Below are 143,478 nucleotides of genomic sequence, written 5' to 3'. Positions count from 1 at the left end.
GTGTTGCAGCTCATTCAGCTTTGTAAACCTTTGCAAACTACTCGCTAAACACTGCAAATGAAGAACGAGGTTTGGAATTATATGATTTAGGGAGGGGTATTTGCACATTAACATTTGGGTTGCTGTGGCTCAGGAGCAGGTGTTCCACTAAGTGTGATCGAAAAAGTGCTCAATTAGAAGCTATATATGTATGTGTGTGAAACTTTAACTTTAAAGCACTTTGAGTGGTCTACAAGACTTGAAAAGTGCTATATAAATACAGTGGAAATTATATGGTTTATTATATAAATATTTAATGTTTTGATTGATGTATACTTGAGTTTTATTGCTATTGATGATGATATCAGTTTCAATCATGTTGGAACGGTTAGTATAATTTCCTGGCCTCCTGCATCTTTCCTATCTTTACAACAAGTATCATTATCCTATAAGTCTTGGACTGGGGCTGTTGATGTTCTCCATGTGTAACTGAAATAATGAAAACGTGGTGATGATGTAGGTGGCAACTCATCAATCCGAGATTCATGAAACAAGGTCTAATCTGATTTCCCGAGCTTTTTCTGGCTCACGGTTTGCTTTTGTGGTTGATTACAGACCCTGTGTTATGATTTCATTATCATAAATCGTGAGTATGGCACCATATGCACATTTTTCCATATTAAAAAATGGAGGGCTGTGTATTTTGGGCCCCTGCTGAGGCGAGTGCACAGATTAGAGCTAATACTTTTCATCTGGCAGAAGAGCAGATGATCTTTTTATTGGCTAGTCACACTGTCTGGACAGGGATGGGAGAACCAGAGATCAGACTGGACAGGGATTCGTTCGTGAATCCCTGATATTAGTGCATCACATTATTAGATATTTCAGCTAGTAGCTCCCGTTATACTGAAGAAGGCAGTGTCTTCGCCTGTGTTGACATCCGCAGTCAGTTTTTTATTGTGCCTTGATTTCTCAGACTGCCAAAAAACCCAGTGCGTTTAGAATTTCAGTCCCTTCAGTCCTTTTCCTGTACCTGTGATAATAAGTTTCTCTCCAGGTGTCTGACACGAGGAGAGTCGGGGGTGGCATGAAATGACTGTGGGATGGATTTGTCCATTAAAGCAAGCTGAGCTAAAACCTGTGGCTGTCTTTCTGTCTACTCTCTTTGTTTACCTCCCTCCTGACTCATTTTTTCTTTTTAATTCATAACCGTCTGCATACAAAGCATACACTCACTCTTTCCCTGCAGTAAGGGAGCCTCTGTAACACTTACTTTTCTTTCGCTAGAATATTGCAGCTTTTAGGTGAAACTGAAGTGATCTTATTATTAAAACAGTGAGTCATTTAAGTTTTGTAAGGCTCACTTAGTAACAGAGCACTCACACCTACAACACTTACTCAGACCCCCAACCAATACCAAAAGACCATGCCTGTTTCTAAAAATATCAAATGACGTTAGCTGGATTTTCATATATATATAGTTTAATTTATTTTCTTTGTAATAAAGCTTAACTGCTACATATCCTTATGCAACCTATAGAGGAATAATCCCATTGTGAACATCTGGGAGAGGAGTAAGCTGAATCAACAACGAACCGCAGGCTTTACTCAAGGGTCTTGCCCGAAAGTGCAGGCCTGTTTTAGAGCTGAGGCACCCGTACTGAAGTCATTTGTTTTCAGAGGGCGACACTGACAACACCCGAGCCTCACCAAAGCCCTTTCCACAGCCTCAATATGCCACTCACTAGGCTGTCGCAGACACTTTCTTGGATCCTCACTGACAAAAAATGGTGGAAGGATGTTATATTAGCTGCAGTGCCATGCACGAAGGGTGCTAGTTTCTTCCCCAGTGGGCTGCCAAGTAAGACATGCCTGCTTGACTCTGACTCGAGAAAGAAAAATTAGATCATGACCAGGTATTTCACTGTAATTCAATATTTATGGAACATTTACTGCATGAGCAAAACCTGAGAAAGGGCAGGAATGGGCACTCGTGGCATCGAAGCAGGATTTTAATGGGAGACAGTTGTGTCGGTGCATGAAGGTATATAGGCCCTAAGATTGGTGTATATACACCTGAAGATAGTGCATATAGGTAGTATGTATAGAGTCACTAAGATAGTGTATATATAGGCCCTGAGGTAGTATGTATATAGGTCCAAATATAGTTTGCATTTAGCCCCCAATTTGGGTGTATATAGACCCTAATATAGTGTGTATATATGTCCTAAAATCGCATAGATAGATAGGCCCTAAGATATTGGACCTAGGATAACATAGACCCTTAAGTATTATGTATATAGGCCATAACATAGTGTATACAAAGGCCCTAAGATAGTGTATATGAACTAGGTCCTCAGTTAATGTGTAAAAAGGCCCCAAGATAATGTGTGTATAGCCCCAAAATAGTGTGTAAGTAGGGCCCAAAATCATATGTATATTGTCCCTAAGACAATGTGTATATAGGCCCTAATCTGTTGTGCATATAGGCCCTAAGATAATGGGAAATATACGCTAAAATATAAATCTATAGACTATAGATGATATAGGGCCAAAGATAGTGTGTTTGAGATGTATCTTTCATTATCATGTTCTACATGTACAATATTACTTTTATTTTTTCATGGCCAATATCTTTACCTCCATTATTGTACCATATCATTTATACCAAGAGAAATATTACGTTCATTATCATGTGCAAGTCTTAAAATGTCTACTACTTGTTTTTCTCCTATTGATTTAGTCTATTGTGTAGCTTCCCATGTCTTTGGAACTTATCTTACTTGTATTGTTATATATTTAAACAATGGTCCTAACTTGATATTTTCAAACTTAACTTATTGCAACTTTGGGGAATGATCTGGCACAAGAACTTCTTCAACGTTAATAAAGTTTTATCTCATCTTATCCAAGCTAGATTAGAACACTCCCTGATTCTGGGCTTTTAGATGAGCAGCGGACATTAAATCACTTGCAGGTGAATGTAGTTTATCCTCCTCTGTGCATCAGCGCCATCTTGCGAACCGATATTTTCATTCTTAGGAAGTGACGTCGTCCGAAGTTTCAACCAATCAGCACTCGCGGCTCAGAATTCGAACGTTAGCTCGCTGAGAGTCTGCTGGCGATCGGAGAGGAAACATAGCATCTGCTGCCATTTTAAAATAAACAGCACATTTAGTTGTATTCACACATCGACACACACATGCTGGTAAGTCGCTTTCATACAGAACGTCCTGCTGCAGCTGTCGGAGATAGACTGTCCGTGCGGTGTACGTCCACTCGCGTGCTAACTTAGCTAGCGGGTTAGCCCAGTCGCTTGTTTTGCTTCTGATCACAATGCTGCGCTGCTGATCAGCCGGACAACCCCAAACCACTTTAAACCCGAGCGGAGGCCTTGAGCCATGGTGAGGGAACGGGCCCAGAAGAAGTCCTTCCAGCAGAGTCTGGAGGACATCAAGGAGAAGATGAAGGAGAAGAGGAACAAACGGCTGGCCAGTGCCTCGGCTCCCAGCAGAGGAAGACCCAGGATCAGCCACAAAAGCAGCGGTGAGGATCAGCACGTCCCCCACTCTTAATGTGACTGAAATCAATGTATAAACCTTCATTATAATGTACTTGTAAGATGTAGGTAACATAAAGATGCTTCAAACAGCAATGAAAATACCACCAGTGGTGATGATCAGCACGTTTTCCTCAAATAACTTAACCTAAATCAAAATATGTGTTCATTGTACTGTACTTGGTGTTGTGACGATTATGGTATCGCGCCTCAATCAAACACATGACCTTGTTATTGTGTTGACTCCCAGGGGCTATGTCCACAAACACCATCCTGATCGGTGTCCAGGAGAACAACAAGTCGCTGGCCGTGGCCCTGCAGTCTGAAAAGGACAAAGTGAGACAAGCCAACGCACTGATCCTGCAGCTGAAGCGAGAGCAGCAGGCGCTGTTCCTTCACCTGCTGCTACTCAAGAGGAAGCTCAAGGAGCGGGAAGCCCTGATGGCGTGCGCTTCGGAGGTACCTGTCGCCTCCACTTGCCCATGATTCACATTGGAGACCGATACTGGGTTTCACTTAAACATTTTATGAATGGATAATTTTCTGTCTTTTCAGACAAAAGCTGCAAACATCTCAGTTGAACGTCAGCACCACAGGAATTCAGCAAGGTAACTTTAAAATGCAAAGTTCATGTCAGGAAAGTTTTTTAATCAAAAACTTTATCCTGAGTCCTCTGACTGAAAATATGTTACTTTTTGATTTTCAGGAGAAAGAGGACAAGCGAGAACCTTGATGAGCCCGTTGAGTGCAAAGCTTCACCAATAAGTGCAGGTATACAAACACATACGCTATTATTCCTGGTCAAACTCGGACAGTAGTCACAATAGTCAACTCATTATCAGCTGTGAAAAGATTAATTTGTTCTCAGGTTACCAAATTACTTCAAATATAATCTGTTCTCTGGATTTTCAGACAGTTATACAAAAGCTGCTGTTTGCAGTATTTTAATAAAGTATTGCAATCGTCCGAATCCTGAAGTTGAGTCGTGTAGTATTCATGATGTTGTCTTTTTCTTCACAGAGCCTCAGACCTCTGGATGTGACAAGCAGCTTACTTTGCCATCCTCGGTGGTTGTACGGCGTGGGCACACCGACAGGAGAAACAACCGGAGGTCTGAGCGTGTGCAGGGACAGAGGTTGTTGAATGGGGGCGACTCCACAGCAGGGTTAGAGGCTTTAATAGCAAGTCCTATTCAGGCTGAGGATAAAAATTCAAATCAGCCGCTGCCAGCACTGGAATCAGAACTCGCAGATCTCATTGACGCTGAAGAGTTTCAGCACTCTACCCCTGAACAAGTCCCACTTAAAAAAAGCAACCAAAAGCAGCCCAACAGGAAACAAGCCCAGCAGCAGCTCCGCCCCAAACCAGAGGCGCCTGCACAGAAAGCTGAGAGAGGCCGCAGACCAGAACGCGCCCAGTTAAAGAAGCCATGGGACAAACCCAAACCCAGAGCCCGCTCCAAGAGTCGGGACCGTTCAGCCACACGTTCCAAAGCAGCACCTCCATCACAGGGCAACAAGCTCAACACGTCGCTGGGCTTTAATGATACGTTTGACTTTGACTGTGAAGAGACGGTGCATGTCGCGCCGTTCAGGGCGAAGCCTGAGGACAGTCAGCCGGCCACGCCAACCGGCGAAGAGGCTCCGCAAAGAGAGCAGGCCCAAACCGGTGCGTCACCTGAGGCCTCCAGACTGAATGAGTCAAGCTCGTCTTCACCATCATCTGAATCAGAGGACAGCCTTTATGTTCCTCAAAAAACCAGGAGGAGACCGACCTCACTGGGAAAGACCAAAGTGATCACCACTCGTAGAGGTCGGCCCAGAAAAAAAGAAAACATCCCTCCAAACAAGGAGATCTCTGGTGAGAGCTTAGGCATTCATTTCATATTTCTGTAAAAGCTTTGAAAGAGATGTTTAATGGTTCTAATTAAACAATTTATATCATTGCTTTGTGTTTTATAGTCTTTAGAGATGAGGACTCAAGTCCCAGGACTGCAGAGCCTGAAGAGAAAAAAGCTCATCTCTCTCACTGCCCTGATTCCAGCTTCTCTAACAGCCCGAACCCTGAGGAGATGGAACAGGAAACCCACCAAGGTGCTGAAGCATGTTCACTGCTCATGTCTGTTACACTAGTTTCATAGTGTCTGAGATCTTATGCCACAGGGAGACTGACAAAATAATCTGCTCATCATCTGCTCATCCTGTGTGGCGATAGTATTACTATATTATAAGCTATTTACCCTCAGTAAAGGACTTGCTGCTGGGCTGGGATGGGGGGACATTTTACGTAAATGTTTTTCAACGTGTTATTGTCAGAGAAACATGGCTGTTTTCTTTATTAATCTGACATAAGAACAAAAATGTCAGGGGTAAGAAAATTGAGTGATTTAGGGGCTTGACTTTTTTTTGTGAGTGTTCATTTGTTTTAAAGGTGAATATGTTTGTTTGCCAGAGCCTCACAGGGAGATGGTGGAGGAGGATTGTTTGCTGGCTGTCAGCCCTCTGGTTGAAGCTGAGATGATGAGAATAGACAACGTCCTGCACAACTTCAGAGATTCCACCAGCGACGCTCCTCCTCTCCTAACTCATCTAACACCTCAGCGGATCAAGACGTGCAAGAGACGTAAGCTTATTCGCCAATGAGTGTGTGTAAACATGGAACATCCATCTTTATATACAGTCACTGCTCCTTTCCCAAACCTGCTTGTTATCTCTTCTCTATGCATCGTCTCTACTGCACTCTGTTCACGGGTGTAAGCACAGAAAAACACACAACTTCTGTTTCCTTTTCTCTTTCCTGTGTCACATCTTCCTTCACATTTCCACAGGTGGGCTTGGTGTAAGGACAGCAGGGCGGGGCTTGAGTCTGTGTGATGTGACCAATATGTCCCCTGCAGCCTACCGCAAGTACCCGTCTGATGGCAGATGCTCCACTCCTGTCCCCGCTCGCAAGCGGCGCTGCACCATGGTGGTGGACTACAAGGAGCCCTCGCTGAACGGGTAGGTTTGCATCTTAAAGCCCCTCTTGCTGTAAAATGTTCATACTGTACGAAAACTCAAATACATCCCATCCTAACAGGAAACTTCGGCGGGGAGACAAGTTCACAGACCTGCAGTTCCTCCGTTCTCCTATATTCAAGGGGAAGACTGACAGCAGGTCAGTGCAGAACCCGAGGAGCTCCGTGAGCGGCAAGCAGCCGTTTGAGAAATACAACGAGTCGTTTGTCGGCTGCCGCTGAAAGCAGGGACCTGGTTTTCAAGTGTTCGCTGGAATTGTCAGTTTTTAAGTGCTGTCATAGAGTTTGATTTTCATTTGCAAGGTCCTTTTTGTTTTCGTGATTTGCGTGATATTATACTGTGAACAGTTTAAGATTGATTTCCCTTAACTTTTCATTGTTTCATACTTTTAACTTAATTTTCTTGTCTTTTCTTTGAGTCTTTCCCCTCCTCTACTTCTTCATTTCCCGAAGACCAGATTTTTTAAATGTTATACCATTTTACCTAAACCAGTATGAGCTGAACTGAATATGAGCTTGTATCAGTGTCTTTTAATAAATTGTATCTACCCTGCATCTATATGTCTTTCTTTTAAGAATTGGGGGGGGGCTGCTGGAGCCAATTCCAGCCGAACCTGGCCGACAGGCTGGGTAAAATCCATTACTCTATAATACAACAATAACTAATAATTTCATGATTTGCTCATTTACATAATACACAATTATATTATCAGCGTCATTCAAATGAGAGGTTAGAAAACTGAATTCACATTTAAACTTGTTTAGGTTGAACTCAAAGCTGTATCAATTGTTTGTTAAATCTTGGCCATTGCAATTTTTTTTTTTACCTTGATTTATCTTATTCTGTTGGTATAACCGTTTCTCTTGATTGCAGCTGAAAAGTTTCTAAATAGTTAAAAAAAAAGCTGGGTCTGATTTACCAAGAAATCCAGACTCATTGTGACCTCTGTCCTCTGAAATCCAATCGCTTAATCTGAGTCAGTGAAGATTTGTGCTAAATCTTAAATGATTCTCAGAGGCATTCTTAAGATAACGCATTGAGGAGGGTTACAGTGACCTTGACCTTTCACCTCCAAAACCCAACCAGGTCTTACTCATGGCCAAGTGAATATTTATACCAAATCTGACTAAATTCCCTCAAGGTGTTCTTCAGACATCTTTATCACCAGATTGTCACATGGAGTTGCCGGCACTGAGGCATAGACTTGATGTGAATGAGTTGAATCACCACAGACGCTGAATTGGCCTCACCTCTTTTATTCAGTCTATAAAATAGGCTAATACTATCTCATTAAAACCAGTTGTAGAAAGAGCATGAAGAATTTTTTTATCCAGACATAATACAAAACGTATTTACCTAAAGTTTGAAAAGTACAAACACCTTTTTACAAAACAGCAAAACTACATAGTATTGCACAATCTGCTCATTTATCTCCAAAGTATAAAGTTATCAATCTCCATCTGCAGGGCAAAAATAAAGAGAGAATAAATTAACCTTCTCTAAAGCATTTCCTTTTTAAATTACAGCACATAAATAACAATAAACTCTAGTTAATTAAATTAGTCCTTAGTCAGCGGTAATTTCTATGCCAAACAATTTTTTTTAAGAGGATTATTTTTATGTTTACTAATACTTGGAAAAATAAAAGTGCATTTCGATAGTCACACTGCCCTAGGTGGCTTATACAAAAAAGATTATTTAGTTTTAGTTCTTCAAACAGAAAATATATGTTATATACACATTTCAAATATACAATGGGAATAAGTGCTTTAAAATAATTAAAATCTGTACAAAGTTAAAGTAGGTATTCCTCTTTTGGCAGGATGAACTCATCAGAGTCAAACTTTGACCTCATTAATGGCGCGCACGATTCCACAGACAGGAAAATCTGATCTCCCAGTCGCAGCCCTCGAAGGTAGCACCTGTGCGTAATGATGTAACACACAGTAGATGTGACATATCTACCTGAGTCCACTGAGAGGAGGAGGAGGAGGCAGGGAGATGAAGGGATGAAAGAAAAGAAAGCGGAGACGGAGAGAGACAAAGTCAGAAAGATGAGCGGGGACTCTCCAATCAGCCGTCACTCTGTGTTGCCTCTCAAAGTCTTCCCACACAAACAGAAGCTCCCTGCCCCCCTCAATATGTCTTCCTCTCACTCCTTCCTCTCTCCTCTCTCCACCCGGGACCCTGGGATATGTGATGAAATATGAAGACACACGTTTTCTTGTCATGTTTCATGGCAGCGACAGTCTCACGGGTCGTCAGTGAGGCCGTCCCTCGCGGCCTATCTTTCAGTGTAAATATCAGTCTAAGCTACCGATTCAGGATCTTTGCCTGCATGCATCAAACATTAAAGAGTGCTGATCTGAGACCAGTGTGCACCTTTTACATCAAAATATGTCTCTGGAACCCGACAGCTCCGGAGTCAGTAGTCCCGCTCCTGGCTTGTCTTCACACACGGCTGTCATCTGCATCACTTAGAACCTGGACCACAGAGGCCTTGTGTCATTCTTTGTGGAGGTGAAGAGAAACTCCTCCTCCTCCTCCTCCTCCTCCTCCTTCCTCCTCTCTTCTACTTCTCGATGAGGCCTGCCTCTTTAATCTTGGTGTAGAAGAACTTCTCCAGTAGGTTGGCGCACTTGTAGTACTCGCTCTCCGGAGGGTTGTACTCTCGACAGTTAGTGAAGATGCGCTGCATGTCGGCCATGAACAGCTTCCGCGTGGTGTAGTACCTGCTCTTCAGGCGCTCGCTCATTGTCTTCAGATCTGTGAGCAGAAGGTGAAGTTGAATGTGAAATGAGATTTTTTTTCATCATACACTCTCAGTAATTGATTAAGTGCACAAATGAATATAGAGCTCTTGTCACCACCTCCTCTAGGGATGTTCTGTTTGTTTGTTGGTTTGTCTATTTCTTCGATGTCATGTGATTACATACCCATGGGGAAGCGGATCACTTGATAGTACCCAGGTGCCTCTGTTTTCTTCACAGGTTCCATGAACGGCCAAGCGTTCGGGTGACTCTATGACATGAAGACGAGTGATGTTAGGGACAAAAGAGATGTGTGTGTGTTATATACGTTGTCTGTGCTGTGCGTGTGTACGTGTGTGCGATTGTCCCTCACCTTCACATGTTGAAGGATGGTCTTCAGAGTGCTGTACAGCTGATCAGGATCCTTCAGTTCCTTCCTGGAGGACAATAAATGCAGAATGCAAAAACATTCCATCACCATAGTAATCGTAACAAATAATGGTATTATAAGTATAATGTAAGTATAAAGAAAACAGTGTTGAAAATACCATAATACAATACTTGGAGGAAGTGATGTTTGCCTATAGTGGGATTAATATACAATTATCATATTGTATTGCACATTATTGTCTTGTATACATTGCTAGCTTATCGTATCACATTGCATCGTATCGCTTTGAATCATATCACATTTTATTTTAGCTTATGGCACCGTATCACATTGTATCGTATCATACTTTATCCTATCATATATTGTATAACATCATAATGTATCGTATCATATTGTATCTCATTGTATCGAAGAGTCTGTAACACCTATCATTGCTGTCTGTATCCTTGCTGACCGAAGAGATTTAATAATACGCCTGCTAACTGATCTTCGGTCCTTAATTTAGAAGTCTTGCTTCATGCCAACGTGGGGAAAACATCAGCCAAGTCATTTGGTGAAGCAATGCAGAGGCACAGTGCTCAGAAGTTCTCACAGAAGAGTCATACTTACCCTTTGCCCACTGGTTTCCAGCCAGTTTCACCTGTTAATAAAATTATACCAAAATTAGCACCATCTAAAATGCTAAAAATAAAATAATGCCATACACTGTGAATACGGTTAGTATGAGTAACGTACGTATGCCCGGAATGCTTTCTATTGGAATCTGCCGAACTCCTTCCTTAAAACAGGAAAGTCCGGGATAGACTTTTCTGATCGCAGCCTGTTTCCTCTCTATCAGTTTCTTAATGATCTGACAGAAAGAGACACACGAGGGAGGAATCAAAGATGGTCAGTGTAGGAACAGAGAGAAGAAAAGATTTGAAAAGTTTCTGAGTTTTCATTTAAAAATTCAAACACCCACACACACCTCTTTCTGCTTCTTGATGATAACGGAGAACTCCGTGTAGGGGATGCTGGGGTTAAGTTCACAGCCCATGAGGGTGGCTCCCTCGTAGTCCTTGATGTAGCCCACATACTTGGCCTTGGGAACTTTGATGTCCTTTGAGAAACCCTGAGATGGAGGAGGAGACATGTTTTCTGGCAGCAGTTCATACAGGGCCCAGCAGCCTCTGCCAAACTGATCCCATTTTAAAAAACACACGTGTTGTGGAACACGAAAGTGCATGGACAGATTTTCACTTAACGTGGTGTTCATATAACTTGGAGGGGGTTTCTCCAAATAGTTCACTTTTGGAGCGGATCGGTCAGGGGTCAAATGTCAAGGAAAAAGAAAATCACAACATTTTTCCAAGATATCCCCATAAATATAGGAGTAGAGGGAAAATCTAAAGCTTATATTGATTGATCATCATATGTTCTCCAGCTTCTAAGGATCATTCATCATTGATGCTTGTTTTTCATCATTACGTACATAGTAGTTTATTTCTCCACTTCTCCACTTTCTCCACTTTCTCCACTTTAGATGCTTTTGTTTTACAGAGGGAAGACGTATGTGAGGGACTGGGGAGGACGACAAGAACGTCCTGTGGCCAGAGCAGCTGTAATTTAAGAAGCATGTACTGAGCAAATGAATGCGCTCCGCATGTTACCTGTTTCTTGAAGTAGCCGATGGCGTACTCATCAGCATAAGTGAGGAAGTTGAGGATTTCATGCTTGATGTGATATTCCTTCAGGTGGTTCATCAGATGGGTTCCGTATCCCTGCAGCCACACAGCCACAGACAGAGGTTAAAAACAGATCAACTAGAGACTGTGGTTTCGATCGGGGCTGAGAAGCCGGAGCCGCTCTCACCTTGACCTGCTCGTTGGAGGTGACGGCACAGAACACGATCTCTGTGAAGCCCTGCGACGGAAACATGCGGAAGCAGATCCCTCCGATCACGCGGCCGTCCTTGATCAGCGACAGCGTCTTGTGCTTCCTGTCATTGACAACATGCATTTCAGTCACCTCTTCAACACCCCCCCCCCACCCCCCAACTGTGATAAGTGATGATGACAAACTACGGTTCCACCCACGGATCGAACACCAGCCGCGTGATGTACTCCTTGGGCATGCGGGGGAGCTGGTGGGAGAACACGTTCTGGAGGCCCACGAGCCACATCAGGATCCGCTTGTTGGGCTTCTGGTTTAACGAGTTGCCGATGACGTGGAACTCGATCACCCCCCTGCGCTCCTCCAGACGGGCAGCTTCGTCACGTGCAGAGTGGGCTGACAGCAGGCTGGTCTGCACAGGAAGGAGAATCCTCAAATCATACATCATGATTATAACCTTTACTTCCAGCATCTGCATCCCGTGAAGAAAACATGTTTAGAAAGGTTTGAGCTGCATTGTTTTTGTTGTCTTCTTCTTCTAAAATTCTAAATTCGTATATGGTCACATGCCCACAGATCAGATTGTCACATGGACTACTCTGGTAAATATGTCATAGAAAATCTGTGTAGATTACACTACATTTTCAGTCAACTCTTTAGTTTCATCATCATGATATTTATCATCCAACTATCTGTTTCTCTCGTTTCCTTGATGTTCTGTGCCCTTACCTCAGGAATGGCAGCAGGGTCGGTGATGGTTGCCATCACCTCATTGATGAGCTCCAATGGGATGTCACCCACCGCCCGCGGCCTCTTGTTTTCCTCGTGGGGGAGGGGCTCGGTGGGTTTACGCTTCTCTCCCACTGTGACAGCACATGGGCAAAGAGGGAGGGACTTGTCATCATCAGCGCATTAAAACCCAAACAAGAAATCAACAAGCATTCGAGTTCAGCTTGTTATGGATTCATCTCCATCTGTTATGCGTGGTAGTAAAACCGATTCACAGTCAGTGTGTTTGGTGTCACTTTATGACCAGTTTTCAGTTTCATCCATTCATAGAGGCAAAGAAATCTTGTTTTAAATCAGTCAGATGATGATGATGAATATGTTGTAGATATGAAGCCATGTAGAGGTTTGACTGTAACACCTGGATTTGACTCCAACACAGTTTTCCTGGCAGGACTGACACTGCCACAGGTGGTCGGGTCCACCGACACAGGACTGGTGCTGTAGTACAACGGCCTGGCCACAGGGGGCGCGCTGATGACTGCGAAGGAATACAGAGGATGATAAAAGTTTAAAAATCAGATGTCGGCTTCAACGATGCCTCTGCACGTTTGGGTTTTGAGTGCGAGGGTGTGTGTTACCTGTGTGAATAGGAATCTGCCCCCCCGACGCTCCTGCCAAGAAGTCTTGGCTCCAGATGGGAGAGCTGTGGCTGTACACCTCCTCCTCCAGCATGGACAAGAACCTGAGCCAAAGAAAACACAGCAAAAACAGCTCAGTTAAAAAAGGTAGTCGGGTGCACACATGTGATTAGTGGTTGTTCTGGATTGTTAATTACGTGTGAGTTTGAACATAAAGCCAATTGAAATGTGCTTTACATTTCACGGTGATAAATCCCGGGAGTCGCTGTGTGTTTTCTCCTTTTTTCCTTACTTGGGAAAGTGTGTGAGAATGAGTGTGCGTTTCTCAGGTGGCAGCTTGTCCTTTTCCTGTCGGGCCTGCTCCAGCAGTTGTTTCCTCATCACGGTGAACACCGAGCGCAGCAGCGTCCTGCCGAAGATCTGCGTGGTCTCGTACCGGGGCAGGCTGTCGCAGAACTGAGGCACGTTGCAGTAGCACAGCCACCTGACAGGAGAAGCTCGGTTTAAACAGGGGACAGTATGAACAGGTGTAACGCACGATGACGGGAGGTGTGCTCGGGCTGCTACCTGGTGTAGTTGGCTTTGTATCCAGCGGCGTCGTCGGTAGGAACCCTCTGGCGTCTCTGGGAGGGCGTCTCCAGCTGCCAGTAGTTGATTTGGTTGAGGAACATCTTAGCAAGCTCCATGATTGTTTGGCGTTCCTTCGACGGCAGGTGGCTGAACTTGTACTGGACAAAATTGTTCACACCCTGTTTGTTTGGAGAAGGAGGACAAACATGAGGAAACAACGGAATCCGACTATTGATGCGCGATAGGTCAATGTGTGTGTTTACCTGCTCAATACTTGGTTTTTCAAACGGAGGACTCTCCTGTGCTTCTAACGTCGGTTTACCCATTTGGAGAATGGATTTCCTCAGCAGCTGAAAGATGAACAGAAAAGACGTACGTGTGTTTACTTGTGCACAACGGGGGTCGGGGAAAATCCTGTGTTTTGTGTGTACTTTAATACTCGAAGCAGAGGCTTACTTTGAAGAGTGAAAAGTAGACCTGCTTAGTGTCAGCATCCTCCTCTTTGTGAACACACGTGTAGAGATACTCCACGTCCAGGACGATTCCGAGAAGCCTGTTCATTTCCTCCTCGGACACGTTTTCTAGATGGGTCACGTGATCACCTGGGTGAAACGTAAAACAAGAAGTAATAACAAGATGAATAATATATCCATATAATGAGTCTCATATCATTTAGCTTATTTCCAGGTCACTCACCCAAAGTGTGAGAGCAGCTGCGACACGGCTCCTGCAGGTTGACTGTGTTGGACTGCTGGTCAGTTCGGGGGGGAGTGGGAGGGGGGTTCTGACTTTTCCAGCCATTGCACTTACAGGCTCCTTCCGCCTAAGAAGCACAGTTTACATTAGTACAAGCATAAATCCAACTTATCATAAACTAGAATAGCCCTCAGAGGAGCTCATGCCTCCTCAAAAGGCCCAACAGTCTCCTTTAAATTGAATCAAGCTGCATCAAATTGCACACGCTCGTAGAAATCAGCGACTAAATATGATAAGTTTAAATCAACAAGATCCATGAAATATTTCCTGGGAAATTGGTGAAAACTTAAAACAATTCTCTACGCCCCTGATCTGGATCCAAACAGCCAAGATTCTGAAGTGAAACTTGACCCTGGGAATTTAAAGATCAGAGATAAAGCCTTAATGACCTTTAAGGCCAAGGAGATCCTTAAAAGTCATGAATAAAATGTTTAAATCAATCCTGAGACAGACTGGGAGCCAATGTCAAAAAACAATAAAACAGGTGGGATGTGATCAAGTCACTTAGTTCTAGGTAATAACCCAAATGCTGAATTTTGTGCAGGCTGCAGTGGTATAAGGGGTTTCTAGTTAAAACAGGGAAAAGGTTGTTGCAAGAATCAAGCTGTGAGGGAATATCGTGAACGATCGTTTCTGCATCTCTGCATCCTTACGCCAAGTTGCCTGCTAATCTGTCCACACTAAACACACACAACTTCCTTTGTAGACTGTGCAACATAAGATTGACAGTCAGATGTGGTGTAGCGAGTGCAGATACACCGCTGCAGATCTCACAAGTGGAACGAGCATCGACATGTTGAGTTGTTTAAGGTATCGATCCTTCATGACTGACAGGTTGTCGCCCACTTGCGTAGTTTACCTGCTTTGTAATCACAATATTAATATTTAATGGTAAGTGGTGTGTAGTCATGTAGCACTTCAGAGTCTTGACGACCACTCAAAGCACTTCCCCGTACAGCTTATTGCCCCTCATACAGTTCATCCACGGGAAGCACTTTTTCTATGTTTGATAGTTTGGGGTTAAGCATCTTGCCCATGGACACTATGGCATTCGGATGGAATGATTGAGACCGAGATCGAACCACCGACCGCTCTACCCCCTCAGCCACAGCCTCTTCACACTCATGTTTTTGTTGTAAATGTGCCACAGCTGCATACAGTCTTTTTTACACCTTGCCAAGGCCCTCTCAAGTTAATGGAGGTTTGTTGTGACTGCTCGGGCTCAGTGGGTGGGGCGAGCCGGCCTGTCACCGGCAGCTGGAAGCGCCGCACTGCGCATGCGTTGTGAAACAACAACAAACTCCGCCTCCCTCTCGGCCACCCCCCCTCCAGCAGCTGTCACCCTGTCAAAACAAAGACCCCGTCCCTCTCTCTCTCTCTCTCTCTCTCTCTGCGGATCATATACTCTACATGAACCCCCTCAACCCCTCAAAATAAAAATCCCCTCCGCTCGGCACCGTGCGCTCACCGGCGACGCGGCGCTGAAATGTCCCCGCGGGGGAAGCCTTTACGCACGGATGCAGCCCCTGCGCGCACAGCACCGCACAGCTACTCCCAAGAACCAGCGCCAAGCCAATGTTTACGTTCACAACCCCCCACCTTGACAGAAACACAGTGTGATCGTAAAAGCAGCGGACAGTTTGCAGCTGGAGGCCCCAGCGCTGAACCCGTGCCCACGATGACGCTCTAGGTCACTTGATTTTTAATATCGCCTTCTCGGTAATTGCTTCGTGCATGCAAAATGAAAAAAAAAAAAAAAAAAAAATGAAGTGCGGCAATGGCTTCCTTTGCTGCGCTTGCATTTTGTAAACTATTGCAACCTTGCACAGGGCAGACGCTTTGTAAACAGCGAGCCCTCACACCGCTGCTAGGAGAGAGTCTGCAGGTAGATCGTACTTTGCAGGAGGAATACACGCCGAGTTTTTCCAGTTTCTTCGGCCGCGGTGAGGAGCGGAGTTGCGCCTTCTTCACGGCGATACGTGCGGATCCTCCAGCGGCGCCGGAGCCCTCCGTCCCCCCGGCTCCAGGAGCGGCCGGAACCAAGCCCGCGGCCCCGATGGCCGGCGAACCCTGCTGGATCCCGGCGCTGTCGGCCATCGTTCGCAACGAACCCCGACGGGAGCCGCGGCCCGGGGAAAATATTCGCTCAGCCGTCCGCTCTTATTCCACCAGCGGAGGATCAGACATGGCGCTCATCCTTATTTTCAATTTCTCACTGTAGGCCCATTTTCCTCCGCTAGGGGACTGAGATGGGACATACGGACCGATTCCACCCGAATTCAGTGAGGAAAGGTCACGAAATGCGAGAAAAATCTCAAGGTCAAACCAGATGGAAAAACATGTGGCTTCGTTTCCTGAGCTGGTGAATCATGTTCACTTAATGCCACACCGGGCAAATCCTAGAATTAACAACAATAACCATGTTTAATAGACAATAATATTATTTTTTTGCTTTATAACATAAATGTGTTTAATGAGAGATAACAAAAATGCAATCCCCCTAAAGGAAAAACCCATAATTTCTCATCCCATTTGGACAAATATCAGCATCAGGATTTATGAGCCATGTGCATAATTAAACAGGGTAAATGTCAGACATAATGAAGATATCAATCAGGGTTTATCAGTGTCAATTTGACAGGTAGGTCAGTGATCCATGCAAACAAACATATGTGTGTATATATATATATACACAGCCTGATTAAAATAATAAATGATCCACTTTATTTCAGTATTTATTTGGTCATTACATAACAGTACTGTAAAACGCTTGTATTTCTAGGTTTTTCTGCTGCAATTAAGTGTTCGTGGCAAAAAAACAAAACCATACAATTTACGTCCCCATTACGTGTTAATTCATAACTAATCTACTCATGAATCACCATCGATCCCTGGTTGACAGTTGTTAAAAGTTTGCTACAATATGGTCACAAGGTTACTGAGATGTTATGGTGGGGCAGACGGCTGGTTAACCAAACTGTTTTGTATCGTGTGCGACTCCTCTGGAGCTTTGAGGAGCCTCTGGAGGTTCAGATCTAACTACAGGTGGAGGAGAGCCGGACAAGGAATCGCAGCATGATACCACTACAAACCAAAACCATTAGTGAAATCCAAATAGAGTGTTATCATTTTCTTGTGAGGGAAAACAAAAAGGTACAAGACAGATGACTAAATAAATGCAATTTCATTTTTCTTCTTATAACACTACATACATTTATAAAGACCGCCACTGATTACCACTTAACCATTTGTGTGGATAAGGAACAGCAACAAAACTCCAAAGCTGTTTTTTGTTGTTTTTTTGTCCAACTGTACAGTTTTTTTTAATGATTATCTAGACAGCTCCCTAGCAAGCATTAGTCCGGTCACTGGTAAATCAAAGAAGGTAGACTACACTGCAACACCCTATTTACAGTATATTATTTATATATTTATATTTATTTATATATATTTATATCACACTGGCTGTAATAATGACAAGATATATTCATGAGCATCATTAGTGCAAGGCATGAGTAAGACAGGTCTGTAAAAAGAGTTATGAGTGTGAGTGCGTGTGTATATAACAATGATGTATAGTTGGGGGGGTAGACAAAAAAAATACAACATTAATATGTTGTGAGGTGGTACTGTAACAGACTACATGTATTTGTGTGTGCACTTATGTACAATAATGTTTAGGTCACACAGAGTTCAAAGGGGAAATTTAGATTTGTATGTGTTCGAACATAAACGGGCACGTGTGAGTAAGTCAATGGATGAGATCTGTCACCAGCCAGCCAGGCCCAGTTTGTACACAGCGACACATGACCGTGTCTAAAGCACTTCCTTATCAAGAGATGACAAATAATTAACAGTTCAAAAGGTGATTATGAAGCAAACAGACATATTGCAACCCCGTGCTCGCTACCATGACCATAGCTTTTTGCCCCTGTGCAACCCCAGCAGCCGTCCATCAATATCTACGGCACAGTAAAGTTCACCTGCGTTAACTAACTCATCCAAGGGCAGAAACCCACGAGATCCCAGTATGACCACGGAGGGGTGATCTACACAAGATTTATGAAAGGACACTGCACGAGGAGGTGGAGGGGCGGTGACACTGGCGAGTTGCTCAGAGACCCCCCTGCGCCTTGTTGTGGAGAAAGCTGGGTGTAGCAGGGGGCTCTGCTCTTCTGCACGGGTCCTGACACTTAAACTCACAGACTTAAGACTGCGAAAAATTGCACAATGCCACTGGGGACAGCTAGAAGCCGGCATGGCCCCGGAATAGAGCCTACAAGGGTGGAAGAGAATGTACACTAGTGCTACTTTGGGTTTAGTGGGGAGAGGACGTGGACAGGCAGAGGGCAGTCAGATAGAGGGAATCTAAAAGGACTACAGTCCACAGCTGTTTTTTTTTTATTCCAAATAAAGGTTTCCTCGCATTATTAATACACTCCTCTTCTCCGATTGACTTTTTGCTGGGCTGCTGCCGTTTCTCCACTTTAGGCCATGTGAGTATAGAGATATGTGCTTACACTATTCTGACTTACTTCTAGCAAAAAATTATCAAAAAATTGACAAAAACAGATGATTTGTGTTTTTGATTTTTTGTCTAAAGCTATCCAAGAAAAGGGAAGTGGTCACTTCCCACATCTACATGTTCGAAGGAAGATGATTCTATCAGTAAGAACTGATGGACGCAAAAAGCTAGATGACAGAAAGGAAGAGTGGATGGTAAGGAGGCTTCAACAGGTACCAGCAGATCCACGATGTAGGAAAAGAGAGATCAGTGTAATGGAGTTGACTTCGCTACACTGAAAAAAACGATTGGGCACATGGCATCTTTTCTCGTTTTGCCGTTCAGAGATGTGGAGATAAGAGTACAACACATTGCATTAGTAACTGCACTGGCAGTCAGGGCATCAGTCGCATTAGCTACTGCTGTACAAGTTGGTTGGAGGGAAGGCGTTCTTCACGTTAGTTACTGCAGCACGGAGCCTTGGCTGGCTGGGCGGCCTCTGTCAGGTCCACTCCCCGGGTGCGTGTGGTGTTTGGTCCTACAGCCTGGGGCTCACTCTTCGGCAATCTCTTTGCTGAAATGGAAAGAAACACTAAACTTAACAACAATAAAAAGGTATTGCAGCTTTTGTTCGGAGCAGAAGCAGTTACAAGTGTCAACTATTCTAGTATCCAAGCCTGACCTCAACCATTTATTAACAAGAAACACTTTATAGACCTTCTAGTGGGACTAACTATTTTAGTTTAGTTCAGATTACCACTCTATAAATGCACTGGCAAAATCTATGAATGAAGTTTCAAGAGTTACCCACCAATAGCCATAAATATCTCGTTCACATTCATAGAAGTCTTAGCTGATGTTTCCATGAAAAGTAAGCTGTTGTCATCTGCGTAGGACTGGGCATCCTGTTGACACAACATAAACACCATGAGTTTAACACATCTTACACACGCACACACTAATGCACTAAGAGAAACACAATTAGAGGTTGGGGGTGTCAAGACACAGCATTTTTTTCTTGTCTAACCTGGAAGTCGACAGCTCTCTTGCTGGCTAGGTCAGCTTTGTTGCCTGACAGAGCGATGACGATATTTGGGCTGGCTTGTCTCTGCAGCTCCTTCACCCAGTTCTTAGCCCGTGCAAAGGATTCCTGCAAAATACAAGAAATTGTTCCATTTGTCAATACCTTCATGCTACTGCTAGGTGTAATAGCAGCTGTATTTGAACTTGTTGTAGGGTAAGGGTTGTGCTGAATGTACGGCAACTATCATCAGTAAGAGATGAGATCATGTTGGGAAAGGTGCATGAAGGACAAGGTGGACAAACATGCCTCGTTTGTGATGTCGTAGACCACAATGGCAGCCTGTGCTCCTCTGTAATACATGGGTGCCAAGCTGTGGTAACGCTCCTGGCCTGCAGTGTCCCAGATTTCGAATTTCACTGTTGTGTCATCTAGACACACTGTTTGAGTGAGAAAGGCCGCTGCAGGGAAAGGAAAGGTTAGTCAGCATCAGGTCATCAGTATCGACACCATAGCAATTTCATGTGAAGAGAGATTGTCATTAATATATCAAAACAAATGCTGTCAATTTCCAATATGCAAGTAAAACTAACTCTCACTCTGTAGAACTAAATTTTAACCTTGGATCCCAAAACAACTATTTGAATAAAAGCAAAATAATTTTAATTAAAACATAAATTTATTCTATTACAAAACTACTATTTGCTCACCTCCTATTGTGCTCTCCTGGAATTCATGGAACTGGCCCTTGACGAAGCGAAGCACTAAGCTGGACTTTCCAACAGCTGACTCCCCCAACAGCACCAGCTTAAACTGACAGATCTTGTTCCCTGCGTTGGGCCCATTGGGTCTCGTAGCTCCTCCCCGATTGGCCATGACCAAGTCAGATCGCCTGGTGTCCTGTGTGCCAAACCTCACTATCAGGACGCCTACTGCAAGAGCCAAGAGAGGAAATTGCTTTATCAACAGCAATAAGAACGTGTTGGACATAAACGAGCATCGCAGCTCAGAGTAAATGTAACAAATAACAAATCAGCTTGAATTAAATGTGCCCCCAGCATTTTATGTTACAATAATGTTTTCACAAACACTGACAAACTTCAAGTAACACCAAAATACTCATGGTACTAGACAGTGTCCTGTTTGTTTAATATCTAATCAACAGTTACTAAAATGAACAGATTTATCTTTGTTTGATACGATGAGACAGTTACACATAAAAAAAAGATGAATCTACTTCAGGGTCAAAATCCAGACTACATTAACCTTATTGTTCTGAATACAAACACAGGCCTGAATATGTAACATGGGGCATTTCTAGAATTCTGAATAGTATTGCTGAGGATGCAATGAACAAGAATTTGTATATGATTTGAAATTTAGAGAGGGCAAGTACCCATCATCTGTTTCGAATAAATCATGTATGATTGCCATAAGGAACATTAGGCTGCACTTCACTCTAGTTAAATACGCTCTCCATTCTCTGTTAGTGATCAATCTTAAAAGTCATGTCATTCAAAAAAATCCATTCTTCAGCCCCGTTGTATCACATTTTGTAATGTTGTGCATCGTACAGGCTCATGTTTGTGTATTTAAGTCTTCATGACAAAGTGAATTCCTCCATATCCCCATTTGTAAACTTATTTTCAAATCATTTGAATGCCGCTGGTTTACTCCATCTTACGTCTTTACAACATGTAAAGCACTCACTTAAGTATAATGACGTCATTGTTGACACAGTTTATCCACATTCACGACACACACAAGAAAGCATTACTTCCCAACACAACACCGTACTTATGAATAACGTTATGCAATTGAAAAAGGAAGCCCACCACAACCACACATAGAGAAACAGCCAGCGAAGGACTTGAGACTTATCAACAATCCCTTCAGTTTCAGGAGCTACCACGAGACTTCCACCCACATGTACGAGTACATTCCATGCATTCATGCATTGCTTGCTAACTGACTTAGGAAGAAACCGCTGACTAATTTATAAACCACAAATAGCTGTTGTCCGGAGATAATCAAAACACACATCTTACACGGCAGGGAGAATTTGTCATGTGCATGATTAGTGAACTCTTATCCCCGAAACAATAACACATTACTGTAATGACTTTCAATGTGCACCCCACACCAAACTCCCTAATCCAGGGGACACATTTAAAAGAGGTCTGTCTCACATATGCTCTCAAATGCTTTAAGGCTCAGTGGTGCTTCATGGAGCTTATCAGTCACATGTTTGCTGATATTTGTTGACGGTGAGGTCACAGTTAATCATGACAATATACTGCTGCACTAAATCATACTGGGAGGCGTACACCTTGCCATGTACTGTCACCAAGCTCCACCTTTTTCCAAAGCTGTCCTATGAAACTGTGCAAATGTCCAGGTGCCTATTGTGTCCTTGTTTCACTGCTGTAACAGCAAGTGCATATATACCTACGTGGGTATATTCTAAATAACAGTGCAAAGACTGGCAAAGTCTGATCAAGTGTTGTCTGATCACCTGAGGTGCTGCTGTGTTGACAGATATCATGATGATCAAAATATTAACTCATTACAAAATAAGGGACAAGCTTGTCTAAAGGTTGAGTTTCCCAAGTCTATGAATGTGTTCGTTTGTGTGTGTGAGAAGATAATTTACGTCTGGGTAAACACAGAACTTGTGACACACAAACACACACAGAAGAACCTGCAGAGTGTAACTGCCTTTCAGGGACTCGAGTCAGAGGCTGTCAACAAACGACCGTGACGCTCACACATGATGTGGGTTTATCCGTCGTTAGTTGACTGTAAACACACTATCTCGTGTTAGCTGTAGCCTCGACTCCCTTTTCATTAGGGAGGGGTACGCCATTTTCCAAATTGTTTTGGTTGTCTAGCCCATGCTCTAGCCAGTTAGCTTCCTTTGCAGTAGCCACTCTGACGTTAGCCTCCCCACTGCACACAACGACATGCTGAGACAAATAAAAGTTACAGACAATGTTGACAAGCGAGTCAACGCATTGTTAAGGGGTCGTTGTCACGCGGGTGCGTTGTGTTGGTCGGCCAACGTCATTTAACGTGGAGTTGTCAAAACCTCAGCAAACATCAACGTTAGCCTGGTAGCATCGTTGGCATTCCACCCACTGACCTGATTCCACCCAGTTAGCCGTTAGCTACTGGAGTCAGCTGTTAGCCAGACGCACAGCTGCACACAGCAGTCAGCGTTAGCCGCATGCTAACGGCAACACGTCGACACACAGGAGGAAGAGCAGGACTCGTTCAGCTGTGACACGGGGCCTGTATCTCTGCATTCACGCAGCTACCAAACACCAGCTGCAGTCGACTAGCCACGGCGCTATGCTAACATCAGCCCACCGATGACAAGCGAGCAGAGGCTAGCTTTAGCCTGTCCGCCAGCTGGAGAGCACAACTTGTCGATTCACGTCGCGTACCTGAGAGCCAGACGATGGGGGTAACTTTCCAACGCCGCCGCTGTGGGGTTTCACGCACGGGACCAGGGACACCGCGATGAGGTGGTGCCGGTGGTGGTGGTGGGCAGGGGGGAACCGAGAAAATCAATTTCAACAACCCCGTCACGTCTCCTCCTTTTTCTTTCTTCTCGCAACTTCCCCTTAACCAAAACACAAACAAGACCTTCCGCCCCCCACGCCACGTCACACAGCGCGTCCGCCTCCAGATCTGGGACCTGCGCAGTGTCTCGTTAAACGACGTAGTGTTTGTGGCGATACTCTGTAATAACGTGTTTTTAACCGATAATCAAACTACTTAAGTATAATCGCATTATTTTGTAGGAGCACATTTAAAGGTTCGGTGGTAAAAGGGATCTATTGGCAGAGAATGTTACATTAAAAGAAAAGTGTCAAATCCGCACCTTTGAGAAAATGGGTGCGGCAAATATTTTGAAATGTTGCTTTAAAAGTAGAATAAATGTTTCTAGAATATCTTAATAGTTGGCAGGTAATTTTCTTGGTTGGTCGACTTATCAATTAGTTTATTAAAAGCTAATTTTCCCCTGCTACTTAGTCTACAGAGTTTTTATATTGGGTTTTATTTACATTGTATATATTGGTTTATTTTTCTTCAAATTGGTGTGTTCTTGAGTTTGTTCCATCTAAATTGTAGGAATTGCTGTTTTCTGTAAACTAGAATGGGACCTTTATGTTTAAATGCTTTATATTACATCAGTCCTCTAACGTCTAGATATGGCCCATTTTACTGCTAGTCCCACCAGAAATATATTTGAACATTTTTAACAGAGTATTTAAAGTACTTTCATACAATATGGAATTATTTTTTTTGGCTTAAAAATTATTTAAAAAGTTAATCAATTATCTAAATTGCTGCCAGTTAATTTTCTAACAGATGATCCATGGATTCAACAGTTTTCTGGATAGCACTGAAACTGGAAAACAGACTTCCCTCTGTCCGGATGATCCCGATGAGGTTATCGGAGGTTTTGGCTCATTAAAAGAACCGCAGCACAGCGATTAGCCGACAGATGGTGCTGTAGCAGCTTCAGTGACGGAGGTGACGGAGTAGAAGAAGAAGAAAGCTCCTCCCTGCTCCTCCGTCACTTCCGGATCAGACCATCTCTGCACGTTTTCTGTATATTTATCTCGTGTCTGCGATGAGCCACATTTTTATCACCGGGTTATTCTAAGTCTTTGTTTATTTAATGGTTCATTTCATGTCGCTGCTCTAGACTCAGTGAACAAAGTGAGCAGCAGCCTCCAGTCATGGAGGAGGAGACACCGGAGGAGCAGCTAGTGAAACAGCAGCGAAAGGAAAAGAAAGATCTCCAAGGTAGCTGCTGCCATTGGTTTAACATGTTTTATTAAATGTAATAACCTTTCTCAATTGTTAGCAATTTATGTGTTATTCAGTCTACTAGAATTGAAACCAGTCTATCAACTGGCAGCAGCAGCAGTAGGAGCCATAACGCAACACGAGACACTTTAAACTATGGTCATGTCAGTCTTTGGTGTTTATCATCTTGTAGTTCACAAGGATTTAAAGTTTTAGGTTATAACACAGAGGGAGTCACAGATGCCATAAGTTCTTCTGCACTGTTCTTTTCAAGTGTCTAATCACTGCTGCCAAACCTGATCAGATATGTTTTAAATCAGCTGTTAAAGGCCTAATACCACACGTAACACCACAGAATGGGATTTGGCATGATGACTGGAATATTGAAAAAATATTAGACATTTTACACTCATCCAAGCACTCTTTTTTTTCAGTGTATTTCTTTCATTGTTTGCAATTCACACAGTTTGAGTATAGAGTTGTTTGTTGTTGTTCATGGTTGCTTTTTATATATGTTATATATATGCATCTGTTATTTCCGACCACTGGTATGTACATAATTATTACATGTTATAGTAGTTATAATAACTTTATTTGTATAGCACTTATCTAAACAAGGTTACAAAGTTCTCCAGATGAAAAATAATCCGTGGTGAAGGATGTATGAACTGAAATAGAGATCTTCAATTCAGTTCAATTTTAAGAGCCAAATCAAAACATAATTAATTCAAGACATTTAAAATTCATAGAGAAACCCAACAATTACAATAATGAGCAGCAGTTTTTGACTGGACGAAGCCTCATGCATTACCAGACTCAGTGTGGGCGGCCCTTTCTGCCTGGATCGTTATGTTTACCTCTCTTCTATTATCATTAGCTCCATTTCTATTTATATCGAATATGTATTTAAGTACATCGATAGCAACTAGATAAAGACATATTCCATGTTTACTACACATAATTGGTTGATAAAGCTGGTTCTGATTCTCCTCATGCCATGTTAGATAGGTTAGCGTTAACTAGTAGAAAGAGGTTTGCAGCACATGCCTCATATCTATTATGGATTTATGAAGGATGTTTACAAATATTTCTTCTAACCAACTAACACATGGTGCATTAATATCACCTGGAGATGCATCGTTCTTCACGGGCCGCCTGCATTTTAATATTTGTTCAGCTTAAATTAAGTATTGTGTTGTTTGAACTTAATTTTCAGCTAAAATCCAGAGCATGAAAAATGCAGTCCCCAAAAATGACAAGAAAAGGAGGAAACAGTTGACAGAGGAAATTGTCAAGCTTGAAGCAGACCTCAGTCAGAAACATGAGGAGGAAATCGGGCAGCTCAAATCTACACCTGACACAAAGGTAAAGGTTGGTTGACAAATATCATGGTTATGCATCAGAGTCACGCTGTAAATGATGGAAATCCATTAAGTGAATGAGCGAAACATGCAAGGGATGTATTTTTTCACATTTGCATGTCGTTAATCACACTTACACAAAGTTTGTATATTATTTCATGCTCTCCTCACCCAATTTTTCGAGGTGGAAGAGTTGGTGAATGGAGTTGAGGCTGTGGAGATAGAGGATAGAGAACAAGAGGAGGTCAAACAAACACGAGTATCAAAGGCCCAGAAGAGAAGGGTGAGTTACAGATTCCTTCTCAAACAGGACAGGTTCAAAGCTGTTTGTTTTTGCCCACAGCAATTTACTCTGTCAGTGTACAGAGGAGGATGCACATTTCCCAGAATTCCCATGCAAAAGCCATTGCATACCAAATAATAAGCAAGTGTCAGGACCTTACACAGCAACATGGTAAATGGACCAAACCTTAAATTTCATCTATGATGCAATGCATTTTATGGAAATGATCAGGAAAAGAAGGCTACACAGGACAAGGAGAGGGAGAGCAGGATAGCAGAGGCCGAGGTGGAGAACCTGCAGGGTGTGAGGCACCAGGAGGGCATGAAGCTGGCTCAGAAACTCGCCCAGCAGCAACTCCAGATCAAGGAGATCTCCTCCGACGGCCACTGCATGTACCGAGCTATTGAAGATCAGCTGGCACAGCGATCAAAGGTACGCATTGTCACTGTAGCTGTATTTTGAATACCTAATCAGAAGTGTGATAAGCAAATACGCAGAATGTAGATTTACACAAAGGAACATATTGTGTTGTGTTTTATTCCAGGCTGGTTTAACCATGAGTGTGAAGAAGCTGCGGTCTCATACTGCAGAGTTCATGAGAGGCCATGTTGATGACTTCCTGCCTTTCCTCACCAACCCCAACACTGGTGACATGTTCACAACAGGTAACACAGTCATCTTTCCTTTGGTTAAGTGACCAAAACCATTAGATAAAGACATATATTTAGAACGTAATAATGTGAAGGCCCAGTATTCATGCAAGTGTTTGTTGGTTTCCAGAGGAGTTTGAGAAATACTGCAGTGAAGTGGAGCTCACAGCAGCTTGGGGTGGACAACTGGAGGTTAGTTGTTTATCATTGATGCATTGTGCTGTTGTTCCTGTTGTTATTTACAATAATTAGTATGTTTGTCTTGTTTTATCCCGCAGCTCCGAGCTTTGACCCAAGTTCTCCAGCTGCCGATAGAAGTGATCCAGGCTGATACCCCAGCTATAAAAATTGGGGAGGAATACAAAAGCGAGCAGATCACCCTTGTGTATGTTGTTAATATGTTATTATCTGTTTTGGATATGTGAAAATATATTTAAATAAGACACTATGGTTGGCTTTGTAACAGTTGAGCGACATTGGCAAAGCAGACAAGTCTTAATGCATGAATATAATTAAGATATAATTTGTTATCATGAAAATTATGTTTGTAAAAGGCAAAACAAAAGTAAGCTAAGAACAGTTCATGTACATCACTTCATGAAATGATGTTTTTCACATTTTTCAAATGATCAGCAATAGACCAACTTGTATGACTCTAATCTACATTTAAACAACACCAAAGTATCTGATATGGCTTTATGAAAAGAATTTCAGAGCTGTATCTAAGAGATTTTTGACCCTGAGCTTCTGGCCTTGCTTACAGCTACATGCGTCACGCCTATGGATTGGGAGAGCACTACAATTCTGTGGAGCGGCTAAAGGAACCAGCCAATGCCGAGGACAGCTGAGAGACGACTCCGTCTCAGTGTGACATAAACCAGTGTGTGTGATGTGTTAAACCAGTCACACCGAGGGCCCATAAATGCAAATGTGTTGCAAAGGGTGATTTGTGCTTAGCAAAAAAAGAGCATAAATTAAATGAATGTGCTCATGATTTTACAGTGGACACCCTTAGTCTAGAGCTTACCCCATGGTGCCCCTGCAGCCCCCTTTTGGGATGTAGTGTTGAAGAACATACTATTAAGCAAAATCCACTAGGACAGAGGAAGAGCTGTTAATTATCCATGTCCTATGAGGATTCTAAAGGTTTGCAGTGTTCTAGGAAGGAACTGAGTTGTTTGACCTGTTAACTCATATCAATGTTATTTAAATATATACCATACTGATGAGATTGAGTTGTGCCAATGCTCGATGCTTTGGTAATTCTGATCAGGAATTATTGATTGTATTTGAAGTGATGTTTTTAGTGTTGAAAGTACGGCACATAGACATGCCCATACATTTTAGAAGAAATGCGAGGCAAGCAGTATCTGTGGAAAAGGAGGAAAAAGTACCAGTGTGCACCAGTGAGTACCAGTGAGTCTTCATTCTTTACAAACGCGTGACAATGTGACGTCAACCTCCGATGTTTTTCCTCTGTTTTATTATTAGGATAGCGTTCCAAAATGTAAATGAAGACTCGATTCTAATTCTATAGAATTTTTCAAGCTTAAGCACAAAGTGTTTTCCAAGTGGAAAGATAATTAAATCAGAAACCCACGAATCTATAAAGATTTGAAACACAATATCTTATTTACAAAAAGCAGATAAATGGATGTGCAAGTATAGTGTTTAGTGAATAGAATAAATAAAACCAGAGTGTGTTCAACGAGACAATTCAAGGATAAAATGTGGTTACAAGAAAAACATGCTCCATTAAGAAATCTATGTAACGGAATTAAACTGGTACAATGCAATTATAAACCAATGTCATGTGACGTGAACATTTACTGTATTCCTGTAAAGTTAAATAAAAGCACATATAAATACAGAAATTACGAGAAAACAATCCCTATAAGCCTGATGTAAAAATCGTATTAAACATTTGTGGTGATGTGAACACACCCTGCAGAACTGTCGCTTCACTCTCATGTCGCTAGGTGTCGCTACCGGACAAGAAACAAATCCTAACGACATGTCAGGAGCAGGAAGCGTCTTCTCTCCATGGAAACCCGTGGAGAAGACTGAGGTGTGTTTTACAAATGGCTGAATTCGTTGTCAGGGCTTCTCATGGTAAAGCGACGTCCCTGAGTTTGAGCTCTAAGAAGCTGAAGGAGGTTCCTCAGTGTGTTCTCTCGTTAACAAACCTGTCGGTTCTGCTGAACAACAACCGTATCACTGCTCTGCCCTCACAGCTGACCTCTCTCCAGCACGTGAGTCTGGGCGCTAACACTTTAAATCACCTACACGCCACCCGAGTTGGTCATGAAACATTTGTCTGTACCTAATGTCTGTAAGCTGGCAGAGCTGAATCTGGGGAATAACGCCCTGAAGGAGATTCCAGCTGTTTTGCGCCACCTGGAGTCCTTGAAGAAGCTTTATCTGTTCAGGAACCAGATAACAGAAGTTTCACCGGAAGTGATGGGTAAGTTGTCAGTGTTCTACTGCTTCATGAACACCTGGCCCCAAAAAACACACAAAGCTCAAATCTGTGTGCTTATTGTACTTTGTGTTTTTCAGCTGCCCTACGGAATCTCGTTGTGCTCAATCTGAACCACAACCAAATACAGAGACTTCCTCCAGAGATTAAAAGGTTCAGGTGGTGTCCATGATGGTTCTTCATACCGTCAATGATCGCTCTTTCGATCTATCTATCTATCTATCTATCTATCTATCTATCTATCTATCTATCTATCTATCTATCTATCTATCTATCTATCTATCTATCCATCCATCCATCCATCCATCCATCCATCCATCCATCCATCCATCCATCCATCCATCCATCCATCCATCCATCCATCCATCCATCCATCCATCCATCCATCCATCCATCCATCCATCCATCCATCCATCCATCCATCCATCCATCCATCCATCCATCCATCCATCCATCCATCCATCCATCCATCCATCCATCCATCCATCCATCCATCCATCCATCCATCCATCCATCCATCCATCCATCCATCCATCCATCCATCCATCCATCCATCCATCCATCTATCTATCCATCTATCTATCAAAAAGCTTCCTCCAATCTTGTTTTTATCACCCCAGAAATGTTGCCAAAATAAGACTAATTTAAAATTCTGGAGATGGAAACAGTGTTGTAAATGCTTTAACCTCACGCCTTGATAATTGCAACAGTCTTGATTCGTGGCTTAACCAAATCAAATAAAAATACTAATACCTAACTGTCTTTTCATGATTTTATCTGTGGAAAACATTAGAGTAAAAGCACAAACGAGGTGAGATTGATGGTTTTCTGTGTTAAATACCCGTCAGTTTGAGGAAGCTTCGACATCTCAGTGTGCTGGACAATAACCTGGAGGAGGTCCCTGCTGAGCTGGGTCTTCTCACCAAGCTGTCCGAGATGAACCTGACTTCCAACAAGCTGTCCCGTTTGCCAGAGCAGCTGTACCAGTGTCGAGAGCTGACCAAGCTCCACGTGGCCAGAAACCAGCTGACCAGCCTCCCAGAGGTCGGTGTTCACTGATCTCATCCTGAACTTCTGAGGATACGCTCATGTAGTCGTCTCACATCTAAACACAGAGAATGGGTTTCTGTCATTTTTCAACATTTCTACTCCGCAATGCTCGATTTTTTTGAATTTCTCATGTCACCCAGGGAATTGTGGCTCTGGAAAAACTCCAGGTTCTGGATGTGGCCGGGAACAAGTTGTCCATGTTCCCTGTTGAGGTACAACCTATAACATGATCTAATTTAGGGCCATCATGAGAAATCGAACAAACATGTGAATAACTGTCAGTGTCTGCCCTGCAGTTTCACCTGCTGCCTCTGAAGGAGCTGCACTGTGAAGACAACCGGTTTGTGCACTGTGAGCCAATGCCGTCAGTGCAGGATGCAGAAGTACTCGCATTAAAGGTAACTATCATGAAGTCTGTCCGCTATGTAAGATATAAAATACCCCCAACATTTTTTTGTTTCATCTTTGTTTCCAAGGAACTGGTTGCAAGATTTGTGCTGTGGGAGAACAGGAACAGGTTCTCTCTGATCCACAGGAGGCTTCCCCACTACCCACTTCTCACTGCTCTGTTAGCCAATGGCAGCTGTTGTGCAGTTTGCCTCCGCCCCTTTCTCACCACTTGGCTGGAGTGTGTGCATTTTGTCAGTCTGAGGAAGGTGAGGTGCTTTTGTTCGCTTAAATTCAATAAAATTAATGTGTGAAAACATTTAGTAAAATGTTGTGATTTAAAATGAGTTTATTTGACACCCGATTATTTATATATGACTTAAACGGGGTAGAATTAGGCTCATTAATTGATTGTGTGTGTTACAGGACATGAAAATGAGGAGTTCACTGAATATACCTGTCCGTGCCCTTCTCTGCTCATACAAGTGCTTTAATACAGAGGGACACTCCTACTATGGCGTTGCTATAAGATGAATGAAGTTCATGAAAAAGGTACTAACCCAACTAACCATGACCCGTCACATTTCATCACACAGATTTGCTAACACTCATATTTTAGACCTTATGAATGAGACAACACATATCAGCAGCAGTTTCATGTGTTGATGTTCTTCCCAACCACTCACGATGAGATTTTCCTCTGTGGCCACTAGATGGCAGCAAATGAACGTGGTTGTTGGCACATTTAGTTGGTCCCTGTTTCAGAGCTTAACTCAGTCCTTAGCTGACTTTATAATACACTTTTAATGGGTGGTAAATACAGCTTTTATAAACAAGTCAACACAGAGTGACATAACATAAGGTCTTAATCCACACATTTATTACCCATGTGTAAAACCTATGACCCCTGTTTTTCCATGTTGGTTGTGGTCAGGGCAGGTACATATCTATCCATGATCCCTGTAGAGAAACACCAAGCTTATCTGAAGCCTCAATCATCCCACCTAATTATCGATTCATAAACATGTCAACAGTCTATTTACTAAAATGTTTACCCTGCACATTTAACGCTTTATATTTAGTGCTGATTGAGCTGCACTAACTGACTCCACGGATGCCCCCTATCTCTGTCTCCATCTCCAGCCAGGGGCATCTGTTCCAACCTGCCAGATAAGAGAGGGATAGAGCAAGAGAGGGAGGGAGAGAGAGAGAGAGGGAGAGACAGATAGAGCTTCATTTCTGGCAAATTAATTTCCCATCCACGCCTCCAGAGCTTGCTAGCTCTTTCGCTGTAGATGCTGCTGCGTGTGTCTACCGACTCAGAGCCTCATGCATAATGCATCAGGTTTAATTGCAAACCCAGAAACTAATGACTTTGGACTGGTTAACAGCAGGGGAGCCATACATCTCGAGCAAACTGAATGAAGAATCAGCTCGGAGGAGAGAAAAAAAGGAGCCTAGTCCCTAATTGATGAATAATTGAAGCGGCGAGCTACAGGGCATAATTGTGACATTTTGTTTCAATCAATTTCCAAGTGGTGTGGGCGAAAGTACACTTAGAGGGAAAAGGCAAGGGCAATTAATGAGAGGGAAAGGGAGAGACAGAGAGAGCGGGTGGTGATGGAAATGGACGTTGGGTCTTCGGTCATTGCAGACGTTCGCCGGGGGGGGGGGGGGGGGGGGACACTGGACTCATTTCTCTCAAGCTCCATCTCACTTTGTAAGTTCTCTGGCAAACTGTGGAGCTACAAACCACAGCAGTCTCTCTTGGCCTGATTGGCATTGACTGGTCAAGCAGACGAAGCGAGGGCGACAGGGCAACCGGGGCACAAAGCCACTGAATCACTTGCATGGGCAGATAAAGTCCTGCCCTTAGCTTGGCCCTCAACATTCAGTATTTGTGGACACACTCAGTAAAGACCTGAAATGAAACTGTTTTTCTTCCACCCAAAAACGTCGGAAGTTGTGCAAACATTCTTCAATCTACATTTTTTCTCGTTAAGCTGTGAAATGATCACCCTGGATACCATCATTTCGCCCGTCCATTTCAGATCTGTGTGTTCCGGAGAAAAGTCAGCCGGATTACATCACTGTAGATTTGGCTCCCCAGCCTGCAGCGCTGGAAGAGCACTGTATGTTCTAAGATTACACCGACACCATTTGGTTCTCGGGAATCATTTTTACCATAAATGATACATAAGTTTACATAATGTCCTCACGATGGAAATTCAAAACTAGTTTTAAGGGGCTGCACAAGAACATGGCTCATAAATAGGTCATTAAATAGGCCGTTTCAATCTGCTGGGACCTCGCTAATGGGTGAAAGGCCAACAGTACGTGGCTTCTTGCAGGCAGCAGATGCTGGGTCCTGGAGCAGTGGAGCAGCAGCAGCAGCAGCAGCAGCAGCAGAGGCCTCAGGACCTGTCTGTTAGTTGGTCTGGTGTCTGCTGTGGAGCTTCCTGCTTGTGTTCACACATATACACACACGCCACTTTAACACTCTGACGAAAATCAAACACAATCACTCCATCCACTAGTCTGCACTGATGGCACATCATCAAGATAACTCCCCCCCCCCCTCCCGCTTTGTCTTCATCATGTCGTTTTCACGGAACACGTAGTCGCACCCCCCCCAAAACCGTCCACCACCACCCGTGCAGACACACTCTTCTTCCACATCACTGAGCTGTCCCTCATGATTGCCATGTTCAGAGAGGCCCGTGTGTTTGCACAGAGCGTATCTAAAAATCCACGCACGGCTTTGATTGACGTCTATGGAAATGAGGAGGTTGCATCCTCAAAGGAGACACCATACGGATGGGAGCAGCGCACCGACGAGAGGCATCGACAAAAGGTGCTTGTAAATTCCTGACATGCCTTGCATATGTTAATGAGCCATTCTCTTGCTCTGATATAATTACTGCGAGGGGATATTGCCTTTGGTGGAAATGTCTGTCTCACACGGCGCGGCCACCTCACGGGGGCGGGAAGAGAAAAAGTAAAGAATGATAAAGTGGAGGGTGCATAAATTCTCATTTACCATGCTCGGAGGTAAAGAGAGTGATGCTGGCAAATTCTCTCAGGATGATATATTGGGTAGACGGCACCTTGGGTTCATTACATGGCTCCTTTGTTAAAGTGCTTTCTGCAGTCTTGTGTCGTCTGTTAGGGGGTATTTAGTCTGTCTTGTCATTCGGAGCACTTACCTAGGATGTCTTCAGAGGAGCCTATGGCCGCCTGGGCTCACGTCGCATCTCGGGGCTAGAAAAGCCAAGTGATACTGTGGCTAAAAACAGAACGAGGGATTCTGGTCGCAGGCTCCTATTGTTATGGATATAGGGTCAAACCTCGTCTCTGTATTTTTCACTGGGGATTCTTCGACTCCCAGTCCGTCTATTTTTATCCTGTTTCTAAATCTTAAAACGTCATTTGCTTTTCTTTTTCCTGTGGTTTTTGGTTGAATCCACACTTTTATGTTTTATATGCTCAGACATGTGTTTGCAGCTGGTTCCAGGAACAAACCCCGTCCTGCAGGATTTATTTTCACCAGCACTGTGGCATGCTTTGTCATTTTCCAGGGCTCCATCAAAGCGTGGATGGCGGTTTTCGCCTCAGAAGAAAGATCTGACTCTGGTTCCCCCTGATTTCTCCTCTTCTATCCTCCTTAGATGAATATTGTTGATTGCTGAATTAGGGGCCTTGTGACTGAAGAGAGAAACAGACAGACGAGTGGCCGACCAGTGTCATCACCATTAGTGTGCATCACTCCAATCAGCAGACTCTATTGTTGTCCATCGCTGCCCATGACAGGGCTTGGTATCGAGCCCCTGGCACTGTACCAGAATCTTTTCTGGTCGATGGCCGCACAATTAATTCTGCTGTGTTACTAATAGCAGCGAGCACTAGGGGGCAGTGTGGTTCTCCGCTGGCCCTCCAGCAGAGGGGGGAGTGAGAGATGCAGTGATGCACAGCACCCCGAGATGTGCCTGATGAATCTAAGAGATAGAGCAGTTAATAAAAACAAGAACAATGAGGCGTTATTGGAAATTCAAAGATGAAATCAGTGCATCAGTGCGACCCGAGTGTGACTGGAGAATCTAACAAGTGCAGCCAAATGTGAGAAAAGGTGAAAGTCTTCTTGAACCCGTTGATGCGTATCAATGGAGAAAAGGGGCGACGCAGACGGCAGATGAGCGAGACAATAACCTCATCTCCTCATCCGGATCAACCACCACACTCCACAAAGGAGCTTCCTCCACACGCCTCAGAAGAAGAAGAAACAATCTGAACGAACCAGACTTGTGTTGCAGACCAGACTATAAAAAGATGCCATAAAACAAAACCACCCAAATGTAACAATCCAATAACTCGGCTTCCTCCTAATCTTTTTCTATTCGTGCACAACACAATGTATTATAAATAACAGTCTGAACACGAGCGGGTGAACTGTCTGTCCTTTGAGGCTCCAATGGAGGCAGTGCCATCCCTGAGCCGTCCCCTCATTAGGGGGAGCTCAGACCAGCGCCCGGCCGTCGGGGCCAGCGACCTCTCTGTGGCAGTTCTGGGTCGGCACCAACCACGCTGCGAAAAAAACACCATTACCACGCCGCCATTTGTTGAAGGAATAAGGCACCGCCGCAACTTCAGAAGAGCAAAAATAAATCTTTAATCTCAAAGGCGTCTTTGAATCTCTTCGAAAGTTTCCTCGTGTTCTGGTAATAACAGGGACGGCGGAGAGGGACGGGTGTTTGTGTTTGTTCGAAAAAAGCCTGTTTATTTATCCGGGGAAGAGAACTGGAAGTGGGGGAAAAAGAAAACGAGGCTGAAAGAGACGTAGACGCTGCTTTTCATCGTTTGATGTCACTTCAGAAAGTTCACTCGGTGGAACGCCACGTGGTGTTTTATTGTGTGTTTTGATGCTGGCATTTTCCAAAAGTAGTTATTTATTGTGCGTTATTGTTCTCGGTGTTGCTGTGGTTTTAATGGGACTCCAGACACTGAAGAGAATGCACATCCTTTGACATGTTCCCATGGATTCATCATTTAAAACAATCAGCTGCTGAGTTTGACCCCACGCCATCTTTCTGCTCTCCTCCATCAGCGGCTGTGATTGACGGCACATGATCTCCAAACCCAAATCTGTGGGGGGGGGGGGGGGGGGGGTGTCACGTGACAACCACTGGAGCATGCCCAGTGCAGCAGATCTGGCAGGCGGGTGGGACACCAGGTAGCAGCATCTGGTCTCCGCGTTTTTCTGGAACACACCAGTGCCTGTGGCTCTGCAGGCTTGGCTGGTCGAACATCTGTCCGCGATCTGCGGGCCGGCTGGATGAGCAGACCAGCAGCCCAACCAACCGGGCCAAATGAGCGTCCTGCACACATGAATGTCCTTCAGGAATATGTGGGTTAATGTCTCTGTTATCGCAATAACTCCACTCAGGCCTGTCCGTCCGTGTCTTTGTGTTTGCTCTTTGTTCCCTGAATAAAATGTACGATTCTCCTCAGCTTGGTGTTTGTTGATGTTTGGTTTTCTTGTGGAGCAAATGCTTTCTTTGCAGCGTCACTCGATTTGCAAAGAAGCTGTTGAAACTGAACTAGATTCCTTTTTTTTATTTTCACTTTAAATGTAGAGTGTAGAAACTAATTTATAATTTATTCAATATATTTGGCATTTCAAGCACATGTGGATTTGTTAAAAGATGCAGCAAGAAAATCCTTTATACTTTCATGACGAATCAATAATTTAAGGACTTGCCAAGGTCAGCAGGACTCATCCTCCGGGGCCACGAACGTCTTAACAAAATCTCACAGCAGTCCGCTGTTGGAATCTTTCAGTTTGCATTGATTGAGCGGCCGACCGACAAAGTGAAATTGAAAACAGCCCTCAGCTCGCTCGGCGTTTTAAACACCACAATCCTTTTAAAAGCTCCGACTCCCTGTCCATCTTGTATCTCTGGCAAATTTAAAATTCATAGGTCACAGCGGCGAAGAGAGAGAGAGAGAGAGAGAGAGAGAGAGAGAGAAAAGAGTTTAGCATCGCCGCGTTGAGAATGACAAGGACCCGCTGTGAATCACGAGGCGGAAATCGTAACCTTGCCGGGATAATTGATGAAACTCCGGAGCCACTGCCTTGTCAATCACGCGTTCATGTGCTGTGTGCCTGTGAAGAGGAGTAAACATCTCCAAGATAATTAGGAGAGGGTTCAATCTGACAATAGACAGCCATTTGCATGTGGTTTTAATGAATCCAAAACATTCTGTATGGGACATTGCCTTCGTGTAATTAGCATACGCTGAATTTCCTGAACAACAAAAAATGTGTTAATGCCCTCAAGAGAAGCTCCACTTACTTTTAACACCGTGACAACCACACAGTTGTTTTGTATTTGTAGCTTCGATGCAAAATTCAGCTTTTTCCCTTTTTCCTGTTGCTATAATATCGCAGCTAATTGACGCCGGCAGGAACAAAAACCACCGAAAAAACAACTCAACACTTCACACAACCGGGACCAGTAGAAAAGAGCAGCATGATGCATGGTGCCCGCCCGTCCCCTTCGAGTCCAGCCTCGCCGACAACAGATGGCCATCTCTCCCACAATGCCGAGCGGTCACAGATGCCAACAGAAGAGGTGACAAACCCTCTGCAGGTGTCTGTCCCTCTGCGTCTGTGGCATGTGCACACATTTTCACCTATGTGTGTGTGTGTGTGTGTGTGTGTGCGCATCGGGGGGACAAAGAGCATCTCTCTTGCAGGGAGAGGAGAGTGTAATTGATAGCAGAGGACAACCTGCAGGAAGGAAGTGCCATCGTCTGCTAAATGGATGGGTTGGCACAGACTGGCACAAACTGTTGGCACAGATGTGGCAGAAGTCAACGTTATTCACGATGGGAACTTATGAGTGTGTTGATGATCTCTTTTCCTAACAAGTGACTTGTGAAGCATTGTTTCCAGACGCACTGACATCTGCACGGCGACAAATATTTGAATATTACATATACACCCCTCACATATATTAAAAGGTTTCATCGTGCATATGATACGTTCATACCTCCTTACAGCAGATATGTCCTGTATCGCTGCTTTATTCCTTGCTGCAATTTCATGAGTGGCCCTGACTGCACTGGGCAATCTGTTCCCTCTCCCCGTGTGCCGGCCAGGCCAGGTGCGGTGGTTGGCAAGGGCTCGCAAGGCCAGGTGAGCAAGCTGCTGGCCAGGTGCCCTCCAGAGGATCGCTAGACTGACCAGATACCAGATGGCTGCGGAGTACGGCCGGCAGACAGACTAGTACACACACACACACACACAGGCACACACACACACACACACACACGCACGCTCTCGTGTGCAGTAAAAAGCAGAGCATTAGGAAACATTGCAGCCCTCCAGCGAGTTCGAAAGTGAAATGCTTAATGTGTTTTTACTGTACTTCTCTTCAAGCAGCCGAGGCAGAACTCGTGCACAGCACATAACGGCCACAGTGCAACTCACTGCACCTCAGCGCTCACATAAATGTCACTCGTAAAAGTCTGAAGCTAGATCAGGACGAGACGTCCGGAGTTTATGGGACACCGGTTTCGGTGCCGAAATCAGTTCTTTGGCATGCGAGGTATGTTACAATTGGAAACATTTGTCTACAGAGACGTTAACAAAGAAATGGTACATGATGAAAATATGAACGTGTCAACAGCTGCAGAGGGTCGATTTGCTGGAGTCAAATATTTCTGAGCAAAATTCGATTTTTTTTTTTTGCTGGAACATTATTTTTGTTTTTTAACATCGTACATTCACTCATCTGCTCCCAACAAGCCACTGAATCTGAACCACACACCGGCCACAAGTCGGGTTGTGCGTCACGTGAAGGTTCTCCGAGCTTTGCCTGCAGCATGGAGAGGCACAGTGACTGCGTGGCGGTAGTTTATCACGACGAGCCCCTCGCAGCTCCTCTGTTTCCACCAAGCCACCCACGCCTGCTGTGGATTTAGGGGTTGCTATAGAGCTCCTGAATCTCAGCCCAAAACCGATTAGCCTGGCTCTTTTGGGGTTTGGCTTGATTCAGGATCTAATTCCCTCTGGCTCAAATTAGGTCAGGTTTAATTTTATCTCACCCCCCCCCCCCCACCCAATCACACACACACATTGGGGCACTATTTATTTTTTTATTCTTCGTTATTCTGAGGTCTTTTTTTATAATATAAAATTCCTCAGGTTAAAACAGAGCCTATAAAGGTGTTTTGGGTTATTTAAGGGTAGCGTTTGAAATATATTTGATATATTGCCTTTACTCTTCTACATTGCCAGATCAACCACAATACCTGACACTCATTGAAGCTAATGCCAGGACGGAACGTTAACAGCTTAATAAAGTCTTGTGATCCTGTTTTCATACATTCATTACATGTAGTCTGTGATACTTCAGCCTGCATACAGATCCAATGACAGTTGTTTTTTTCTGCATTAACTGATGGTTCATAAATCACACTGGTGGGCCTGGCCGGGAGAAGACAGATTGGCCATCTGTAAATATTTATTCAGCATCTCTATAATTAAACAGAGCCAATGCATCATGTCAGCCATACATGTCTGATGACTCCGGCACACACACAGCGCTGAATAATACAGTGTGGAACAACTCGGTCAAACATTTACTGTAGATCTGTGAGAGACAGTGTAAGAGAGAGAGAGAGAAAGCAACAAAGTGATGGAGGACAGATGAGTTCAACATGTTAGAATAATAAAGGATGGATTGATAAATGCAAAATGTCATTCGACAAAGAGCGATAGGAGAAGAGGAATCAACGGATGACTAAATAAATACAAGATGTTGCAGGAGGGTGGGGGCGGGGGGGGGGGGGGGGGGGGGACGGGACAGGAAGAAAGATATGAGCAGCGGAGAAAAGATGGATCCAAGATGTCAGAGGAAGGAAAGAGTGGGAAAGTCTGATGGAGGAAATAGTTTCATGATGGTCTGCCGCTCGCTGTGTGACCTTTAAGTTGACCACTGATGGAGTCCCGCCTCTCGGAGAAAGAGATGAGGGAAAAGGAAGGTCAGTCTTTGATATGGGATATTTAAACCGACGACATGAAAGTGAAATCATCTTGATCGCCTCCTGGTGGCTGCCTGCAGCATAGGTCATTAACCCTGCCTCCACGTTAGCAGATGGGACATGGACCAAACGGAAAAATGTAAATACACGTCAGAAAAAACTTTTCTCAAAGATAGAATTTCATTTTTATTCACACTAATGTTAAATTCAGTGTTAGCTAAGACTGACCCGCTAGTATGTGTATCAGTGGGACCTTGACACTGCTGCTCCAGACTATGATCACTTCTGCGCAGACTCCGAAATTACGTCATTGCCACATGAGGGCAGTGTTCATATCCATATGCTTCATTTCTGTATCGGAAGTGGAGGCGCGTCATGCATCTGTACATAGAGATTTTTATACGATATATAATAGCTGCATTTGCTCCTACTCATTTTATGTTTAAGTTGTCAAACCTAAAGTTAGTATAACTTTAGTTCTTATCTAAAGAGGAAAATGTTGTTATAAACATGGCCATTAATCCTACATTTATTTTCATACAATAAGTAAGATCTAATCTAAATAATGATCTAGATATTACAATGTCCTGTGTAGCTTTTTGCCGGAGACTGAAAAGGAGAAGTTCTTTCAGTTGGTTGAGAAGGTCTTATTAGAAGGAACTTGATCCACCAGCTAACAAAGTTTAGTAATCCATAGCTGGATGAGCGGTGCAGACACTGGAGAAGCTGCGGAGCTCCGAGTAGCGTGAGACAAATTAGGCTCATATTAATCTCTTTTTCTCACAATATGAGATATCAAACGTCTGTGTCTTCAGTTGTTAATAAGAGAGGTGCTCAGTAGCTCCCTTACAAAAGAAAAACTGTTACTCTAATTTAGTCTCTTGGTTTTCTCAGCTCTCTGAGTATTTGCTACACAGAAAGGATGCTTGCAACTTGAAGGATATAAATAAACACATTGAATTATGTCCATATTCACCAAAAGATTCAACTACAATTTACATTTTAACACAAAGATTTTTGAAATACGTGAAATAATGTGTAGGAGGGTTAGGCAGTGTAATACTTATGGGTTAGGGGGTTAGGGTTAAATTATACAAACTTCATTTAATTAAAATGTATGGTAATTAAGGTCTGTTGTTGTCCCACATGCACACGGCTCCTATGTGCACAGTTTGGTTATTAGTCATGGATTGTGTCTGGATTTGAATCCTTATGGGAGCTGCCATTTTCGATCGGAGACATTTCACGCAGCTCCAGAGCGGTGTTGTAACCTCCCTCGGTCCCATGACAACCGACCCTGGATAATCTGTCATCAATCTTCCCTCCGTCTCGCACCAATCAAATCCGTGTGCCGTGGGATATCAAAGGAGCCCCATGTATATTTCAACAACATATCTCAGCCGATCTGCAAAACTCAGAGAAATGTGACATTCTGAATGAAAAATTGATTTCAACAAACAAACCGTTCACCGATAAATAGCTTTTAATCAAGTTGAAGGCTTGACGTGCCTCTGGTGTTTTATTGCATTTTAACATTTTTATTAATACATGACATCCACAGGGAAAACTGCATGAAGTGCACAACTATAAATAATCCATTGGCTCTGCTTCAACTTTCATCAATTCATTGCATAAAACTCTTCTTTCCTGACAACCAGGAAAAACATTACAAGTCAAATATCATTCCGGTGAAACATTGAGAGTCAGCACTGGAGATATTTTTTAACACATTTCAATAATGGACAAACTTTGAACTGAATTTAATTGAAGTTGTGGTGTATTTTTGAAGCCTAATATCTGACAAGAAAAATTCCTACGTATTATCACTCTTTTGACGCGACATAAAAGGGGAGAAATATCCCACCGATTATAAACTGCTGCACAAAGATGGGCCTCAGAAAGAATGACCAAGAACCAAAAACCAATCAATTTATGGATTACAGTTCAATAATGTCTCTCGAACTCAGACACTGAGTTGTATCCTAACATATTTGCACTCATTTGGATATTCTATCTTAGTGTAACCTTGATTGTTGTGATGTCCCCCAATTTATGACATTTATTGAGGATTAAAGACCACCATTAAATCTAGGGCCTTTGAAGCAGCACCAACCCAGAGCTATGTCATCTATGGCATCTGCAATGCAACTCCCCTCATGTCTCTTTGCTCCCTGGAAGCTCCAGCAACCCCCAACACTACTCACACGCACGTACACACACACACACACACACACACACACACACACACACACACACACACACACACACACACACACACACACACATATACTTCACATGCCCCCTGAGAGAGATGGATGGCATGCCTTTCCATCCCTCTCCTAGGCCGGCATCCAGGTGCACAACAGCTGGGGAAGGCGAGGCGGGGGTGCTGGATGAGGAGGGATGGGGGAGACGGAGGACCGGGGATGGGTGGATGGAAGTGGGGCCGGGGGGGTGTAAAGGATGCTCAGGAATAAGCTATAAATTTCCTCAGGAGCGCTCAGGGTGCTCGTGGCTGCTCCTTGTCTGTCCAGACAGCTGAACTGATGCATGGTGTTGCTCTGGTGGCGAGCCCAGCTTCATCAGGCAAACTTTGTTATGTTTTTTTTTTTTTTTGGTGCTCTCTTGACCGACAGGCGTAGACCTGTGTAAATGTGAAAGAAGAAAGCATGACAGCGGTTCTAAACGGAAGAACTAATTTAAAAAAAAAAAGATGGTAGACATTGATAGAAGAGTGTCTTGGGCAGAAAAATATTCCGGCTGATTTATGGCCCTCCTTTGGTGCTTCATTTAAGATTGGAAAAGATACATCACAAGCGCTCAGCAGCCACACACCCTCAATGTTCAAATGTGGCCAACAGTGATTAACTTTCACTTTTTGATATATGGCTCAAATGTGTGATTTAGCCCAAAGTATTCCCCTAATGTTTAATCGTGACTTCTACGTCCCTCCAGTGCCAGGGAAAAGGAGATATATGGAGCAGCAGGCACCTCTCGGACCATTCTGAGTGTCTTATATTAATGGACAGATTCATTTGAACAACGTCAGGAGTTAGAGAAAATCCAGCTAGAGGTCACACACTGAGAGAAAGTGAAACTTTCTTATTTATCATTAGAGTTATTGATCCTTTTCTAGATGACTGATAATATCAGAACAATCCATTGCTATTTATTTATGGCATTAATATTTTGACAAATGTCCTCTGGTCTGTCTAATATTGTAAGAAACAATATAGTTGAATCTTACACTGTGAATATATATTAAACGTTTTAAAGTCATCATTTATGTTTTATAAGCAGGATGTTTGATATTTTGTATTTTGCATATTGTGTCATTATCATGTCGACTTGGCTCTACAAATATTACATTCTTATGAATGTTCTTTTAACTGAAACAGGGAAATTCAATAACTGAAAACTGTCCAGCAATAATTCTAATAAAAACTTAAACTTTCCTGTTATATTTTTACATTACTCTAAACTGAATGTCTTTGGGGTTATGATTGTTGTTTTGTCAACAACTTGTAATTTCCTGACCTTTGATAGATACAATTATTAATAAATCAACCCCAAACATAATTTAAATAGTGAATAACTGTTATTTGCTCCTCTAGTCATTTGAATGTTTTTTTTAGACTGTTTTTTTTATTGCATAAAAAAACAAACATTTCACTCAAGGTTACAGTTGAGGCTCAATCTATGGACCAATTCATCACCTCATGAAAACCTGGATGATAGGAAGGACTCTCCTAACTATCCATATGTTGCAGGGTTTATACGAGGCTTCATGCAGCTGAGAGGTGCTATGATGGTATGGGATGGATCCACTTAGCAGGAGACAGCGGGGTTCAAGATGACGGATGGTGCGAGATGTCCCGCTGTGTGTCATGGTAAACTGTTTTTGGACGGGATGTGGCTCAGTGGCCTTGGAGAGGGACGGGAGATGTTGAGAGAGAGAGAATGAAACAGGAGAGAAGGGCTGGAGCGTGGTCATAAGAAATATAAAGGTAGAAATAATAGAACTAGATGAAACTTCCATATCAATATGCCTTTCTCTCATAAACGCTTCCGTAGAGACCACACGTAGAGGCATATCCACAACTTGAACAGTATCATGTGTACGTGTGGGTACTATATCTCAGCGTGTCATTCATCATGTGGTAAAGCCGCAGTAGGCAGTGTACAGTATGCTTGGCCTCTGCTCCTCATTCAGCTCTCATTAGCCATCAATCACCTCCCGTCCACTGGCTGCCTGCATGAGGAGAGACCTCCTGACTTCACGTCCCACAAAGATGTTCTCTTTGGCACTTAACACACCCACACACACACACACACACACACACACAAACACACACAGTAAAATGGACGTCCTCCCCCCATGAAATCAGCATCAAATGTGGAGTTTCAGAGAGAAATGTTTACTTACTCAGAAGTTTTTTTTTTGTTTTGATTTGATGGTCTGCCAGTTCTTGAAGTTTATTACTGTGGCTTGTTTATCTTCCATCACATGATATAAGCCAACGGGCAAGATTTTTCATTTTAAGATTATTCTCAGGCGATTTTGAAATGATGAACTGTAGATTGTAAACTGGCTCTTGTGCCAGAAAGAAACGGCAAGATTTATTGTTTGCAGGAAATGGGAGATTCTCTCTTATTTGACAGTTTTACAGAGGGAATCTTCCACTGAGCAAACTGTATGTTCTCAATTTGTTATGCTTTTTGTGAGAATTGGAAATAGCTGTGACATATTGCAGTGTTTTTATCAGCCATATGTGCTCTGAATTCCACTCATTTCAAGCCTTATTTCTCCACAGTGAAGAAACAGGTGTGTCTTTGACTGTGTATGCTTGAATACGCATTTCCAATTGTGTGAAACAAATGCGGCTGTGCTGTTTCAACAAGACCAGATGCACAATGGTTTACGGTATGCTGCCGTGGCTAAAGGCCAATTTATACTTCTGTGTTGAATCACACTTTGTATTCATGTACCCAGGGGAGGTGGTCACCTGTTGGTTGGTTGCATGAATATATGCAGTAAAAGTCGTATTTACCGAGTTTATACAGAATCCTGTCAGACTGCCAAGGACAGTAAAATCTTTATGGATGTTTTAACCGCAGATGCAGGTAGTATTTCTTCCTGGTCCAGCTGATGAATGTATCTGACAAACAAATGCTCATTGTGTTGGTGTGGCTGTTCTTTTATGCTATTTGGATTCCGTTTTTAAAATTGAACTGCAGTTGTAGCGATGAAGACCTCTCTCTCTTCAGGGATGAGCTGAGGGGGAGTGGCAGAATTGACGTGTTATCATGGAGGGTGAATTTTTGGTCATTTTGATCAAATTCACCTCTTCGTACACCCCAAGCCACAGCCTACTCCATTACTGGACGTGCTCCTCCCTAGAGATGTAACTACACATTGTCAAAAGGCAGACCAAGTGCGGTTGGTCCACTTTGTAGCATGACGTGTCCATATCGCTCAGTGGCTGGACAAGGACACTCAATCAGTTCAGTGGTCAAACACATTATCTCCTGCAGCTTCTTGTCATTCTCTGTGCTGCAGTAATGTCAGAAAAACAAGTCAGCCTCTTGTTCAACATTTGTTCGCTCAAACTATTACGTCATCCTCTCCGCTTCCGCCGCTATTGTCACGTGGAAATCACACAACTAATTGCCGTTTTAGCGTTGCAGAGTAACACAGACCCACCTGCACTCAGCATATAGGCTCTGCGTCAGTCCTACATAGGAGCATAAACCAGGCTTAAGGGGGAGACTGTAAGAGCTGGCGGGGAAGGGGTGAGGGAGTGGAGAGTGAAGAAGATTACTTTTCTCTGTTGACTCTTCCCAGTGAGTTTTCACTTTCCCCCCAGGGACATAAGGAAGCATTGTGTGTTTTTCTCTCCACTCACCTGCTGGGCAGTGTATGGAGGCCATTACTTGACATTGATAGCTGCATGGACTTTTTGTCCTTGGCCTGTATACGCTGCAGCTGATCACACTCTGCAGCACTGCTGAGGAGATACAGTACAAGGGTGTAGGACGCTCTTTCACTCAGCAAGCTACAGTCTTTGTGGTGTAATTGCAACCTTGACCTCTGTCCCTTCTCCCCAATGTGTTGGACTAATGAACTAAATAACCCTCATTCAATGACTGTCCTCGGATCAGGAGAGAATTAAATAGCTTTGGTGGGTTACAGTTACCTACTCATGAGTGCTTTGTCATTTCGCTTTCGCCAAGTCATAAATCATGTAGAACTCTGATATTTGCAGGGCATTTTAATCGAATGCTACTGATAGAAAGCGTTTCAGCCTCATATCCTTTAACCCTGACTATCTCGCCCCTCCTATCTTTCCCTCTGTCTCTCTCAGTCTGGTTGCTTGACTCGTGGCTATCTCTTCCTCCAGCTCTCCCCATCAATCTCTGGCCCCTGTCTCTTTTGCTATTTTTCTCCTCCTCACTGCTGTTTGCAACGTGTGTCTGAAAGACAGTGAGAGATGGATAGAGAGAGAGAGAGAGAGAGAGAGAGAGAGAGAGAGAGAGAGAGAGAGAGAGGCAGAGAGAGGGAGAGAGAGAGGTCTGACACATGGGCCCAGTTCCTTAATAATGTCATTCGGTATGAACGCTATTAGTAGATTACCCCTGGCCCAGGGCAGCCTAGCCATGTGCAGGAACTAGATAACCTTGTGTTCGGTAATTTAATATCAACACTTCCCCTCTTTTCTTACCACGCTTTACAACACACAAATACCCTGCTTGTCCCCTCCGGCCGTGTTTCTTGAAGAGAGGGGGAGCGAGGGAGAGAGAGTGAGAGAGAGAGGATTACAAGATAGTGACTTCTTAAAGATTCCTTTCCGCTGCTGAGAAGTGTGGCAAATCGTCCCTTGTCCATGGATGTGAGAAAATACATAAACAGGCTTATAGTGAAAATTCCATCAGATTTAATGCAGTGAATTTAACTGAGCGCAACATCAAAGGAGCCGCCCATCTTTTAAAAGCCCTCGACGGGGTAATGTCATTTTCCCCCTCCTCCTAGTTTTATTGCTGGCGGGCTATCATATGCCCAACATTTACCACATATCAGGCCAATATGAACAGCGCAGAGGAAGTTTCCTGTCACACAGTTGGATTTTTTAAGAGTGGGTGAGAGAGGCAGGGGCTGACTGAGAGGGGAGAGAGAGAGATCTACCACTCAAAGCAGCAAGTCGTTATGGAATCAAATCCCACGCTCTATCCCCCACAAGCTGAATCACAATCCTGCATTAGCTGCGATATCACTCTTCGTCCTGCTGCTGCTCTTCTTCCCACCGCCCGTGAGCCAAGCGGGTGCGAGAGGCCAGACGGCGGGGCCCTATCACTCACCGGCACTCTCTCACATCGGCATTACCACGCCTTTATCTCATCTCCTGCAGCCCGGCACGGCCGGCCGCCTCTCGCTCCTCCGGGCTACTTTACTAATAACCCATTCCTTATCAGTCGCCGTGCACCTCTGCCTGTGATCAAAGAGCCAATTAATGGAGTGGGGAAAGGTGAAGCATTCAAATAATGGAGACAGCTGTTTTTCTCTGTTTGAGAAAATCCATTTTGTATTGTTATCGGCTCCAAGCAGCTCCCGCCAGAACAGCGCTTAATTCAAGTCGCTGTCTGCTTCTGCCTGGCTTGATAAGAGAGAGTACGAAAAGACAAGAGAAAGGGGAGATGAGGGGAGAAGAAAAGAGCCCTGGTCACAATGAACTTTATGTATAAGAATGTGGCAGGAATATCACAGCAGTCCAACTCATCCCTGAGCTTTATCAGCTCCAAAGTGGTTCAACTCAGAGATAAAGATGGGGGGGGGGGGGTCATAAAAAAGGCAGAGCCGCTGCAGCCGACAAGCTGCTTTATGGCTTCACTGTCATTCATTTTGAATGGGGAGCAGCTCTTTGAGGCCCAACACAATCTCGTCAGGCAAAAAACCTGAGGTTAGTTAAGAGGTTAATTGTACTGGTGTCAGAGCGGCATATAAATAGCTCCATCAAAGACTCACATCTTAACAGCTTTGTTGTAATTTGTACCACTCCACTTAATTTTAACAGTTCCTTTAGCCCCGTCGGTTATGTATGGTGACATTTTAAAGCGTCGGGTGAAGTTGTTGCACCGGATGTCTAATCAGTCTTTCAGGTGGCGAGGGTGCCTCTTCATAAACTGACGCTTATTTCACATTCTAGCTTCAGTAATGATTAGGTTGATTTGTTTCCTATATTAGTCAGCGAATGGTCGTTTCCAGGATATACTGGATATTAATGGGGTGGGAGGCTCTAGCTGGTTCTCATACTGTCGTCTCCACTGCCAGACCAAACACTAGTCATTTACTTGTCATATCTGATCACTTATCAAATACAGCGGCAGAGCCTACTTGCAGATGGAAATTATATTTACGGACTTAAACATGTGATTTAAAAGGGTCAATAAAAATAGTTTACGGGCAGTCAAACAGGGTCATGGGATTTGAAGACATCCAGACATAGTCAGATTTAATGTATTTAGTGCTAAATTGTAACTGACATCATATTTATGCCTCACTTGCAAAACGTTGACTGAAAATGTGACGTCAACACATTTCCCGTAGATATCATATTTAAAGGAGAGAAATGAAAGGGAAATATATATATTGTGGTATGTTAAGGTATATGTTGCATAGGGTTATGCTGCATGATATTTTCTCTGTGGGTTTTGGTTTAAACTGTACATACTGTACTGTGGGCAATGTGTTAGAATGAGGATGAGGGAAACAGAAAGTGAGTGGGAGGAAATTAAGGAATCATCAGGAAAAAAAGGAGAGAAAAGAATGTTTTAAGTCCACAATGCTTGTGTAGTAGTATCACTGATTACTATAAATGAGTTTCTATCACGTCTTGTGTGAATAAAAACAATTCACCCCTCACATAGCTACATATTCCAGGGCCTTGAAGGCTACTTTAGGCTTGTGTGGTATGACGCCTCCCTAACCATGTCTTAAGCTTAAGTGGGAACGGGCTACAGAAAATTCCCGAAACAAGGCCGAGGTGCACGGCCACTATACTGAAAAAATTAAGGAATGGTGTATGTACTTATCAGTCATACTTTACACAGACAGGCTGGGGCTAGAATGACAGGAATATCTGTGTAGTAATGTGATAAATGAACATGAGTAGCATATATTACAAAGAAAAAGGGCCCCCGCATCAAGCTTTGGGGCACACCTATTTGGTAGAGATGGGTTAAGGATGTTTCCGTATGTATATATATACAGGGATAGATAAAACCTTAGCTAAATAAAATCAAAAGAGGCCAAGATAACCTGCCCACCTAAATACTTCTTGCAAAGCTCACACCTCCAGTTTGTGATGTGGAATGTCTGTTAATGGTTTTAAAGCTAAGCTTAGATAACCTAGATGACATCATCAGAGTTGTACACCTCACCACATGTAAACTGAACTAGGGCAGTGAAATGAATGGAGTGTACTTGCAGATGAGTTGGTGTTGATCTGGATACTATCTATATCTTGGACACTGCTGCTGCAGAGAAAGAACAGGAGTCTCAAAACGTCGAGGCAGGTATTAACATATTTATTACACCGTAAAGAGAACAACAATACCAGAATTATACTGCAAAGTTTCACAGACTGACAGACCATAGTTTACAGCCCAAAAAAAGGAATAAAAAAAGAAACTAAAAGAAAATAAAATCAACAAGAAACCACAGTTCTGACATAGTAGACTGGAAAGCTCTCTAGAGGACACTGACTCTAAGCGATGGAAAGACCGCTCAGCGTCAGCCTACCACTAACCTGTGGTTTTCATGTCTCAATTAAGTATTGCACAACAACTTCAAATCATTTGAACTCTTTTTTTTTCCACAATAAATTTTCTCAAGAGAACGTAAAAAAAAACTCCCACCCTTTAAAGTTCAACTCACTCCCCCAGGTTTATGCTACGGCCTTTGCTGTTCGCTGTTGGCCCCAACTCATTTTCCCAATGTTCCTTGTTAAGTTAGAAATTTAAATAACATTTCCTCCTATTGTGAAAAAACAGGCATGCCTAAATTCATAGCCTTAGTCTTTTTGTTTCTTTGTTTTTTTTATACTTTTTTTATTTATTATTTTTATGAGGTTTTCCTTTTTGTGTATCCCCCTTTTGAATTTACCTCAGCTGACAAGTTGACAAGCACTTCAGCATGTCTTTACAACAGAGAAGAGAAAAGGAGAAAAAGGTGGAGGGGAAACGGGGGAGAAAGAGAGCGAGGGAGAAACAACATTTCTTATCTGTGACCTTAGCTTGAGTCATCGCAAGAGGAATCGACAACACTCTTCATTAAAATCAGCACAATTTTTTAAAAATCTCTTCAAACAATTCAAACTCTTGATGTACTCTAAAAACGCCACAGGCATAAAGGAACATAACAAAAGTTTTTTTTTTCACTTTTTTCTCATTTGTATTCATTTATGTTTCATTTATTTATGAGGTCTGCATTGTTACCAAGTAGTGATATGGTTTTGCAGCTGTATGAGCTTCGACTTTGGGTTTTTTATTTTCCTGTTCTCTTGTGCCCATTTGGTTTCGACTAGACCAGTATCAGCGCCGCGACTGATGCTCTTATCGTGCTGTAAGAGGTAGAGTGAGACTTGTTTGCCACAGAGGAATTTGTAGCAAAACACACATAGAGGAGGGAAGAAAGAAAAAACAAATATATAGAGCTTTTCAAAGAATCAGTGAGCAATAACTTGCATCTTCTTTTTTTTTTTCTTCTTTTTTTTAAACCCAGGTTTTGCCCTGATAATGATGACCACATGTTATTTGTTGTATATTTTCAAACACACTTGTGTTAAAACAGCTTGGCTGTCCCTTCACAGCTTCTGAGGAGTCGCGAGTTGGGTGTCAGACACCTTTTTGGATAGTTCAACCCTTTGAGAATGCAGTGGTGTAGTTTAGTCCGACAAAAAGAGAGGGAGAGATGAAGAAGTACAGAGGGAGAAAACTGCACAGAGCCTTCGTGGGCGTCCACTTGTTCCTTGAGGTCAGAATTTGTAACGCGCTTCTGTGTAGCACCGAGGTGTTTGGGGTGAAAAGCCTTTGTGTGTCAGGTTTAGTGCTCTCTTACTATGGATGAGAGGTTTGTTTGATTTACATTGAAGGTTTACAACAAAGCTGTGACTGATTATCTATCTCAAAAAAAGACATACCCTGATATAAATAAATATAAAACAGCTGTAAATGGCGTGGGTGTGAAAGCCCAGTCTCACATTCACCTCTTTTATAAATAAAGAACTTAACTGCTAAAAGCTAAAATGGGCACTTAATCTGACACTTGTGTAATGAGAAGGTGCACAAACAAGATCAAAACAAATCCCAAGAATTTACTTCAAAAAATGGTCACAGAAGTCGTTAGGGTTCCTGTCACATTAGTTATTATTGCTCCAGTTAAAATGTAACAGTGCTGTGAGACGTTGATTATGTTTAATTCACACCTTCTCATTTCACAATGAAAGACGAGTGTGGTCGGTTTCCAGAAAGATTTCAAATAAACGATTTTATGAACTAAAAGTTTACCTTGTTCTGTGAACGTGAGAACAAAAGCTGCAGAAATAAATAACCAAATGTTTGTGAGAACAAACCTCTGTTGAAAATTGTTTAAATCAGGATTTTGGTCCTTGGTGTCAGTCTTTGGCTGTTTTTGGTGTTTATTATTATTTGTTTGTGTCTCTTGTGTTAATACTGTGTGTAACCTGGTGCTTTGCAGTGTTAAAGCTGTCAATCGGAGTCTACACCTCTGCATTTGGAAAGTTAGTTTGTTAGTTTTTTTTCTTCATTTTTAGTTTTTTTTGGTAGATTTTTAGTTTTTTTCTTAAAAAATAACAAATATTTCACAAACGTTCAGTAATGTGCATGCACTGTCTGTAACTGTAACTATAAAATAAAATAAAACTATATGGCTGCTTTTTGTTAGCATGTTAAGAATCAAACAAAGTGGGTTTGGTGATTTTACATTTTCCCAGCGGCCCCAGACCCGTCCCACCCGCCCCTCCCTAAAATGGATTATGCTATCACTACGTACAAAATGGCTGAAGAGTTATGGCTCTATACCAACAACACAAGTATGCTGAAAAGAAGCATGCCAAAATAACCTCCGTGACAGTGCAATACATTTATGTATGTCCCTTGTACAAAACATTTAGGGTAGCATTCCGCGCAACATGCTAGTTCTCAGAAAAGATCTGGGTCGGACTCAAGTAGCAGCTCTGAGATATAGCTTCTGTCTTTTCTTGAGGACAAAGGGAAGTTAAACTTATAGTAACTACGAGGGATCTACCACCTACACACAGAATACAAAAGCAGCTTGGAAAAAAGATAACACTTTTTTTTGTCTCTTTTTGCACCAGCTAGAGAGCGAGAGAGAGCGAGAGAAAGCGCGAGAGAGCGAGAGAAAGCGAGAGAGAGAGAGAGAAAGAGAGAGAGAGAGAGAGAGAGAGAGAGAGAGAGTTATGAAGGTATTTGAATTGTGAGTGGTTGAAGTACTATGCAGTGTCACAATTGTTCAACACATATACAATAAATAACCATTGATGACACCACTGGACAGAAGTCTTAAACACCATGACATCTATAGAAAAAGAACATGAAGAAAGATGAGAGAATGTTTTTTTTTTTCAGAGGTGAAGGGGAGAGTGTGGGGTGAGTCGTCACACTGTGGACGTTCAGCTCCGTGTGTCCCGGTGTGCTGCTGTCCAGGTGATTTGACAGTCTCACCGGCGGGATGATGCCTTCGCCTGCTGCCGGAGGAGCTTCGCCGGCCCACCGAGCATGCACGTGTGAATTGGAGTCAGTACATCCTCCACATGTGCAGTGGGCAAAGTTTTTTGTATCCTTTTACATGCTTCAGGGAGACGGATTTGTATTTCCCAGCCCACTGACCTGGATATTATTACAAGTGAGAGGGAAATAACATTGGTTGAACAGCTGGCTCTGCTCGCAATCTGCCGCACATCTGCCCGTTTCATGGCAGTCTGTGGACCAGAGATTCAGTCCATCCCTCTCCCCTCTCCAGGCAGCAAATGTATTTATGTCTCCATCCGTCAGCGTCTTTCAGAGTTTTCTAAATCGAATTTCTTTCCTTTTCGAAGAATGCTGATGCCATATTCCGCTAGCTAGTTATATTCCCGTGGTATGTCGTTTGGTAAATCGTCGTCTTGAGGTTGACTAGTCTCATGTCCCGGGTACAGGAAGTAATTAAGTGTTAATTCCAAGGTGGAAAATAAAAACATAAAAAACAGGGAGGTCAGATATATACTGTTCTTGGGTTCACGGCTATCTCTGGTCAGTCTCATATTTACAGGAGAAAATAAGATAAGCTACAATGACAGCAACATTAACAACAACAGGCACAACGACAAACAGACAACAAGAAGAGCAAGTGTAACGACAAAAGGATGTCAATATTTAAATTCGTTCATTCAAAACAAAGAATATCTTTGAGTTTCCTTAAAGTCATGGCAAGTCAATATGACCTGATTATGGACCTCCTCCTCCTTCTATGACTACGCTGCAAGATAGACAGAAGCATTGCCATCTCTCTCTCTGTTAGTCATGTTAGCTTAGCATCTTTGCAAGGCAATGTAGACAGTCATGCTGTGTGTGGGGTTGAGGGCTCTGAGCCCCTCCAGGCCTTCATGCCTCCGTCCTTTGATAGAGTCTCTTAGCGGGGTGTGCCATCCAGGGCGGTGGAGGATGGGGTGCTGGGGGTGGATGAGCGAGGTGTAGCAGCAGGCGGGGTAGCAGCCGGACTCCCGGTCCCACTGCTCGGGGTGCAGGCGGATGAGCTAATGGGAGCGGGGGTCTCTGACCCGGGAACGCCTCCCTGCTGCTGGTTAGCCTGCTGCTGCTGCTGGGCCTGGAGGGTCTGGCCGCAGACGTGGTGGTGCTTCTCCCAGTCCTTGTGCTGGCAGAAGGAGCCACAGTAGCGTGCTGTGTTGCACCCACTGCAAGTCTCACTGGCTTTACGGCCACAGTTCCAGCAGCTCTGACAGACAGAATGAGACAAAGTTAACTAACACATAAAACAATCAACAATCAGACAGAATTGGCTTGTTGAGCACATGAACTTCTGATAATTGGTGAAACTGTAATTTGTTTTATTTTACGTGTCTATTCACAGTTCAACGCCAAAATTAGCAACAGCTATCGGAGTGCCAGTCTGCACTGCTTTTACAACACTTAAGCTTAAAACAAAACCACAGACAGATCAAAAACCCATCTCTCATTACACTTAGGGCCTCTTATATATCTTAGAAACCGCAGGGAGAGCGCGCCGGGGTGGCTGCATATCCACAGGAAACAGGAGGACAAGGTTACAAACAGCTTCTAGAAGTTCTCCTCTGGGGCGCTTCTCTCTCATAAACATCACTCCTGCAATTAATGTCAGATGTGAGCCATACTTCCCGCTCACTTAAGTGATTAAACGTCAAGGTCTACGATGGTGATTAGTAAATTAAAGCTCCTTCCCCTTTTCTCTCAGATGAATTTTCAAAACATGCTAGCTGCTGAAAAAGAAAGCGGAAGGAAGAAAGCGAGGCTAATAGATGCATGATTGACCTTGTTTTGCTTTATTCATCTACCGACTATAAACATACCTTTATTAGCAGGAACATTAAGCTGCAAATAATAAGCAGCCTCTTTAATATACTTGAAAGACATCGCACAGTGATTTATTAATTATCCTCTGTGTAATTCGGGAGTCAATAGAACAGCTGGCAACAAAAGTAAAATCATCGCCATCGAAGGAAGATGCAACGCCATGACAAGACAAGACGATGACATTGGTGGTAATGCACCTTGACGATTGGTTACCCCCGCCAATAAATTGAACAAAGACAGAATAAGAAGACGATGTGATGTGTTTCAAAGCTGAGGGCACAGCTTCTGATGTTGTGAAGTATCTGTGTCTGTGTTCCTACCTCGCTGGAGTCCTCCTGCTGGTTGATTACGGAGATGGCGTCGTCGGCCGCCTGCCGCTTGGCCTCGGCCACCGTGCGCTCCATCTTGGCCCGCTCGCTGCTGATCATCTCGTGAGCCTTGCGCTCGGCCTCCGTCACGGCCTTCTGCAGCTCCGACATGGCTTGACGCTTGACCTCATTCACTGCCTCCTCTGGAAAGAGTGTGGACACAGAGGAAGTCAAGCCTCCGGTACCTGCAACGTAGTTTGTGTCACATCATCCTGTCGTTTGAGCTTCATTTGAAATCAGTACACAGTCTCTCACGTTTTATCTTGGCCTAGGACACCAATGTTACAATTTCTGTATATGAGCCTCTCTCACACAAAGATGTAGAGTGGTTTGTTTGTTTTTTAAATCCCATTCAAAACTACTGTGTCATAGTAGGTTTGAACAGAAAATTGTCACCATCACACAATTGCTTTTACAAATTTGTATGTATATTCAATATCATAGAGAAGACACTTTGTAGTTTTGTTCTGACAAGGATGAGATATATTTCAAATGGCAAAGAAAACTACTTAAGCTATTGTAGTATGTAGCTTTTTTTAATCCCCACATCTCATCTGATTGTTTACTGGGAAAATTAACACAAAAAATGATTCAGGTTTATAAACCGACATCCTCTCTTCTTCATCCCTGCTTCTAATTAGGGAATTCTGAGGACCGTGACTCGGCCATGTTTAATCACTTAGATCCTCTAATGGGTCAATATGTGATGCTTTAATTTAAAAAAAATTATTTTAAGGAGATAAAAGAAGATTATTTTTTCTCTTTTAATTTGAAAAATATCCCAGAGACAACAGCACAAGCCAAATAATCCCAGGTAATCACTCTGAAAATGTGCTCATGAGCAACGCGTTATTTGAGACTTGTTTTGTGGAGTGAATAACCTTGCCGCGCGGGTGTAAGCGGTGGAATTCCAGCCGCACTTGTCAAAGCAAAAGAAGGGCTTTTTGTTTGCTCCCATCAAGCCTGTAACTTGACTAATTGTGTATGCAAATCAGGCAATTTATATTTAAATTATGCATTTCCATTGTGATCCCAGAGGCCCATGCGGTGAGGGGAAGTGGGAAACCGGTAGGACACCGTGCAAGGTGCTTGAATATTTATCACCGACTGTAAACATTTTGCTCATTTAAAACAGATGTATTCACCGCCACACTCCATTGTGTTAAAAATCCTATTTTGCAATCCTCCCTGGGTCACATTTAAATCAGTCACTCCTCAGCCAGAATATGTACAACTGAATTGAGAGGAATAGTATAAATACTGAGAGGAACACAGAGAGGATTTAAACTGACTGTCAACATTATGAAAATTTACTGAATAAAGAAATATACAGCTTTATATCTGATAAATATGCTTAACTTTACTTCATTTCCTCTGTGAAAATTACTCCTGTAATTCAAATGTAAAAACCGATCAGACAAGCAATGTGTGCTTTTCTCAAGACAAACATTTTCTACTCATCCCTACTGCTAAGTTTTTAGACCAGGGGGGGGTCTTGTCTTTAACCTACTGTGCTGCTTGAAATCATGGAAATTGCCCTGGTGCCGTGTGATATATGCCGTGTGCATGGAATTGTGATTACACACCAAATGCCTTAGATGGAAGATCGATCAAAGCTGGTGTGGGGAGCAGAGCACTGGAGAGCAGGCAGGAGTCCCGGTGGTGATACTCAATTCAATTTAAATGCATATTACTTGTTCTGAGTATCTCACACATCATGCTTGGTCAAGCAAGGGGACAAATTCTTTTCTCCAAGGGGTTTAAAAAGCAGATATGCTGTATCACTGACGGTGAATATAAAATGGATTCCTGAAGCGTCTAAACCTCAGCGGGAAAAAAATCTTTCAGTTTTTTCAGGACAGCTATAATGGGGATTGCAGCTGTGCCCACAAGTTTTAAGAATGCTGTTTGTGTACACTAAAAATGTAATAGCAACTAATGAAAGCTGTTAAAGAAACAAATTAGTTTCGATACTTGATCTTAACTGGCTCTCCAAATTTGCCTCGACAATTTTACATCACTTTCTTAAATAGAATAGCTGCAGTGTTTATCGCTGAGGGGATTACAAAAAGTAAAATGACACCAAATCTTTCTACTGTACGGTTAGCAAACCCAGCTGTAATAGCCACTTAAGATCTTTTTTTTGACTAGTGCAATGAAATAATTTTATTACCTGATATTTTGAGGGCATTGAGTGTGATGGAGAAACTTAAAAAAAATGTAAGTAACTTCCTACTGTGTCAAATATAAAAAGTAAACCTGGTACAGTGCTTACGTTTTGTAGATTAAACTCTTGGTGGAATGGGATTTAAAAATAACAAAGAGGGGGATAGATGATGTTGGATGGTGTCAAAGTGAAACTCACCAGCTTTCTTCCAAATCTCTTCCGGGACGTAGCCAGACACAGGCCGGTGCAGCAGCTCCCTGTGGATTTCTGGGAAGACAAAACCACACCAACAACTTAGCAAAGGTTATCAGAGACCGACCATTGTTTGGCAGGACATAATGTAAAAGACTGTAGAACAAATCAGAGCAGAAGCTAGCAGCTTCTCTCTGTCAAATCATACACACTCTCATCTGTGTAAAACAAACTGTAAAGGACCCAGAATTGAACCCTGGGGCACTCCACATTCAGTGTGTACACAATTTGGAAGAAAACTAATTTTTCATGTAGAATCCAAGCTATTTAAGTGAGAATGGAAATTCAGCTTCATCAGGGGATCAGCTTATAAAAAGTATTTGTATGTATATAAAGTTGTTGATTTGATGATTACATATTTAAAGGAAGAAATGAAAATCCCTTACCTGGTGTTGCATTTTCCTGTGCTGCGGGGCTCTGCTGTCTTGGCTGCCCACTAGTGGCGCCCTTCTTCAGCTCTTCGGCGTCACTGTATCTTCGGATCCAGTAGTTGAGCTCCTCTCGGTCGGCCTCCTGGCACCGCCGCAGTACCGTGAGCGAGCGCCGTGTCTTCTCCACCATGTCCATGATACAGTTCAGCAGCTGGGGGGCGATAAGGAGCAGATGTGTCGCTGAGTTTACACATAGATGTGGATGGATTGATTGAAACAGTGGGGATGTGGCGGGGTTTGTAAAATAAAGATGGAATCGTATTATGTTATTCCATTTAGTGGGTCATGAAATAGTGGATCACACCTTATGCTTAACTCATCACTTCAGTCATTAATATATTGGTGTTCATGTGAATGGCTGATTAAGTTTCGATGTCAGATTTCATATAGTTTAAACAATTAGAAAGTGGCAGCATCTTTAAAGTTAAACACTGACGATAAAAAATCACTATTGCAGACAAAAAAAAACATATTTACGTGCCAGCATGAACATATACAGCTCCACTCTATACAAAACGACTTTCGGACCATTAGTTGTGATTTACATGTAATGTTAAATCTTTATTTTGATTGATTTAATTAAACTCAACATTTTTTTAGTCTGTATATGGAACACAAAAACAGATTTTCACAATTTGCCACAGAGACATAAACTTCAATGCACAGTGTCATAAAGTGTATGACAGTTTCGCTCATTTGAAATAACTGAAACGAGGACCTAGGCGATCTCCGCTTCACAGAGACAGAACTAGAGGGTATAGTAATAAAAATGTTATTACTTTTCTTACATGGTCAAGGTGCTTCCACTCCTCGGCCCACTCTCTGTCCGTCAGCCTGTGGTCAATCACTTCCTCCTGCCTGGTCCCTGCATGTACTCCTGTGAGAAAGAGAACGATGGACAAACAGAAAGAAAGATAAACAAAGGGTAGGTCAGTATGACACAGAGGATCGAGGTAACATTACGCCAACACTTGCTTTGCCCTCCCTATTCATCTATTCTTCATTCGGTCCCTGGTTGGCACTATCCCTCCATCCATTTCTTTCTCTTTCTCCCCGAGGCCAGGGCTGAAATGACCGAGCTTCTAGTCCAATAAACATCTATCACAGGGCGAGACATGGTAAATGTCTCCTATTTTTAGAGGAGAGCCAAAGTCATTATTATAGCTTCATCAAGAGTCGGTCTACACAGAGAGAAATGTCTCCAATATGACAACACTCTGCCCAAATGTGCTTCTGCTGTGGACTCTCCTCCATCGGGTTTAGGTTTATCCACATACTAACCATTATATACCAAGAACCAATGAGCTTCCACTGGGCTGAAGTGGATCATGAATGATTTTCGGTGTAATAAAATTCAGATATTATCATACAAAGAGGAGAGAAGCTTGAGAAATGACGTAAAAGGTTGTAACTGTTGTCAGCCCTTACATTTCTTACACAAAATCCTCCTGGTAATAATACTGAATAGGAGCTTTGAGACTGTTCAGCATTGTGGGATTAGTTATTTATCTCTTCACAAACACGTACACACACAAACACACAAACACACCATCCCCCACGTCCTCACCGATGGACCTGGCTCTCTCCCGGACCTCCCGGTGGTTGGAGGCCGAGTGTCTGTAGTTGTCTCGGTAGTGATGGGCGATGGCCATGTCGTCCAGCCTGTAGTGCTGCGGGGGGATCGGGCCTGGGTGGGGCAGGCCGTTGGGCTGGTAGGAGAGCCCGTTGGATGGGCTGAAGCGCTGGGCAGGGCTGATGGTGCAGGGCCGTTTGTTGGGGTGAACGTCTGGGTGCAGGGCGCCATCTCGCTCGAAGCCATTTTCTTTGGTTCTGGGTGGAGACGGAGGAAGATGAGGTTTGAGTTTGTATTTCATTTTCTCCCAGTGGGAGGGACAATAGTAAAAAAATTCTTGGCTGTTGTTTGCGATGACAGCTACAGGATTCTTGCGCTTCAATAGATGAGGAGGAAAGAAAAAGGGAATAAAAGAAGAGGAGTGGACAGGAGGACACAGGCATCACACAGCGTGATGTTGATATCCCACCTATTTTGTTAAAAAATAACTGATTCCAAATTTGTTTGTGCGCTATTACAGAAAAGAGCCAAACATGTCATCACAACAACTGCGCCGGTCCTTTGTGATACGGGAAAGATTGGAATTAAATCTCAGACAAAGGAACTTTCATATAAAAGATTGTTTTTTGGCAATCGTCGTGAAAACCCTTTCATTGAAAACATGGCCATTCATATATACACACACATACAACACTAAAGCTTGAATGTGTGTGTGTGTGTGTGTATGCTCACAAAAATCTCAGGTACACACATACATACTCACACAAGTAGCTTCCAGGGGATCAGGTGGATTTTTGTCAGCCTGCTTCAAAAGATTAATGTGGCCAGGTGTGTTTGTGTGTGTGTGCCTGCTTGCACATGTGTGTCTGTCTGTGTGTGTGTGTGTGTGTGTGTTCTTAGCTTTGTCGGTTCACAGTTAAATCTTGCCAACCTCCCCCGACTATCTGCAGTTTCCTCTCTCTCTCTCTCTCTTCCCCTCTCCTCTTCCTCTCCCTCTCCGATGAACAGATTGAACTTCTTAATGAGCTGTTTTTATGGGCTCCTAATGCTCATCCACAGCTCTCCATATGCTCTTTCCCTCCATCCGTCCGTCTCTCCCTGCCTCCCTTGACTCATCCATCCATTCCTACCCCCCACACCCCCAACCACACTCTTATCTCCCTGGCTCTCCTGCTGCAACACTGTTTATATCCGCAGGCACTGGAGTCCATGCAAACACATACGCTCGCCGTCATGGACCCAATGCCGTCATGTGTGTGCACATAATTTAGCTATTATAGATAAATACATGTTTTCTATTAAGGGGGGTGTGGATCAGGAGGTGGAGCAGGTCGCTCAGTCCCCGGAAGGTCAGTGTCCTTGGGCAAGGCACTGTGGCCACGTCCATACCGCTCAACAATTTTACAATGATACAACTGCTAAACAAGCTTTGATTCAAGCATGTGAGGTCACATGATATGCATTTTCAGGCGTGTCAGTATGAACGGGGATTAAAGCGGATACGTTGCTAAAACTCTTGTGTGGACAGAGATTGTTTTAGTTTGATTTATCATCATCGTATGGAAGTAGCCTGAGACCCTTATTGTCTCAGAATGTGAATATGTTGAAATAGTGTAGGACAATATATAAAGGCACTGTATGAATGAGCGTGAGGCTTCTTGACAAGAAGGAAAGTGTTTCAGAAACAACTTACCAGCCCGATCTGTAATGTTCTAAAAATACGCTATATAATTCTGAATTTACCATGCAGGCTTTTGCAGTACACAGTAATTTGTGCACTCGCAACTTATAACTAACAAAAATATCGGCTTTTGTTAGAGAACTTACAGAACACATTATAAGGGGAATTTATCTTTCACCTAAGCATATTGTACTGTGATATTCCGGCTCTAGTTTCTGCAGTGCACAGTATTAATAAGGATCCATTGACGGTGCAGTGTTGTCTGTAATTAAGGATTCCCATTCAGATTCCAGTATTCTGAACCAGGGCTCCAATAAGTGGGAATGCGCAGCAGAGGTAAGCAGAAAGCAGAGGTGCTTAGCCAGCCGTATTGGTGCTGGAGCCTCATCTGTATGTGTTATCAGCCCATCTCCCTAGGCGCACACACACACACACACACACACACACACACACACACACACACACACACACACACACACACACACACACACACCCAAACTGTACAAAGGTGTGTATGAACCTTCCTTACACTTTCACACTGGATAGTCAATTCCTGTCCACACTCACACACACCACATCTTCTCACTGAATACAGATGCCTACTTACTTTTCCCTCTCCCCCCATATATTCGCTCCCTCTCTCACACATATACACACACATCTCCCCTAAGCTCGCTCCCCTATGCACCAGACGGCCTGCAAATATGCAGGTTTTACAGAAAAACTCTGCCCATCTGACTGTTGGGGGAAAAAGAGGTGAGAATTATTAATATTGCGTTCAGCTTTTTTGTCCCTCAGCAGATATAAAAATTACATTTTCCTCTCCGCTGCCTGTATTAACATTTTAGACCCGCAGGAATTACTCTTTATTTCAGAAGACCTGGGACACATTGTACTTTGCAGCAGAGGCACAAACTCACAACAAATACCAACACACTTTCTTTCCAAGAAGTTAAGGCTTAATAAAAAAGTATTTGTATGAGTTGTGCATATCTAACAGCAAAGGTAAAACTCTGGATGCAGATTCTTCAGTTTAGTTTTTGTCGTGTTGCACATTTCTACCACACAACATTCACTGCGGCCTGGGAATAAGCCACACCGTCTTAACCATGCACAAATGATTTACGTCGGTCTGGAAGTATTTCTGCTTGTTTTCATTTTCTGCTGCTTCAAGGGGGGGGGGGGACTGTTGGAGAGAGGACAAAACTCGTTTACACTGCTGCGTGTTCCTGGAGGCAACATCTCACCGGTCGTCCATTAGAGCTGGGAACATTGAGTCATAACCCAAGTCCATGACAACAAATGATTGTAATGATCTGGCGGGGGGGGCCTGACTTCAAGCATGGAATTAAATGAGCATTTAGAAATCTGAATCATACACAACCCAGGAAGTGCTCATACACCCACACTATACATTAAGACACGGTTGTCGCCTATCTTTTTTTTTGTCCTCAGGGTGTGTTTGTGTGTGTGTGTGTGTGCGTGTGTGTGTGTGTGTGTGTGTGTGTGTGTGTGTGTGTATCCAGGTCTTTCCTATCTCTTCCTCTCCTCAGTTCTGCTCCATTAAACCCAGGAGCTGGCAGCCGAGGTGTCCAGCGGAGCACGTCATGAGGCCTGGTGGCTCTCTGACAGACTCTTCCCTCATATACATGAACACATTACACTACTGCCTTGTTCTAACCCAAAAGTAAGATTCACTTGGCACCACAAATCCAATTTCCAAAGTGCCTCCGACTTCCCGATTCACCCACCTGTCTGGCGTCCTCCTCTTGCCGTTCTCGTTGACGTCCATTAGGAGTTCGGAGGAGTCCACAGGGGAGGTGGTGCTGGTGTCCAGCAGCAGCTGCTCGTGCTGGGCCAGGTACTGGGCCGGGTTCTGCTTGGCCAGCCGGGCACAGTGCAGCAGCTCCCTCTGGAGAAGCGGCAGGTTGGCCTACGAAGAGAAACAGCACTGGATTATTAGCGGAAGGTGTTTTCTGTATAGGAAAAGTATTTGTACTAAAATATCTTTGTGGCCCGATCTTGTAGTGAAAACGTTGAAATGGAACTTCAGTGATACAATGCAAATCAATTGTGCACAGACACAAATTGATGCAGACGTTATTAAGTCAACTTACGCTGTGAAATGAAGAAAAATGCACTAAACAAAATATAAAAAAGGTTATTGATGAAAGATAAAATTAATCAAACTGGTGCAACTCAAATTGTAAAGCTCTACAAAATGGAATTGAGGTTATTTTTGAGAAATACTGCATATCTGATAACACATAATAACTTTACTATCAGTAGGAACATAAAGTACAAAGCTCCCAGACAACATGTTATTATAATAATACATATATAAAGATGTTTTTCTACAGTTATTTTGTTCCGAATACATCAATTTGAGGTAACAACAGATCCATTTCCTCCCTGTTATCCGACCCCTTGTTTGCTCATTACCACTGAACCAGGACCTCTTCCTGTGATCTCAGGTGCATTAACACTGCCTCTATACGGCGGGTCCACTTTTTCTTTTTCTTTTTAGGCGCAGCAGCGATTTTCCATCTCTTTGACATAACAGGGGGGTCCGCTTTCTTGTGCGGAGTTACGGGTCATGCAGGTACGCGAGTGTTGACTTCAAACGCGTCTGATGGGGGGGGGGCGTTGTGAGGCAACGAGATGAAAGCGTTGCGTCAGGCAGGCTCAGAACGCGAGTGGGGGGCTATTTTGGCGGAGGTACATCACAGGAGCCCTTTGAGGGGCCATCTTTGTAAGTTTCAGGTCCGATAATCTTTGTTTTGTCCTCAATACCCATAATCTCTCTCTAAGTCTCCTCCTTATTTTCTACTTTCCTCCTTTTCTCCCATTTTGTAATCCTCTCCCTGATTTAGGATTTTATTCACTCCTTCATCCGTTTCTTTCCTCTTGTCTCGCTTTATCTGACGAATTTTGACTAGTAAATCTTTGCCGACAAAAATAAAAACTCACAAAACACAACCATGATTTCTTTAGTGGTATTTATGTTTCATAATCACAAAAATAAATCTCTCTCCAGTAATTGGCTGTAAAGGAAATGCCAAACACTGGCCTTCACTTTACCTGCCTGAGTTAATGGTCCGTTAATAGTTTATGATCGTAATTACCCTCGGAGAAAAAAAGCAGCATAAAATAGATTGCTTTGACCCCGGTGAACTCATCTTTCATTAATTAGAGGTCATCCTAATTGCCAGAGATGCGGGAGGCATTAACAAAAAGACTGAGTCAAGGAAAGCAGACCGCTGATGAGACCGGATCCTTCTTCACATGACAAAGTGCCCAGATCTGCTTCTGTACAGTCCCAGTAACCAACATCTAGTTGCATTAAGGGAAAACCTCAAGTAGTGTTCGCTCAGCGGCTGAAATCTGCTCCGGATGATTTATGGAGAAAATGTTGGAACTGTCACTTTGTCAAATGGAGCCAAAAAAGAAAATCAGAAAAAAAAGCCGCGCACAGGATAAACTGCATTTAATCATCTTTCTCTCACTGTGTAATTTGCTGGAGAATCGCTCCTTTGCACGTCTGGATTGTCCTTTTATTCAATTATTTCCTATCACCGCTCTCTCTTGTGTTTATTCCTCCGTGTCGCAGCACGTCTCTCTCACTCCTGCGCGGCTCAAGAAAAACAAACCGCTCGACGGCCAAGACGGGAACGAGAAAAGCACAACTTGAAAAAACCAGAGACAACACAACGATACGTCTGAAGCCAGTTGTCTCGTGTGACGGGCGTCCCGCCAGCCCATCACGTCACTGGGGCTGTGCGGTTTATGATTGCCTCCTTCCAGTAAAGAGTCCCAACCAATTTGTGGTTTTGTATCAAGAGAAGGGGGAAAGGAGTTGAGTGGGATGGGTGGGTGGGTGAGGATGGTAGGGGGGGGGGGGACTGGAAGGGTCGGCTCAGTCTAACATTAGCGGAATGAAAGAGTCTGAGCCCTGACACGCATTGTTGCAGCTGTGCTTTGACGCACCTATAAAAGCTCCCCCCCACACCTCCAACCGCTCTCTGCTACCATATGGTAGCTGGCATTAAAGGCCCCGCAGTGGGGAGACACTAAAATTAGACTGGGGAGAGAGAGAGAGGTAGAGAAGGAGCGAAGGAGGAGAGAAAAAAAAGAAAAAGAAAGAGTTGCATCTTTGATTCCGCAGCCATCCCGGTGATTCGCTAACCATCTGTCGAGGGGACGAGGAGGGACGGAGGGACTGGAGGATGGATGGATGGAACGCGGTGGATAAACAGGTACAGGAACGGGATACAGAGAAATCAGGAGGGAAGTTAGGAGGAAAGATGAAGAGATGAAAGAAAAAGATAATGGAAAAGTAAGGGAATGACGTGAAGAAGGAGAGAGCGAGGACACACACTCCCTCTTTGTGTCGTTAACAGCCAGTGATGGAGGTTCTAGTGGGACCCATTTGTACCCCCCCCCCCCCGCGCATCCGAGGAGGACCTCGGTGGATAATATAAGGTTGTGAATGTCAGCTCACACGCGCGCACATCTGCATATTCACAGACACCAGATATTGCACAATGGTTGGTCTTCTAAAATTACATTTGCTTCGCGACCGTCACAAACGGAAACGGCAGCGTACGGAGGGACAGATAACAGATGGAGTGAAGATAAAGAGGAATAAAGAGAGAGGAATGAAGAAGAGGGTTGAAAGGAAACTGATTCAAAAAAAAAATGCGTAAGCCTTTTAAATCATGCTGACTTTCCCACTTGACACAAAATGGTCACCGCTTCACCCGATATAAGAAAAACCAACATCCCACTTCATTTATTCCTCCGACTGGAATGAAGAGACGTGAGGTGCACTGCTGAGTGAAGGAAACAAGGTGAGCGGCAACGGATGGGCCGAGGCAAGGTCACGACTGGATGCTCGAGAGAGAGAGTGCTCAGCCCTCTGTAATGTACCTTGTTAATGGCTGGAAAAGGGGAAATACGCGCTGAAAATGTGGCTTAGTGGGATGAAGAATCGATGACAAAGCCGGGGGAGAAAGAAAAGAAGGAGGCTGGAAAGCGAACACAAGAAAGGGGACGTTGTCCTCGTGCCAAACCCACATCGCTCTGTTCCAGCACATGTTCAGCTAAGTTTCCTCCAGAAATAAAGAAAAACAACTTCTTTCCAGTTCAAACAGTGAACAGATAAATTATAGCCGGAGGAAGAAGTTGCCAACTCTAGGTTTAAAAAAAAAGAGGGAACTACAAAGTGTGACTTGTGTATTTCATTTAGAGGAGAGGCTAAAGCAGCTTTCAGACATGCAATGACATCTGGAGATATTCCTGAAAATATCCAGAGGGGCCGTGTTTGAGAATGCACATGTCCGAGTCAGTTGCTCTGGATATTTTCCGGAACGGTTCTTGCCAGGCGCCCTGGCATGTTGTCTGGAAAATGTCTGAGTGAGTCCGTGTGAGGATACAGCAGGAAGACGTCCAGAGAATCCGCAGCGAGCGAGTGGACACGACACAGATAGAGGACGCAGATGAAGATGTCAACGTGATTCACGAGTTTTCGGGAATGCGGCCCGACGCCTGTGTGGACGTGCTCTCGTCTGAATACTTCTGACATTTTCATGATGTTGTGAACGTATCATTTTTTGGACATTTTTGTCTGCTTACGACCAAAGAAATAAAAAATATAAATTACGTAACAGGCAAAAAAAATTCAGAGAAACAGATAAACAGGAAAAAACATAATTATAGGAGAGAGATAAAGAGAGACTCTAAAAATAAGGAGTAAACTGGAATATAAATATCACGTGCTGCCTAAATGTTTTCCAGATTAGGTTGATGAGGCAGACTATGAGTGTGTACTTTGAATGTGTACCTTCAGAAAGGGGATGACAAAGGGTCGCAGCGGGAAGTTGGTGGCTTCTTGGAGCTTGGAGTGAAATTCTTCGATGGTTAGCGTGGAATTCTAGAGGAGAGAGAGAGAGAGAGAGAGAGAGAGAGAGAGAGAGAGAGAGAGAGAGAAAACACATGAATCCATGTGGAAGGCATTAGGTGATAATATTACTTATTGGAAGCTAAGCTATATCCTGGCCTGGAGTGAACGTTTTTTTTTTTTTTTTTTCAAATAGGAAGCACATGTGCAGGCCACAGTGAAGAGAGCCGCAGAAAGCAAAGACACACATCTCCTGCAATTAACAAAACAAATAGAAACGCAGGAGTCACATCATTGAAAAACATGTGGGTTCATTTTAAACCAAGCATAATCTTTTGGAAAAACATGTCTTTCATAATGAGTGTTAGTGGACTTCATCATTGGTTTTTGATGTGTCTAAAAATGTGATGGCAGTTGCGGGCTTTTCAGTCTGTTTTCACATTAGCTCACACACACACATTCACACACACACATGTTTTCTGTTGCGTACATGTAATGGCATCCTTGTCCTTATCAACCCAGTCTATGAGAGCCTGTCACACTGGTGCCATGAGGCTCCTCGCCTGTGTTACCTCAGACTAACTGTCTCCCCCAACGTGACTGAAATACCTGCGTGAAGTGGAGCAGGCGGTAGACGGGGCGCTGGCTTGTATGTTTAGCGTGTGCGGTTACAAATAGGAGAAGCGTCCGTGTGTGTGTTTTTTTTAAAAGTGGGTTATGGATTTCGGTTTGTCAGCCAGCTCCCCCCCCCCCCCCCCCCCCCCCTTCCCCCCCCCCCCACACACACACACGCAAGGTTTTACTTTTCTTCTTTGACTGTGCCTGACAAGACGGCAGCGACACTATTTTTAATTTTCAACGTGAAGTATTCCGAAGCTGCAGAGACATCGGGAGAAAGAGGGAGAAAGAGGAAGAAAGAGGAAGAAAGAGGAAGAGAGAGGAGGAAAGAGGTGAGCGTGCACATGGGAGAACAATCGGCTTCATAACAAGCAAAAAAAACAAACAAAAGGGGGGGAAAAAAAAAAATCAAGCGAGACGGGCAACATAACAAAAAAAGAAGAAAAAAAGCTGCAGATATTCCTTTTCTCCTCCCCCCCCTCTCGCAGCCTCATTTCCCAGACCTGAATTTTGTTACATTCAGCCTTACATCTGTTCGCCCAGATTGCGTCGGGGCTGTTCTTGACAGCCAGTGAAACCTCCCGAGCCTCCCTCTCTGCAGCGCACAAGCAGCTAATTAACAGTGTCACTCTCTTCAATGAGGCGGGGGGGGAGGGACGGAGGGAGAGAGAGAGAGAGAGAGAGAGAGAGGCAGAGAGACACCGGGGGTGGTGAAGTGGGGGGGGGGGGGCAAGCCAAAAGGACACAGGAGAGCCACGTGCATGCGTAGACGGTGAGAACAAATAAACACGGTGGAGCCAAGAAGGAGGCTATGCTCTGTGTGGCTAATTAAAAGAATTCCTCCCTCCGTCTCCTCCGCCTCCTCCGCCTCCTCCGTTCTGCACGACGTTCAATCACTCTTTCTGTATTCCCCTGCTCGCCCCGCTCACATTTCTCCCTCAGATCACACAGACGTGCGGTAAATATTTAGATCCGCCCGTGTATTTTACACCGAGAGCTCCCGGTGATGTGAACCTCGATAGAACCGTGTCAGCCGGGCTGCAGAAATGTCCCTGTCTCATCAGGCCTCTGTTTGATTGAATGTAGTTTGATGTCTTGCTGTTACTGATGGAGAAATCTCTGGTGAGGAAGACGTCTCTGCACACGCTGTAATTTCAACATTCCATGGGTCCAGTTGTTATTCCATGAACACTGAACACGTTGCTTTTAAACTCTACGATTGGTATTTCATTTGGCTGTCGAACATCACACTGTCTTTATTCTCTGCATCTCAATTTGTTCGTCCTCTTCAAGCTACAACCGTTTTTTTTTTTTTATTGCTATTCAATGTATTTATTCGCTAAATAACTACGAATAAATAAGTACAACCGGCTGAGTCAGACGTTTATTCGGGAAACCTGCGCAACCTCAGGTTTGATGTTAAAACCGAGAAGCTTAATCCTTATCGCCTCGTGCCTGTTGTATTACACTTTAAATAAATGGAACACAGTTAAATCCAGAGTGGAGCAGGTGAATAAAAATGGCAGTTTGGTGATTTGATTGGTCGGTCTTTGTAATCGTCAACAACACACGTTCGGTGTTTGGTGTGGGAATGAGGAAAGGGCTGTGAAAGTACATGTGCAAATCTCTCCAGGTGTTTGTTTTACTCTCATCTCTCAAGGAGCAGATGCGTGAGAGTTTTTTTTTTTTTTTCGCGCAGGAAAATAAAACAGTGAATATAACCCCCCCCTGGTGGTTTTCATTAGCCGCGTTAAGTCGCTTAATCCCTCATCTCTGTGACTTACAACTAACCTGACACTGTTTAAAGTGTTTTTTTTTTTTTTTTGGGGGGGGGGGGGGAATTCAATAAACCCTTTTCCATCTGGCTCTTCAGGTACGTGGAACAAATGGTCAGAGTCATTCTCAAATAACCCACTAATTGAATTCACTTAGTCCTGCTCAGGTTAGACCGGGTGTCAGCTTTCACTCAAGGAGCCCTTTGAACTGCAGCTCACACACACACACACACACACACACACTGACACACACACACCCACACACACACACACACACACACAGTAGCTACTCACCACTAGTCCCAGCACCAATGTGCGGACCCGCTCGCCGATCTCAGGCGAGATGTCGTTGCCAAACTGCTGCAGGGTCGTGAGGAAGCGCTTGAGCTTGCTGAGCTGCCGGGCGCCACAGGCCGGCGGCAGCTGCTGGTTGGCCAGCGAGGACGAGGAGGACGAGCTGGGGCCGTTGCTGTACCCGTTGGGGGGGGACGGGGCGCCGTTGAGCGCCGTGGGAGAGTGGCTGCTGCCATTGGTTACTGCGTGAGACAAGGACACACACGTGCTATTATCAAGAGACAGAACGGGCGAAGTGAGAACGATCGTGTTTTGGGTAAACACCATTCCCGTGGAAACAAACTGCTGTGCAAAAGGGGGACTCTGAAATTTTGTGTTTGCCCCGAAAATAAATCAGGAGATTACAACTTAAAACCCCGACTGGCTAACGGCAGCATGGGGTCAGCGTCGTGGAGAGTCAACCACTGATTCCAAAATGGGTTTACATTCCACTGCAAACGTTCACAACACTCCACATTTGTTTCCAATCGTCCCGACTCGTTTGATCCTCTGCGCCGTCCTCTCATTAAAAACATATTTCTGCACTCGGCGACACGTTGCCTCGCTCCACCTCCTCCTCCCTCTCCCTCCTTTCCCTGCAGTCTAAACAAGCGGGGACAGCCCCCCCGTCTCAGCAGCGCACGCCAGCAGTGTTGTGTGTTGTGTGTTGTGTGTGTATGCGGGTGTCTTTGGGGGGGGGGGGGGGGGGGGGGGGGGGAGTTGCTGTACAAAGAAATACAAGGCGGCATTAAAGCTTTCTCTCTAATGAGATTAGGGTTTGACTAGCGATCCACTCACCCCCCCTCTGGCCGCCGTCCAAAGCCGCCACTGCAAAGAGAGGAGAGAGGCGAGATGCTCAAACTGCATCTGGTAACAATTACGTCGCGGGGGGGGGGTGGGGGAAATCAAAGCGCACGGCTTTGTTAAGACCTTCGGCATGCGTAATGAGAGAGACGGGCCCTTTTCCCCCTTTCTCGTCGCACGGAAGCCCCCAACGTTTAATTGCGGAGTGTGAGTGTTTGCGAGGGGAGACGGATACAAAGAGAAAGAGAAAGCGGGAACGACAGATGAAGAAAGGGCGAGTGAGAGACCGAGAGAGAGAGAGAGAGAAACAAAATAACGCCCCTTGTTGCCCGAGAAGCAGAGCTTTGCGAATGCAGAATTGAAGGTTTTTGAAACCGCAGGCGCCTTTGATTCCGTGATTCTAGTGCCTCTTCATGCAAGTGGTTAAGTGTGCCCTTCTGAGTGAATACCCCGGGTGGGATTGGCTCGTCGCGGCCTGTGTTCGGCGTCGTGGCGGCGCTCCAAGGGGGTTTGTAAGCGTGGGCGTTGATGAACTCGTCGGGGGGGGGGGGGGGGGATTGGCCGGGGAATGACGGCAATTTGGAGAAAAAGCTCAACGCAAATTGTGAAGAGCGTGTCATGATGTCGATGTTTTCCCCTTCATGCACGACACCATTGAGCGTCGCGTATCTTTGCACGTGCCGGTGAGAGACCCTGCCTCGTGCTTTCCACACGACTGGACTGCAACAGCAGATGTGTTTGGTGTTTGGTGATAACACGTTGGCTGGATTCGATTCAGATGTTCCCAGCGCACGAGTCGCCACATTCATGAACAGCAGCAGCAGAGTCGCCAGCAGGTGGTTCGAGGGGGAGAGCGTGCGTACGGAGTGCACGAGCGTCGCACCGCAGCTCCCCCCCCCCCCCCACAGTGGTCAGGCTCGGGCGACAAAAGCACTCTGGTTAGGGTTATGGAAAGGTGGTGGTTTTGCTGAAGTGTCAACGTGTCGGCGTGGCCCCTGTGAAGGTTTGTCTGTGTTAAACAATGTTCAGAAAAAGATCACAATGTTTTCTGTATTGCAAGATCAGATATTTTCTATATTTCATAATTAATACAATGACAATATGTCAGCACTTATTTGACCACGTTACATATTTGCAGTTGCAGATTAATTGAATAGAAACATCCTGTGGAGGAGACAGGGTGGAGGGCGAGTGTCTCTCTGCTCTGTTTCACCTTTTAGAACCCGGGGTGACCTTCCCCTCTGCTGCTGTATTGCACAACCCCTTAACACACAGTGGAACTCTGAACGCCGTCTCTACTCACAGGTCGTGGGGGTGTAGGAGCTGTTGCGTGGCGCTCCCTGTGTGCTGGGTGGGGGCGGCATGGTAGGGGGGGTCAACCTGGACTGTGTCTTGACGTCCGCAGGTGAGTCGGGCATGGTGGAGCGCTTCCCAGTGCGATCTGGAAGAGGACAGCAGAGGGAAAAGATTATAGCAACAAACCAGTCACCGCAATTAAACACAGGGAATAAACAGCATTTCAAGGCAACACAGCCCAGCACGAGCTCAATCCTTATTCTCGCAGTGGCAGGATTTAATATAACAACAACGAATTTTGTAAGGTGTCACACACACACACACACACACACACACACACTCACGCACTAGATGTGGAAATAGATGGCTCGCCACATCATATGGTCTTTCCCCTATGACACTGATGCATTATGCTCAGGCTGTCAAATGAGGAACGGGAGAGAGAGAGAGAGAGAGAGAGAGAGAGAGAGAGAGAGAGAGAGAGAGAGGAGAGAGAGACCCACAGACAGACGCCCGAGAGACGAGAGGAAATCTGCAGCGGGCGCGGGTCTCATTCCGCCACCATCTGTGCCACCCTGCATGCCCGCTGTACAGAGCGGCGACAACACCCCCCCCCACCACCCCCTCCCCTGCTAACGACTGCAGTGCTCATTACACACACACCCACACACACACACGCAAACACACACACACACACTTGTGCCCCTAATGCTTGTATCTCTGGAAAGTATAGTCACATCTGTTCGGGACAGGATCATGGCAGACAGGCGTCTTCTCCGAAAAAAAAAACAAAAACATCAACTAAAATATATCAAAGATAAACCATCCAAAACCAAACCCTGTGTATCGGATGACACGGCCATTGTCACCCAATTAAGTCGCTTTGTGCTCAGCAGATAACGCAATCACATCAAACGTGTGAGAACAGCAACACAACATTATCAGAGTGGTGCGAGCAGTGCGAGGGCTGTACTGTGCAGGATAAGACACGCGCTCGCACACACACACACACACACACACACACACACACACACACACTCACACACACACGCACACAACAAACAGGCCTATCGCAGAGTCAACAGTCCATTATCAACTGTCTCTGTGGCACATTGTGAGGAGGAAATTATAAAAAAAACAAAAAGAAAAGAAGAACGATTTTTAGAGGGTGGAGGTTGAAACGTAGAGAGAGGAGCGAGGGAAGGGAGGAGCAGCGAGGGAAGCAACAGTACTATCAGTGACATTGGAAACTTGGCGCTATAATCATTAGGACACACACACACACACACTCATTAATCGGGGGGGGGGGGGCACATTCCTCTGGTGGCTATGCATTTTTCTTTTTTACGTGATGAACATGCATCCTGTTATTTTTGGTACGTGTGTTTGTTTGTATCTCCTCCCTGAATGTGCGTGTTTTAAAACCACACTGCAGACAACCTGATTGTGAGTGCCCCTCTGTGCCGTCTGTTTGCCTCCACGCTGCCAAGTTTAGACAAAATGAAAAGAGAGCTACTGACGTGGGAGACAGGATAGCCTGAGCCTGTTGGCCGGGGCCCGAGCCTCAGTAGCACTGCTGCCCGAGGTGCACTGTGACTAAGTACTTCCGTCACGCCAGCTCGGCTTTAGCGGCCAGGCGGGCGAAAGAGATGGAGATGTCAGGGAAAACTCCGGAATAGAGCGACACTCCGCAGCCCCGTTACTGAGCTGGACGTTCGGGGGTCGGACCTGTTTCCTCCACGTGTTGACCCCCCTTCGAGCAAATGAGGAGAGGGAACGGATGAAGCGATCGAGCTCACCGCGAGAAAAACACACGATATGAAAATACACACCAATTATAAGAGTGTAACGAGCAGCAACACGTTCAGGAACAGTAAAGGTCGAGGTAAAGGCAGCCCGGCGAAGAAACTCAAACTCTGTCGGAGGAGGGAAAAGAAAAGGGAAGAACCATCCCATCCTCTCTCCAGACAGAGGTCACTGGGAAGGTGGGAATTATCTGGCTCCCAGCACATCAAAATTCAAAACCTTGAACCTAAACCTATCTGGGTTATTAGCTGCAGAAAAGGTTGAATGTTAAGGTCTAGTCTGACTCAAACTGATTTTTGGATTCTACAGTTAAAAGCGATAAATTGCAAGAGAGCGGCGTGAATGGACAAAGAGCAGAGTAGTGGAAAAACTGGAGTGATTGGGAAAGCAGAGGATGGAGGGATGGAGGTGAAAGAGGAGTAAATATGAAGGAAGGCCACGGAGAAGGGAGCGACTGTCCAAACCTCTAACCGTCTCCCCACCATGCCTCTCCGCCTCTTTCCCTTCTCGCTACCCTTTTCCACACACATTCATCCTCTCGACCTGGCCAGACTGAGAGAGGTTTACTGCTCTAATTTCACCCCGGTTAAAAAAAAAAGTCTGGATCCGACTATTTATTTTATAAACTCGGGCTTCAGCAGAAAGGCCAGTGGAAACATATAGTCTTACCTCTGGCTGCCAGCTATCACATCCTGTGTGCCTGCTGAAAATATGATCTACGAAAATACAAGGTCATTAAAAGAGAGACGGCCGGGTGACGGCACCCGAGGTAATTCATCATTTTTCCAGTCAAACACAAAGACCTTATATGTATGTACTTAACAAGCCCAAGTTAAATAAGGAGAAGTCCCCGCATCGCACATGGTTGCACTTATCCTGTTTCGATTGATCCTTGAGCTCACGCTTTCCATACTTCTGTTTATTTCCTCTTCTAATTGTGTGGTAATTGCTGGGCCCAGTGGACACCGTCTATTGTTAGGATATAATAAGGACCCAAAGCATCTTATAATTAATCCTTCAGACCTGATAAGGAAACGGATAAAGTGAATCACCACCAGGCAATTTGAAATCAGACACTGATGTCCAACAGTCCCGAGGGGGGCCCATGGGGGGGGGGGGCTTTAAGGACATGGCTGGAGCTTTATTCCATGGGGTGTCATTCATTTAAGGGACACAACATTTATAAACACTGTTTTCCACAATAAAAGATTTAAAAGTCAATCTGAGGCATAAAGAGGTGGGCCAAAAAGATATCCCCAACTAAATTCTGGACTTGCGATCCACCTGAGCTCCCACGTGGCACCAGGAGCCCGGTGGCCATTATGGAAAGACGAGTTTGGTTGCAGGCCTGTAATTGAGGATTAACACCTGGGTCAGTGTTATCGTCGGACGGCCGCGGTAGAGATGAGAGAAAACATGAACCCCAGAAAGCATTTGAAACTCATCCGCAGTCCCTCAGGTGAAGAAGAAGATGAAGGATAAAGGATGAATTAGTGGTGAAATCCATGCACGCGGCAAACACACACACACACACACACACACACACACAGGCAATATTTCCCCTCTTAAACACACACGAACCACACACACACTTTTGAGATTTATAAGCACCATGCTCTCTGTTATTTGATTTGATTGAGAGCATTGCAGAGACTATAAGCAGAATCAAATCAATGTCTTCATACTAACCAACGAGGGCTGCACCCAACCATTCGCTCAGCAATTACTGTGCCACTTGAATCAATAGCTATACTCCCTCCACGAGCTAATTTAGCCTCTTTGGCAAAAAATAAAAATACACCCGGCAAGTGGAGCACATTATTGCAAACACACAGGACTGTGTGTTTGTCGTTTTCATGACCAAATACGGCTTAAAACCTGAAATGTGTCAGACAGGCCTCTGATTGACGGCGATGGCGAGCGACTTCATGCATAATTCAAATCAAAGAGAACAAGCTTGTTCTTAAACAACCTTGAAAACAAAGCCCGGACGTCTCCTCCAGACTAATACACCTGTTAAAAGTTAATGGCCGGACTTAAATGCACGTCTATTGTCGTCCATTTATTAGCCCTGTTACTCCCCCATCAGCTGCGCACTGTAGGCGAAGGATGGTGATATTCCTGGACCGGGCAGATATCGACGTGCAGGAGCTTTTAATGGAACGCTGCCGATGAGTGCTTTGACTTTGCCTAACTCGCTTTACGACTTCTCAGAAGTGCTGTTGTCCAGGACTTAATGGATTGAAGAGGCAGCAACCGGCTATTAAAGAAGAGGAGAGCTTCCCAAATGTGTGTTGATTCGTCTCGTGCTCACTCCGAGCAGGCGAGAGAAGCCAAACCCAGTGACCATCGCTCCGTGGTCGACGGTGATTGGAGCCTCACGGCAGCCTCTCGGGGCGTGGCTTCTCATCGAGCCTCACAGGAGGAGCTCTGAGTGCAAACATTTGTATCACAGGTGGACGGAAGGGAGGCTCAAACTGATACACTGATATCTGACTGAATTGCAGGTTCCCCCGAGGGATGAGGCTGAACTGGTTTCACGGACCACGAGGTGAGAACTCATCTGGTGTAGATCCCTGCAGGTTCTCACCAATTTTTTTGGGGGCTGCTCCAAACTCTCTGCAGCCGTCATCTTGTGCCCATCGGATTTATTTTTCCAATCCCACCCCAGTTGAGCAGTTGAGAATAATAAAGCGTCCCGATTTGAATATGCTAACTCCCCTCAGGTCTCCTCTAAAAGTGCAAGTTAAAATGACTCACTTGTTTGTAACTTGCCCAATCTCTGTCTCTGGAGCGATCCTCGAAAATGAGGAGAAACCCTGGACAACCACCTGCCACTCACAGGGATGTCCTCACACTTACATCAGCCGTTTGCATCGTCCGCGATTACGTGATCCTCCATGTTTGCAAAACCCTCTCTTTCTCTCCCCCCCCCCCCCCCCCTTCAGCCGAGCTCAAAGAAAGATGATTTTTATCCCCCCGCTGACTTGCGATGCCTTTTTTCTAAGGTTACATGCGAGTTACATCACTTCGCCTAACACAAGGTTGTTGCAACGAACGATATCTAGGAGGCCCCCCCCCCCCCCCCCCCGGAGAAACATTTCAAAATGCTACCGAAAGGACTTTGGCTCGACGCAGAACTACAATGATGAATCAGAACCTGACGCGTTTCATCATCGCGTGGCGCACAGCGAGGGGGGGGGGTAATTTCATATTCAAATCACCAGGACAAAATGAGGACCACATGGCCTAACCTCGGTGTTTGATATTATTCAGAGGGGCTGCAACCACTTCAAAGTCTATCATCAGGAGTCAAACAATCTCCATCACACACTTCATAAGCCCCGGTTGCTGCTGTGCGCATACGTATGTGTTTATGCATGAGCGTGTCTGTGATCATACAGTCGGAAGACCCAGAAAATGATGTGATAACCGTGGCAGTAATGCGCCACTCGAGAGCACTTCACACGGGGCGAATCCCATTCTTCACAACGACAATGGATCTCAATCACGCTGGGTGCATTTTCCCGGAGTTGGCGGCTGTGACATAAACAATTTACGCGAGCACAAGATTGCATTAGTCAGACATAAGATATCATCATCATGGAGTTAAATTGGAAAAATGCATATAGGGTGACCCACTCGTGTACTGCACACACACACACACACACACACACACACACAAAACACACACATGCACAAACATCTAACGTACACATGCATAATACCTCCAGCACACACACTGATTCGTTGGCGTTCAGGTGACAACTGTGAGGCACTGACGCTGCGTGAAGCCTGTGGATTGAGCGGTAATGTCCACACCATGCCAATGTCTGTGCAAGATGGTGCCTCAGGGTGTGGTATACCCCCCCCCCCCCCACCCCCCCGCACACACACACACACACACACACATATATGTACAGACACAATAATGTGGGAAGAGAGAGAGCAGGACGGATAGGTAATGGAATAGATGGAGCGATACAGAGATGGTGGCGATAGCGGCTTGTAGTGAATCCTCTGTGTGCTTGGGTGCAGATGAGAGGGAGAGAGAGAGAGGGAGCAGGGGATGAACACACGGGAGAGATACGGAAAATGGAGAGAATGAGAGAGGAGGGATGTGTTGAAGAGCACAGCTGAGGGACAGGTGGGGCGATTGAGATTCAGGCGGCGTACGCGGAGAAACAAGAGGAATCTATCGGTATGCACGAGTGGTAACCTCTCTCCTCTCTTTCCATCATCCCCTCCTCTAGACCATGCACACAAACGCACACACAAGCACACACACACACACACAGACACACACACACGTACACACGCACGCACCCACACACAGATTCATCGGCAGCCAGATGGAGCAGTATGCAGAGCATGTCCCATCAAACTCCACCCGCTTGTCAAGAAGATGTATGGATGCTACACCCTACCGCAAACCCACAAACACACAAATACATACACGGAGCTGCAAGGATGCATGTGCACACTAGAAGCAAAACAACACAACTCTCTCTCTCTCTCTCTCTCTCTCTCTCTAGCGCTCTCTCTCTCTCTCTCTCTCTCATGCACACACATAGATCTGATTTCCATCATCCCATTTATTTCCCTCCCCAGCAGATGCAGGATGCAGTGGAGAGCTGTACCACCATCAGTTTGTCCCTTTGGACTTCTCCCTCTCTTCTTCCTCCACTCGTTCGCGCCCTCTCTCTGTCTCTCATTTCCCCAGCGTTCTTAACTTCCCTCTCTCTTTCTCCTCTGCTGCGCCATCTCATCTCCCGGCAAAATTCACAGTGAACGACCGGGCACAGTGTGACGTGGCCTCCGGTAATGAGGATGTCATTTTATTTAACGCAAACATCATGACTTTAAATGTGACTTCAGGGGATGTGATCAACTATCTGGTAAATCTCTTTTCAAATCTCTCTCTTCAAATCATGGATGTTGGTTTGCTTCAAACCTCAGCTCCCCCGGTGTGTGATGTCCCGGTCTCCATCGAAGTCCAATCAATCAAAGTGGATTGAAAAAAAATCCAAGTTTCCCATTTTTTAAAACTTATTAGAGATGGCGCCTCGGGGACTCAAGGGAATCTCTAATAAGTCTATCTTTTATGATGAATTAGTTGAAGTAATTTGTCAAAGGAGAAAGAAACTTTTCCGCGGACATGTACCAACTAATATTAAATGTTTAAATAGTTAATGTGTTCCACTGATCTGAGAGCATTTTTTTCATCTCCAACAACCAGTCATTTAGTAGAATATGTTACATTAGGGAATATGGTTTTCTTAAAAATGGCTTGTTCTAAAAATAGAGGAATGTTGGGTATTTAAGGTTGCAGTGTTTGTACTATGAGAAAAAAAAGGCCATCATGTTTATATTATTTTAGAATATACACTGCTGCATAATAACTGTTTATATAGGGATATCACAAGAGGAGTTTTGCATCCATTCTGCTTCGATTTACTGCGCCATGTTACCAAATACCATAAATACATAGACATATGTACAGACTGAGTATAATAGTGAATGAGCGATGGCACAGTCACGTCACTGGAGCATTGTATTTTTCTCTCTTCAGTCGCACGTAGTGTATTTACACTTTTTCAAGCCAGCAAAGACATAAGGAGATTTCTCAATCGCACACAAAGGTCTGAACACCATCTGTTCCATTGCACAAACATTAACACACACACGCCAGCACATATGCACAAATACACAAAAATACATAAACTTAACACACAAATCCTGCAGAGCATCTCACACTACACACACGCACAAACACACACACACACACACACACACACACACACACTGGACAATAAAACATATGCTTTGAATAACATTCGGAGCCCTTCACTCTTTAAAAGGAAAAAAAAAAAGGATTTATAGTAATGTCTGTTTTGCCCATCTGTTAAAATAAGGTCTCTCTTGCAGAGAGGAGGAGAGGAAGCAAGTGTTAAGGAACAATAAAAATGATTCACAGTGCCCGTTACACGTCCTCTCAAATCGAACCGATTCCTGCCACATCTTGTTGCCAGGCAAAATTGAACTACAGGGTCTTGTAAAAGAAACAGACGGGCGACGGGAACGGGTGGTGGAAAAAGAAAACATACAGCAAGTGGGTGAATGGGGGGAAGAAAGGTGGTCAGAGAGAGTTAGAGGTAAGGAAAACACGAGGATATGCATAGGGACAGAAGGAGAAAGCAAGAGGAAGCATTTGCTTTTGAAACAGACATTTCTCCAAAGCGCGGCTCAACATATTTAGAAATCAAAAATGTGTTTTGGAGTAAAGCTGCAGCTGTTACTGCCATTAACGACATGATGTCGATATAATGACACAAATGTTGTTTTCCGGGGGGAAATGAAGTGAACATAAATCAGACCTAAGCCTTGGTGAGCTCCATTTGTCCATTCGATGGAAGGCGGCCTACTGAAAATGACTCTCCTCCAGCAGTTTGCTGGATTTCTGATGCCCCGCTGACGCAGGGCCAAGTGAACCCAAATGGATCTGGGTGTTTTCCCAGACAGGACTCAGTGCCAGCGGAGGACGAGTCACACAGAATGCTCAATGCACATCCTGATGCTGAAGACACATGCTCCAAAAGCTCCATGCAGAGCCGCAGGGTTACCTTTAATACTTTAATATACATATACAGTGCGCTGTGTGGCTGAGGGATGATAGAGTCGCAGCATATTAAAACAGGTATCTAGTTTGAATGTTTACTTTTACAAAGCCTGTTAGTGATTGCACTTCAGCCTGCACACTGGCGCTTGATTCGCGGGTCAAACAATTCCTGATTGATGCTGGATGGGTGAATTGGATCAGGCCAATTGGACGAGTGATCAGAGGAACGTTTGCTTTCTTCTTGGGAGAAACAAAGCCGCTCATTTCCCACGGCTGTAGCACCAAACGAAGAGAAGCTTGGGCAGGCAACGAGCAGTTTGCGTGCGAGCGCTCCTTCGGCGAGTTGCCTGAATAACCCCTTCAGATGGTGGGGGGTGGGTGGGTGGATGAGTCGAGCATACGCGCGGATTAGGATGATGTCAAGTCCCTGCAGCACGGCCCTGGTCACCTTTTTATTCAAAGTTTATTTATAGGGAACGTATCAAGCGTCCAAATCGCAACAGATTCAGCACCGCACTTCTTTTTGGCCCTTAGCAAAACAAACACTAACAATGAAAGCTTCTAGGGAAATCTTGGGTAGATGGATAAATGGAAAAAATCTCGTTGTAAGTCATGCGTTAAAACACAAAGCTTTGCTGCAGTCACTATAAGTGGCACAAGAACACACACGCACAAGCACCACACGCGGACCCCTCTATGAACAGCTTGACCCTTGTGGCATAAGCACAATTTGAAATCACTGATGCATCCAGTCCATCTCTAAACACACTGATACACACACACACACACGGACACACACATGCACCCAAGTGGCAATTTGTATCTGTTTGCCTGCTCTGGCCCCCCCCTTCAGCCACATGGAAGCTCCTCTCTGCAACCAATTTATATCTGCGTGTGTGTGTCCTCGATAAAAGGAATCATATCCCCGTCATCTGGAGCGAAATCAATTTTCAACAGACAGTAAAGGCCCTCGTGTTTTACATGTCGGTTCTCTTTTACCATGTGGAGAGAGCTGAAGGATGGAGGGCCCGGCGGATGGGAAGGATGGATGGAGAGATAGACAGTGCTGGCAGTTATTGTGTGTGATGGGTATAAAAACAGCCGGGGATGAGAGGATGAAACACATGCGGTAAAATCAGAGTTCAAGAAAGAGGGGATGAGGGAGGAAAAGGGAGAGGAGGACGCTGGGAAAAAAAAGAAAGGAGGCTGAAAACGAGAGATAACAAGCGACTATGAGAGACAGATGGGGAAATCAAACGCCAAAGAGGCAGAGGACGAGGGCAGGGAGAAAAAAGAGGGCCGAGTTTAACAGTGAGGCGGGGAGGGTTCCTGGGGGGGGGGGGGGAGGACAACCCGTCTGCCTGGTGTTTTCAAAATATCACATGACGGCTGCCATGTGTTGGAAATTACTGCCGCTTAACTATCTTCCCCAAAACCGCTCCGAAAAAATATGTCTGCAATTTATGAAATGTGTTCCAGGACTCGGCTAAGTAGAACCAGATTCGCAAAACTGTTGGGGGAAAAAAAAAACCTTTACCCCCCCCCCCCCCCTCACACACAACCCTTTCTCTGAAAACCGCTACTCTTTCCTTTTTAAACTCTCTCTCTCTCTCTCTCTGTCCCTCTCCCTCCCATCCCTTCTTTTTCCCGCTGCAGGAGGAGATGTTTAAAAACGGGGTCTTAGTCACATCTGGTGAGCAGGGAGCCGCAGAGTGGTGGCTGGTGTGACCTCGCATCAGGGCATTTCCAGGATTACATAGTGTGTGTGCTTGTGTGTGTGTGTGTGTGTGTGTGTGTGTGTGTGTGTGTGTGACCCAGTGAGGTTTTGTGCGTGATATGGTGACCCTAGTTTGCTAATGGCTCTGAGTGACTGAGAGTATGGCTAAAGACGAAGATGGCACAGGGACGGATGCACACACACACACACCCACACACACACACACACACACACACACACACACACACACACACATACAAAATCAGTATCGGCACAACCAGGCGGAAAAAGAGGAAATTTATGATTCTTATTACCTCTGCCTAGGAGGTTATGTTTTCATTCATATTGCTTGTTCATGAGCGATATTACTCCAAACCTCCGGGACAGATTTCCCTGAGACGTGGTGGATGGGGGTGTTATGGGTCAGGAAAGTACCCATTTCATTTTGGTGCAGGAGTCTTCTTTAACATTGCGAGGCAGGACGTTTTATTTGACCTTTGACCCCTCATAGAATATTCATTGGTTCTTTATGAAAACGATCAGCCATATTCAGGGTACTTAAATCTGTAAGTGTGTGTCATTTGGGGTGATTTGATTGAATTAAATGGGACAACTGGGCCACAGGTATGTGCTCCACTGAGTCCCATCATACTTAAAATATCGTACATGCTATAAATATGTAAATAAATAAAATGTCACATTAAATGTTGCTGTAAAATATCCGTAACCATGCCATGGGTAGTAACTGCTTGGCATTTCTTCTTTGCCGTTTTGCTTTCAGCCCTGAGGAGCCAGGATCCTCAGAGCAGGGCAGTAAAACTTTGCTCAGACTTCATTAGAGTTAACTCTGCGCTGTGGGACACAAGCTGCACTATTTGTTCTGCACAAGGCGCCTCAGATTCCCCCCCCCCCCCCCCCGGGCACCAACCTCCCACGCGGCATCAAACAATGCGGCAGCTCTTTAACAACTCTGAACTCTTGTCCTCACACCCACCACCGATACTACTAACAGCATCATCGCGACAACCCCAGTTGTTTAGCTATTTTCTGTGGCGTGGACACACACACAGGCCCACAGAGAGAGAAAGAGAGAGAGACTGTGACACGCAGCCGAGCCGCTCTCCAGTGCTACAGATGGATGCCACCACTCTCTCTGGAGCGATGCCAGCGCCAGCTAGTGAACAGCTTGCCTGGCACTGTGCTGCGTGTGTGTGTGTGTGTGTGTCTGTGTGAGACTGTGTGTGTGTGTGTGTGCCTGCAGAAACAGTAGCGAAATAGTCTTGCACAGATGGGTGGCCAAAATACCCCCCCTGCATACACAAAAACACACACAAACACACTGACACACACACACACACACACACACACACACACATAGTGTCTTAGTTCTGCTTTTCCAACCTGCCACTCGCTGCCTCTTGCACAGCTGCTTCCTCAGAGGCACATACACACAGTTTACACACAGCGGACAACTGCGATACCACACACAAACACACAAGTACACACACACACACACACACACACTGTACTTAGTTTACACCCACCTGTTTAAGACATGGGATGTATAAAGTCCTCCCCACCCACGCATATGCGCGCACACACAAATCGCTGCCACCACCGAAGCCCACACGCAGACTGACATATGCATCCGTGTGCATGTGTCTGACACACAAACACTGACTAATATGCTCCTTTATCCTCCGTCTTTATTCAACCTTGTGTGGTTCTGCTTGCTTCCTCACCGCACACAGAGAGAAAACATCAAGGCGTCACGCTGGAAAGCCTCCAGCGCTGGCAGCCTGCCAGCAGGGGCCTATAGATCGGCACGATCAGAGGAGTGTGTTAAGACACGTCACTGTGAATGATTTGACAATGAAATTAAGACATGAAAGCTCTTAGTGGAACAATGGAAGCAACACAATGCAATTACAATGCGGCTGAAACTGTTTGGAACGCTCCAGGTGCGATGTTGTGACGGGAATCCGATGTCATGTCATGTTCTGTATCCGCTGCCACACTGTGAGGAAACCGCCTCATGAAGACCTGAGTGTTGAGCTGTCAGCAGGTTTCTCATGACTCGGGGCGAGAGGGAGACGCTCGGTGAAGATGAAAACAAAGACGGAGAAACTTCAACCAACTGAAGAAGTCGGTCTGGAGACAGCCTGCGAGTCAGTCAATGAGCTCCGGTGGCTGGCAGCAGGTTCCCTCGCCCCGGTGCGCAGGGGAGAGCACGGTGGCTGGCAGCGCCAACTGTGCACCGCGTCGCCGTGCCAACTCCGCCAGCCTTGCAGTGTCTGTTTGCCAGGGCCATCTGGGAGGAGCAGCTCTGTGCACACACAGCACCGCTCCTCAACTCAGAGGGCACAGACACACACACACACACACACACACATGCACGGATACACACAGGAGAGCGAGGGCAGGCGGGCGCTACACATACATGCGTCGTGCACAAACATGCATGGTACGAACACTATACACACACACAAGCGCAGCCGGGCCACTGACAGCTCACCATCTGTGAGCCGCCTCGGACTGCTCCCCCTGCCTCGTTCTCTGCCCTTGTTCCGTGCTTTCATAAACTCTCAGTCCCCCTCCTCACCTCCTCACTCTCACTCGGCAGGTCTCATCTTACCGGATGCATTTCCAAAACACGGATCCCGTGTTATGTCCCGGCCACCTGTGTACGGACACCTGACATGTATGTTGATATCCCGGCATATGAGATAATAGGATGTGCCATCACCTGACAGATCTGTTTGCAGGTTATCTGAAAACAGATAGAGACGGACCAGCCTCTCCTCCAACAGATGAGATCAGTCGGTCTGAAATACTGTTTGCAAAAAATATACGCTTGGGTGTGGACACATGTAAAATCCAACGATTACCCAAAATACATTGCACAAAACCGATGAAAACCAGAGCGAGATATGAAAAAACGTGGGGACAAAAGGAGCGAATGTGAGGTGGCGAGAAGTCCTACTACACACGGTGTTCTTCTGCAGAGCGGAGTGAGTGAGAACAAAAGAGAGGATAAAAGCCAAGGGAGAGAGAGACCCACAGACGAGAGGAGAGGAGAGGAGGAGTAGGGGAGTAGAGGAGTAGAGGAGTAGAGGAGGTAATATGAGTTCATAACCGTGGAATTCACATCAAAGAAAAGCTAAAACAGGTCAGTGTCTTTAACAGAGTTTTGCCCTGGGTGAATCTCTCTCTCTCGCTCTCTCTCTCTCTCTCTCTCTCTCACATGTTTCTCATTTAAAACCCTCTGAACCACTGTTTGAAAACGAAGGCCAAGGAAACGTACAAGTTCTCCACACATCTTTTTCCTCCTCTTTTCTTCCGTGGGAGTGTGTTCACATTGGATTCGGTCAATCAGCTCGTTTGCCTGAAACAGTATCGAGAGAAGAAAAAAAATCCATATACTTTTCCAGATGGCGCTCAATCTATCTCAATATCTCTATTCCGGCATCACAGTGTAACAGCTTGAGTGTTGGAGGACCACCAAGCCATTACTCTCCTCCTCGACAACACAACAGCTGTAATATTTTCCATCACAAATATCTCTCTCTACCCCTCGCCCCGGTTTGTTTGCTTTCCCTCTCGCTCTCTGCAATAACTGATTGTTTCTCCCACCGTCTCACCTCTCCTCCTCCTCCCCCCACAGTCGCCTTACGTCCTACTCTCCCCTCTATCGCCCCCCCCCCGCCCATCTTCACCGCTCGTCCGCCACTATCTCTGTCCTTCTCTCCCTCCAACCCCCCCCCCCCCCCCCCCCCCCCCCCCCCCCAGAAACATCACATGCTCTGGCAGCGGCGGCAGAACAAGTAGCCTCATTACGAACACGGAAAATCCATTTGGAGCAGCCGTCTGCAGCTTCTCTGGCCCCCTCTGAACTCTCCTGAGTAGACGTGCCCCACATCTCTCCCCTCCTCGAGATGTTCTCTCCATTTTTCCTCGCTGCTTTATCCGTTTCCTGAGCCAACGTGATAACATGTTTTCAATTGTATCGGACCAGACTTCTCAGACCAACTCTTTAATGTCTTATTTTCTTGCACGGTTTAGTTAGGTTGCTTTGAATTCGCTTTGAATCGACTCCTTCACGCTGCCTGTTGACCACTCATTACTTTGCTAATGGAACCAGACCCATTTTTATTTCACAATTAACACTATAACAGCTATAAATTATTATTTTAAATAAAGTGGTACCGGTGACTAAATGGTGTCAGAACTGATACGACGGTCAACAATAAGAGCGGCTCTTATATCGCTAAGGCAAATTGGAAGATTCAATTTAAACTGTAAACAGCTAAGAGAATAATCTATTAATATAAACTACAATAGTTTTAACGGTAAATAACACTTTCATTGCTTAAGGTCCCGGCCGTGTAGGAAACAGTGCCTGATTGGCCACGGATTTCAGGATCTGATCGTACTGGGCAACCAGTCAATCCATAGATATAAAGCAACTTTAATACTGAGTTGCTGTCCACTTTGACACTAGGTGGATTTATAGGAGACATATGGCAGATATCAGATGTTACGACCAGGTTAAAACAGGGTAACAGTGTAGTAGTTAAATTGGAGACACACTGTGTTTGGCTAATGTATCCCAGTGCAGACAGGAAACATTTATCATTTTTGTGCAATGACCTCAAACTTATAGCGGAGGTCCATTCAGTTAAACTAATGGATTGGATCGATTCTCTGCAGTGGTTTGTGCAGTTGGAAAAATAAATCACTGCACCATTTTGCTGTCATCTTCTCTGTTCTCCTCCTCATTTCTTCTCCTCTCCTCTTCCTGCACGGTTCCTTTTTTCTCCTTCCTCACACTCTGTCTTTTAAAAAGCCCTGCATGTATTTTCACCCCTCATCCGTCTCTCCGGTGCTCTCTCTCTCTCTCCCTCTCTCACTCTCGCTCTCTCCTGCTGCTCTGCCATCATCACAACATCTGATTAACATATGTCTGGGCTTTCACTCCCTGTCAGCTTGCAGGCATCTGCACACATGCACACCCCCACACACATTCGCACACACTTTCGCACAATCCCATGCACCCTGTCTCAGGTTCAGGAGGCAAGGAGACAAAGAGTGGCACCGAAATTTCCCTTTATCCTCCTTTTAACTGCGTTTACCTCCCTTTCTGTGTGAGTGAGTGTGTGTGCATTTGTGCTTGTGCGAGAGTGTGTTTGTCCACAATAGTGAGGATGAGAGACAAAGCATCTTAACATTATTGCAAGCCAACAAGCCTCATGTTCCCAAGTGAGCTGCTTAAAAACGCCAGTAATGGAGGAGAGAGAGAAAGGGGATAAAGAAATATAATAAGACAGCGAGAGAATTGAGATAGAGACGGATGAGTGTGTTTGTGTTTGTGTGCATTTGTGTGTGTGTGTGTGTGTGCGCTGATAAACAAGAGCAACAGCTCCACCAGCTCCCCTGAGACTTGTGGCCCCTAAAAAAAACTGCCACTCACATACGCACTGTCTCTCTCTTTAAGCTCATATTTCCTTTCACAAGCAGACACTGATGCAATGGATTCAGTTTATTCAATAAACAGCAGTGGGGAAGTTGATTTCATATCCCACCTTCCAGTTATTGTAATCAGAGACCTGTTATTGATTATTTTGAACCCTGCAAGCGCCAGGAAGGCCCGCCATGCTAACCGGTGCCAGGCCATGTATACCAGTCGGGATACGTGATCAGTCAGTACGGTGGAAAGCTTTTTTTTACCTAATAAGGATTCATAGGCTCACAGCAGCTATGAAATCATGTCATATGTGTGGAAGTGAGCTGTAGCGGGACGCCGGAGCCTCTCTTCAGGCCATTTGTTTCTCTCTGTCCCAGATTGCCTGGCAGCGGTCCCACTTTCACCATCTCGTCCACAACAAAAACATGGAACAACAAGCGACAGACGAAGGCTACCAAACAAATACTTTAGCGAGAGGCTTGCCAAAACACATAATCCGACAACAGCTTCGCGCAACTCCAAATAGTCGGCATTGTTTGCATTCTGGTCCGCTCGTTGTAAAACCTACAATTGCACGTGTTTGTTGTAACGGCGCCTCGCTGCCATTCGGGCACTTTTGTTAAAAAAGGCACAAACACATGCAAAGCGCTCCCATTGCAAACACCGAATTTACATTTGTGTGGGATATGAGTCATGCTGTGTTAAATTATGCTCTCATTGTGCGAGCGTGTCTGTGATTGAGCATCAGGGCCGTGCTTTACGCAAGTATTAAACAAGTCAACTTGTCAGCCTGGCTTTAAGTATAAGCTCGCCGAATCCCGATCATATATCTGTCTCTCCTCGCCTCCTTTCCTGTCCCCTAACACCCTCCCCTCGCCTCCTATTCACAGTATTAAAGAGTCATTCCGTACAAGGGGTTAATATATGTGCTTAAATTCAAAACAGGCGAATAAAAGCCCTTCTTCATACAAGCGCCTTAACAAACTGAATAGTCACACATGCTGATGAGGACGGTGAGGTGCTTTTATTGAGGCGTCCATGCCATTTTGCCTGGGCCAGAGCATCCGTGCGTGTGTGTGTGTGTGTATGTGTGTGTGTGTGTGTGTGTGTGTGTGCAAGGGGTGGGAGGGGGTGTAGCTCACTTCAACAAGAATGAATGGGAGTGACTTTTTGTGGAAGACTTGATAAACTCAATAGAGCTTTGGAGGGCCCACTCAATGATGAGTCAATGAGGTGGACTTGAATAGTGGGGGTGATGGAGTGAGACAGACACACACACACACACACACAAACTGCTCCCTCTGTGTCTCTCTCTCTCTCTCTCTCTCTATCTCTCTCTCTCACACACACACACACTCACACTGAAGTCCCATGTAGGTTTAATGGCACAGAGGGATGTAAGTGAGGGGATGCAGGAAGAGAACTATGCAAAAAGAACATGTAGATGCAAAAGCATGTAAATATAGGGTTGTGTTTAGACTCACATGACACCACAGACACACACACACACACACACACATTGTTTTCCCTTCCCTTTCTCCTTTGCCCATAAACTGATGTGCGTACTTCCATGTGCATGTGTGAGTGTGTGTGTCTGTGTGTGAGTGTGTGTCTGTGTGTGTGTGTGTGTGTGTGTGCAGCCTACAAAACCCACAGTTTACATCCCAGTGGAGACCATTACTGATTCTCTACCAGACACACAGGAAAGACGTAGTCTGAAAGAGACAAACAGGAAAAGAGGCAAAAGAGTATAGAGGAGAACGAGGTGCGGGTTGGTGGAACCAGAGAAACGGGATGAGAGAAAGAGAGAGTTAGCGAGAGACTGACACACACACACACACACACAGATGGAAAGATAAGTGGACCGATATTCTGGCAGCGTTATACAAAGCTGAGAGAAAAGGAAAGGGAACATCAGGGCAAACGTCAGTACTCTTCCTCTCCGCGACTCTCTCTCTCCCCCTCTCCGCTTTTTGCTGTCAAAGGATCGACCAAAGATGGCCTCAGCTGTAGTGCAATCTGATGTAACTCGCCAGAAACAGAGTCTCAATACCGCATATCAAACAGTCGCAGTCCTGTCATCAAACTGGAGAAGGAGGCTTTCTGAAATCTTTCCAGAATGTCTCTGTAAGCCGGACGGTCCGTGTAGTCAACCAACTCCCGTCGGCTTTTATCAAGGCCGTTTTGACGGAGAGGAGAGGAGAGGAAGGATGGAAGGAGGAAGGATGGATGAAGAGGAAGGGGGTGGTGGCTGAAAGAGATACCAGCTTGTGTAGGAGTGCAACGGGCCACAACAAGCCCTCCTGTAGGCTGTACTCAGCCGCTCTCTGCTTCCTGGTCACACAGGGCCTCTGTGCGTGTGCGTGTGTGTGTGTGTGTGTGTGTGTGTGTGTGTTTGTGTGGCTGCAAGTGAACAAGAACTCTTAAGGGAGGCTACATGTGGGCTCGGCTTTTGTGTGTGCATGAGCGAAAAGAAGAGGGAGCAGCGGAGAGACAGCGAGTGAAAGCAAGTGTACTCGAAACGGTGCAATCAGCGGAGAGAAAAAAAAAGAAAAGCGGCGAGCGAGCGACTCCCTGTGTGTGCGGCAGGTCCCCAGCCATCTGGACACTCTCCTCCTCCTCCTCCTGCTCCACCTCCTCCTCCCCCCTCTTTTCCCCTCTTCCCTCTCTTCTGCCGACTGGTGTGCTATTCATGGCGGACCCATTTCACCTTTCAGTGTGTAACGCCCGCTCGCCACAATACATGCTAATGAGGTAGAACAAATTACTTTTTTGCCGTGGGTGCATGCATGTGTGAGGGCCCGTGTGTGTGTGTTGGTGGACGGATGGGCTGCTGAAATCTTCCAATCTTCGGCTGCTTGCTACCAAACCAGTTGCTTAACTGCCTTAAGAGTTGGTAATGGTTATGCCGACCCTTCACCTGAGGGCACAGATAGCAGCAGATTACTCAAACGTGATCTGATGTCTCCGAACGAAGATGCCCGATTTCTAACCGACTGCAGGCGGAGAACTATCAGGATATCTCACAAACCTTATAGAGCGGAGGGAACTTTGTTTTAAACACCCATCCCACTGTGCCTCGAGGATCATTGGTCAAATAAACCATACGATCCCAGTACAGGGCCTCAACCAGTCCCATAAATCCTCTCCCACGGCCAACTTCCATTTAGCCGGCGCTGAGTGACTTGGCCCACTGCCAATCTGATCTGCTCACCGATGATGAAGTGGAGAGGTGGCGGTCAGAGGAGAGACAGAGGAGGGGAGAGGGTACACATTTCCAGTTTGTCTGTAGCGCACAGATGACACCAGATGAATGGAGCACTTGATTTGTTGCAACGGCGCGACTGACACCGGCAACACGGAGAAGAACTGAAAAAAACCAGCGAGCAAGAAAAGGGGAGTGCTCGGCGGGCTGAAAGATGGAGGCGCCCGGGACATTTGTGGAGACATATGAACAAGGAAAGGGGGGAAAGAAAAATGGGTGGCAATAAAGACAGGGGGGGGGGGGGGGGGGGATAGATCTTCTCTCACTAGGTGGCGCTAACGATACATCTGCACACCTGCCAACTCCTCTCCCCTTACCCTCCTCTTCCTCGCCCCTACTCTCCCTCTCTCTCTCTTTCCATGGTGAATCACTGTGACAGCCGGGCCTGGCAGTCATAATCAACCGAGCGCAGTAGCTGGTGTCGCGCTCCGTGCAGCCCCACCACGGTGAGCCGGGAGTCCCAGAGGGAGGAAGTTGTACGGCAGAAGGGTGGACTCAAGTCCCAGTTGGAGCTGCTGAAGGGAGCTGTGGTCGTGGCTGTGAGTGTGTCACAAATTGTTTGTGTGTTGGGTGTGTGTGTGTGTGTGTTCCTACAAACCAGAGGACGCTCTGTGCAGATATGTGCAGCACACACACTTAATGATGTGTTTTCATCCCATTGTCGAGTCAATGACACAGATAATGAGGAGTGAGTGTGCCGAGTTTCAAGTTGTTCTTAAAGTTGGGGGGGGGGGGTGCAGTACTGCTGCCATGTACAATCCTAAAATCAATAAATAAATAAAAGATTAATTTCAAAGGCTATGAAAGTTGTTAAGACGCATGAAGGAAGAAGTTGAACGCAAATTATTCTCACATTATCCATTTTAAATCTTTAAAAATGTCGGTGACTGCAGGATTTGTCTATAAATGTTCCTGCGTTTGAGTCACTCCTCAGAATCCTGATCCCAAAGAAAGACATTGAAAGTTGCACACAACATTACTACATGTAAGACACAGATTTGTCATGTAACAGCTGTGGAACAAATTGTGTAACTAAGTTATTTTAACACCCAGAGCAGCCAATTAAACATGCGAATTCTCCTCATCAAAGTCACCGCTCTCCCCGAAGCCAGGGAAGCAACTCACGTGGCTGTTCCCACAAAAATAGCCCTAAACTCCGTTTTTCACAGCAGTCGTGATATAAGCGGTGCCACAGTTCCTTCAACTAGTACAGCAACAGGAACCAGACCATTCCTGGCTCCCCTCCCGGCCCCCGGGGCCCAGGGCCCAGCCCAGCTCACCACACAATGGGCCGGCAGAATGAGAGGAACCACTGGCCATCCACAGATAGCCCCGCTGGTCAGGAACCAGAAATGGAACCAGAAGGAACCTGGGAGGGGGAGGGGCGGGGGGAGGGGGAAGAGGATGGGAACCCGCAGAGAAAGCGAGAGGAGAAGGGTGGGGATGGTTGGCTGGTTGGGGTCAGGATGTGTGCGAAGGGGACAGTGTGTGTTTGTGTGTGTTTGTGTGTGTTTGTGTGGAAGACAGTATTGCGCCGTTGAGATAAATGTCTTGTTCCCGTGCAAAACACAAGCCGTGCACGCACATCAGCACACACACACACACACACACACACACACAACGTCCACTCAGTCACTCTCTCTCTCCGGGTCCAGGATGTTTTTCCCTGTTTTCAAGTAATTAAAGCTGCAGCGGCGACTGTGGGATGGAGGGCGGTGCAAGGAGAGTTGGTGGAGCAGGGAGAGGGGGGATCGGAGGGTGGAGGTGGGACCGGTGGCCCTGGACCTGACCCCACAGGCCTGGCTCCTGCCCCGGGTGAAGCGGACTGTCCTATCTGTCTTCCTCAGACTCTGCCGGGGGCATCGAACAGTGAGTCAGGCAGCGGTCTGTTTACTGGAGTCGAACAATAAAAAGTAGAGGTGAATTAAATCAGAGGCAGAATGAGGTCTGAATGTGGCCGTGGTCCTCCTGACCAGAACTCAATGCTCTCTCTTGGGGGGGGGGGGGTTCTAGTGAAACACACTTATATATATATATATATATATACACACACACACACACACAGGGCCCACTGTTTCCATGACAACTGGGGAAGCAGATATGCTCTCCCAACTGTCAAAGGACACGTGCACATATATGCACATGCAGAGGTAGGTGAGTGCAAGGAGGTTATTTAGTTTATTCACACTTCTTACGCTACCGGTGTGACGGATCGAGAAAAGTAAGCTGAAAGGAAAATTGCTACAAAGAAAAGTACGGTGGAAAAAAAGAGAGAAAGCAGAATGGAATGACTGCTGAATTAAAAAAAAAAGATGTGTGTATAGCGCACAGAGCCAGCAGTGATTGATGTCTCTTTGAACATGCCTGTGAGTTCAAACACCAACATAATGTGAAATTAGATTCACATAGTCTCTCTTCTCAGTATCCTATGTTCTTCACCTGTAACCTCACTCAGCATGTCTCAGGCTGGTCAAATAAAACACGGTGCCCTCGCCTCTTCCTCTGGCACCATTACTGCTGCTCTCAGACACCAGAGAGAGAGAGAGAGAGAGACAGACAGGGACGGTCTGGTCCGTCCTCAATCAAAACCACTGAGCAGTTTCAGGATTGATGGTTTTGTCACAGTGTGTGAATGTGTCTACGTGCTGAAGTCATTTCCTTTGTATCTAAGGAGACTTGTTCTATCACTCGCTCCCACACAATTCAACCTCTCAGGGAAGTGTCTGAAGTAAAAAACCCATATTCCAGGGTTTCCTGTAAATGAACTTTTTTGAGATGTGTGACTTCATGAATTTAATATTCTTACACTGTCACTCTCATACTGCGAGATCCAGACTCAGTTTGCGGGGTGTGAATGAAACGCTGGCACATTTCAAATGAGGAGACCCATTAAATTCAGGATGTGAGCGCTGTCTCTCTCGCAGCCCACACGCAGCGGCTGCTGTGTCTTCTTTTCTCTCATTAAAAGAAAAACAAAACATGAAAAAAACTGAAACATGCACGCCTCTCCATCCATCTTCAATCGTTTGAAGAGCAAGAAGTTATTTTCCTGCGAGCTGCGTGTGTCATACTTAACAAGCTTTCTTCCACATACCATGAATGCAAAAAGAAAAAATTCCCGACCTCTTAATCCCCAGTTGCTCTATAATTTTCTATTACAGTGGAGCGGCTATATATAGGGGCTGGCATGTAGCTGTGGTTAAGACTTGCTGTGAGAACTCCTCGACATGGACGAGTTAAACATGGGCTGACGGATTTCACATGTTATTTATCCCTTCAAATGCTGAAGCGCTCCCAGCATCAACGCCGTGTCGCCGCCTGAGAGGGAGCGACAGAGGATCCCACAAACACATTAGAGGTCTGAAAGCAGATTCTGTATCCGAGCTCAGCAATTTGGGAAATCGTAGCTGTTGCTTAACATCTTGTACTGGGTCAGTTCTTTTTTTTCTCTCTCTCTCTCTCTCTCTGTCACTACCTCCCTCCCTCCCTCCCTCCGTGGCTCCTGGCACCAAACTCCTGCGGTTTTAGAGTCACTCACAAATGTGTCCCACTCTATTTCCAGGGTCTTGTTCTCCAACTGGCACCGACACACCGGCTTACATCAGAGCCCGGGATGCACACTCAACCTCACGCAGCCTGATTCATAACCTGGCTTTCAGTCCGAAACACAGGAATCTCATTTTGGATCGTTCCCACTACGTGCTGGTACCAAGAGTCACTGCTCTCCACTGAGAGAGGAGTTAGGTTCTCAAGATGTTTGTTAAATCACAAGCTGACTATCCATGACAAAACTAATGCCCTGATTATTACAATATTTTCTTAATTCAGTTTTTTTAACATACAAACTGTTTGATCTAATTAGAGCAGTTTAATTTAGTTTTTATTTAGCCAATGACTTTGGATGTCTCATTACCTCTGCAGACCAATTTTGAGGTTGTGCAGTTTGGTGCAGATCCAGATAAATATACAGATCTGGTGTTTTGGTTTTGGCAGAGGAATTGCATTCTACTGAGTGCGGATCTAGTTTTGGTGAATCTCCTCCTCTCTCTCCTCTCTCGTCCTCACATCTCACCCCGCTGCACCTCTCTCCCTGGCACCGCTCACCTTACTCTCTCCCCCTATCTCCACTTTGGTCTCCCCCACCCCCCCCCCCCCCCATTTTTGTAATCACAATCTAATCCTTTTCAATCAATTCCCCGTGAAGACAGCCACCCGCCCCCAACACAAACACACACATGCACCCACATTAAAGCCCCCCCCCACACACACACACAGAGTGAACACACGAAGGTCGCCTCAACACATTATCATCTGCAAACATAGTGGTGGCATCAGAGCTTGTACACACACACACACACACACACACACACACAACACGCTAATTCACTTGAATCAAATCTACTTAAAATAATGGCCTATTCAAACATTTTCATGTATCATAAGAAAACACACAGCAACAAACTGAATTATTAAATCTGACTGATTACGTTCAGCTACATGTGCAAATCCCTTCCACATGCTAATGGCAAACAAACACGGGCTCAGCCTAATCACACACATGTGCCTGCGCCAGCGTGACCGTGCGTCCTCCATCCCTGATATCAGCTGGTGACTCGGTGGTGGTTATTGTCCTACCAGGCAGGAGCCCAGGGGCAGTGCACGACTAATGCATTAGTGTCTTTGGCAGGAAGGGGCATCTGTCATGTGTGGGCTCGTGTTTTGGTGTGATTGTGTGTCGTAGCCTCGGGCAAAGGGGCAAAACCAAAAGGCTCAAATACAGGGACTATATGCATGGTGTGGTGCATGTTGGGACCTTTTTATTCATTTAATTTAGATGTAATAAAATTCCACGAGTATGTGTTGGATTTCATGAGACGTAATCGGCTGTCACAATGAGCTCGGCTTGCTTTTGTTAAGTGGCTAAATGACAGGACGAGGGTGTTGGAGTAAAAGTGATACATCTGATTGGTTTGTGCACACAATTGAACTTTGTATTTGTGTGTATGTGCTTCACAACACATAATCCTCGATTGCTGCTTATCAAATACACACTACAGCCACACAACACCTTACCACACAAAGCCCCTTCCCTCATATCAGACTGAAAACTCTGCCGTATGGTGCTGAGCTGCAAATCTTTGTTTGAATATTCAACTTCATGCTGTCTGTGAGCATGTGAGAGAGCGATTTGGTGAGTGCACACCTGCGTGTCTGTTGTGTGTGTGTGTGTGTGTGTGTGTGTGTGTGTGTGTGTGTGTGTGTGTGTTTGTGGTCCACGTGACGTTCAGTCCTGTGTGTGAGGTGGTTAAATTCGCCAACATAAAGTCGCAGCTGCGCCACAATGCACGATCCCCGCGCAGCTGTGAATTATACATGGACAATTTAATACTGCCAAAGAGGAAATAGCAAATTAAGATCTCAGTGTTTGCAGCACCGCTAAAGTGTGGAGCAAATTGTTTGTGTGCATTTCTTCCCGACGATACTTCCTACAAGTGAATTGATGAGATGCGTCTCCGACCCTGGGTAGCAGCTTTACTCTCTTCACTCCCGACTGGGTCGTGGAGGTGCTGACACAGACCCCAGGGTCCTACTAGAATAGTTACGGGGAAGGGGTTCTCCTCTCACTAAAGCATCCTCTGACTAACATCCAGGCAGTAATTTGTCCTCTCACTGGGGAGGCATAAAAAACAGAACCCCAAATTCTTTGCAGTAATGGAAAAAATAAAGAGAGAACCAAAAAAAAAAAGAAGCCAAATACTTTATCTCCCCCCTCTAACTGAAAGTTATTACATTTTCTGAATGGTATGACTTCCTAATGGTTAGCATATGTGGATATGTGTGCACAGACAGAGAGCAGTAGTTGAGGATAAGTTAATAGCACAAGCAGAGGGGGAACTGCGAACCCTTGGCTTATAAAGGATACTTGTTTCCCCGCCGCACCGAAAACCAGATGTTGATAAAGAGGCATAGGGGGAGGAGAGAAGACAGATGGGCAAGAAATTACCGTCGCTCGGGCCAAACATCTTGAAACATCTGCAAAAAAAAACGTCGGACCTTACAAGGGGAGATGGATTTACGCTCTCTCCTGGATTTTTATTGCTCCGTGAGAGCCCTTCTCCCTCCTCTGCTCCGCGCCTACTCCGTGTAACCAGGACGAAAGAGTTTTGCCGCAAATCTGGAGCTGCTTAAAATCCTGGAGAAGAGCTCGGATTCTTCCACAAACGGCTCTATCGTGTGGAGTGGACAAACATGCCCGTGCACTGGAGAGGCCGTAAAAACTTCAGAAGTGTGCCTCGATAGCAGGTCGGCAGCGGTTCCCCATCACGCCGCCTCGCTCGATATGTGAAACGCCATAAACGTCGAGGTACATTGCACCGCGCACACCAGCGTGTTTAGACATCATGCACATGTGGGGGGGCTAAAAATATAATTCATATCATATTTCTAAAAGAGGAGTTTGGTTACCATGGAGACACATCATCTACAGTGCCATAAAAACGCGCAGCTGAGGATGACATGTCCATATGGTGAGACGATAACAGAGGGAGAGAACAGATGCTTTGATGAAAGGACTGTCAATCGCAAATCCATAAGAGCAGCTGGGGTCAGGAGTGTGTGTCCGATAACGCCACAGACACACAGATAGAGATGGATAGATAGATAGATGCACAGATAGAGATGGATAGATAAAGTGATGGAGGGATGGATGTGTTTTCTATATGTAACAAATCTGAGGAGAGGTGGTTGCATAGAAGGGCCGACGGACCGACAGATAGACAGATGTTTTCTATCTGTAATAAAACACACACACACACACACACACACACCAGAGGGCCGAGGAGAGGCGGCTCTTCAGATCTCAATCTGTTCATCAATACCCGGCTTCAGCCTCACATCCAATCCTCTCGTCCAACTGCAGCAGCTTTCTTTACTCAAGCACCATTTTCAGACCTTTTTTTTTGTTAAAGTCTCCTTCAAGAAAAAAAAAAAATCCCCCAGTGTGAGTGTGATTATTCTGAAGGGAATGCCATCAAATATCATTTCTGTTGAGATAAAATGGACTGTAATTTTGTTCCCCCGGCGAAAAGGCTATATCGACTCTGAGCGTACAAACACTTAGCGGGGCGGCTCGCGACAAGTCGGGCTATTGAAGGTTGGACGGGGATTGGGGGAAGGCGATGGGGGGGGGGGTGCATACACTAGAAGTTAAACAAAATGAGGCTTTTACTTGGCCCCGATTGGGGGAAAATGGACCAGCTCCTTCCATTTCCATTCCCATTTTCCAAAATGGCCCTTTCCACACAAATAATTGACTCTCGGCGTTTATCATTCAGGGCACCTGCTGTCGGTTTGACAACAACACAATTGGGACGGAGGAGGAAGCGGCCGTCGCTCCATTGTCCTATCTCCCCGTTCGCCTGTGACATTAACTGACAAAAGCTGGAAGCCCCCTCTCCTCCTGCAGTACCCGTCATGCAAGTCAAATTCAAGCACAAAAGAGGAGCGCCTCGTTATCTGGCTGCGGTGGTGTGATATTAACCGGCAAATGGAGGAAACAACGATTGAGTTGTGATTGTCGGATGAAAGGCTTTCGGGAGCGACTGGAAGTCCTGAAACAACAGTGGCCGTGTCTGCTCGGCAGTTGTCGACTGCTCTTTATTGGGAATATTGGAGGAGCACATCTTAGACGCAGATGTGCATCGGCTGTTCGCACTTACGCAGGCGAGCACACACATATTTGAACACACACAAACACAGACACACTCTCCTGCTTCTCTCCTTCTCTCTCTGTCTCTCTGTAATTGACTGAACACGTCAATACTCGCGAGGAGAAAACCGAGGGTCCACTGTCTGCGTCCATCGATCGCCCGCTCCTCTCTGTCTCTCCCTCCCTGTCGGCTGATCTTAATTACACTTCTTTTTACCAGGCTGGCCGAGGCTCCACTCCGGCCGGCTGCCCTTCTCAAAAAGTGGGCCGTCCAAATCCATAGATCAAAATTAACGAGAGAGAACGGAGCTGTAAATCATATATATCGGGGGGGGGGGTATCCAAGCTGATAAGTCATTATGTCTTAAAGCGTAAATTATGTCTTTAGAAAAAAGGGTAGGGGGGGGAGAATTACTTTCACATGCTCATGCAGGTCAGCGTTAACAATGTAGGATTTTATGCGAGAAGCAACCTCGGTTCAGGTTATTAAAAGCATTAAAGCGTGACGGGGCCGAGGTGACCTGTGCCCCCCCCCCCCCCCCACACTCAATCTGCCACTTTCTCGTCTGCCCTCCTTGTGTCTCTCGTTGTCAATTTGTCTGATTTTCTGCCTGCCTGTTTGTTTGTTTTAAGAGCTCTCTCGCTTTCTCTCTCTGTCTCTCTCTCACACACACACACACACACACACACACACACACACACACACACACACACACACAGAGACAAGGTCAAAAGCGACTTTTATGGCAAGGTTTTATGGACTGGCAGCAAAGCAAGCCGGTCCATTCCTCAACAATTGTCCTATTGTGAACTAAGGAGAAAAAAAGGGCTCCTAATCACACAGTTTCACAGCTCTTACTCCCCATCAATCAAACCTGCCTGTGTTCTAAGCGTGTGTGTATGAGAGTGAGAGCGAGAGAGAGAGAGAGAGAGGGAGAGGGAGAGCTCCCACCTTCCATCATCCCAAACGTCTGCTGAATCACAAAACAAAAGCTATTAGAAATGGCTTTTGAAATGGCAGTAATCTCCTTCCACATTCGCCCACACACATGTACACACTTTTTCTTTTCACACCAACCTTTTACAAAATACAAGAAAACTCCCACACACACACACACACCATCTAGTCTTTAAATGTAAATCAGCTGACAGGTGAATATCGAGGAAGTGAGCGATAAGGAGAAACATCTTCACTCAGCCACATTATCACCGGTCCGCATCACTCAGAATCTCCTATTCAATATCGTTACCTTTGGCGGAGTGGAGGGAGAAATACACTTTTGTGTGGGTGTGTGTGTGTGTGTGTCCTTTTGTATTCTTTAAGACATACTGTATAGACACCTGCTTGAGCACTCTCTGACACACACACACACACACAGGCTGCAGTCAGAGAATCACATCCAGGGGCTTATCTTTTGGAATAAGAAAAGGGGCTTCTCAGGATGGCACATTGTGTGGGTGTGTGTGTGTGTGTGTGTGTACGTGTGTGTACGTGTGTGTGTGTGTGTGCGTGTGCGAGGGGAAGGCAATGTGCATTAGGGCGATTACAATATCAGCCGACTCCAGATGGAGGCAGGAAAATAAACAGTGAGAGAAAGAGAGAGCGAGGGGAGAGACACCATGAGAAGAGGCCTACGAGAGAGATTCTTTGTGTGTGTGTGTGTCTGTGTGTGTGTGTCTGTGTGGCAGTCTGCCTGTGCGTGATACAGTTAGAGAAAGTGGAGTTAATTAGCAACTCAATCCCAGTCTATATACAGAGGACTATGAGGGCAGAGAGTGTGTGTTTGTGTTGCCCTGCACAGGTCTATCAGTGTGTGTTTTAGCCCAGCAAACACTGAGCGCTTTCCCACACAGTTTCGCCGTTTACCTCAACAACGACCGACCTGTATTTCCCAGCTGTCCGTCTATTTGGACGCCGCTTGTACAGCTGTCGCTACCGTCACCGAAGAGGAAGAAGAAGGAGGATGAGGAAGTTGGATTCGGTCACATGTCTATCAAGGTGATTTCCCGTTCGCTAAACGGCTCGAGGTGAGGAAACCCATGCGAAAACGAATTTACGGCGTCCATGAAACCTGATGAAGTGTCCGACTCTGCCCTGTTGGCCTCCTCTTCAGTTGCCCTATAAGTCTCATGTTATCTGGAGTGAAAAACACGAACAAGGCCAATAAAAATCGGTTTGCGGTGCTCGCTGTTGACTTTGACATTAAATAAGCCGCCGTAAAGGCCAACTCACAGCTACAATAAAGCAAAGACCTCTTGCCATTGTGGGCATGGGAGGGCGAGCACGGACTCACAAATGCATACGCAGAAACACACACACATACACACATACACACAGACACAAACACACATATACCTGCAAGTCCTTTTATAATGCTGCTGCTCTTTCATGGGTGATGAAATTCAATAAGCAGCGAAGAGAACTGCCCTCTCGCTGATAACCATCAATGGGCCCATCGATCTACAAGGGCAATGTGTTTGTGTGTGTATGCGCACGCACCCACACACACACACACACACACTCACACACACACACTCTGATTCCATCTATTATTCACTCTGGGACTTGGTAACAGACGGCTCTGAATAATCAGAACAGATCTATACATCTTGAAGGAGTGCACGGAACAGTGGTTTTAGTATCCAGTTCTACAGCTTACACTTGCCCTCTGACTGCACGTCTTCAAACAAAACCTATCTCGACCCCCCCCCCCCCCCCGCCCCCCAATCTTTATCTTCATATATCACAGTTCAGTTACTGCGGCCGATGTGTTTGAATGATTAATACGTTGAGCTTCACAAAAGGAGTCGGCAACAAACCCTCCGAGCAGCAATCAACTCCAGGATTTGCAGAAAAAAAATGAAAAGCCAAACTGTCAACTCTAAAGAATTTATGGCTTTTTCAAATTGCATCTTGGAACTTATTAGTTATCTCAGCCAATGATGTTGTGTTTTTATCTGTTTGTGTTTGTTCATCAGCAGGATTACGCAACTACAGTCCGGATTACCATTGGAACTGGAATGATTGGGTATCAAGGAAGAGGCCATTGGTGCTGATTTGGATCAGGGGGCAGATCCAGGAGCTTATTTTGTATGAATATATTTTTTTACTTTCTTAAACATTGCGATCATTATTGATTTGTCAGTAAAAAATGTATAGATCCCGAATGAAAAAAATCTGACGAGGACTGATGTTTATTTTTTCGATCAATCAAGTATTTTAAGAATATGGAGCCTAACTCTTCATCGTACAGTAAAATATTTGGTGTTTTTGTCATTAAAAAAGACTGAAACCTGCAAATCAATTATGAAAACATTATGAAATCCGTTTGTGATAAATTGACTAATCTATAACAGCCCTATAGCCAGTCCATTAATGCAGTAGCTAGTTTCTGCGGGAAGCACAACAAGGCAGGACAAACATGCCAAAAAAGATGCATCTACTGCTCGACGTGTTCAAGAAGCCAAATGAGCCCACTGGAGCAGCACAGGACATTCGCAGGTGCACGAGCCCATACTGAGCCATTAACACAAACAGGCTTCTGCTGGGAGAATAGTTCATATGCTAAGAGAAAGTAAAACCTTCCAGCTGATGCAGAAATACACAAGGGGCCTCCACAGTGTAGCCGGCATATTATCTCTGTTGAGTCATCATCACTTGTGCACCATATAGCAAATCTGGACTGCATCCAAACGGCCGTGTGTCACACTTAAAAGAAGTGCTCCGTAATTACATCACAGCGGCTCAGTGTGACTGTGCTAAAGGGGAAATCAGCAGTTTCCCCTCTGAAAGAAATGGAAGCTGTGTTTAGATGCACTATAAACCACTAGCAAGCTCCTGGCTGTGGTTAACATCAAAAAGCATGGAAGGGGGGGAAAATGCAGATAATGAAGCCAAAGTGATGGTATATATAAAAACCACATTGTGGACTCGAACTGGGAGCGGTCTTCCAACCTGCCAACTAGCAATGTGTAGTGTTTGTGTGTAGGTGAGAATAAAATGAGTGCCATCGCGTTTTGCAAGGCCACGTCCGTGTGTGTGTGTGTGCAAGCGGCGGTGTGAAGCATTTAACCCTATAGCCCGGGAGGCGCGGGGGGGGGGGGGGGACAGGTGTGAGGCAGGCTGGTGGCTGCGGGCAGATGGCCCCTGGAAGTGACGGCGGATTCTGCAGAGCCCACACCACAGTTAGTGGCTAATGTTAATACGAGCCTGTTTATACAGTGTGCACATGGACGCAGCAACACACGCACACACACACACACACACACACACACACACACACACACACACACAACTGATAACCTGCAAACAGCACTTATCATTTACTCTCCCCTCATCACCAGCTTTGTTTACCTTTCATTTACTCCTTCTCTCTCTCTCTCTCTCTCTCTCTCTCTCTCTCTCTCTTTATCTCTGTAAACACACACACTCCAGGTAATGGTCTTTTCAGTCAAGTCACTACTTTAATGGAAGTCCCAGTGGTTAAAGAATGGGAAAAAAAACAACAGATGACACACTAAATGATGGCCGGGGTAAACAATTTGAATAGTGTGACCACAGCACTAAATTAAAAATAAATAATAACAATAAATACCGAGAAAAATAAGCTTGATAATACTGCATTTACTTTTACATCACCATGTATCCATGATGACAGCCCAGTAAAAACACTTCTCAGATGCAGATTTTCTCATCGTAAAAACTGTTTTCTTGTCGATGTATCAGTGCAAAATGCTCGTAAACAATCCCCCTCCATCCACATTTAACACGGCAGACCCTCTTGGGTGCCTGCAAAGCTTTGCATGGGACTATTTGGCATGTGTCAAAAATGTCCACGGCCCCTGCGTGTTTCCAGGAGATATTTTCCTCCTTCTCTACAGTCAGAGCCGTGAGAACTGTGGGGCATCGGTAGCCTTGTGTCCCAGCAGCCTCCCTCCTTCTAACCCGCATGTCTGCTCTTTTCCCAGTCGGGTGAAAACATTCCCACTGGAGTAAAATATAGCCTAAACCCTTTAATTTCAATCCTACGCCACTCCATTAAAAAAAGAATCAGATTTCTCTCTTTTTTTTGTGTGTGTGTGCTTTGGGTTGTGTGATGATGACAATGGCACAGCGGGTGGAGCTGGAAACTTCATATGGATTTGAGGAGATGCGTTTGGCAGTTGTAACAGAGTCTCTGGAGGATGTTTTCCAATGCAAACTCAGAAATGCAAAGTCTGTCTCTATAAATGCTTTCCAGGATGCCCGAGCACGCAAGGACGAGAGGAGAGGAGAGGAGGATAGAGGAGAGGAGGCTTTCCACAAACACAGACAGAATAACAGAGTTGCTTCATTCAAAAATATTTGCACCAACCCGCAAACATCTTCAACAACAATGTGTTGAAAAACTAGGATGAAATACTGAATATTTTTTTCTTTTAAGTACTATAGTGAAAATCTATCTTCATATTTTGGTTTACTCTCGTTATTCAACTGCACCCTTTGCCATTTTCATTTGATCTCAGCTGCAGTGAAGGCTGTACTTCCCTTTTAAGAGCACAAACTTGACCAGTGAGTTGCCTGTTGCCTGAGAACAACCCTGCGTCCTGGATTCAAGCTCATGAATTGATGTGCGCTCTTTCTGGGGACAGCTGTGACTGCACGTCTCTATATCAACAGACTCAACCCGTCATTTGTGTAAAGGGAATAGTTTTGTTTTTTGAAAATCACAAAATTGGCTCGATTCTTCGAAAAATATCCTCAGATACAAGAATTGGTGAAATATGTTAAGTTGAGAATTCATTTTTTTTGTAGAGCGTTTGAAGGGAAATGGGTTTTTAATGTGTAAAGTTTGGGATATTTACTCAATCTATAATTTAATTCTGTTTCATGACAAATGAGCTCACTGGTCATTTCCCATTAGAACCGAAAATATGTCTGAGACCATAACACACGGTCACGCACAGACACATTGTTCACTCCCGCAACTTGTCACCTCAGACAATAGAAATAAAATGAAATGTTGCACTTCTGTAAAATATTTAAAAGAAATAGTGAAACGTGATGATCGGCTTTGATTCAATGCGGTTTCGGACTTTAACTCTGCAGCTGGATAAATCACCATATAGGGGCACAAATCACAAATCGTTACACTCTGTCGCGGATCAACAGCTATTTGTTTAAATGTGGCACCGCTTTCTGTGCGTGAGAATCAAACACAACCACCGCGGCGCAACTGGGGAAAAACACAACCCACAAAGCGAGAGAGCACTTACACTGAAAGGAGGCAGAAATTCCCACCATGCGGTACGTTGATGTGAGGGGGCTAAATAATTTCCAGTCCCCCAGATTACGCGCACGGTGCCCGCGATGATCCGCCGGTGTCGTGTGGCCGAGAGCTGCGGAGTCCCGGGGCTGAGGCGGCGTACTTCCAGCGGCTCGAGAAAAGGTGGTTTCAAACTCCGACAAAAGAAGAAGGGCAGCTCACGACGAGGCTCGAGGTGAGTGTGAAGAGGGGAGAAGCCCGGAGTCTCGTCAAAAAGCGCAGAGGCTGAGGAGGAGGAGGAGAGAGGAGAAAGAGATGGAGAGGAGAGGATGCGGCGGTGCGCAAAAGCCCCCTCTGGTTCGCTCTTTACGCGTCTTCGCTCTTTGCTCCAGAATCCTCCAAACGTCGAGTCGCTTCGGATCGTGTGGAAACTGTTTTTTTGAAAAAGGTGAGAAAACAAGTCTCGCTCACACCCTCGGTGTTCAGGGGCTCCCAGGTTTCTGCTTCTCCGCTGGTGTGGGGAAGAGGAGTAGCGGCGCTCTGCCTCCAGTCGGCGGTGCGCAGCAGAGCCAGGTGGCGGTGGGCGGGACTGAAGCTGAGGAGGAGGAGGAGGAGGAGGAGGAGGAGGCGAGTGGGCAGCAGCAGCAGCATCTGTGTGTCCTAAAACAGGTTGGAAAAAAAGCAGGGTCAGGTCAAGTCGAAGTGTTTTCAACTGCGCCAGTGGCTACCGAAGCTTTTTCACGCCAAGGGCTGTCAGGGAGATTACTCCCCAAGGTTCTTCTTTACCCAAGGGCGCCAGAGAATGTGAGTGTAGTCAAACAGTAGCCTATGTTGTTCAGGAATTAATTAACACACTCTTCAAGTCCATCCTGAAATCCTAAAATGCCCACATGTGCAGTAAAAGCGTCACTGCTTCGTGGTGTTCTATGATGTTTTTCCTCTGTTGGAGAAAAATCTTTTGTTGTCGGTCAAAGAAAGGGAATTCAGAATTTGAAATTCAGATCAAATGAGGCTTAAGAAGTCGGACTCAGACCAGTTCAGTGGTCATCTGTCAGTTAAACCTCTTTAACACTAAAAGAAGCCGGTACACACTCCTTTTCCAATAGAGCCCTTCCTGTTTAGTCCCCTGGTGTGCCTGTGTTTAAGGGTTAAGGGTAGTCTTTATTGTCCCAGAGGGGCAATTTGGTTTGCAAACAACACACAACCAAAGCACAACCCATCCACATCACAACAGTACATGAAATATGCATCGTGTTCGACGTCACAAAGGCACCGAAAGACCAAGTGCTCGCATCTCGCTGTCTGGCCAAAGTAGCGCGTTCACCCGGGTGTCAAGTTCCCATCACCGCGGATCGGAGCCGACGCCGATTTAGATCTTTTGACCCGGGAGTGAATCCATTTCAATTGCAGACAAAAGCCAGATGTTACTGGAGGTTAGTCGTTGTGTTTTTGATCAGTGGAAAAGGGGGCTTCAGTCTTCTTACAACAAGTCATCCAACCTGAGAAAGAACAGACAGATAGTTTGTCTCTGACCCGTGTAGGAAGGTCTCCTGAAATAGCATCCATCTGTGTCGTGGTCACATTGTGCTCATTGTTATGATTTCGGTTGAGGTTAGGTTTGGTTATGGTTGTGTTATGTTTAGGCTCACAAGTATTTAAGGTTTAGGAAAAGATTGCGGCTTGGGTTCAAATCACTGCTTCCTTAAGGTTAGAGGACGTTTATAGCCTTGGTTACAACAGACAGGCGGTTAAGGTGGAATGTTGAGGAATCCAAGAACCAATCGGAACTGTGGGTTTCAAATGGGAAACAAACAGAAGTGTTTGGTGTGAAACTCCTGTTGCCTGTGGATCCGTCCAAGTCTCATTTGACTACGACCTCGATATCCTGCTGAAAAACAAGACCTTCACTCCAGATGAGTAAGAAAACACTAGATCAAGTTTCCATCTACACCAGAATTTCGAAATTAAAATAATTAGAATATGAAAAAAGCCTTTTTCGCACTTTACTGATGTGGAAGAGTTGGTGCGTTGACTAAACATATTCCAAACAAAATGCAAAGGAAATAGGCTTAGTTACTAAATAATACATGACTTTAACATATGAAAGCATTAGATCATGTATACATGAAACAAACATAAACAGCCTATTCCCATTATTTATTCATGGTTTGTGTTTTAGGTTTGACTGGTGCTCTTCCAGTTGCATCATCTCACTGCACCCTGTTCTTCTGTTACAGTTTAATGTAACAGAAGCTAGTAACAGCTTATGTCCATGCGCCTAGGTTCTTAATATCATATACGAGTATAGTTTATGGAAACACACATACCTTTTCTCTTGACAATTTTCTGGAAATTGTGTTAAAAAATGTAACTACATTTGTATGGAAACTTGGCAACACAAAGTCCAACTTTGGATATGAGCCACTTGACTCTTCTTTCTCTGGCAGACGAAGCCTCCTGTTTGCTTTCAGATACACATTTTTGCACAAATAAGACCCATAAAGTTGTTGTACGTTGTTGTACTGTATGCTGTATATGTGCTCTGGGGCATAGTGACATAGAGAAGTCGTACTTGTCCTCATATATCACATTAAACCTGCTTGATAAGGGGTTCTGTTTGTGGCCAGTATGGAAATGAGCAACCAACCATGATTTTAAGGTGCAGGTGCTTTGTTTTCAAACCAGCTTGAAAAGATTTGGACCTTGTTCTCCATCCACATTGAACTATTTCTTTTAGTTTAGTTTATTTTTAGTTGGGATCCTGTGGCGTGTCCTCGTGCTCCTCAGACTCTACTTTGAGAACCACTTGCACAGACAGCAGCTGAGTGTCGTGGACAGGAACCAGCCAGTGGAGAGCTCAAGGAGCCTGTTGGCTGTTGTGTTTTTGTGTGTGTGTGGGTGTGGGTGTGTGTGCAAAAAGAGAAGTAGGTCTGCGTGAAGCATGTCTGCACTTGAACAAACACACAAACTGTATCTGTATCTTCCCCTCAGCTGAGTAAGGCACAGGCAGGCTGGCCTGCAGTAACCTTAGGCAAACGCTTTCCCCGGACCATCTGGAAGTCATCTCGCCTGCAGAGCCGGTGAAAAGCACAGAGCAGGAGCTACGTTCTCAACTCGGTGATAACAACTGGTCCACTTGAACTGCATGGACGAGCAAGTCATGCACCGCAGCCTTGTTCATAACACCTCATGAAACATTCACGCTCTATTCTGCGCCGCTCTTTTCTATTATCTTCTATTCTGCAGTGCACAGGTACATGTGGTTTTGCCGTGTGACTGAAACTCATTTACAAATGGATGATGTCGGTGCTGGCGCCAATTACTGACCTTCAGGGAATCGCGACACATTCCTCAGTGAACCTTCAACAGTCAGCCTTGAAGAGACAATTTCTGGAAATGAATACAATCTCATTTGATGTGTTTTTACTGGCATAAATGATTCAGTTTTTCAATGGCCCTAATTCAGCAAATGGAGCATCATCAAAACTAAAGTAGAGGTGTGTACTCCTGTCTGTCATGTAAATGTATATGTAAAGCACTCTGTGGATTGTTAGTGAACCAACGTGGAGCTCATTGTTCCCTCAGTGCGATCTCTGTGGGGAATAAAGATGATGCCATTGATGGCAATCGTTTGCAACTGTGCCATTGTGCATTTCTCTTTCAGATTGTCTCTCTCTCTCTCTCTCTCTCTCTCTCTCCCCCCCCCCCCCCCCCTCTCATCCCTCCATGGTCGTCTGGAGTGCTTCTGCTTAGGGGTTTGCATCGTGCTCTCAAACAGACTCTGGATAGATACAGTCGCTGGCTCTTTCATAAGCAGAGAGCTGGGACGCTGCACTTCCATTTTCCGTCCTGGATGCTTTTGTCTCACGTAGACGGTGGGCTACGCAGGATGTGCAGAGCGTAGCATCCCTTAGCCTCTCTCAGATGAACTGAAGGAAGGAGTTTGTGGGGAGTGCGTGTCTGAGAAATCAGCGGCCTTCCAAGGGGTCAAAGGGTCACGGGGGGTGCAGAGGCAACGTGCCCACTCAAACCAGACGGTCAGAGAAACCAGCAGGGCCCGTGTGGATGGCGTCACTCCTCGCCTATTTGCGTCCTCTGGTTTTGTTCCCGGAGAACTGGTTCTTTCATGACAATCACAGCGAAACATCTTGACGGCCGGAGGCACAAGGATAGGCGTTGAGGAAACCTGCAAGGGAAAAGAGAATAGGGCAATGATCCGCGTATGTGTGTGTGTGTGTTGGTGAGTGTGTGTGTCCTGTGATAACGGCGCGTGAGAGCAGGAAACACACAGTGCCTGTTTTTGCTGCAGGGGTTCCTGGAAGTCAGCCGCCCCAGTGTGATCGGCGACACACACACAGACACACACACAGACACACACACCGACAGCGACACACACACACACACACACAGGATACCTCGCCTCTGAAAGGGAAAAACATGCTGCGTCTGATACATGTGCACACAGACAAGCAGACTTCCTGCATTTTCCCACCTACTGGGCGGCCACCTGTAGCAGTCTCCCTCACACACACACACAGACACACACACACACACACACACACAAATATAAGTTTGCAGTTGACAAAAAACAAGGGCCAATCGAGCTCCTCTAATTATCTGCTACTGGATCAACATTGCCTGAGGCCAAACAGCCCGTCAGCTTCATCAACACCACCGGTGACTAAAGCTACTGGATAAGAAGAGACACAACTGACAGTAGTGGGATGTAACAAAGTACATTCGCTTCACTACTGCACTCCAGTACACTTTTCATGAATCTGAATCTTTACTTAAGCAGATTTATTGTCCGGTACGTTTGACTTTCCATCACATATTCCGGCCCAATTAGTGAGCACTGTGTAAATGTCATGTTTTTCGGAGTGAAGGATAAAATTCCTCTGCAGATTAGTTTGTGTGAAAAAGGAAAATGGGCTGTTGCAGAATAACGTCCAAGCTTATGATAACTTTTAGAATTGTCCTAAATAAGTCGGCAGAGATTGAATATTTGCAGAGTCTCTGATATATAAAAGTAGCATTGATGGAGAAAGGGGGGGCCAGTCTGTCCATGGGGAAAAAAAGAATTTAATTTTATTGAATGTCCTCTCAAGGATAATTGTTTTGAACATTGAAAAACGTCAGGGATTTGTTGTTTGACATATTTGGGTGAATTCAAACCTAAGACACACGGAACAATGGCTCGACTCCAGTAACAACATGCTACTGACACGCAGGGACATGCGATACTGGACGGATTCATATAAAGTTATCGATCACAAAATGAATATTTAAACACAACATGATACCCTCAATATTCTGCAGCTCGTGGATAAAGTCTAAAAAGTAATACGTCAGGTTTGAATCAAACAACACTCTCCACGCACCTCAGAGATTGTGGGAGGCAGGAATAGAGACAGAGCTGCATGATGGGAGAGCAGCTGCAGTGCAGCATCTTCTGCAGGTACAGAGTCTGGAAAGGGATTTCTGTCACTCACTTGGGCATTATTGAATTCAACCCACCGTCTGGCTCGCAGCAAAGGAGAAGAACTAAGTGGGCGAAAACTGACATCCGCAGCTTCCTCCATGAAAATGTAAACGAGTCTCTCCCAGTTCCAGAGCAGACGACGGCGTACAGATCGGAACCAGACTGCGGGGATGTCTCATTATGTCATTGGAATATAACAGGACGGACTCCACGTCTAACGAGTAACTAATACCAGTGGAAAATATCCCCCTCAGCATTTTCTCTGTGTACATCAAAACGGCAGATACATGTATAATCTGTTGTTGCCTCTCTGCTCGAGCCTGGAGGGTATCCCACAATCCCTTGAGGCGCTGTACTTTTCCACACGCATTTGATGTGAGCATGTGAAAAACACATCTCCTCTCGCAACCTGCGCCGCCGCCTCTCTCTCTCTCTCTTCCCATCCCTTTACTCCCTCTCTCTTTGCTCCTGTATTCCCTCTGGTTTGTGGGAAGACAAAAGAAGAAGTTGACAGACCAGAGGAAGAAGAAATGTTCGGTTGCCGTCGGTCTGACACAGAGCTTTTTTTTTTCTCAAAGCGAGCACAACCTGTGAAAGTTGAGAGCCAGTTTTTACATCAGGGATGATGGAGGGAATTCATTTGCCAAACGGGTCTGTGTTTTAACAACTGGAAGTGTACTCAGTCAATGAGACCTTTACAACACATCTCAGGAGGGTTTTCAAATTTGCGTGGGTAAATTAAGAAGCCAGATACGCTTCCCGTATATGTTTGAGATATTATACGCACGTCAACTGACAAAGAAAAAAAATAAAACTGCTCCGACGCACAGTTCAGTCCAAAGTCAGCTCAGAGCTTTGACCCTAAAAAAAAATACTGCACATGAAGCTACATCCATACTTTCATTTATTGAAATGCAATAACTGTGTTTCTCTTTACTCAGAGGTTTTGCCCTTTGTAATTCCTACCTCCGCAGTTCCCTTTCAAGAGCTGTGCCAATCCCTTTGTTATAATGTCGCTCGATTGATGACTCGTCTTCTGAGCCTCTTGATGTTTGCGAAACAAACGTACAGTGGAGCTGAAGTGATAGAACTATACTCATCAGCTCAGAAAGTAATTAACCACCTAACATCATTCCTTTGTCTCGGGAAACAGAAGCATGTTCCTGGCGCGGTGTTTCCATCGACTCCAGAAACACCCTTTCACAGTTTATTCATGTCACACAAGGACGTGTAATGCCTTTAGATGTGGAAGCACCCTGATGAAAAAAAGAGAAAAGTATCTCATTATAATTTCACAGGTTCGTTTTGTTTTTATTTTTACGGCGTAATTAATCACGCTACCTTTGTTTGGAGATGCTATAATCCTTTCTTTCTTCTTGATTCTGCCCATTGAGATGCCACCACAGGTTCAAACAGTAAACGCTCATATTAGTAGCACCCCCGTTTCTGAGTTTTACTTCTGATTTCTCATGTGTGAATACTACAGCATTAAAAAATGAATAAATACATGAATTTTTTTAAAAATATAAAGCCAACATTAGTGATCTGAATGGGCCATTGGGTGCCCATTGAACTTCCACTTCCTGTTAGCACAATCTTTTGGTAGCTTTTGTTAAAGTGTGTGCATCATAATGGTTTGTTTTTTTACCCCATTGTGTTGACGTTATCAAAACCTGTACATAAGTGTGATTGTGGAGCTCACAGGTCTAATACAGGTGATGTTCATAGGCCTCTGCCCACGTCCTGTCATTATGGAATCAGTGAACAAAACTGTTCCAGAGCTCGTCCATGCTCAATATACTCCCACCAACACTCCTACCCATCAGGCCGTCCTAAGATGCATTCAAAGACATACTGATATATCTGTCTCTATCACAAGTCCTGTCTTCATAGTGAAGGTGTGGGGTTCGAGACATCCTCTGACTCTGGACTAAACCGGCTCCTTCCTGAATGAGGGTTAAGTCGTGGTTAATGTTAACAAGTCGGTATATGCTTATATGAATACTGATAAGAAACTGAATCCTTCCATTTCTCACAGAACAAAAGTGCTGCCCTTAGACGCACTGTGTGAACGGGTGAATGGCTCAAATCAATAAATCCCTTTGAGTTAAAAAGTGGTATATAAAAACAAAACTCAAACTAAATCAGCAGACATGAATAGTAAGAGCTTATGTACAATAATGCCTGTATCCTCACGTGGTTAGGAAACACTTTGCTTATGAGCGTATTTATAATGGCTGCCAAAGGTTGATGTGATTGGCAGCAGTAGTCCTGGTCCCATCCATCATCATCACCCACCTCGCTCTTCCTCGCTGGCGGACCCGACTTCCCAACTTCCCCCAAATCATCGGCCAGATGGCCCGCTCCTACGCTCGCTCGCTTTACACACCTGATATGAAGCTATCCGTCATCTAATAACGACCGAGCTTTGGCGGTCCCCCAGCTGGGGCCTCTGCTGCGGCACTGGGCACCGGTGGGTAGCGGGGATGGGTGGCGGCGGGGGTGGTGTCGGGGGGTGGTGGCGTGCAGCCTGACTGCCCCTCTGATGGATTAGTGCCAGGTAGTGTGGCTGGGGAGGGGGCTGGGGCTGCGGAGGGGTGTCACCTAATAGGATTCACGGTGATCCAGTGGACCATGGAACAGGTGGAGGCAGAGAGAGGGACATCGGGGAGAGAGGGAGGTGTGTGTATGTGTGTGGGTGTTTGTGTGTGTGTGTGTGGGTGCGTGTGTGTCTGGTAGCATGCAGCTCAAAGAGATGGAGAGGTGAGAAACGTATGGAGGAAGAAAGAGGTAGAAACACTCCAGAAGCTGAAGAAAGAAGAGACAAACCAGGGAAAGACAGGACAGGCGTCAACATGACAACATGAGTCACTTCAGCGCCGTCAGGAGACCGATGTCCATCTGGAGCCAAGCAGGAAGTCGTGTGACATTGTTACAGTCGGAGTCAGCAGATGAGGAAGCCGGTTGGTTCAACATCGGACTTCACCACGGGAGAGTTTCCTGTTTCCAACCATCAGTGTTTTTTCAAAGTGTGACCCTAATTGTTTCATAATCCCAACCACATGTTTCATATTGTGACCGTGATGATAAAGGTCTCACAGCCTCAACGGTGAAAGTTGTTTTACCTAAACCCTGATGTTTTTCTAATCTTATCTGCTCAAGCGTCATCTTTCTATAAATAGTGTCATTCCACTGATGGAAGCATTAGTTCAGATTATTTTACATGTGGTTTGATTTGCAGGATCTGCTGACTTTGACATGGGAGACGTCTGCTGGTCGCTTCCATTTTGCCTACCTACAGTAAATGCAGGGTTTATTTAACCAGGACAATGATCACTTCCTCACTATGAACACTTGGTTTTTGTTGCTAAAAATAACAAAATCTAAGCCATGGCTATGTCACGAGACAAAAACTGTTTTATTCTCACAAAGTTCAGGAAGAATCTTTACAAACCCTTATGTATGTGAAGGATTTACAAACTAAAATCAATTAAATTCTATCTGTATAGCCCACATTCACTAATCACAATTTGCCTCGGAGATGGTCATCCCGAAAAAGCCGATGACCAAATGCTGTCATGCCTATGAATTACAGACCCCCCCCCCCCCCCCCCAAACTGTGACTTTCCAGCTGAGAACAGACTTTCATCAACTTGTAGTTTTTAAATATATTATCAAATTATTATAAAAAAAAGCTTTAATCTCTGTGTGAATTATAATTTATGTTATTTAATTTGAACTGTATTGCATTTATTGTAATTTTATTGTTGTTTTAGACTTTTACGCTTTATAACTTCACTATGAAGATGATAATAATAAAGTATATTTATAATTGAATGTAAATACTGTTGGGGTGGCAGATCAGAGGATTGTTTCATACAACATAGCCTTGTATGTGGGTAACGTCGTATCGATTCCTTGTATGTCTTGAACATGTTAAGAAATTGACAATAAAGCTACTTTATCTTATTTTTATCTATCTTTATATATGTTCAAATAAGTGAAACAAAATACAGACATATTGAGAGTTTATGAGGAACACATCTGATTTAAATTATGACAACCATGTTAAAGCAAACAGTACAAATATTTGTAAATACGTGTAAATAAGGGATAAAATTACCATTTCCTTACTAAGATGATTGCCGTACTAACCTTACACTGTACTGACGAAGTACCAACTGTAAATAATGAGTTTTTAAGCAGTTAGTTGAATACTTTGCTTGTTACAGTACCTTGCTGTTAGGGTGATTGACAAGAGAAAAATGCCTTAATGGCTTATGTTGAGCCTAATGTAGCAGCGTTTCCAACTTTACACATGCCAGTGCTCAGCGAGGGAGGCTGGCAGCGGGAATGCGAGATACACAAACACAGACTTTCACTCCATTCACAGACACACATTTACACTCTTGGTCACACGCGCACAGTCGCACACACAGTCGCACACACACACACTCACTCACAGACCAGCGGTTCTCATTAGTGTAGTCAGTGTGCTCTAGGCAGGCAGGGCCCCTGCAGCAGTCCTCAGGAGTCAGAGGAGCCATTTGTCAGTGGAAAACAATTAGCGAGGAATGATCCGTTCCATTGGTTTTAATGAGTACAGCCAGGTCACTCCACTCGCAGCGGCAACACGCAAAGGTCGTCAGAGGCTGAGAGCGACGCGCGGCCAGGCAGCCTTCACACCAAGTCGCAGGAACACACACCCACGCGCACCTTTGTTAGTTTTCACCCCTCCATGCTGCTTTCCAATGTGAGATATGCACACACTCGCACACTGGTGCAATCACACAGAGCCAAATGGACACACTCTGCCACATCAGCCCACTCCCATCCACTTCTCATCCCTTTCACGCAGCCCCGCTTCTTCCACGTCACCGCAGACATTGAAAAGTCATCATGCTAAGTGGGGACTTGTATTATATTAGCAGATTATTGAGCATATATGTGACCTTGATAATAATATATGGACTGCACGCACCATGTTGTGTGGATGATTAGCGGCGGGATGGTAGCTATAGTAACATGGTACATACCTTTATTTTGCAATTCAAAGGAGAATAATAGCATATGGAAATGGCACATCGTAATAGAATGAATGTTGCCGCTGATGATTCAGGATTCACTTCATTCAGATCTACGATTAAAGGTTAGTTCTCATGTTTGAATGCTCTGTTTACATAAAAGGTTAATATCACTATCTCACACAGGCATCATGAAATAAACAAAACTAGTAGTTTTAATCAATTCGATTGAAAATCTTAATTGCGACAGAAAGGAACGAACCCAACACACAGATAATTAGGTACTTAGTAAATATTTAATCTGTTTTTCTTCAGGTCAAGTGTGATTGACCAAACTACACAAGACTGGGTCAATATTAAGGTTAATTGTATTTGACCAGAGGCACATTAACCAAAACAGAGACATGGACTGAATGTTACAGGTAAATAACAGAACTGATATTGCCCGGTCTCAGACAGTACAACATAATACATCTGTTTTTTTGTTGTAGTATTATTTGTAGAGGATAGGATGAGAACTGTTATCCTTCAATATTCTGTTTCCAGGAACAATGAACTCAGTGGTGTGTCTGTCTGGACAGAGGAGGAGGGACTTGAGCTTTTCTAGGTATTCGTTTTGAATGCTTTCGAAGAGAAGGAGAAAATATATAAAATCTACCTACTTATTCCACAAATGTTTGTCTGACCTCCACGAAATGAGCCAACAAACAAAAACAGCCTGAAAACTGATTGATTGATATGTTTTATATGTTATATATTTTCTATTACTCCATGTTTCTTTAACTACAACCAAACAAAGACATTTAAACTGGTAAAAATATATATTTACCATTTTACTGTTTGGGATTTAAAAATCCAAAAATAGACAAATACACCAATGAAACACTTTTTAGATTTAAAGATTTATACACTATATTGAGTGTTTTATGTCGAAATAAAACCACACATTGCCACATGCACACAGAATAAATAAAAGAGCAGAGCTTGGAGATAAAACATGGAGATGAACAGTGTAACAAGCCTCTGCGCTCCCACGTCATTGTAGAAATAGATGTAGACCTGTGTTTTGTTTAATGCTAGCATGTATTAATTTTACATGAGGTGCATTATTTAGCATTTAGCTTCCATACTAAATCCAGAATTGCTCTTAGTCAGTGACCTTCCACTCTGTACACGCAAAACATGAAAGGACTGTTCTCTGTCCGATTTTCTTTATTTCACCCACTCAATACTAACCACTCAACCCTCCATTCAAATGTCCCCCTCCTGCCCCTGTTACATCAACACACAGATCCACGACTGTGTGTTTGTGTGTGGGTGTGTGTGTGTGTGTTTGTGTGTGTGCTCTCTCGTCACAAAGGTGCATATTGATTAATATATTAGCTTAACTGTCTCCATCTCCTCTGTGGTTTTAAACATGAGGTGTTGAAGAGTCCTGGACCCCCCCTCCGTTGGCGTGTAGCAGCTTCGGGGCTTGAAGACGGAGACAGAGCAGCAGAGTGAGAGAAATGGAGACGACCGATGGAAACACACCAGGGTTCATATCGTGTTCACACAGGAAAGGGTTGTCCGACAGTATCACCACTTCACTGCCTTTAATGGGCACATTAAGCCGGCGACGGCCATTTAGCAAAGAGCCCACCTGGTAGATCTGCACCCCCCCCCCCCCCCCCTCCCTCCCCAGTGGAAAATACCTCATAATGGTTGGTGAGCGCTGTGACAAGTAAAATGGGATGGTGGTGGTGGGAGTCGGGGTGTTTAAAAGGGGGGAGTCCCAGCTCAAATTTGAATTCATTGTTATTTATATAGTGATGTGAGGCCCAGCTTCATGTTGTTAATTTAAACATCTCATCTCGAGCTGAACAGCAGAGAAGCTGCAGTGATGCAGTCAAGAGGGAAACCCTGCAGTTTCTCTGTAGTTAAAGAAAATACCAATCTTTAAAGAAATGATTTATATACGGAATACATGTCAAAATCATTGTAGACGGACTTCTTTTAACTGGCTTTCAGTTTGATTTTAGTTTGATACCATGCTTTCCACGTGCTTTTGAGCAATATTTAAATTCAAATTTTTTGTGCTCAATACCTCGGTCAACTCTTACATAAATAAACTTTGACTGACAGTTGTTTTTGAAGGAAACATAATGGTCTCCTCTAGCTTTCAGTCACTATCACTTCACTTCATTAACTGATTCGTGTTGGAAGGAGATATGTGCAGTTTGCTTATCAGAGCTTTTTGTGACAATTAATGTATACAACTTCAGCTTTGCACCAATTTGTACATTTATTTGTGTATTTTCTTTTTCTTCCAAAACACACTATTTTTAAGCAAACAAATCCTTTTTTTTTTTTATTCAAGTTAAAAATTAGGGGAGTAAGAGCTTATGTTTTATATATTTCAACATATCCACTGGCAAGTTCAGAAGTGCCTCCTGAGGGAAGCATTTTAGATGTGTGAGGTGTTTTCCTAAATTTAAGTTTTAAATTGCTTAACCATAAAATCGTCGTTTAACTACCAGGAATATATATTGTATATACCATCAAGCTAAATGACAATGTTCATTTTAGTCTAATATAGAGTAATTTCATGCTATTTCGTTTTTTATTTTAAAAAGTTAAAACATCGAACATCACTTATTCCAAGAGGTCGTACAAATACATTTTAACCAGATCCAGCTTTGTGTGTAAAAAATACATCAATGGCAGTTTGTCAATGCTCTTCATGAAAGTTTTAATAGTTAGTTTTTGTTGATTTTTTATTTCAATATTTTGTCATGGGGTGTAATTGTTTTGTGTTACACTGACAGGTGTTTTTATTTTTTCAGTTTTCATATGTTTATATATATATATATATATATATATATATATATATGTAACTGTTGCAGCTTTGAGCACCAGTTTGGACTTGATCTGACGAATTTAATTGAAACTTACATTTTGTTTGCATTCAAGGGTGGTGGGCTTTAGTGTCACTCTCTCTCCCCCTCCTTCTCCCTTTTGCCATTTCTCTCCCTTTTTTCCACTCACACGCTTGCAGAGTGCGTCAGCGAATGAAAGGATGTGTCACGGCAATCAGAACAATGTAATTAGAAGTGTGAGAGAGGTGGAAAGTGCTTTACGGTGATAATGTGGCACGGTAATTAAGGGGAAATATCGTGACCCTCGCGCCCACGGCATTTTTAAAAAGAGTCATTTGAGCCCGAGATTACACAGTGATTGTCAAATCAATGGCAGAGAAAGAGCGGGGGGAGGAATGAACCTGTCTTCATGGGGAGCCTCGGCGTCCAATATGTGTGTGAACGGGATAGCATGTGGACTTACAGATGTGTGTGTAGATCTGTGGATCTAAGTCTTTGCTCGAAATCGTGTAGGACTTCCTGCAGGGCCTCAGAATAGTTGAGTTTACAAACATATTCATATATTATACAAAATATGGGTGTTGTTTTTGCAGGTATCACTCGATCGTCACACACAAATCCCATGTACTGTATAAACGTGTTGTATTATGGCAATCGCCAATATTTTGACACTGTCAAGCTGCCGCTGCAGAACAACCGCAACGAGGCGGGTTAGACAAAGAGGGCAAGAGAGTTAGACAAAGGGAACAAGGGAAAACAGAAGGGGAGAGATCTTGGTAATGACGTGCACTTCACAGTCAGATCCAACCTCCTTCCACCCACGCACCCCAGCGAGATAATTCCTGTCTAAATTGCAATCAAAGCTCAGAAAAACACTCGAGGAGCACGATCCCTTTCAGCCATTAACTTGCCGGGTCCTGGGGTGCTGCTTTTTAAATATTACATTTCTTTGAATGCATTTTATGCATATTGTTTTTCCCTCTCTCTCTTCATTATTCTCCCTTTGTCTTCATCTTTCAAGTAGCCCTGTTTGGGAATTATTAATATTCAAGTTAAGTAACTGCATTGACAAAAGAGTTGATTTGATTCACTTAATCACAACTTTTTTTCAAGTCTAGCTCTCACATGACCTGGCTCAACTGTGTTAGACACTCAGGATCATAATCAGGAGATGGTTTTCTTCTGCTTTCTGTCTTGCAATAAGACAAATTATGTATTATAAGAAAACCCAATGGTATTGGAAGCACGTCCTTAAAGCAGTCACTACATCATTATTTGCAACAGCAGAACATCATATCCAATTAAACTGATTACTTTTTGATAATGAATCATCATCTATTATATTTTATATTTCAAAGCCCCAATTTAAACGGTTGGAAAGACTAAACATCATATTGTCAATAAAGCACAGTCTGTCCAGAGAATTGAGCCGGTGAGTCTGAGATAAAGGTGCTCTGAGCCGGGGATGTAATCTTTCCATCAATGGTCAGATAAGAACTGAACAACAGTTCGGTGACCTCAGCAATAAACAGCAGTAATCCAGGGTAATGTGACCTTGTGACCTGCCTGTAGGAACCAATGCAGGACCTGAACGGGTCTGAACAGGCGAGAGAAGAAAGCTCCGTCCATGCTTCTGGTGTCAAGTGGCTCTATTTGTTGTAATTATGTGGTTGTAAAGGGAAAGTCTAGAAAAGGGCTAATCAATCTGATTTAATTAAGTGCAGTCAGTCATTTGAAATGAGCAGAATAGAATTAATAAGCACACTATAAATTTGCATTTAAACTGATGTAATTATGCCAATTCAGTGGCCCCACAAGCACACTCATTTCATCAAAAGAGACGGGAAGAAACTGGTTCTCGCTTTTTTCTCGATGTGATTCTGAATATGCGGCGCGGGGAAGTGGCTTAAATAATAAAGGTGGAGTCTGATGGGGAGGATAGGTGTTAAAACACTCTGTTCCTCTTGAATCAGGATGCTTTGATGCTTAAGTAATAAGAATTATGCATCTAAACATTGATGTGTCTGTCAATACGCCAACGTCAGCCGTGGAATAAATCATGTCCCCGAAGGGCGGAGCTGTTGAATCATTAAATTTGATGAACATCATTATTTTATGAGCAAATCTTAATGATTTCCAACTTAACCGATCACGTAAAGATACATATTGTACACAATATAACTATTTATTATATTTTCAAGTTCATGCTTATTTTGCAATATTTTTGCAGTTTTATATATAGTTCAAGATACAATATGTAACAATTCCTCATTAGAATGTTTAAACTGGCTATATACTTTTGCTGACTTGTGCATTCACATTATTTCAAATGTTTCCAACATCGTTCAAACCCAGAGAAATCCACATTTTTATTTAACAGGACTTTTCCTTTTGGCTTTTCACCTTTTAATTACGTCATGTTCACTTTACCCTGTAATTTGTCTGTTTCTGAGACTCAATCGAAACAACCCAATCTTCCCTATGTAATCTCAAGAATAAAGATAAAAGATTTATGGATAAAAAATTTACTACATGCAATGCAATCTGGTTTAATAAAGTGGAAGAATACATACAAATGTTTGTCTTGGAGACGTCCAGCATCTTCACCAAGCATTAGTAAGTGGAAGAGACACTGGATCATTTCAGGTCTGTGAAGCTCAGACGGTGCTGAAGAGTTTGGGAAACAGAGGGAGGAGGATCAGTGACTGACTCGCTGCATGGAGAACTGGTCTACTGACTGACTGACTGACTGACTGTCTGTCTGACTGACTGACTGACTGACAAGGTGACAGACAAGGTGACTGACAAGGTGACTGACAAGGTGACTGTTTATGTGTTGGGTCTTGCATGGCTGATTCTCTGAGATGCACTGAAGCGAGAGAGAGAGAGAGAGAGAGAGAGAGAGAGAGAGAGAGAGAGGGAGAGAGAGAGAGAGATCTGCAGCTGAAGAACACTTCCTTGACTTTCCGTTTGACCTGTTTTTGGTGGAATATTCCCAATGCAGAAAATACCTGGAAACTCTCAGCAACAGAGGATAAACAGGCTCTTTGGAGGATTCCAGAAGAATGATATTCCAAAAGGCTTCACATTCCAGTCCAGTTATTTAAACAGCTCAAAATTCTGTTTTGCGTTAATCGAATTTCTCACTTTGAAACTTTGCCTTGATTTTTTCAAGCAGACCTCTGAACTGTGGAAAGCATGTCTAACATTATTTCACAGGCCACACAGAGAAACGACGATCTCCTGACTTGGGGAAAAAAAACTAAATTACACACCTTCCACTGCACTCTGTCCTATTTACATTCCAAATCCTGCCTTGAGTAGCTCCACCTCTCCCTCTGAAGACCACGTGGGCACGACGCAGGCCCGAGTCTAAACAGATACCATCGCAAACAACATCTCAACATCTGTCTTTTAACTGGGAACAGCTGAAAAGGGTGGAATCTTACCAACAGAAAGTGTGTGTCAGTACATATGTGTGTGTGTGTGTGTGTGTGTGCATGTGTGAGAGATTTGTTATTGAAAGAGAGAGGAGTGACTGTCGTTGAAAAGATGCCTACGAGGATTTACTGTATCTTACACATCTCTGCCCCCCCCCCCCCCCCCTCTTTGATATCGGAACGCCGCCTCACTCTCCCCAAGATTTCCCAGGCGTCGTCGAGTCATTTCCAAGCGGCTTCCTCCATCTTTGCCGCTAATCAACAAAGTTAATTTGTTTCCCCCACGTTTATTTTTTACGAATCCTCAAGCCACCGCACTCGGGTTTCTGCCGCTCCGCAATATATTTCTCCAGCTAACTGGCAAAGAGCTCTCTTCATTTATCAGATCCACACAGCCGGCTTATTACAAGGGTCCTCTTATCTGTCATATTTCCTTCCAGTAGCGCTGCAGTGGTTACAAATGGGACTTAGTCTATCTGGCTTGGAGCTGATGAGGAGGGAAATGAAATTATTGCGATTAGATCTGACCCATATGCTGGAGTGCGTGCGTGTGAGTGTGTGTGCGTGTGTGTGTGTGTGTGTGTGTGTGTGTGTGTGTGTGTGCGTGTGTGTGTGTGTGTGGTGCTGGCAGAGGCAGTGCTTCTTTATTGTGTTTGTGAGTCTCACGCTGTGGTGGGTGGCAGTGGCTAGCAGCTAGATTAAGGCATTAGGCGGAGCTTTGCACCAGTGAAGGTGGGTGATAATAAGTAGCAGATTTCTCTCAGTCGGAAATATTAGGTAATGTTCTGCATTTCATTTTCTCCCATTAACTACTTTTCTTTTCCCTTTCGTACGTTTTTTTTTTTTTGCAGTCTTTCTCACCCGCCCACCCACACTAACCCACACACACACTGACACACAGACTCACACACGTGCACCCCCTTCTATTATTCCTCTTTCCGTGAATAATTGAAGAGTTTAGCCGGGGCCAAGATTTAGCATTATCGTGGCGCGTGCCGTCTGACTGCCAATCAGTTGACTCATCTACTCTCGTGGAGAAAACAAACAGGAGGGCATTGATGCGAGCCAGTGGGCAGCACTCCAGATCCTGAACCACCAGGATGAATAGCGGGGATGTTATCTGTTCGCAATCCAACCAAAACGAGAGAAATCACACTGATCGTGAATTAATAAATACGTAGATTCGGCTTCTTTTCCCTAGGACATAAACAAATCAATGGAGATCTGAGTCTTGTGTTTCCAAGCAGCTATGATAATGTTCATAGCAGAAAAATATTAATTATTTATTCCTTTGCATATCAAAAAACATCTTTCAAAGTATGATGCATCCTAATGTCGAGATATCTTAACAATTAGCCAAAACTAATATGGTGCAAATGATTGATAAAGCAAATTAAACATCCTCTGGTACAGGTTTAGAAAGAGATGATAAGGAGTTGTTATGACCCTGATTCAGATGGAAACTTTTGATATTGCTCGTCACAGGTTGATGGTTTCAAACAGAGCAGGGCTGGTAACTGCGGCACATGCACAACAGTACGAATGATAATTGTAAACCATAAACATGAACTGGTCATTGTCAGTGGGAGGCAACAATGAAAAAAAGACAGGTTGCCGGTTCTGGTTTGCAGGTAATTGCTTCAGCTCTGGCACATAGCACAGAGCACATTGTATGACAACAGTGAGGCCGGCTGTGCGTCGGTATAAGTGCTGCTGCATTGTGTCGTTGCTGCTGGCGCTACTTTGTTGATCCCCGCTGCTGCTCCCACTGCATGGAGCCGTGTCAATTGATTTCTCCCTCCGTGACCCTGACTCCTTCTCTTCCACTTTGTCATTACCACGCTTCCTGCCATGTGCACATTGTGCAGCTTGTAGCTACACGTGTGGGTGATGGATTCTTTGCTATGTATTTTTTACATTTCAATGAATGCGCACTCTGGAGAGTCTTCGACCAATGACGGTTTCAGAGAGGGGCCACGTGCCCTTTGAAGCGATGGTGTTTAAACCTCACCGCCTCATCCAGCAACACGCACTTCCCACCCCCGAACATCTTCTCCAACATTCTCCCACAGCTTCACATGGAGACCCCCCCCCCCTCCCTCTCTCTCTGCCTCCCTTCAGAAAAGATCAAGGTGCTGCAGCACCAGTGGAGCTGTCACAGTGAGGTGCCCTCTCCATAATTAACGTGGCATGATCAATAATCATTGGCTGGGAGGACACAAGGACGAATAATGAGCAACAGGCCCCGGAGAGAAGCACGCGCACACACACACACACACACACAGACACACACACACACACACAGACACTTTTTCACCTTGATGTTGATGTGTTGTTCTCTACTGAATATTTCAAAGCTGCTTTACAGCTTCACCCTTTCACCCCTGCATACACATTGATATGTCTGTGCTCATCTGACTCCCCAATAACCCCCCCCCCCGACAAACACACACACACACACACACACACACGTACACACACGCTAAGAAACAGAGAGAGAGAGAGAGCAATTTCTTTGGCTTACGCAATGTACTGCACATTGAATACACAGTGAAACATAAGTATTGAGTCATCAGCACAGTTTTGTTGCATAAAAATAACCGACAATGAGGCAACATGCTGTTAAATGTGAAGCAGAAAACAGACCCAAAATGTATCTGGAATCTCAAGTATTTTATGGATATAAAACTATAAATCTTTAAAAGGGGCTTCAGGACAATGTAACGTGCAAACAAAAAAAAAATGGTTCCACTCGACACTGAGTGCTTTAATGGAATAGTCAACTCGAACCTACTTATCAACGATTGTGATGATAATTTGATTATTCAAAGCATTTATTTTGGAAAACTACCGATTTTCCATTGTGTCAATTTGTTGCTTTTTTATGTTTTATTTCATTGAGAACCCAACATTAATTTTTTCTCTGACAAAACAAGTCATTTGAAGATGTCACCTTGGGGTCTTAGAGCTTGTGAAGGACATTTGGCACAATTCCCAAAGATTTTTCAATGAATAAAATGAATATTCAAAATTAAAAAAAAACAGATCGAGCGAAACTGGAAATAATTATTGCAGCCTTAATTATATTCTATTCGACAGCGTTTTATTAAATTCTTATTTTCTGCTTAAAAAGCAACCTGAAACACCGGGAGCGGTTTATATTCAAAGTCATTGTTCGATTTTAAATATCAATGTCATTCAAAGCCCTTCCTGCTCTTTAGTCCTTGGAAAAGACTCGCTCCCTCCAACGCAGCTTGTTTCTACAACAATGTGCCAGCAGGTGAACATTGAAAAATAATAAGATTTGATACGATTTCAAAACCACTGAGGGTTAATGTGTAGATTTGCGTCTGATGCTGAGAGGCCCGTGACTGCTTAGTAAATAAAATGCAGTAGCAGTGTCACATGGATGTTGGTCTCATGGATTTGTTTTTATGTGTCTCCTGGACTATATGTCTTTATATGTAATATTCTCTCTTAAAATAGGTGTTAATGTAGAATTTGTAAATGCGTGTGCCCACGTTCATGCTTGTGTGTGTGTGTGTGTGTGTGTGTGTCTGCGTGTTTGCACTCAGCAAAGCAGATCAGCGTTTCTTGGCCTGTAAGTGAGCACATCTGCAGAAGGGGCTCCACATCTGGATCTCACATTTTCTCCCCCCCCCCCCCGCCGTCGCTCCCACTGAAAATGAGCACAGGAGGGAAATAAAGGGAGCAGGCGAGAGAGAAGGGAGAGCAGGGGAATCACAAGTTTTCTTTCTACGACCACTTTTTCTACTTTTGGGTCCAACTTTTCTTTCACGCACAATTTAGTGTTCGCATTCAAATCTTTACGGTATCATATAACATGGAAGTAACAGAATACACAAATTTGTGTAGGGAAACTGGGGGTTTGTTTTCATCAGGGTCAAATCTGTATCTTAAAATGTTTAAATAAACATCACAGGTTTTTTTCACAGACAACAACAATGTATTTATTAGCTGCTAAGGAGTTTTTAGTCATAGCAGGAGCTTCATCGACAAACTGAGTTCACCCAGTTATCATAGAACTGAACATTATTACGTGTTTTTCTGAGCATGTGAACAATTCCTTGTCCAATTTGACCCAAAAGATTTAAACTTTCATTCGAGGTCCATTAAGTACTTACTGTGGAGCTTTCAGTCAGATCACATGGGTGACAAAATGATTCAGAGGATCATGTGACAGCAGTTTAGTTGTTCCAAAACAAGTTTGGTTAGTTTCAGTTAATCTTTTGCTACAGTTTGTTAATCTGTTAATTTATACATGTAGACACGAGTTTAAGTTGTGTTAATAAACTTTAGCCAAACCATAACCACCACGTCCCAAACCCCAAACCCTGATCCTAACTCTGATTGTTTATTAAGGTTCTTATTTAACTTCTGCTTCTCAAGAGGGCTGGATTTTATTCCACCGACGGGAGGTGAGTCACTCATTAATGCTGATTTTAACAGATTTTTTTGTCCCCACAACATGATACACACATAAAACACACACCCACACACACATAGACACAGTCCAGCTCAGATGGCAGCCGTACAGCTGGGCTGATTTAGCGGCCACAGAGTCAAGCTCTCTGCGCTCGGGGACAGACAGTTGGTCACACAGTCCGTCCAAGACCCATTTAGTCCTCTCATCAGAAACAGATGTCCAAACACAAGCCTTAGAAACACGGCGCTCACACACACACTCACGCACACACACACACACACACACAAACACACAGTCATGTCTCATGGACACAGTTATGTCTCCATGACTCCAGAGGACTGTACTTTGACTATATGTTTCCTGAAGTACATGGTTTCTGTTATTCAACTTCTTATTTTAGGATTTGCAGTATAAACATAGTATTTTTTTTATTACGGTGTCATGCCAGAAAAGGTCAAAACAATAAGAATTGGACATTTGAATGTAAGCAGCATTTGTTAAGTTAACTTCAAGTTGTAACTTTGACTGAAGGGCATTTAACTCATCTGGTATTTTTCCTTCTCTCGTCTTCTCCTAACTTTTCTTTGATCATGACACAAGTATATTCACTTCAAAACCTCCCCAGGCCTTCTCTCTATCTCTCTCCTCCTTCCCCCCTTTTCTCTCTTGCCACCATCCATTAGATGACAAGGGACCGGTTCAGAGGCCGTATCAAAGCCCATCTGGGTTTGAAGTCTGTCTGTCTCTGCCTCCCAGTCATCCTCTGGAGTCAGTGTATTGCTGTCCATGATTGGCGATCGGGTTTCTAGGCCTTAGAAAAGCCTTGAGGTGGGTGGTTAGATAGAGCATGACCTGACTCCATGCTGGTCAACTTCATTATAAAGCTGCTGATGGCAAAAATTCCACGAAAAATGTTTTCTAACCTTAATACTTTTCTGCCAGTGAGCTCTGATAATATATTGACATAACATTTTTTTTAGCCATAGTCGTATTATTGTGATCGCTGTTTCTATTGTCTATAAAATCCACGTGAATAAAAAATCTAATAGTACTTCTAGTGGTTGAGTTCTATCTAAGACTCAACCACTGTGGTCTGTAACGGCTTACCAGCAGATAAATTAACTTGTGAGAGCATCTAGAGGTGTGTCAAGCGTTCACTTATTCAGCTGGTCTCTGGACCGATGAGAAGGAGAAGAGCTGAACCTGAGGAGCACGAAATCAGAACATAAGCTGGGTACATTTGACTTCAAGCGCAGGGTTCTGAGTGAAAGCAATGCAAAATCTGGATGTGAAATCAATAAGTCCTGCTTTTAAAATGGAAGTCCACACTCTAAAGGAAAGATCGAAAAAAAAAAATACATTGTTTTCAACATTTCCATTGATTTCCTAGAGAATAATTCATGGATATTGATTAATACGTTAAGAGGACTGATATTTATGAACGTGTGCAATTCGGTGATGCTTATATGTTGTTTTATAAAAGGACTGTTTGGCCTTGGCGGTGGGATGTGCCTTGCCATCCCAGTATGAGGAGGTTCAACACGACAGAGACAAATACCATCGAAACAACTCCCATTCGTTTTTAAACGTTTGCCCCGAAAAATTACATTTTTGCTTATCCATGTCAAATCTCCTCAGCTCCCTGCATGTTTTGGTTTTACAGCAGCGGTGCGGTAATGATGGGATCGAGCCTCGGTGCGTCCTCCTTTAACACACCCACCCGTTCCCTCGTAACCGTGAGCCTCGTTTTACTGTGACACAATCACAACACCCCTTCCTCCCTCGGAGCTCGCACATGCACGCATCTTACACTTAATAAAATATTAACTACATGCGTCTATTAGCGCGGCCAGCCCCGCTGAAATATAGCTGATGGATTTACGGCTTCGAAACAACTGCTCCGAGGGACTGTACGCCCCCCCCCCCTTTCTTTTGTGCATTTCTTGCCCCAGTAGCCCATCTGCAACCCTCCTCCAGCTGTTTAAAGTACAGCCCCATCTGAGGGAGAGGCATGCAGGCCCACTTAGACACCCCTCCCCTCCCCTCCCTCCCCGTTTTTAAATTCCCTCGTCGGAGACATTCACATTAACCCCCTCTGCTGTGCCAAATGTCCTCACCTGAAGCCTTGCCTAATATGCTAATTGCTAATGAGGGGCTCGGTCCGGGATCCCGACAATAGTGAATCATGCCCAACTAGCAGATGGATTGAATTCTACCATTTTCTTTTCGTCGTCAAGTCATCTTGGAGGTTTCTTGTACGGAGTATGGGCCTAATGTGATGAAATGAATGGCCTTCTATGGACAGCCCGTCCCGTTATTCCATGGTTTCGGGCATGTTTCTGTTGTTATGTCTATGTGCTCTTTGCCTTTCTTGTCACATTCGTATCATTCCATTGAGATGAACAGAATCACGGCAACCCCCGTGCTTACACAACACACACTCATGACCCCTGTCAGCGTGGGGAGAAATGCCAAAGGAAGACAGATGTCTGCTTTTGTGGAAATGACACAGAACAGCGACTTTCTCCTCATACCTTTTTCCCTTTTAAGGCCCTGGTGGCTGTGAGCGGCTCCTCCTCCGCTCTTGGTCCCGTTTTTCGACTCCTGGCAACGTCCTTATTGATGACAAGACCATTTCTAGTTTTGCTTGCAAGTGGTGGATGGACTGAGTGTAACGGATCAACTGCATCTCTGACAAGGACAGGAAGGCGTGCCAGAGAAGCTGTAAAAAAAAAGAAGGCAAAAACGGAGACTCACCTAAATCCAAATCCAAATCCTCATTCTTCTCCAAATAGTAAATCCCAGTGAGCAGCTGAAACAATGTGCAGTGTAAAGGAGAAGGCTTGTTGTCTGTGTTTCATGTGATGGATAGTTCTAGTAACCTTAACATGAACTCCTCAGCTACTTCAAGTTGAGGATTCACAGAGGAGCGATGCGTGACTTTAACCACACGTTCAAAGACTGAACTGCAAGAGACGTTAGATAAGGGCAGAGCTATTTCTGCAACACGCTGTCTTGAGATCACAACACCGTGAGACCTTTGAGTTCCCGGAGTTGATCACAGTGGCTCGAAGGTGTGGGAGTCGCTTGTCAAATCAGACAAGTAGATCTGACAGGGAGCGAGGTTAAGACGCAGGGGAGCACAGACCGGCAATTAGCACAGACTGATTTAGGTTGAGGAGCCACCCACGTCATGTGTAGATAGGTTCACGTATGTCTGTGTGTGTGTGTGTGTGTGTGTGTGTGTGTGTGTGTGTGTGTGTGTGCATATATACCTCTCTGCTCCCTTGTGGAGTGTATATTACCAGATGTGTGCTAAATCACACACATTACGAATACATCCCCCTGCGGACCCCCCCCCCCCCCCTCTAGCCCCCACCGCCATCGGTTCACATACGTGAGAACTGAAAATACATACCACACACACATTCACACACACATATTTTGACAAACAGCTGGCTCCATAATGCTCCACCATTGGTTGATTAAAATGAATACCACTCAGTGTCAGAAAGGACCTGGATGTGCAAAAAGAGATGCGACACAAACACACACCCTATAATTACAGAAGTGGGCAAAAGAGATTGTATGTGTGTGTGTGTGTGTGTGTATGTGTGTGTGCGTATGTTCATGTGTGTGTGTTCGTCACTCTGACTCTCTGTGCAGAGCCTGACTTCTCATCCGCGGCAATTAAAAGGTACCAATTTGGGTTGTCATTAATCAGCATGTCTGCATGGCAGTCTCCAATTCATATCTGTCAAATGCAATGGGCAGAAAGTAATAGGTCACCAATTATAGGCAGGGAGCCTTGTAAGGCTTTGGAGACGTCGGGTTTAAACAGAACACACACTGAGTCACATGGAGACACATGCACACGCCTGCATAGACAAGAGTGCACTTAGAGACTTACATGCACAGAAACACTCTTTAACACACACACACACTCACACACACACACACATCTCTGAGAAGCAACACACCTTCTGTTTCTCCCCAGTGAGCGGTTTGACAGGACCTGAGGAGAGGAGAGGAGAAGGGAAGAAAGGGAAGGAGGCAGGAGGAGGGAGAGCGAGGAGCAAGGAGCGCGGTGATGAGAGCGAGCGAGCGTTCCAATATTTTAACAACAGAGCCGCTAAAATGAAACAAGATGTTTTCCCTCTGAGTGAAGTTTTAGCAGCTGTTGAACCCGAGCCCCGTACGAACAGAAACCACAAGAAAAAACCAGCGGCATTCTTCTGAAAAACCACTTCTTGTTCAGTTCGGCGATAAAAAGCTTATGGAAAAATTCTTCACCCAGGCGAGAACACGGATTGACCTCCACAGCGAATATCAGGGGTCAGAAATTCATCTCCGAGGAACAAAAACAACAACAATGACTTTTGCTCATTTGAACAACTATCGTAAACTAATAAGTCAAAAACTGTGAATTCTTTAAACTGGTGACATTTTTCGTTTTTTTGGATCACAGGTAAACGCATGTAGCGAGGGTTGTAGAACACACACACACGCACACACACACACACACACACACTCACATACAGTACAACGCTCTGATGTGATGCAACTCCCACATATGCATTGAATTCAGCATGTGGGCTGGAGAGCTGAATGATATAATTGCCACCAGATGTAACGGCCTGTCGAGCAGCAAGTTCTGGTTTCTAAATAAACAGGCTTTTATGACTCATAGTGGTGACGGAGCTCCGATTTCCCCAGTTGAAACACAAATAAATAATCAAGCGCACCCCCTTCAACGTTCCACCGGTGCCATTCTATTCTTGGCGGGCTCATGGGGGAGCGTATGGTTCATATTAGCCTGAAAAGAAAGGGTAAAATGTTTTTCAATATGGAGCTGTAGACCGTTTTGTTTTTTGACCGTGCAGACCTGCAAACACTAGCTGTGCACAAATCAACGGGCTGCACATCATCCTCAACGATATAAGGTCTCATACTTTTTCTTCTGCAACACATGTACATGTTCAGCACATACCAATATACATTTTGTTGTCAAAAACATAAATCAAAGCTTTTTCTCTAAAATCCATGCCCCCTTACGAGCTCAGGAATACACCTCGTTGAAGCATATTACCTTAGCTAAGCATTAAAACATGAAAGAGCCAGATAACCATCGCTAAAGCTCAGTAATTAACACGCTATATCTTGTTTGTTTAATCTAAGGTGTAAACTAGAATGGCAGTCAGAAAATATATCTTGCAATTTTCATGGAAAAGTGAATACAAATTCCTGAATCTGCATCCTGATCCAGATCTGCACCAAACCCCGGTGGTTCTTGAGTCATGCCATCCGCAAAAATTGTTTGGAATTTAGTTGAGTCATTTTTTGTCTATTCCGGCTAACCAACACATAAGCTCAGACGAAAACAAAAACCCTCCCTTGGCACAGGTAAGAATCACACCTTTGTGTTTTATGGGGGATTATGTGCTGGGGACCACTTTTTGGCAGGCTGCCAAGCCGGGGAGACAGAGAGACTCCAGGAAGTCGCAGCCCCCCGCCGAATTATCCCGAAAATGCTGAACATGCCTATATTACACCACACGGACAACAAAGAGAAGCAAAAGCTGCATTTCAGCGTTTCATTTCAGACTGCACAGCTGAAGATGCCGGGACTCTTGTTAGCTAATCCTGGTTCCTGGTGGTTTCAAATCATCCATCATTTTTTGTCTCACCGTCACTGTGAGACACATCCAGCCCATGAAATCACGGCCTGTCCTCATTTACAGTAACACAACTGTTCACCAATTTATTATAACATTCATACTGTTAAGCAAACGCCAGTCCTTCCTTTTCACCCACCCCTCTCATCACATATACAATTATCCACTCAGAGTGCTGGGCCCAGTGTCAGACCTGCAGCACCTGGGACGTCACACACATTCGCCCATGTGCATTAGCGGTCGGTCCTTTCGGGGTCCAGAATGAGTGCCGGGGCCCTTTTCTGTCTCTATATGCCAGCAGGTAGAATTTTAATAACTGACAGCCAAATTACAGAGATTCTGCAGAAGGCAGACAGGTTAATAGCCTGCACAGAAGACAGGAGAAGTGTGTGTGTGTGTGTGTGTGTGTGAGTGCGAGCGTGTGTGTTGGAAAAGTATCTGCGTGCAGTATGTGTCTGGAAAAAAGGAAGAAACGCAGCATGGATCGTCTGTATTTGCAGCGGGGAGAACATTCTTTAATTCAAAAATGCAGTAAACTCTGCTGATTCTCTGCATTTAAAGACAAAGAGGTGTGTCCTGTCTTCTTGCTAATCGTGAAAGGTTAACTTTGCATTAAACAGATGAGCTATGTGGGGAACCCTTTTACGATTAACGCCTCTATGCAACTTAATGAGGAGATTATGTTTTATTGATAATAAAACTGTGACATAAACATGCAAAACAGAGACCTGAAGATGTATTTTATGTAAAGGGGAGAAACAAGTAACGTCTTTTGTTCTATGATTCTGTGTGTGCACTTTAAATAAATTAAAGGAGAAATATTGAGCTCACAGTCATTTCCATATTTATTCATTTGGGTAATTACCTGCAACTGTCCATTACTACAACTCCTCTTTTCAGCCCCACCCTCCCACATATGGGTGCCTGTATGTTCTTGGTCATACCTCAGACAACAGCATTTCCAGAAGTTTTTGTAAGTAGTATTCATTTACACACTCACATTTATATACATGGGACCCAGGTTGAAAAGTACTAGAATTTCCCTTAAAACTCTGTTGATATATGCATTGAGTGTGTGTGCTCTTTCTCAAATACAAATCAGCACAGCCCAGTATCCATCTATTTTACTTTCTTATCGGTACTAAATAAAAACATTTCTGTTGAATTAGAGCAGGTTTTTAAAAAAACAACAAAGACCTCCTTCATCCCTGGAGTTTTATTGCTCTTTAAATGTGGGAGGAAACATAAACTACGCTGAAAGACCACACATACTAGTCTGCCCTTGACTGGGAGGGAACACAAAAAAAGTGATTTCTATTTCTATTGTTTTCCTCAAAAAGACTCACAAAACACCTTTTCTCCAACCACAAAAGACTCTCATCATTATCAGCATTGACAGAATCCAAAACATGGCCACGGGAAAAAATAACGGTAGTCATATCTACAGTACTTTCTATGCATTGGGTGAAATCCACAACACAGAGGCAACATTTTCTATGCATGAGTAACAGCCAGGAGGCAATCTTTACTGGTATTGCCGATGCGCGGTACTCAGAGGAGAGGAAATTGCTCACAGTGAGTTGAGACCAAAAAACACGACTCGGGCTCCAATGTCGAAAAATATGATTCCAAGCAACTTCAGGGGTTGGAAACAACAATGGCCCGACTGGAGCGCCAGACATTACATTGCTTGCATTAATTGATTTGTTGGTGTGACCTAGTTTGAAAAAAATGCTAAATGAAAACTTACAAATAGTTAGAATTGCATTCCTACATTAAATATATTGTTTACCCTCCGTGACAAAGTAGCCAGAAGCAGGGTGTTGTTTTGTAGCACTGTTTGTGTGCATGGTAACTCTGGAGGGTTTCTCCACATGATCAGTCCGAGGTCATAAAAGTAAAGTCGAGCTCAGTGATTTTGAAATCTGGTTGCATCAGGAGAATCTTCACAGATTTCTTCTCTTTAATCACTTGCCCAATGCCGCAAGATTGGAAATAATAGGATATTAGGTTATTATCGCTTTAGTGGCAGCGATGCAACCACCTCATGTCTCTCATGTGACATCATGGGAAACAAAATGAAGAGCGTTAACGAGTCTGAAAGATGATTCCGATTGTCTGGGTTCTGAGTTCCGGACCAGAAATCTCCCCTGAGTCTGGGTGCATTGAGGTTAAATCCTGATTTACACTAATCCCATCTTAAGTCCAAGATTTTGCCACAACAATATTGACCAGAAAATGACTCCCCATTGCACGAGGTCATATGATCAACGGGGAAAACGTCCAAAAGTCAAAAATGGCAATTGTGGACGTGTATCCACATTAGATAGGACTACAAACACAACCTAAACATAGATCATGGAAACATAGAAAATGTATTTACGATCATACGGTAGAAATGATGTCATCATGATGTCACTATGAAGTTAGAAAGTATTTCATATTGTGCAGTAATGACACAACCACAAGTTTATAAAAAAAACATTTGCAAGATTCGAGACACAATCTATAGATTATTTCATTTGACCAATCATTTGTCATGATACGATAAAAAGATGTCACAATAAGGGCATAATTAAACTCACAGTATTAGAGTATAAAGATATAACAGTATACAGAGCCCACATGCAGGGTAAGCATCGCCCCCAGTGCTGATGGTGAAGATGTGTCCTTTGCAATTTACTGCCCAGGTTTTTCCCCCTCGAGCCTCCTCAGCTTTTAAATTGCTTCATTTTAGCCTTTTGACTGTAAAGCTGAAACATCACAAATGAAGAACCTCTTCACGGTAAAGGAAAAAGCTTGGTTGTGACTCTGACACATGCAATCACGTAAAGAGGGCACTGCTTCAGTTCCTGTTCAAGCCCGTCAATTTGGCAAATTTCAAAAGCCTGTTGATTTCTGCCTAAGCAACGTTTTGCCCCTAGAACTGCCACTTATCTATCAAGCAGACCTAGAGAGTGGTTAAAAAAAGAATCCGCACAGAAAGATTCAGGTTCACACACAAACCACAGGTCATTGCTTGTATGAAAGAACCAGCCACAACTGGCAGAGGCTGTTAAAGAAACGAACGAGCACATGATGTAAAAAAGAAAGAAAGAAGAGGGGCAGTGATGGAACTCAAATGTACTGAAGCCACTTATTCATTAAACATCTTCTTTTCTTAAGTCAAGGCAATTCTCTTTTCAATTTGACATGTCCATTGCTTCAGTGGAACAAAAACGTTTTTCAGGGCTTAAATGATGAAAGAATGTGAATCGCTAGCAGCTTTTAAAAGGTTCTGCTGTGAAGGAGAATTTCACTTTTGAAATGAAATGGGATGTCTCTTTCGTTCTAAAATGGTAAATAACAAAATAAGACATAAAACAACATGTTGATTTTTTTTTACATTAATTTGTTCGGCACGACTTGAGAAAAATCTGCCGGTACGAACAGAAAGAGACCAAATGTCCTCAAAACAAATATTCAACATATTCTCTTAAATGGCATGAACTCTAGTTTCTGCCAAACCTGCAGTGCAAAAGGATAAAAAATGGCGTCACAAGTATTTTCTTTTTTGTTGAGCTTTTAGTGATAATTATGGTTAATTGGTAAAATGTGGTCATGTGTTAATACGTGTTTGTTTACTCTTCTCCTCCCTCTGTCCACAGTCATTGTTCAGGTTTATACCAGAGCTTATGCCCTTCCCAAAAAACCCTTCAGGCAACTGAAATCAAGCAACACATCTATTGATCAGCCTACTGAGGTAATAACTTCTCTCTCTCTGTTTAAACCCTGTCCAGGCCTCAAAAGCTGAGTACAGCCTTAAACCGAGGTGGGCTATTTTAAGGAAGGCAACGAGTAGTAACTTAAAGTATCTTCTATTGTCATGTCCTTAAACTCGATGTTGCATAGCGCGTGTGTTAAGTGCTTATTACCGTTTTATGACACAACACCTGCCAACTGCATCTTTTAACATCTGATCCAGATTGTGTGCCCAGAGGCCTCCGCACTCTGCACCAGGCCCGGCATGCTGAGGTCGGCTGGCCTCTGCAGCCCAAGCCCAGAAAGAGGGAACTCTAGATAATGAACTGTACTTATTCTTAAGTTCAGGGTTAGCATAAAAGGAAGGAGTGGGTGAGCATGCCTGAGAAACATGTTCATCCTATGGTATAGTTCCTTTCCTCATCTCAAGCTGTGGAGCAGCTGTCTCCTCACTCCCTCCTGCATGATCACTTTAACCTTCCCATCCTCGCTTCATCCCTCTCTTCTTCAACACCTTCAGTGGCGTCTTCGCTTCCCTTCGTCCCTGCCTCCCCTCCTGTCCTCTCTCTGATACACAAACAGGACAACAGCTGGAGGTGGATTGCTTCATCCGTGGCTTGGCTGGCCACCAACTTTCTCTCAGCTATTTTAGGCTCCTACCTCGTTTTCTCTCCGTTTCCCTCTCAATTTGGTAGAAAGCATAACAGACACTGACAGATGTTGAACCCCCACTTAAGTCCTTACCCCCCCCCCCCCCCCACAAACACACACTCTCTCTCTCTCTGACTCTCTCCTCTCCCCTTTGCTCTCCGTTTTGTTGGCGAAATTTTGTGCAACAGCCATTGACACAGATGTTGAATGTTGTCCGCGGGACCAAAATTCTCTCTCTCTCTCTCTCTCTCTCTCTCTCTCTCTCTCTCTCTCTCTCTCTCTCAGCCTGCACCTGTGTGGAGTCAGTGCCAAGTTCCTGTTGAGTCTAAATAGGAGGTCCAAACTGTCCCGGAGCTGAGTTCATGAAAGCAAATCTCCCATTATTTTGTGCCTTATTATGGGGGCTGCTTGGGCGGTCCTGTTTGGAGAGTCAGCAGCGACTAAATGATGCGAGGGGTCATGTGAACACAAAAGCATGTAAATACACACAAGTGGGTGATTGTGTGTTCACTCACAAAAACATGCTCTGACCTGTAATTACGCCAAATGAATTGAATGGGAAAAGGTAGCCTAATAAAAGCATGTGCCTACAGTCATGTGGGCTGTTAAATCAAACTAAATTTGTTATACTCGCAAAATAGGTTTCAGTTTTTTTACAAAATTTGTTTTAACCTAAAATGTGCACTTGTCTTTTGGGAGCAAAAATTGGCCATAGAAATGGTGACTGTATCTAAAGACGAACCTGGATTGATCTGTCCAAAAATCCAAGTCTCCCTACCCTGTCTAGTGCCCCTGAGCAAGGCACCTTACTCCCCCAACATCTGCTCCCCGAGCGCCGTACATGGTCGCTCACTGCACTGTGTGTCCTGCACCAGATGGGTCAAAAGCAGAGATTAAATTGCCCTAACTGCATGAGTGTGCCTTTGCATGTCTGTGCATGTGTTATGGATGAATAAATGGATCTTAATCTTAATCTTAATCTTATTAGTGGTTGTTTGTCATTAGAGCCCATTCTAAACCTGTTTGGAATGGGCTGTTCGCTCGGCCTGTGGTAATGACGGTTTGGAGCTTCCGTTCCGAAACTGTAAAAGTGACCTGCAGAGATTGAGCAGTGGAAAAGAAAGTTTACTAATATCAAAGGTATCGTCAACCCAGCAGTTCCTCGGGCCCTTAACAACACAAGTTTGGTTCTTGAGATATTCAGTCCACATTCAGACAGACAGAGATTATTGGAAATATTAGTTCAGGATTAGATAAATACGAGTGATAATCTGTACGTGCGGTTGTTATTGTCTCCTGCAGGAAGTGGTTGTGTCATATTTTAAAATCTCAAAATAAACACCAGATGGAAGTTAGGAAGAAATTAACCATGGAAGGAATACAAGGATATAGGTGGGAGGGATAGTGCAAGTTTGGGAAGCTAACGAGCAAAAATATACGTGTGCGCACCATGGGAGAAGAGGTTGGGGAGGGATAGAGAGAAAGGGAGGAAAGGATGGAGAAGAGCGAGGCTGAAAATGAGTGTGAAACAGATCGGAGGCTGTGCAGGAGCAGCAGATGGACTGGGGAGCAGCAGAGCGAGGCGGAGGAACACAGCCTTTGTTCTCCCTGCTGTCTGTCTGCCTCCATGTTTTTGTCTGTCTACATGTCTTCCTACCTCTCTCTCTCTCTCTGTGTCTCTCTCTCTCTCTCCCTCTGCCTGTCGGTCTGTTTGGAAATGTTTGAACACTCACCAGCGTGCCCCTGCTCTCCTCACTCGTTTCCCCTCTCTCCTTTTCCTCCTCTCTCAGTTCCTCAAACTTGCCAACTCTCCCATCTCTTCCCAACTGTTCTCTCCTTGGCACTTCTCCCTCGTCTTCTTCTTTTTTTCTATCCATTCCCCCACCCCCCCCCCACCCCACACTTACCTTACTCAAGCTCTTCTCCCTCCATCACTTTGACCTGCAAACTTCCTTTTGCGATTTGACCCCCTTTGTTTCATGTTTTCTCTTCCTACGTCCTTACATCAACAATCAATCTATCATCACATCCTCCTTCCTCCACAGCATCTCTGGTCCCCGGAGACCTTGCAGATGACCTATCCCTCCATCTCTCTTTTTCTCTTTTCCTCTCTCTGCCTTTCCTCTCAATTCTCTCCCTCCCTCTCTCGCTCAGCCCAGATGTTATGGCACATGCCATTACACCTACACACCATTACTCCTAATATCTCACTGGGGTGAAAGTATGTACGCGGCAGAGCTCATCTGTGACATTTCCTCTCACACAGTCACACACACACAGTCACACACATACACACACACACACACACTGCACAGTAGCTTAAATGGGCATAGGTACCACATTGCAGGAAAACCCAGAGACCAACTGTCTTAGTCGAGGTTTCACCTGAATATTTTAAAATTCATAAATTTAAAGATGAAACATTTTTTAATTCCGGGTTTATATAAGAAGAGGGTTTCAATCCAGGATCTCAATGTGATTTTCTGAAACTGAATTGGCAGATTCATGTGCAGTAGTCTTGCTCATGGCACACACACACACACACACACACACACACACACACACACACACACACACACACACACACACACACACACATGCTCATGTACAGTTATGTGTGTATGTGCTGTATGTATGATTCTGTCTGAGGCACCCTCCAAAGTTCAACGCAGCTTTCCTCACAGTAGGGGAGTGCAGTGCCATGCTGTGAACAAAGGATTAGGAGGAGTCCGTGTGTGTGTCTGTGTGTGTGGTTGTGTGTGTGTGTGTGAGTGTGTGTGTGTGTGTGTGTGAGAGAGAGAGACTGCACACATAACCCTATATCCTCAGGGCTGACTGCTGCAGAGCCTCTATTCTCTCTCCATCCATTTCTTGCTGTGTGTGCACGTGAGTGTGCGTGCACGCGTGCGCACTGATGCTATCATCATATTAACATAGATGACAATCTGGCGCGAAGGTGCTGATCAAAGATAAATTTCCCTCCCTGGCTCGCCTCCCGTTAATTACGCCATCTGTGTCGGAACGTGGCGTCCTAAGAGGGGGGGGGGGGGGATCCGTCAAACGTTCCCGCTCTCCGGCGTCGACAGGAATTCATGGGAGACTGATCGCCTCCAACCCTCAAATAGGTTACACACACACACGGCCGCGGAGGACACACACACTCACTTCTCAATTACACGTAGACTACACACGTATCACTCACAATATTTTCTGTGTGGTGCAAAACCTCACACTCCTATCGCACACACAAACACTGACACATGCGTGCACACACACAACCCTTCGCTCACCCCTCACAGCCGATCAAATACATTTCAACACCTCTCACACAGCGTTTCACTCAAATCTCGGTGACAATTTGCTGTTGGGATTGTGTCAAGCAGCTTTCAGAGAGTTTACATCACTAAGTTGTGTTTGGCTTAGCTGGAAGTCAGCAGAGGAGCACACACAGTTAAACATATGACTGAATTACATTTTTTGGGGGTTAAACATTGCAATACAAAAAAACACAAATGTAAATAATGTACAACCCATTAGCAAGTATCATCATGCACGGATTAAACATCTTTATCAAGAGAAATGTACGATACACAATGTTTAGATGATATTGGGCAACTCAATAAATTTGTTGAGGTGAAGATATTTTATTGTACCGCATTGACATTTTGAAATATTGAACCAATCCCATATTCCTGAAATCCTTCTCCAACTAGAACAAGTGTAACAGCACAAGGGAAGTGGGATAAAAAAAAAAAACTGGTCTCAATTTTTTGTAGTAGAAGATCCAAATGCCTTTGCTAACGCGGGCAATCGGAGGATGTAGCCACACGCATTCGACCAATCGCGAGTCAGTGTCAACTGTCAATCATGATGTTTCACGATTTTTCCATACAAGCAGCAGGAGAACAAATTAGTTGTACACGTTTTTTTCCCACGAGATTCATTTGGATTAATTTCAGTGGACTAGTGAAGACAGGTATTGTCATGCAGTACAGCTACACCCATGTCCCTCAGTGCTCAATGTGAGAGTAATCCTATCAGTGACTAACAAGGTAATTGTATTAGTGGCTACATGACGGCAACATTCCCAATAGGTTGTTTACTAAGTGCTGTAATTGACAGGAATACATCTGGTGAACATACAGTAACCTCAAAAAGAGGGTCACCTTGGTGATGGAGGTCAAATCTTCACCAACTCATAGCTAATCAGAATTTGACGAATCCTCCACCAGCGTCAGTAAAACTCACAGTACAGCTGCACCGAGGGGAACTTCCTTCCTCCACAGAGAGTCAGAGAGGGGATCGGTGCCCCGTGCCCCACGCCCGTGCCAGATGTGTGAGGTGTGCTTTATGATGGGGCGCCTGGCACAAAGAGGCACGGAGACGGAGAGGCACGCGCCATTAATCTCCTTCCTCTGGGAAGCCAGGATGCCACGATGCTTTAAGTGTCCTCCATCCCCCCTTTCCTCCTTCGCTTCCATCCTCATCTCCTCCGCTCTCCAATCATCCCATCAATCCTCCCATCTGTTACGCCGTAAACCAGACTTCTTATTGTTTTTATTCCTCCAACACTTTTCCAAATGAATCCGGCGTCAATTCATTTATTTTCCTCCATCCATCCATCCATCCATCCATGCAACTGTCCATCCATCCATCTATCCATCACTTAATCTAATCCCCCCCCCCCCTTCAGAATCTCTCATCTTTTTCCCTCTTCCCCTCCTCCAGCTCTCCGACCAGTCGAATGAAGCAGTCACAGCTGTGCAGCCATTTCACGGGGAGTAGCACTGATCACACCATTACGATTATTGACTACATTAAGCAAAAGATGGTGGGGGGGGGGGTGGTTGGGTTGGTGGGGTGGGGGCTGTTGTGGGGGGCAGGGGGGGGAGTAACTTTGACCACAGCGCACTGTGATCAATAGGGCCTTTAGAAGAGGGATGACAGAAGATTTTAACACGTCAGTCGTTTGAGTTGGGTGTCTCAGAGAGGATAAAAAAAAAACACATCCATCCATCTACACTATTAAAGATTCAGACTGCAGGCGCCGCAGATGCACGCGGTGATGAGTCTGAGAGTCGCAGCCAATGAAAGTGTCTCTTTTTGCGTGTATTCCATATTTCATTTTTATATTTTTTTTCCTCTCTGCAATGGAATTTATTTTTACTTCATCCCGTTCAAATGAGCGTTTCCTTTGAATTCAAACATAAATCGGCTTTGACTATCAAAGCAAAAAATGAACACGAGCACGGCTTCTTGAAGGGGCGTTCACGTCTTTACCGAGTCATTAATTACCACGTCGACCACCTGCCGGCGCTTTGGAGACTTCACGGACAACCGAACTTTAGCCGTTAAACGTGAGCGGGCGTCTTCTCCCCGCTGAGGCATTTGATTCACGCAAAGAATCAAGGTCATCATTAAAATTTCAAAGGCTTCAAAGCAATGCCTTCTTAAGTGCTGCTTAAATTGACAATTAGGAGAAAAAAAAATCTTCAGCCTCTTATGTATTCTCTTTCATCCCTTCAGTCATTTTCAGATGATACATCTATTGAGGGCAGGTTTTCTGGGGGAAAAGCTACGAAGCAAACACACCCAGAGTTTTGAGGAAAGTCAGAGCATCATCGGGAGAGCGAGGTTTGCTCACTGATGCGTTTTCTGACTGAAGGAGCATGTGACACTTACAGATCTTCATATGGTGAATGGTGTATTTATGTTCACCTCAATCTTTCCAACAAAACATGTCACGTTAAAGCTCATTGTGTGTTTTTTTTACCTGTTGTGAGTCCCGGTGCCATTCATGCGCCTTGTTGCGTCTTCGTTTATGATCATGGCTCACTCTCGGGTCCCAGGCCCGGCTGACGAGCGCCAGGCTCTCCCAGGATCCTCCTGGAGCTTTCCCAGATGGCCCGCCGGACTCCCCCCCCCCCCCCCGTCTCTGGACTGGCAGCGCCGCCCGGCCCACGCTCACTTGCAGGGCACACAGACTGGGGATCTGGCACGTCCCTCTCTCCCAGGACAAAAGAGGCAACTTTTGGAGGTCATCCGAGGGTTGTTGGACCAGCTGTACCCTCAACAAACATTGGCTTTACATTTGTCATTTTTCAAATATCTGGCAAGACAGAGCAAAGTCGGAACATTAACAATTACATTTGGAGCGTTTAAGTACTTATATTGTGCAACAGTAGAACGAGCTCATTGTCCCATATCATTAGGCAACAATGGGGGCTGTGGACTTCCTGCCGGCTTGTGCTCTTCTTCCTCTGGCATTTCTGTGAAATAAATGAAGATGAGGATGTAAACACGCAAACGGAGGAGTTGATGTGATGGAAAAAATCTTTAGAACCATCCAAGCCCATGATTTATTTCAAATGTGACCGTGACTGTGAGAAAACAGTATATTATTTTCCTTATAAACAGGAAAGGCTGATCTCACTTGCTTTATGCCTTCCTAACTGTTTTTGTTCCAGTCTTTTAAATAAGTGGTTTTGGGCACAACTCATTTCTTGCTGCTGTATGACTGCAGAATGCACAACTGTAACTTACAGGTGGCAAATCTGCTCTCCAGCTCCTTCCCTTCTACCGAGGTGACATTCAGGATTTGCAATAGTCCATCTTGCCTCTACGTAAACATTGGTGTCTATCACAACTTTTTTTTTTTTTCCCTTCAGAAGTCCAAAATGTGGTGTCACCAAGAAATGGGAGTAGATGAAGATCCGCAGCAGAATTAAATGATACGGAAATTAGAGCAGGCATAAATAACACGGTGAGGGTGAAGGACAGAATAAATTGGATTGGACTGATTCTGGAGCCGGCAGATAAAATCCAGCAGGGATAAAAGAGGGCCGTCTCTGCTGTCACATGGAGCAAGGCTTGTGTGTGTGTGTGTGTGTGTGTGTGTGTGTGTGTGTATGTGTGTGTGTGTGTATGTGTGTGTGTAGTGCCAAGACTTTTTCATTTTTTCATCATAATAGATTCTCTCCGCTTGCTACCTCCCTCGCTCTCTTGGTCTTTTTTGTCCTCCCTCACTCATTCACAAACACAAATGCACATATGCATGCATACAAGAATGCCTTAATGTCCTGGCCTGCTTTTGACCTTGTAGTGCTACACACTTTTCCTGTTGTTGTATTCATGCTAAGGGTGTGTGTGTGTGTGTGTGTGTGTATTCCAGGTGGTGGTAGTAGTGGTGTTAAAGGGGATGTTGCAGGATGTGATGCTGTGATGAAAGAAACAGTCTGTGACAACCTGATCCCTCCTTTCCCTCTGCTGGAGAAGTTGGACTCACACCTGTTAGAGCCTCCATCCACCGCTGGTCTGTCCCTGTGAGTGTGTCCCCTCTCTGGAAGCTGTGTTCGTCCCCGAAGCACAACCTGCACAAATAGTTGAGAGGAGGCAGGAAGACGGCAGGACGGTACAGAGGGAATATGAAGGGTGGCACCAAAGGAAGGAGAGTTTTCTCTCTTAGGAGAAAAGAGACAACACAACAAAAAAGAGAATGAGAGAGAGCCACAGAAGGGTCCAGATCAAGTAGAGCATCCAGGGACACACTCAAAGGGAAGCCCTGAGGGGAGTGGAGACAGAGAGAGAGAGAAAGAGAGAGTGTGTGTGTGTCTGTGTGTGTGTGTGTGTGTGTG

The 143,478-nt window shown here is 44.5% G+C and overlaps 6 protein-coding genes across 15 annotated transcripts; 3 read left to right on the top strand and 3 right to left on the bottom strand.

Moving 5' to 3' along the window:
* Positions 1 to 3,062: 3,062 nt before the first annotated feature.
* Positions 3,063 to 7,101, top strand: sgo1 (shugoshin 1). 2 transcript variants are annotated; one of them, XM_062409183.1, is made up of 9 exons: positions 3,063 to 3,525; positions 3,789 to 3,997; positions 4,094 to 4,146; positions 4,245 to 4,309; positions 4,559 to 5,398; positions 5,500 to 5,631; positions 5,990 to 6,160; positions 6,435 to 6,537; positions 6,617 to 7,101. In XM_062409183.1, the coding sequence occupies exons 1-9, from the start codon at positions 3,381 to 3,383 to the stop codon at positions 6,774 to 6,776; spliced, it is 1,878 nt and encodes a 625-aa protein (XP_062265167.1). In that variant the 5' UTR covers positions 3,063 to 3,380; the 3' UTR covers positions 6,777 to 7,101. The 2 variants fall into 2 exon arrangements, with proteins under 2 accessions (XP_062265167.1, XP_062265166.1); XM_062409182.1 differs by having other exon boundaries at positions 6,366 to 6,537.
* A 694-nt stretch (positions 7,102 to 7,795) lies between these two features.
* Positions 7,796 to 16,489, bottom strand: kat2b (K(lysine) acetyltransferase 2B). Of its 5 annotated transcripts, XM_062409140.1 has the most exons (19): positions 16,158 to 16,489; positions 14,202 to 14,328; positions 13,962 to 14,107; positions 13,769 to 13,855; positions 13,503 to 13,684; positions 13,228 to 13,419; positions 12,936 to 13,039; positions 12,717 to 12,835; positions 12,298 to 12,441; positions 11,772 to 11,980; positions 11,548 to 11,674; positions 11,346 to 11,456; positions 10,664 to 10,807; positions 10,432 to 10,546; positions 10,306 to 10,336; positions 9,854 to 9,886; positions 9,679 to 9,742; positions 9,492 to 9,576; positions 7,796 to 9,321 (listed from the first exon to the last, which is right to left on the bottom strand). In XM_062409140.1, the coding sequence occupies exons 1-19, from the start codon at positions 16,356 to 16,358 to the stop codon at positions 9,128 to 9,130; spliced, it is 2,415 nt and encodes an 804-aa protein (XP_062265124.1). In that variant the 5' UTR covers positions 16,359 to 16,489; the 3' UTR covers positions 7,796 to 9,127. The 5 variants fall into 5 exon arrangements, with proteins under 5 accessions (XP_062265124.1, XP_062265122.1, XP_062265125.1 ...); XM_062409138.1 differs by having other exon boundaries at positions 9,679 to 9,886; XM_062409141.1 differs by lacking the exon at positions 9,854 to 9,886.
* Positions 16,490 to 16,962: 473 nt separating this feature from the next.
* Positions 16,963 to 23,442, bottom strand: LOC133971985 (ras-related protein Rab-5A). Its single transcript, XM_062409143.1, has 6 exons — positions 23,233 to 23,442; positions 20,497 to 20,718; positions 20,096 to 20,247; positions 19,793 to 19,915; positions 19,577 to 19,670; positions 16,963 to 19,339 (listed from the first exon to the last, which is right to left on the bottom strand). Exons 2-6 carry the CDS (start codon positions 20,660 to 20,662, stop codon positions 19,224 to 19,226), a joined length of 651 nt encoding a protein of 216 aa, XP_062265127.1. The 5' UTR covers positions 20,663 to 20,718; positions 23,233 to 23,442; the 3' UTR covers positions 16,963 to 19,223.
* Positions 23,443 to 24,365: 923 nt separating this feature from the next.
* Positions 24,366 to 28,718, top strand: otud6b (OTU deubiquitinase 6B). Its single transcript, XM_062410373.1, has 8 exons — positions 24,366 to 24,604; positions 25,824 to 25,972; positions 26,153 to 26,251; positions 26,483 to 26,683; positions 26,796 to 26,916; positions 27,032 to 27,093; positions 27,180 to 27,286; positions 27,665 to 28,718. Exons 1-8 carry the CDS (start codon positions 24,538 to 24,540, stop codon positions 27,747 to 27,749), a joined length of 891 nt encoding a protein of 296 aa, XP_062266357.1. The 5' UTR covers positions 24,366 to 24,537; the 3' UTR covers positions 27,750 to 28,718.
* A 264-nt stretch (positions 28,719 to 28,982) lies between these two features.
* Positions 28,983 to 35,974, top strand: lrrc69 (leucine rich repeat containing 69). Of its 2 annotated transcripts, XM_062410345.1 has the most exons (9): positions 28,983 to 29,153; positions 29,239 to 29,365; positions 29,461 to 29,533; positions 30,229 to 30,424; positions 30,571 to 30,642; positions 30,727 to 30,828; positions 30,907 to 31,086; positions 31,244 to 31,369; positions 35,919 to 35,974. In XM_062410345.1, exons 1-8 carry the CDS (start codon positions 28,983 to 28,985, stop codon positions 31,349 to 31,351), a joined length of 1,029 nt encoding a protein of 342 aa, XP_062266329.1. In that variant the 3' UTR covers positions 31,352 to 31,369; positions 35,919 to 35,974. The 2 variants fall into 2 exon arrangements, with proteins under 2 accessions (XP_062266329.1, XP_062266327.1); XM_062410343.1 differs by having other exon boundaries at positions 30,727 to 31,086.
* A 15,928-nt stretch (positions 35,975 to 51,902) lies between these two features.
* runx1t1 (RUNX1 partner transcriptional co-repressor 1) lies at positions 51,903 to 105,030 on the bottom strand. 4 transcript variants are annotated; one of them, XM_062410495.1, is made up of 11 exons: positions 104,537 to 105,030; positions 71,710 to 71,847; positions 69,564 to 69,805; positions 66,820 to 66,909; positions 62,729 to 62,910; positions 59,273 to 59,553; positions 58,503 to 58,600; positions 57,679 to 57,874; positions 57,239 to 57,307; positions 54,826 to 55,058; positions 51,903 to 53,891 (listed from the first exon to the last, which is right to left on the bottom strand). In XM_062410495.1, exons 1-11 carry the CDS (start codon positions 104,562 to 104,564, stop codon positions 53,568 to 53,570), a joined length of 1,881 nt encoding a protein of 626 aa, XP_062266479.1. In that variant the 5' UTR covers positions 104,565 to 105,030; the 3' UTR covers positions 51,903 to 53,567. The 4 variants fall into 4 exon arrangements, with proteins under 4 accessions (XP_062266479.1, XP_062266480.1, XP_062266481.1 ...); XM_062410496.1 differs by having other exon boundaries at positions 58,512 to 58,600; XM_062410497.1 differs by having other exon boundaries at positions 59,291 to 59,553.
* Positions 105,031 to 143,478: the final 38,448 nt, after the last annotated feature.

This window comes from Platichthys flesus, chromosome 17 (assembly GCF_949316205.1).
Source record: "Platichthys flesus chromosome 17, fPlaFle2.1, whole genome shotgun sequence".
Classification (NCBI taxonomy): Eukaryota; Metazoa; Chordata; class Actinopteri; order Pleuronectiformes; family Pleuronectidae; genus Platichthys; species Platichthys flesus.
The sequence above is the reverse complement of the archived record's forward strand: the minus strand, read 5'-3'. Positions and strand labels throughout refer to the sequence as shown.

What these genes read in the sequence shown, in the direction of transcription:
- sgo1 (XM_062409182.1), top strand. Translation starts at nt 3,381, where the DNA reads ATGGTGAGGGAACGGGCCCAGAAGAAGTCCTTCCAGCAGAGTCTGGAG. An exon ending in TGATGGCGTGCGCTTCGGAG is followed by an intron (nt 3,998 to 4,093) that starts GTACCTGTCGCC and finishes CTGTCTTTTCAG; the next exon opens with ACAAAAGCTGCAAACATCTC. An exon ending in AGCTTCACCAATAAGTGCAG is followed by an intron (nt 4,310 to 4,558) that starts GTATACAAACAC and finishes TTTTCTTCACAG; the next exon opens with AGCCTCAGACCTCTGGATGT.
- kat2b (XM_062409138.1), bottom strand. Translation starts at nt 16,358, where the DNA reads ATGGCCGACAGCGCCGGGATCCAGCAGGGTTCGCCGGCCATCGGGGCC. An exon ending in CTGTGTTGGAGTCAAATCCA is followed by an intron (nt 12,442 to 12,716) that starts GGTGTTACAGTC and finishes CTTTGCCCATGT; the next exon opens with GCTGTCACAGTGGGAGAGAA. An exon ending in TCGGCTACTTCAAGAAACAG is followed by an intron (nt 10,808 to 11,345) that starts GTAACATGCGGA and finishes CCTCCATCTCAG; the next exon opens with GGTTTCTCAAAGGACATCAA.
- LOC133971985 (XM_062409143.1), bottom strand. Translation starts at nt 20,662, where the DNA reads ATGGCCAATCGGGGAGGAGCTACGAGACCCAATGGGCCCAACGCAGGG. An exon ending in CCAGGAGAGCACAATAGGAG is followed by an intron (nt 20,248 to 20,496) that starts GTGAGCAAATAG and finishes CTTTCCCTGCAG; the next exon opens with CGGCCTTTCTCACTCAAACA. An exon ending in AGAGAGCTGTCGACTTCCAG is followed by an intron (nt 19,671 to 19,792) that starts GTTAGACAAGAA and finishes TTGTGTCAACAG; the next exon opens with GATGCCCAGTCCTACGCAGA.
- otud6b (XM_062410373.1), top strand. Translation starts at nt 24,538, where the DNA reads ATGGAGGAGGAGACACCGGAGGAGCAGCTAGTGAAACAGCAGCGAAAG. An exon ending in GGAAAAGAAAGATCTCCAAG is followed by an intron (nt 24,605 to 25,823) that starts GTAGCTGCTGCC and finishes CTTAATTTTCAG; the next exon opens with CTAAAATCCAGAGCATGAAA. An exon ending in AGCGAGCAGATCACCCTTGT is followed by an intron (nt 27,287 to 27,664) that starts GTATGTTGTTAA and finishes CCTTGCTTACAG; the next exon opens with CTACATGCGTCACGCCTATG.
- lrrc69 (XM_062410343.1), top strand. Translation starts at nt 28,983, where the DNA reads ATGGCTGAATTCGTTGTCAGGGCTTCTCATGGTAAAGCGACGTCCCTG. An exon ending in CTTCCTCCAGAGATTAAAAG is followed by an intron (nt 29,534 to 30,228) that starts GTTCAGGTGGTG and finishes AATACCCGTCAG; the next exon opens with TTTGAGGAAGCTTCGACATC. An exon ending in ATTTTGTCAGTCTGAGGAAG is followed by an intron (nt 31,087 to 31,243) that starts GTGAGGTGCTTT and finishes TGTGTGTTACAG; the next exon opens with GACATGAAAATGAGGAGTTC.
- runx1t1 (XM_062410495.1), bottom strand. Translation starts at nt 104,564, where the DNA reads ATGGTGGGAATTTCTGCCTCCTTTCAGT. An exon ending in CTCCTACACCCCCACGACCT is followed by an intron (nt 69,806 to 71,709) that starts GTGAGTAGAGAC and finishes TGTCTCACGCAG; the next exon opens with TAACCAATGGCAGCAGCCAC. An exon ending in CATTGGTGCTGGGACTAGTG is followed by an intron (nt 66,910 to 69,563) that starts GTGAGTAGCTAC and finishes TCTCTCCTCTAG; the next exon opens with AATTCCACGCTAACCATCGA.